Below are 121,112 nucleotides of genomic sequence, written 5' to 3' on the forward strand. Positions count from 1 at the left end.
CCTACCCAAGCTGGGAGCGTCGACATGGCTGATTAGCCTCCTAAGAAGACTACTCTCACAGAACGAGTGCAAGGAAACAGACAACCAAGAGAAAGGATATTGTGACATCGTGTGGACAATCAGAGACTTACACCGGGCAATGAAGGAGACGCGGCCATCGAAAGAAAAGGGCGTTCACCAAACTTATCCCACTAAGCGTACCTCGGTCCTCGAAGAGATACCCAACAAGTAAATGCATTCATAATAATTCTGACCCATAAGTGCAGCAGTTCGGGGCAAGGTGTTAGGGCTAAACTAAGCATAGTTTACAAATGTATCCCAGTTTTCTCTCATGCACTTTCTCTCTCTTTCTCTCTCTTTCTTTAAATCTCCATCTTGTGTAACACATGTCATATTGTGTTAGTCCGCTAGGGACCTGCTGCCATTGTATTAAGTTCTAATCAAAAACCTAGACTGTTTGTGTATGTGTATCTTATATTATCATTTATCTTGTTAGTAAATAAATAATAAACTCAATTGGTGTGGTACAGAATGATTTACCTAGTCCCGGGTTTGTGCAGATTTATGAATTATGCGACGTTCAGAATGAGACTGATGATGAAATGAATTAATTAGTGACTGCTGTGAAATCGATATTCTGATATTCTTTGAGTCAATTCGGGAAATGGTAATTCATCAAACTTTTTCTGTGGTGCCCCAGGTTACTGAGTTAAGGGTTACTGTATTAATTTAATCAATAAATAGCACGTCATCACATTAACGATAACAACGTCACGACATCAGATATAGACATAAAATGGAAAAGAACAAACAAAGCAAGATATTTATTTTTACATTCAGCAGTCCAAAAAATTGGTGTGTGTGTGTGCTGCAGGGTTGAAGCTCCGAACCCATAGGCTTTGCTCTCTCATCCCTTCCAGGCTTCTGGGAGGGAGGGTGGACAATGAGCCTGTCATAGCGGATGTAAGCAATGTCCCCACACGCTCTGGCTGCTTTCATGGCTGGGATTCTTTCCTCTTCTGGTACACAGCTTCAGGATAGTCCTCGTTGAGGATGATATACTTCCCTTTCAAGTTCTTGGCTCTCTCCAGAACAGCTACCTTGTCCTTGAACCTCAGGAACTTGACCACTATTGGCCTGGGCTTGTCACCCGGGCCAGTGGTGGGTTTTTCAGTCCAATGGGCACGCTCCACCTCAATCTTCCTGTGGTCCATCTTCAATTTATCAGAGATCATTTCGCTCACTTTGTCCTCAGCCTCTGTCCAGGTCTCATGGAGATTTTGCAATTCCGTCCACAACCATTATTCCGCCTTGATTATCCCTTGAGATGATTTATCCGTCATTGTTATCATGGATTCAAACACAGCACTGATGTCCTCTTTCAATGACTTACAGTTTGCTGTAATCTTGGCATTGTCCTGTTTCAACTCATCGAGCTCACGTGTGATAGAGAGACACCACTATCCTCAACGGTACTCCCGCCGGCTTTGGTCTTTGTCATGGCAATGTCAGTTACGCTGTTATTTCTAGCAGTTCCACATCTGTTTAACTGTCTTCAAAGAGGTGTTTTCATTTTCTTCATCCTCATCTTCAATCTTCATTCTTCTTAGTCTTCAGCAAGAAAGAACATGGAGCACATTCCTTTGCAGCGTATTTACTATGATGTCCGGGTAAACCTTCAACATGAAATGAAATGTTTTTTATTTTTCTATTTTAATTTATTTAACCTTTATTTAACTAGGCAAGTCAGTTAAGAACAAATTCTCATTTACAATGGCGGCCTACACCGGCCAAACCCGGACGACGCTGGGCCAATTGTGCGCCGCCCTAAGGGACTCCCAATCACGGCCGGTTGTGATATAGCCTGGATGTGAGGTGTAATTCAAACAATGAGAGACTTATTTAATTCATATGTTTTTTTTTGTTGAAAAGCATAAATTGTAGCACAAACTGGCACATTTTCAAATCACAAAACTGTATTTATCAGGAGCTACTGTCTGTTCCAACATGATCACACAAAATAACTTTTACAACTGGTTGAAAATCACTGTCTCAGAAACCAGCCAAAACCACATATTAAGCAAGAGAACCTCCCTGCTAGCAATTTAGCTGTTAGTTAGTGATTTAGGGTTAGGTATGGGGTTAGTTAGGGACTTAGGGTGTGGTATGGCAGTCACTGAGGCAAGGGTTAGGCTTAGATAAATAATACAAAAAAACTAACACACCAAAAACAACAACAACAAGCGATGATTCATATCGCTGCCACTCACAAATTGCAAGCTTGGGGTGTACCTTGTAAATCTCAGGATGATGTGTTCATTTCGTTCTGGGATGTAACAACCAGTACCTGTGAAAATAATGTCTAAATGGTGTGAATAGTTATACAGTGTGTGCAAAATGTTTGTGACAGTTGTTGTTAAATTTTGTGAAAGTAAATTATTGAAAATAGCTATTTTCCTCACTGTGACCGAAATACATTACATCATTACTCACCGACATCAGGTCTGATCGTGGTCCCATTCCTCCCAGTCTATACAAGGATCTCCCAGAAAGTTCTCAGTATTGTTCCCAGCCACACCATTCACATTCACCAGGAAGGGGCCATAGTTGGGGTCCTCTGTATAGGTGAAACTGCAAAAACAACAGAACAATGTATTTATTTTTTATTTGAGATTTGAAATGCCAGAATATCACAATTATTTTCGACAGTGAAGAAGGTGCTAAATGCAGTATCACTCCATGCCATGCAATGAATGACACCTTGCACTACATAATATTGTCTGTTAATGGTCACTGAAAGGTTCTACACAAGACAATTGCTCAAACATTAATGATTTGAATGCACTTCTAACGATCTACGGCATCTGACAATGACAAAAATGATTATCACCCGTAGCACTCACTTCTGTCAGACCAAATTTCAATTTGCAAATCGCTCCAATAGGTTCAATCGCCATCACACCCACACTGCCCTATCCCATCTGGACAAGAGGAATACCTATGTACGAATGCTGTTCATTGATTACAGCTCAGCATTCAACACCACAGTACCCTCCAAGCTCATCATCAAGCTTGAGGCCCTGGGTCTCAACCCCGCCCTGTGCAATTGGGTCCTGGTCTTCCTGACGGGCCGCCCCTAGTTGGTGAAGGTAGGAAACAACATCTCCACTCCGCTGATCCTCAATGCTGGGGCCCCACAAGGGTGCGTGCTCAGCCCCTTCTTATACTCCCTGTTCACCCATGACTGCGTGGCCATGCACGCCTCCAACTCAATCAAACCTACAGAGGAGGTGAGGGCACTCAGAGTGTGGTGTCAGGAAAACAACCTCTCACTCTACGTCAACAAGACAAAGGAGATGATCGTGGACTTCAGGAAACAGCAGAGGGAACACCCCCCTATCCACATAAATGGGACAGCAGTGGAGAAGGTGAGAAGTTTTAAGTTCCTCGGCATACACATCACGGACAAACTGAAATAGTTCACCCACACGGATAGTGTGGTGAAGAAGGCACAACAGCGAACAACGAAATTTGTCTTGTCACCTAAAACCCTCACAAACTTTTACAGATGCACAATTGAGAGCATCCTGTCGGGCTGTCAATCAATCAAATGTATTTATAAAGCCCTTCTTACATCAGCTGATGTCACAAAGTGTTGTACAGAAACCCAGCCTAAAACCCCAAACAGCAAGCAATACAGATGTAGAAGCACGGTGGCTGGGAAAAACTCCCTAGATCACCGCCTGTATCACCGCCTGGTACGGCAACTGCACCTCCCACAACCGCAAAGGCTCTCCAGAGGGTGGTGTGGTCTGCACAACGCATCACCGGGGGCAAACTACCTGCCCTCTAGGACACCTAAAGCATCCAATGTCACAGGAAGGCCAAAAAGATCATCAAGGACAACAACCACCCGAGCCACAGCCTGTTCACGCCGCTAACATCCAGATGGCGAGTTCAGTACAGGTGTATCAAAGCTGGGACCGAGAGACTGAAAAACAGCTTCTATCTCAAGGCTATCAGACTGTTAAACAGCCATCACTAAAACAGAGAAGCTGCTGCCTACATGCAGCCTTGAAATCATTGGCCACTTTAATAAATTGATCACTAGTCAATAATGTTTAGATATCTTGCATTAATCATCTCATATCTGTATACTGTATTTTATACCATCTATTGCATCTTGTCTTTGGCGCTCGGTCATCACTCATCCATATATTTATATGTATATCTTAGTATTCCATCCCTTTACTTGGATTTGTGTGTATTAGGTAGTTGTTGTGGAATTGTTAGATTACTGTTAGATATTACTGCATTGTCAGAACTAGAAGCACAAGAATTTTGTTACACTCGCAATAACATCTGCTAACCATGTGTTTTTGTGATCAATAACATTTGATTTGACACAAGCTAATAATCTACTATTTTGATGCTGTTGACTACCACAAGTTTAATGGAATCTAGTCTGGATGGCTGTTGAAAACAATGTTGCCTACAATGTCAATACTGTGGTGATGACATTGCAAAGAGGTAAAAATGTTCTGTAGTTACAAAGTTCAATCAGCAAGGATGGTTTGAATGGACCGTCACTTTTCATGAATCTAGTAAACTCATAACTCACATCGCTTTCTCTCACTCATCAGCATAGCAGGTAGTATCTATAACATTACCTCATCAGCATAGCAAGTATTCATAGGGTAGTCTTTATAATGTTACCTCATTTAGCATAGCAGGTATCATTGGTAGTGTCTAATGTTAACTCATCAGCTTAGCTTCACGTCTCTCTTCCTCCTTTCCTATTAGCAAGTGTGCTGAATGTCATTTGCCTATTAACTTTAGCCTGGCACACTAAGGCAATGCAGATTAACCTATGGGCTCACTCGTACAGTAATCACTTTCCTTTCTTTCAAACACTGGGCATGAATCTAGGGGAGTATTTATTTGTCAATCTTGCATTCTGTCTCTGTTGTCATTTATGTAAGCCTGTACTCGATTCAACTAGAAGTTAAAAAAATAATTACGTACTTCTGTCACCTTCCCAGAATTTCTGACCGTTGCCACTCACGGAGTGCGAGCCCAGGATGAACACAGTAAATTTTAGGATGATGCGGTCATTTGGTTCAGGGATGTAACAGCCAATACCTGCAGAAATAATGTCCAAATAGGTCAATGTGTGAGTAGTTATACTGTACAGTATGTGCAACATTTGTGTGACAGAGGAGTTGTTATATTTTATGAATGTAAGTTAAGGTCAATAGCATGTTTTTCCCTTTATTTGAATCGGACGATTATATGTTCAATGTGTCAATGTGTTGCACTTGTCCCTCAGCAAACAAACAACAAATGTTTTTAATTCTGTAGCTTTGCAGAGAGAGACTTTTTATCATTACTCACCCACATCAGGTCGATGGTAGTTGGTTTACCATTACCCCCAGTTTGAACAAGAATCTCACCAGAAATTGTTCTCATTATTGTTCCCAGCTACATTATTCACACTCACCAGGAAGGGACCATAGTTGCGGTCCTCTGTGTAGGTGAAACTGCAAAAACAACAGGGCTCACTAATGACACCTGACTACATAACATAAATTCACTGACACACCAACTGCCGAGAATCTAACAATGAAACAATTTAACTTAATAATCTACTAACTTGAATCCTGCAGTGGTCTCCTGCAGTCTTCTCATGGCACCGATAAGGACCCCTCTGAATGCGACATCAGTACTGTAGGTCTTATTGGGTGTGTTTGAGATGCTGTTGACTACCACCAACTCAATGGAAGACTCTGTTTAAATTGTAATGTACAATGTCAACTATACTGTAGTGTATAGGTGATAGAGATGACATTACAAAGATGTAAAGTAAATAAATATATTGTACATTACTTTCAGTCAGGATTCCAGGAACCAGCAACAGCAGAGCTGCAGAGAGAAAAGATGCCATGATCATACTCATCATGTATTCAGGTCCTGTTGGAAGTGTCCAGTACTCATTTCATACATGACTTTTTATGTTGAACCGGTAGCCACTCCTTATCTGGGGAGTTTCTGACAAGGAATAAAATGTATTTCCTCTTCCCTCTTTCTCAAGTTATTGTGTAATGTATGTGTAACACATGTTTTGAACTGGCATGTGGCATGAGTTCCAGGAGGGCTGTCCAACCCTCTTCCTGGAGATCTACCGTCCTGTTGGTTTCCAGTCCAACCCTAATTTAACACACCTGATTCTACGAATTAGCTGCTCAACAAGATCTTAACTAGATGAATCAGATATGCTAAATTAGGGTTGGACTGAAAATCTACAGACCAGTAGATCTCTAGGAAGAGGGATGGGAAGCCCTGCCTCAGAGGATCTTTAGATTCACTGTTCACCCACCAGGGGTGACCATTAAGTAAATATTTAGAATGAGGGCCACAAAAAATGGATGGAAAGTACAGTATTTATGGACACGCTTACGAACCAATCAACATACGATCAATAATATATTTTAAATTAGTAAACTGAACCTCTTGATTAAATAAAATGTATGAATAATGTCAAACCTAACCTACCTGGATTAACTACCTTTAATTAAAGGTAGTTAATTCATCCAAACAAGATCATGCTAACTGTGGTCCATTTAATGTAACCTGAATAGTGTCTCTGGTTATGTATACAAGCAATTGTTAGTAAATAGTGGCTATGGCCATAGAGGTATCTGCGCAGTGGCGGTCAATTCTGTGTAAAAAAAACACATATATTTTTTTATTTCCCCTTTATTTAACCAGGTAGGCTAGTTGAGAACGGTGGGTAATGGTGGGTAGTGTATAGGGCTTTGGTGACAAAACGAATGGCACTGTGATAGACTGCATCCAATTTGTTGAGTAGAGTGTTGGAGCCTATTTTATAGATGACATCACCGAAGTTGTGGATCGGTAGGATGGTCAGTTTTACGAGGGTATGTTTAGCAGCATGAGTGAAGGATGCTTTGTTGCGATATAGAAAGCCGATTCTAGATTTAATTTTGGATTGGAGATGCTTAATGTGAGTCTGGAAGGAGAGTTTACAGTCTAACCAGACACCTAAGTATTTGTAGTTGTCCACGTATTCTAAGTCAGAGCCGTCAGGAGTAGTGATGCTGGACGGGCGAGCAGGTGCAGGCAGTGATCGATTGAATAGCATGCATTTAGTTTTACTTGCGTTTAAGAGCAGTTGGAGGCCACGGAAGGAGAGTTGTATGGCATTGAAGCTCATCTGGAGGTTAGTTAACACAGTGTCCAAGGAGGGGCCAGAAGTATCCAGAATGGTGTCGTCTGCGTAGAGGTGGATCACCAGCAGCAAGAGCAGCATCATTGATGTATACAGAAAAGAGAGTCAGCCCGAGAATTGAACCCTGTGGCACACCCATAGAGACTGTCAGAGGTCCGGACAACAGGCCCTCCGATTTGACACACTGAACTCTATCAGAGAAGTAGTTGGTAAACCAGGCGAGGCAATCATTTGAGAAACCAAGGCTGTCGAGTCTGCCAATAAGAATGTTGTGATTGACAGAGTCGAAAGCCTTGGCCAGGTCGATGAATACGGCTGCACAGTAATGTCTCTTATCAATTGGCGGTTATGATGTCGTTTAGAACCTTGAGGGTGGCTGAGATGCACCCATGACCAGCTCTGAAACCAGATTGCATAGCGGAGAAGGTATGGTGGGATTCGAAATGTTCAGTAATCTGTTTGTTAACTTGGCTTTTGAACACCTAAGAAAGACAGGGTAGGATAGATATAGGTCTGTAGCACTTTGGGTCTAGAGTGTCACCCCCTTTGAAGAGGGGGATGACCGTGGCAGCTTTCCAATCTTTGGGAATCTCAGATGATACGAAAGAGAGGTTGAACAGGCTAGTAATAGGGGTTGCAACAATTTCGGCAGATCATTTTAGAAAGAGAGGGTCCAGATTGTCTAGCCCGGCTGATTTGAAGGGGTCCAGATTTTGGGGCAATCAATTCAGATATGGTATCGAGGGCACAGCTGGGGGCAGAGGGAGGTCTATAGCAAGAGGCAACAGTGTGAGACTTGTTTCTGGAAAGGTGAATTTTTAGAAGTAGAAGCTCAAATTGTTTCGGTACAGACTTAGATAGTAATGCAGAACTCTGCAGGCTATCTTTGCAATAGATTGCAACACCGCCCCCTTTGGCAGTTCTATCTTGGCAGAAAACGTTATAGTTAGCAATGGAGATTTCAGGGTTTTTGGTGGTTTTCCTAAACCAGGATTCAGACATGGCTAAGACATCTGGGTTGGCAGAGTGTGCTTAAGCAGTGAGTAAAACAAACTTAGGGAGTAGGCTTCTAATGTTAACATGCATGAAACCAAGGCTTTTACGTTTACAGAAGTCAACAAATGAGAGCACCTGTGAAGTGGGAGTGGAGCTAAGCTCTGCAGGCCCTGGATTAACCTCCACATCACCAGAGGAACAGAGGAGAAGTAGAATAAGGGTACGGCTAAAGACTATACGAACTGGCCGTCTAGCACGTTCAGAACAGAGAGTAAAAGGAGCAGGTTTCTGGGCACGATAGCATAGATTCAAGGCATAGTGTACAGACAAAGTTATTAAGGTAGGATGTGAGTACATTGGAGGTAAACCTAGGCATTGAGTAATGAAGAGAGAGATATAGTCACTAGAGATGTTTAAACCAGGTGATGTCATCGTATATGTAGGAGGTGGAACAACATGGTTGGTTAAGGCAAGTTGAGCAGGGCTAGAGTCTCTACAGTGAAATAAGACAGTAATCACTAACCAGGACAGTAATGGACAAGGCATATTGATATTAGAGAGAGTCATGCGTAGCCAAGTGAACATATGGGTCCAGTGAGTGGTTGGGCTGGCTGGGGACACAGCGATTCAGACAGTTAGCAGGCCGATGCTAACAAGCTAACAGTTAGTAGGCTAGTAGACCGGGGCAAGCTAGCAGTTAGCAGGCCGGGTTAGCAAACAAGCAAATTAGCATGGGCTAGCAGTTACAGACCGGGCAGGTAGGCTAGCAGTTAGCAGGCCGGGGCCGGCAAGCTAGCAGTTAGCAGACCGGGTTAATAAGCAAGCAGATAGCAGGGGCTAGAAAGTTAGCCTTTAGGGGACGTCGCGATGTGGGTAAGTCTGTTTTTGCCTCTTCGTGCGGTGATGTCGATAGACCAGTCGTGGAATTAGTAGGGTTCCAAGTAGCTCTGGGTAGCTAGCAGGCCTAGCTGGTTAGCATAATGGGCCTTCAGCGGGCGTCGCGCTGAGGGAGGACAATATTTTTTTTAGGAGTATGGCCTTATTGGCCTTATTGGCCTAAATGGATGACTGTCATTCATATCCCATTCACCCAGCTCAATGTAACATTGACAGGTTTAGGCTACTACACGATCCTCGACTTTTCCCTATTCCCACCATGAGGTTCCCACAACCTAGCCTATGAATGAAAGTTTACAACGCAGGTGCAAAGGTGTAGAGAAATTTGAATAATTAAGTTGACAGACATTGACACAGTGAATACCGCATTTCACAATATTACATACATCTAGCTGATCTAGGGTGTAATCATTAGTCCACCAGTTGCAAACGAGAGTTTCTATTAGACAAATTCAGGTATGTTTTTGGGCTCCTTAGTGGCTCAGAGGTCTAGGGCACTGCATCTCTGTGCTAGAAGTGTCACTCCAGACCCTGGTTTGATTCCAGACTGTATCACAACTGTCGGTGATTGGGAGTCCCATAGGGCAGTGCACAATTGGCCCAGCGTCTTCCAGGTTAAGGTTTTGCCGGGGTAAGCCGCCATTGTAAATTAGAATTTGTTCTTAACTGACTTGCCTAGTTAAATAAATAAAATATGTTTATCCCCATTCTATTTTCTTCCTTCTAATAAATATTTTTCAACAGAATTGGCTGAATGAATACACCCCTGATCACACGCAAACACAGTTCACTTTCATATAGGGGTGTGCCGAGTAGTCGGACAAAACGAGTATTGTAACGGATATGGGCAATTTTCTGGACACAATGATGAACCGAGTATTTTGTTGATCGGAAGAACCTATTTTCAGGTGCCAGGAAGCAACTTTGTCATGCCAGTCAGTCACAGAGTTTCTAAATCATGCTGTACTCTTTGAGTCGTTGATGTGCGGTCTCAATAACACAACTGTCTAGTTTGCTTGTCTGTAAAGAGAAGTGTGTGCTGTTGATCCCCTCCGAGTGCTGCTCCTGCAGCTTTTGCAGTTTGGAAGTGCAGGTAGGTATTTTGCCAACATCTATTGTGGCATATTAAAACGCTTTCATAGCAGCCACATACAAACAGCATGAGCCCCGTTGATTTTTCGGTAATTCCTTTTCGCACCAAGGCGCTCTCCTCTCACCTTTTCCCTTTATTTGTGTACTTCAGTGCAAAACACATCAGCTGTCTGTGACAAGCCCGAAAAAAACATTCCAAGCCAAACCTTCATATCATGATCGCTAACTGTTGCACACAGCCTACATCATTGTAAACCTATAAGCTAACTACAAGTCAACATAGCTACTAGAACGAACATGTTAGTAAACCACTACAATCATGCCCTTACAAAAAGTTTGGAAGCTGCAGTATCTGCAGTTGATGTTTTGGGTGCAGTGATTGCAGAATAACTGCAGTGTACTGCAGGTGAACTGCATTTATACTGCACTGTAACTGCAGTTACACTGCAAAATTACTGCAGTAAAAAAGTGTTATTTTGGATGTAGTATTTGCAGCATAAGTGGTCATACATGTAACTACTGTGTAAGTCTATGGAAGGGGGTGTCAACCCCGAGCGTCCTCGCTTTTGTATTGAAGTCAATGCACCAAGAGGAGGATGGAAACTAGCTGTCCTCCAGCTACACCATGGTGCTACCCTACAGAGTGCTGCTGAGGCTACTGTAGATCTTCATTGCAAAACAGTGTGTTTTAATCTATTTGGTGAAATGTGAATATATTTATTGTAGTTTTATCTAAAAATAATAACTTTTTAAATGTTTCACTGTTTTTATTTTATGAAATTCACTGAGAAGGATGGTCCTCCCCTTCCTCTTCTGAGGAGCTTCCTCTGCTGTATTATTATCATTATTCTGTTCATATGGCTCTGGCTATGTGCAGTATAGGGTATATGGATCTAAGTCTCTCATAGAATACTGTTAAGTTAAGGAAACACAGTCCATATATAGAAGGTCATTTGAGTGAACTACCTGTTATGTGGAGGGTCTGTACCTGTCCAGTCGGTTTACTTTTCTTGATTAGTCTGTGGATCAATTCCCTCCTCTCATCCTGTAACTCGCTTCTAACTCATGGCTAAACGCTAATCTTCATCTGCTCTCTCTTTCTGCTATGTATTTGAACATCTCAGGCCCTCTTCACACAATCACGCACCCCCCCCCCCTCAAGGTTTTGTCTTACATTATCCAGTCCTTTTTTTCAGCTCCAGCACTGCGTCCATGTATGGTTCCTTGTCTTTCTTTTTCTCCTCATTCAGTCTCTCCTCTCCTTCCATAATCTCTCTCACTCTCTCATTTTCTCCCTCCACCTTCTCTCTCACCAACTCCATTTCCTTCTTGACCCTGCTCTCCATGTCCTTAACCCTCTACCTCTTTCTCACTCTCCTCCATCAATCTCTTCAGTTCTTCTCAGTGCCCCTTTGCTTGACATAATTGGAAAATCAAAATAAATCAGCCAAGACCTCAGAATGAAATTGTAGACCTCCACAAGTCTGGTTCATCCTTGGGAGCAATTTCCAAACGCCATAAGGTACCACGTACATCTGTACAAACAATAGTACGCAAGTATAAACACCATGGGACCACGCAGCCGTCATGCCGCTCAGGGAGGCAAAAAGTTCTGTCTCCCTGAGATGAACGTACTTTGGTTCGAAAAGTGCAAATCAATCCCAGAACAACAGCAAATCACCTTGTGAAGATGCTGGAGGAAACAGGTACAAAAGTATCTATATCCACAGTAAAACGGGTCCTATATCGACATAACCTGAAAGGCCTACAAACCTGACTCAGTTACACCAGCGCTGTCAGGAGGAATGGGGCAAAATTCACCCAACTTATTGTGGGAAGCTTGTGGAAGGCTACCCAAAACGTTTGACCCAAGTAAAACAATTTAAAGGCTATGCTACCAAATACTAATTGAGGGTATGTAAACTTCTGACCCACTGGGAATGCGAAAGAAATAAAAGGTGTATGTAAACTTCTGACTTCAACTGTATCTAGCTTGCTGTTGCTCGCTAATGTGTCCTGGAAGATAAACATGGGATGTTATAGTACCTGAAATGCATATGGTCCTATTTGTTTGCTGTATCTTGGTAAAATGTCAACCCATTTTGAGTCACACAAAATCGTGGTACCGGTACAGCTGTAACACGGCTAACTCGTTCACGACCAAGTTAGCTGTATCTAAACTATTCGTTAGCAAGCTAGTCACCACGCTAGCTAGCGTTTGTTTTTTTCTTTGAAACGAATCTGTATTTTCGGAAACGATATCTGGCCATCACACCAGGTGCCACCGTCGGAGATAACCCACTAATTGCTAGATATCTGACTAGACTCCCAAGCTAGTTATTTTCTGACAGCTAAAAACATATCATCCCAGCTATGGTGACAAAAGCATCTCCCACCCCAAATGAGGAGAAGCTCTCGGCACGAATATGCTCCTGTGGAAACAAGATATCGGCCAAGGACACCCACTTGGTGTGATCGGCTTGCCTTGGGTTGCAACATGCCCAGGAAGCGTCAGCTTCCCCCGGCACCTGTCCACACTGTGCCCTTTTCACCGTAAAGAGCTTCCGTCGTAGGCTCACATGACAAGCTAGCCTGAGGCAACAGGACTCTAACATGGGGGCTGGCATCCCCAATTACTCATCAGAAGCCATGAATATTCCCACAGGGAATCCTGGAGCGACGGCTTGCACTAGGCTGGGGCGACCACCGCTATGCCATTGCCCTGTTGTTGGAGGACTCCAGCAACGAGCTCACAACCCCCCTGCCGGGCTTCCTGATTGAAGACAACGACTCCATTGGGTTTTCCAACAGCCTCCTTTCAAAATCATCTGACTGAAATGAAAGCCAGGCCTGATGGTGGGAGCACCCCCACCAGCTCTCGGTGTGGACCTGAGGGACATGTGCAAACAAGCTGCGAATAAACTGGTGATTCACTGGCCCAATGCAGTTGCAGAGACCACCACATCCCGCTACGAGGGCAAAAGGATACCCAAAGCCAAACGGACGGCCAAACAATTACTACCAATCTTCCCAGAATGCCTGGAGGTTACCTGTGCTTCTCCATTCAAGAACCCTGTCCAAGGTGGTTGACTGCGTTGACATGGAAGGGATTGCTCACATGCCCCCTATCAAACCACTGTTGGCTTCCCATCTACATCCCAGCCAGAAGTCCTCCATGACCTCGACTGGACCCACCTTACCAACCAAGTAAGTGCGCTTCCAGTCCTCCGTGACAGAGAAGGTCTACAAGTCAGTCGCCACAGCGGTGAGGCCTCTCAGCACCGCCTTCATGCTTTTGGCATATCAAGCTGAGCTACAGGAGAGGCTTAAGTCATGTGTGCCGTATGGGTGGTCCCGGGATCGAACCCACTACCCTGGCGTTACAGGCATCAGGAAGAGCGATGGCGCTCATGATATCCCAGGAGAGGGCACAATGTCTCAATCTATCCACGGTGTCTGATAGTGAGAAGCTGAAGATCCTAGATGCTCCAGTAGACCCTAAAGACCTCTTTGGTCCCACTTCTGTCTGCCCAGGAAGACACAGCCCAGTGCCTCCCCTGTGCCTCGCCGCACCATTGTGCAGGCTGCAGCAGGTCAATCCCCCTCAACCTTTAGGATACCCAGACGCTACTTCTGTGGTGGTAGGCCACATAAGCGCTCTCCTGGTGCAGGCCAACCGAGCATACACAGTGCGTCAGGGACTGTCGTACACCCTCCCCTCCACAGGTTTTTACGAAGTGTACTGAGGCAGCCATAGCCCCACTCAGGGAGAGGGGCATTCAGCTGACGACATACATAGACGACTGGTTGCTGTGTGCTCAATCGAGGCAAGATGTCTTCGAACACAGTCAGCTGCTCTTGGAACACCTGACATTTCTAGGTATCAGAATAAACACATTTAAGAGCATTCTGATTCCCACGCAGACAGTCTCTTTCCTAGGTTTGTTTGGATGCACTTTAGCATTCCATCAGTGGATCTTTATGCATCAATGGAGAATAAAGTGTCCACAGTTCTTTTCCCTCAGGGATCGGGATGTACCAATGGGAGTGGCTACACGTCCTCCGGTATGCATTCCCACCCCTGGCCCTGATTTCCCCCACCCTAGCCAGGGTACGGACGAAGGGTCTCTCATTTTAATAGCACCACATTGTCCAGAGAATCACTGGCTAGCGGAGATCACACTACTGTGTGGTCAACGGTGGCCCCTCCCTCTGTGCCAGGCGCGCGGAGAGATTTTCCAGGCACTCTGGGCCTGGCCCGTGAACGGTTCAATTTGAACACTGACGGGTTTCCCCAAAATGTTATTTAGACTATTCAGAGTGCTAGAGCCTCATCCACCAGGTCCCTTTATAGTTGTAAATGGCACATGTTTGAGGAATGGTGCACTAAATCACAGACGGTGACATTCCAGTGCTCTGTCCCGGTAATCCTGTCGCTTCCACAGCAATAATTAGACAAAGGAAAGCTTCTTATCCCCCACCTTTTTTTCTCTCCGGAACGTCAACGGTTGCATATGTTGTGCTCTGTGCGTGGGAGGGGGGTCGTGGGAGGATTTTCACAGGATTTGTGGAAGCATATATATATATATATATATATATTTGTTTGTTTGTTGAAAGACATTCGCTACACCGCTTATTGTTTCTGACTTTACACATGCAGCACGTCCACGTGCTGGCTGGCTACACACACACACACCACACATCCCCCCCCAAAAAGTTTTGTTTTAAATGTGACACATCCAATCAGATAGGGTATTAAGGAGTAACTAGCCCTCTGGGGTAACTGGCCCCCTGTAATTCACATAAAGACCAGAAGATGTCACTAAATTATTTCCCCAAACACTTTTCCTGGCTGTCACTGTTCTTGCTGAACAAAACATATCCCCTGTGTCATCACAACTTTGAGATATTTCAACAAAACAATTTTGTGGTACATTTTTAAAACGTTGTAGATATATTCCAATGAAGTTAGATCTATATATGTTTTTTTAAATATACAAGTAGGAAAGCCTTAAGAGAAATCCACTTCTTTAGAGATAAAAATGTAGATTTTTTAAAAATAAAGTAGTAATATGTTGGATGAGTGTGTTGTGGGCAACTCGCCACCCATAAGCTGCTGGCGCAGTGGTCTAGGGCACTGCACCGCAGTGCTAGCTGTGCCACCAGAAACTCTGGGTTCGAGCCCAGGCTCTGTCGCAGCCGGCCGCGACCGGGAGGTCCATGGGAGCGACTCACAATTGGCTTAGCGTCGTCCAGGTTAGGGAGGGTTTGGCCGGTAGGGATATCCTTGTCTCATCGCGCACTAGCGACTCCTGTGGCGGGCCGGGCGCAGTGCGCGCTAACCAGGTCGCCAGGTGCACAGTGTTTCCTCCGACACATTGGTGCGGCTGGTGTAACAGTACTCTTCTTGCGTTGTGTACAATCAGTCATCCACACGGAACTCCAACATGTAGCACCAGTCATGTAGTCATTATTCTGATAGGAACGGCACAAAATTGCACGTCATGCAACGCACATTTCACCATCCAACTCTGCTTTCACGCACGCTGGTTTGGTGCGTGTTCACTGGGCTAGTTACCAAAATAATACAATTACAATATACAATATAATATCTTTAACAATGTACCTGATAGGAACGGCACAAAATTGCACGTCATGCAATGCAAATCTCACCATCCAACTCTGCACTCACGCACTAGTTGCTAGCTAGTATTGGCGGGAGTTCTCTACAACAAAATGCACGACAAATATAAACAAAAAATAAACAAAAACCGCTGCATCTTATGTGTGATGTTCGAATAACATTTGCAAACAATTTGATATAAATTGTACATTTAAATCATCATTTGAGAGTATAAAAATCCCTTTTGATGTACAGTGAATTGCAACCAACAACTTACCGCTGGTTTGGGGCTTGTTCACTGGGGCAATTCTAACTGGAACATCCCCCCTCATAAGCAAGCTACGCAAACCAGCCAATAAAATGCCACATTGAGTAGGTGAAGGCAAGACAAACTCAAACCAAAACCCCATTGGCTTAACAATAAAGTGGCAAGGGGAATCACCAATATAACCGTGTTACACTCCCCCCTACTGAATTCCACTTGCCAAGAAAAATAACAAAATACAAAACGGCACTGTGCAAACATACCAGATACAGAGACACTCAACATATGTACAGAATAATATATATACTACAGAAATATATATACTACCTAATAGAGAACTAGAAGGTAGAGAAAACTAAAAGGTAAAGCTGTGTATATCAAGGATGCAGACCCTGCTTTAAATCAGTCACTAAATATTCCAGTCATTAGACTATTCTCCTTGAGAATTAGAGTGAAAAGCGGTTGATCAATCCCCTTAGCCCTCATAGGTAAACATGCCTGTCACATGTTAAGTACACTCAGTGATTTTAAAACATCCAAGTAATAAAATAAACCACCATAAGAGACTTTATCATGTCACATTACCATCCTGCAACCTCTAATCATGGTCACAATGATGTAAAAGCAGAACAAATAAAATATGTCAATACCATTGACCATCTATTCACATATTTAACCTTCAAGAGCTAACTTTCTGCTGATTCATAATCTCAATCAGTCTTGACACTGGTTTAAATAGCCTTCCTGCCCGTGACCTAATATGACCCCGACTACCTTCAACTGCATAAGGGGTAACAGTGTTGTGTACTGTTGCAATAGTGTGTCCGTCAACACAGTCAGTACGTAACTGATCAGGTAAGGAATGGTCCGCGTTTGGTAGGTCAGTACGGATATCGTAATCAGACTGGTCAATTAGCTCACTCACTACACTGTTACAGTCTCGGTCAGATTCTTGAAGACTCTCTGATCGAGGCAGACCTTCCAGCTGCAGTATATCATCCACGGAATCAAAAGGTGGAATATCCTGAGCATCCAAGGATCGCACATCACCCTCCAGGCTTGTGTCACCTGTTCCTTCAGAAGACAACTCTGACACCCACACTCTGGTTCTGTACTCAGCACCATCATCCACTGCAGTGTCCATGGCAGCTGAGGCCACAAGGCTGTCATTCATGTCCTCAGACTCTGTTAATCCAGACATGTCTGTTCCCTCCTCAACAGCAGTTGACTGGCATTATCAGGTTGCGATGTACCGTCTTCTCCCGTCCAGTGGAGCTGTTCTGAATCTTAAAAGTGTGACTGTCAGCATTCAATCCAGTGACAAGTGTAGTGGCTAATCAGTTCAAAAATGACACGTCCAAGAACTTTGAATTCAATGATAGACTTTTAATACACCCCCGTATCAGAAGCCGGAGAGCCCCGCAGGACTCACAACCTCCAGAGCTCTCGCTCTCCTTTTTATCTCCTTGTATACATTATCAGTTCATCCCCCAATGCAAATACCCTTACATTCCAATCTTTACGTCCTGCTTGTTCAGCCCAGTAACGCCCACATCTGCTTTCGGCCAGATTATATGATGTCAAGACCCTTCCTTTGACCTAAAGATAATATACATCCCCCCTTCCTGTGGCCTGTGCTCAGACCCTGTAATTAACCCTGTGTCCCTTTTGTGTGTGTCTCTAGTTTTTAGTGTGTTCAGCTGCCCTGGTCGCCTTCACTTCATATGGTTATCTAAGATCAAACAGACTTGTGTTTCCCCTGTGATGTGACTGATGCCTGCAATCCATCAGTTAGTCATTTGGCTGACCCCGTCCTTAGGCAACCTCTTTGATCCTTGTATGTCCAGCTAGTCTTAAGCGTCTATGTGTCTGCATTTTTAGTGTTCCCTACCCCCATGGCCTTTAACTGCTTCCTGCCCTATACAATAGAAAATGCATTTTACCAGAACAAGGAATGAACCCATAAGTGTACCTTTCTCTTTTGTTATCAAATCATGTATATAATCTCCCACATAAGGTAGACAGTATCCTCCCAACGGTCAGCGAGCTTCCGCTTTCCCCGCTCCCCCTTGTTAGCCAGCAATACTCGATCCCCAATCTCCACTGGTGCTCCTCTGACTCTTCTGTCATAAAGGTCAGCATGCCTCTTCAACTGCTTCGCTGCAGATGCCTGTTCTGCATTCATGGCTTCTTTCAGATCTCTCCTCAAAGACTGAACAAACTGGTCATAGTCGACAACTTCTGGGTTCTCTATGACAGAGCCAAAGACTATGTCAACAGGCAGTCTTGGCGTCCTCCCAAACATTAGCAGGAAAGGGGCAAAGCCTGTGGTCTCGTGGATTGTACAATTGTATGCAAACGTAAGGGACTTCAGCGCCTGAGGCCATCTGTGCTTTGCTCTCGTTGGCAGGGCCCGGATCATGTTTCCCAAAGTCCTATTCATCCTTTCGCAGGACCCGTTCCCCATCGGATGGTACGGCGTGGTGTGAGACTTCTGAACGCCTGCAACACTCAACAGTTCGGCTATTAAAGCGCTCTCAAAGTTGGCTCCCTGGTCTGAGTGTATACGGCGAGGCATCCCGTAGACACAGAAATAGTTGTTCCACAACTGATGAGCTACTGACTGAGCAGACTGGTTCGGACACAAGAAGGCATGAGCTAATTTGGTAAAGTGGTCAGTAACAACGAGCACATCCAAGGATTTGTTTGAAGAATCTTCTGCAGACCAGAAGTCTATGCACACTAGTTCAAGAGGCTCAGTTGTTATTATGCTATCAAGAGGAGCTCTGGCTTCCGGATCAGGAGTCTTGCTCACCACGCATCTCCTGCAGCACTTCACATAAGCTTTTACCTCCCTCTCCAGGCCATGCCAGAAGAACCTCTGTCTTGTCAGGTCGACTGTTCTCTGTTGGCCCTGGTGGCCAGCTTCATCATGGACACCCTTCAAGACCATTGCTTTCATGGAGGCTGGAACCACATACAGATACATTTTCCTCTTTGTAACCACATTCTTCGAAACACGATACAGTACACCCATCTTCATGGTCAACTTGTCCCAACTTCTGAGAAGACACAAAACCTCAACACTCTCATGGGCACGCTCTCTCCGGGATGGTCTTCTCCCCCTCTCAACAAAGAAGATGACTTTGCTGATCACGTTGTCATCACGCTGCTTACTCATCAGTATGTCGTGTGGCAGAACATCGACATCCGTCTGCTCTGATGGCATAACAGCCTGTGGGAGCTGTGGCAACAGCAGTGCATGTGAGCCCACTTCACCCACCCAGCACCTGTGTGAATGAAGAACAGCTGCAACTTCATGTCTTGATAAAGCACCAGATGGGGGGTCAACAGTAGCCTGACAGCTAATGACCACTTCGTTGGAGTCAGAGGCTTTGTCAAAGGGGTGGCTGGACCAGCGAAACACATCTTGCACTCTGTCTGTGCGCACAGCGTCGGCTTCAGCTAGTAAGGTCTCGTACGGGACCCTTGTCAGGCGATGGAGTGCACTAGGTCGTACGAAGGGCTCTCTGCTCAAAGCATCTGCAACAACATTCATTTTTCCAGGGATGTACTTAATGCCAAACTCATATGGTGCCAGCTTGGCGACCCATCTCTGTTCACAAGCGTCAAGCTTTGCTTTGGTCAGAATGTATGTCAAGGGATTATTATCCGTCCATACTGTAAACTGCTGTCCCCGTAAGTAGTGGTGGAACTTGTCACAGATAGCCCATTTCATGGCAAAGAACTCGAGCCTGTGCGCAGGATACCTCGACTGTGCATAACTGAGGGACTTGCTCGCGAAGGCTATAGGTCTCGCTGTAGCTCCCGGTTCCTGCACCTGAGATAGCACAGCACCTAAGCCATTGCTGGATGCATCCACCGAGAGTAGAAAGGATTTTTCGAAGTTGGGGTGGGCCAACAAAACCTGGTCCAGTAAGGCTTGCTTTAGCTGGAATAAGGCCTGTCTGCATTCTGTTGTCCAGTCGGCAGCTTCCTGACAGGTGAGCTTCGCTTCTTTTTCCAGCGTGGAGCCTTGTGTCCAGTAGTCAATCCAAAGAGAGGCTTTGCAATGGTCGAGCAACCTTCAATGAACTGTTGATAATACACCACCATCCCAAGGAATGACCTCTATTTCTTCTGAGATGGAATGTCAGTGCCATCTTTCATCAGATCAGCTTCTATTACTCCTGTAATGACCCTCACCTTCTCAGGGTCTGTAGCTACACCATCCACACTAATGATATGCCCCAGAAACTTCACAGACCTCTGCAGAAAGTTACACTTTTTTGGCGCCAACTTCAGGTTGTGAGCCTTGAGATGCTCAAAAACCATTTCCAGGCGCTGTATAGCCAGATCTTCAGTGGGCGCATAGACCAAGACATCGTCAAGGTAACACAGCAGGCTAAGAAAGTTCTGATCCCCAAAGATGTTTAGCATCATCCTCATAAAGGTTGCAGGACTATTACACAACCCCTGTGGCATTTGATTGTATTCGTACAATCCAAATGGCGACGTAAAGCTGTGAATCTCCGGTCATCCTCATGCACTTCCACATTGTAGTAGCCAGAGGTAAGGTCCATTGTCGAGAAAAAGGCATTTCCACCTAACGCAGCCAGCGCGTCAGCCTGGTGAGGGAGTGGGTGGGCGTCTTTGATGGTGCGAGCATTGAGCAAACGAAAATCAGTACAGAGTCTCAGGTCTCCAGACTTCTTCCATACAAGGACAAGGGGAGAGGCGAACTCACTACTAGACTTCCTTATGATATCACGTTCTTCCATCTTATTCAATGCTTGTTTGAGCTTCTCATAATTATTTGGTGAAAGGCGTCGGTAGGGCATCCGAAAGGGTTTCTCATCACTCAGTTGAATGCGGTGAAGACATCCGGAAGCTTTTCCACAATCCAACTTGTGCCTGGAAAAAATAGACGGGTACTCAGCTATGAGCTGGATGAGTTTCTTCTTACCAGCAGGAGACGCTTGGCAGGAGGAGACATCAATATCAGTCAAACCTAAGTCACGTAAGACCTCAGGATCGCTTGAACTGTCAGGTCCGTCAGTATCGTGAAGTTGGCTGGAACCGTCAGTCAGTGTCAAGTCATCTTGGCAGTCAGTGAGTATATCAGCCGTTCTCTGCACTTGCTGCTGTAAAGCTGCTGATGAATCATCATTCACACACGAACAGTCAAAGTCCTCTAGAGCCATGCAAGGAAAGACATCGGCTAGAGTGGCGTTTCGTCTCAATGTCACTGTCTTCTGAGAAGGGTTTATCACTCTAACAGGGAGCCACCCATCCCCCCGCATTAGAGCTACTGTCCTCCCTACCAGTATTGACCATGGTGTTGACCTTGAACTGCTGGGCTCAATGACAACAGCACTGCCAGCTGATAGATTCTGATAGTGTTTCGTAGTCTGCCCCAGACTAAGTGCTCCTGCATAGGCTCTAGAGTCACAGCCCCTTTTAGTCTCACAGTTCCAACTTTGTCAGGCACTTCACTGTCTCTCCATCTCTCCACATTAGCCATCATATCGATTAGCTTGCTATCCTCACCCCCGTCACACACAGGAGTATAAACCCTCTTCCAGAGATCTCCATCTGTCTTCAGGTGGCGAATCAAGTGCTTTAAGAGATTGCTGCCCAAGATGAGGTCATCACGCTGGCCTTCAACCACCAGTGTAGGCACAGCAACTCTACATCCGTACACCTCCATCTCCAGCTCACATACTCCCAAAGGCCTCGTCTTCAAACCACCACAATCAACCAAGACTACCTCTGTAGGATTCAATGATGGACTTTTCAACACACCTGCATGCAACAGTTCAGGTAAGACCCTAGAGCTCAAGGTACAAGCCATGGATCCACTGTCAAGCATAACGGTTTTGACTTGAGGTTATTATTTATAGGGGTGCCAGGTAGGTTGTGCCTACCAGAGAAAACATTGGTTTCTCCTTTTAGTTTGGGTGGGAATGAGTCCCATCTGGTCCGTCAAGTCTACACCAATACAAAGGACTTATGTAAAAGTCAGGATGGAAATAAACTTTTCATAAACCCTTAAAACATTGAAAAGAACTTCAAAAACAACTATATTCTGTTGCGTGGGTTGTATTAGCAACAACAATGATTACACACACACATATAATAATATCACAATGAGTTCTGGTTCCTCCAGAAATGTCCTGTACCTCGGGCCTAAAAAGAGTCCTGCCCGGTAAAGGAGTTCAGTGAACTCAAGTGACTTTTGTCACGCGATGTTTGTCCGTTCATTCCGTGTAGCGTAAACCCAGTATTAAACATACAATCAATATAACAATTACTTTACCACAGAACCTTAAAGCGGATCAAATCTTAATTAAGTCCTCAACTACCACTAACTACACAAATCACAGTATACATCACATCCAAACAAATGAAATACCGTATACAAAAAGGTGGTAGTCAGTCGGTCAGTCAGACAATCCAATCCGCCAATAGATCTCCAGCGGAGAAAGGCCACGAAGAACGGAGAGGTGTAGTCCAGGGACCGAAGAGTGGATCCGATCCTGGGTAAACTCTCTTAGGCTACAAAACACACGTTTAACGGCAACAAAACAAACGGAATAGAGAAGCTTCGGAACTGAGGGTTGAACACATCCTCATGCACGTCTCCATCACAACCCCACTTTCGTGCAGCTGATGCTGGCTATTTAATTGGGAATTAAAGGGAAAGCGCCCTATTGGAAGGAGCTGCACTGAGACGGTTCAGAAAAATTCAGGGCCGTCACACACTTCTACTTCTCCTCCTATTAACACCTTGGCATAAAATAAATCATCATACGGGGAAAGTCTCTGTGTGTTCTGCATTATGATACTCTTCTCGGTCACCATTTCGTCACAAACACTTGTATATACAGACTCCAAATCAACAGCTCTCACTGATGGGGACTCTACAAAAGGCCCAACACTCTCCCCTTCTTCATGCAGGCCTACTAGTTTTCCGGGAGCTGAGCAGGGATTACTGTAGGGATTCCACCAGCTGTGCTCAGAGCTGCGGCCTTGGGGCACTGAGAGCGTGCGTGGCCAGCTACATGACAAAGAAAGCAGAGGTGATTGGCCCTGCAGTGAAAGTAAGTATCATGTCCAGCATCCCCGCACACGTTACATAGCCCATTAGACTTCACTTTGCTCCTATTCCCTTTTCGGAACTTATGGTCAGACTGTTGTGGCCTCTGCTCCAGCACACGCTCCAGCATTGCAAGGATACGTTCCATCGGCTCAGCTGAGCCCTGAATAGTCTGGGCTGGGTAAGGCAACGTATTGGGTACTTCCATGTGGGTTCTCACAGCAGGCATGGTGATTGGCAAGACAGCACCAACTTCCTGCTTCATTGTTGCGATGGCTGGGGTCAAATTAGATAAGTGAGAGTACCTCTGCTCCCTCCTGTATTCATCCAGCCTCTCATGAACATCTGCAGCAGTCCACTGCTGTAATGGCTTGCACTTAAAGATAAGCGACAGTTCAGCATTTAGGGCAATGTCTGATAAACATGACTGTGAGCTCACGAGACGGGTCTTCAACACTTTTTTCCTGTCTCTTTAGACAATCTGCAGCAACCTCCATAGCCCTGTTCAGTCTGAGCCAATATTCAAATGGTTGTTCATCAGTCAGAGGTAATGTGGCATAAAAGTCAGCAAGGGGCATGCCTGAAAAAACAGTGTCACTAAAATGTTGTTTCAGTATGTCAAAGATGGGACTCGGGCCTTTAGATAAATCAATGGAGGGATTGCTGCGTATGCCAACTTTAACAACATTGCGGGCCCTTCCCATAAGCCTGCACATAACCTCAACTGCTTGGTCCATCACAGACACGCCCCTCTTACGCATGTAAACCATTACCATATCCTCCCACTCATGCACTGTGCACTTTTCAGAGCCATCCCCCCGAAAGTACACCGGTTCCCTGATATCAGACTTCAAAACCAGGTTCAGGCCTGACACATCCATACCCCTCGAGCTGCATACACTCCCCATAACATTGTCCCCAACATGTCCAACAATTGCCTTTGACTCCAAACAGGAGGCAATGTTCTGCTGTACTATGTCTGCTATGAAATCCATGGAGACCTCCCCACTCCCTGTATTTGGTAAAACTCTTTCATACACATCCTTGGGCGTGTCCATGGGTAAACTATCATCAAAACCCTCCAATTTGGGCATAGGTGTAGAAGTAACTGGAATTTTGGCTGAACCCCTACCAACAGATGGTGACAGATTAAATGACAGGAAACCCCTACCTCTCCCAACACCTTCCATTTTAACAATGGGAAATCAACACCCAAATAAAAATGTAAATAGAAAAACATGTATATATATATTTTTTAAACATCACGTCAAAATCTAACCTATATCTAGTACACTGGTAAAGCTCACCCTACTTATATCAGATATACATTAGAAAATAAACAAGTAACAGAAAAGTTATCGTTTATCTGTGAAGATCCTCAGTCAAAGAAATCATCAATTTCGATAAGAAAACGTTCTAGTTACGCTCTCTTGTGGCGAAATGCAATATCGCCATAAACTGCACCAGCAACGTCTTATCTGATTCTTCAACAGCAAACCACGGCGAAGTTCTGAGATGGAAATCCAGCGAAGGATGATCCGATCCAGAAGAACGGTCACTGAAGTGGAGAAGAAGAAGGAGGAGGAAGATATGAAAGACAAGGGATTGGATAGACAGAAAGAGAAACTGGAGAAGAGAAGTATGAGGAGAGGAAGATGGAGGTGGAACGTGTGAAGAAGGATATGGAGGAGAGGCTAAATATGGAAATAGAGGGGGTGATGATAGAGACTGAGGACAAGAAAGAGAAAGAGGTGGAGTAGGTGAAGTTAGATATGGAGGAGAAGCTGAAGATGAAGGTAGAGAGGGTGATGGCAAAGATGGAGGAGAAGAAAGAGAAAGAGGTGGAGCTTGTGAAGGTGGGGACAGAGGAAATGTGGAACACCAGGATGAAGAAAGTGAGAGTTCATTGGGGTTGTGGGAGAGAAGATAAACAAGAAAGGAGCTGGGTAGGAAGGAAATAGAGGAGAAGAGAGAGAAGCAGGTGAAGCGGAAAAAGGAGAAGTTGGAAGAGAAGTGGAGGATAGAGATGAAGAGTCCGAGAGTAGATTAAGAGAATGGAAGAGAAGACAACAGAGAGAAAGGAAATCGAGAGAAAAGCGGAAGACATGAAGAGATTGATGGAGGAGTTGGAAGGATTGGAGGAGAAGATGAAGGAGAGTGAGAAAGAGGTAGAGGGTTAAGGACATGTAAAGCAGGGTCAAGAAGGAAATGGAGTTGGTGAGAGAGAAGGTGGAAGGAGAAAATGAGAGAGTGATAGAGATTACGGAAGGAGAGGAGAGAGTGAATGAGGAGAAAAAGAAAGACAAGGACCCAGTGCTAGAGCTGAAAAAAAAAAAAAAAAGGACTGGAGAATGTAAAACAAAACCTGAGTCATTGGGTGGATCAAGCTTTCCTTTTGATCCACCCAACTACTCAGTTTGACGTCCAAATGAACATTCCTCCCCGACATTGACAGTAAGCCGGGAAACCAGTGATACACAAGGAAGTTTGATTGTCTCTGACTCATTTTTAGAAAGATATCAGATATCGGATCTCTATTACCACAATATTTTATTTTGTGAGACTGAAGATTTGAAGGGGAAGTTCAGTATTTTACATAGATGGTTCCTGAACCTGACAGTAGTCTATGGGCCAGGAGAAACTGTAATCCATGGTTTTGACAATACAAACTTCAGTTTACCTTTGCCTCTGCTAGCTAAAAATCAATGGAAGTGATAGAGGCATGTGTGCAATTTGTTGTAATTAGTTGTAAAGTACTGCATTTCACCTTTATTGACAGTGCAAGTATATATTGTTCCTGATCTGTGTTTTTCTCTGTGTGCGCCCTCTTCTGTTGTGTAAGAGTGGAACCGGTCTAAAACAATGGAGCTTCTATTGCAGTATAATGTCTGTGAATATTTTTGAAAACAAGAAAGGTTGATAGTGATTGTCTCATATATCTCAGATTAATGTTCTCCATGCTCACAATATTTTCTGGTGTCCATGCCCACAAATATGAATTGTTCTATGAGTACAACCTAATTACCTTGAACTGAAAATAGACCTTTTCGGCAGGTTAACTACCTTCATTAATTGTATGTCTAATTAAATATATTTATTTGATTCGGAGTTCTTCATTTAACATTTGTTTAACAGTCTTCAAGAGGTGTTTTCATTTTCTTCATCCTCATCTTCCATCGTCGTTCTTCTTAGTCTTTACCAAGAAAGAACAAGGAACCAGTGGTGTAAAGTGCTTAAGGAAAAATACTTTAAAGTAGTACTTAAGTAGTTTTTTGGGTTATCTGTACTTTACTGTACTAATCATATTTTTGACAACATTTACTTCACTACATTCCTAAAGAAAATAATGTACTTTTTATGCCATACATGCCATACATTCCTGACACACAAAAGTCTACATTTTGAATGCTTAGCAGGACAGGCATATCGTCCAATTCATTCACTTATCAAGAGAACATCCCTGGTTATCTGATCTGGCGGACTCACTAAACACAAATGCTTAGTTTGTAAAGGATGTCTGAGATTTGCAGTGTACCCCTGGCTATCTGTAAATAAAAATATACAAGAACATGGTGCCGCCTGTTTTGCTTAATATAAGGAATTTCAAATAATTGATACTTTCACTTCTAATACTTAAGTATATTTAAAACCAAATACTTTTAGACTTTTACTCAAGTAGTATTTTACTCTGTGACTCACTTTTACTTGAGTCATTTTCTTTAAGGTATCTTTACTTTTACTCAATTGCATACTTTTTCCAACACTACAAGGAACACATGCCTTTGCAGCGTATTTGCTATGGTGTCAGGGTAAAGCTTCATGCATTTTAAAGGTAATTCAAACAATGAGAGAATTTTTTCATTTAACATGTATTTTTATTTGAATGACAAATTGTATTAAAACAAAACTGTGGCACATTTTCAAATCACAAAACAGTACTGATCAGGAGCTACTGTCTATTCCAACATGATTACACAATAACTTTTACACTGGTTGAAAATCATACTCACAGAAAACAACAAAAACCCACATGTTTATCTGCCGATTTAGATGTATTAAGCAAGTGAACTTCCCTGCTAATGAGTTAGTAAGTGACTTACGGTTAGATATGGAGTTAATTAGTGACTTAATAAGGTGTGGTATGGTAGTGACTAAGGTATGGGGTTAGACAGTGTCTTAGGGTTATGTATGGTAGTCACTGAGGCAAGGGTTAAGCTTAGATTAGAAAACAAAAAAACAAACCCACCAAAAACAACAACACACCAGGATTCGTACCACTGCCACTTGCGGAGTTTGTGGTGAACTTTATAAAATTCAGGATGATGCGGTCATTTTGTTTTGGGATGTAACAGCCAATACCTGCAGAAATAATATCAAAATAGGACAACGTGTGAGTAATTATACAGTATGTGCAACCTTTTGGTGACAGTTGTTATATTTTATGAATGTAAATAATATAAAATAACTCCTGCATGCTTTTTTTCCTTACTGTATTTCTCTAGCTTTGCAGAGAAAGAGAAAGATGAAGACAGAGAGACGGTCCGACAGATCGTATTGACCGACCAAAAGACATTCCATCACTACTCACCCACATCCGGTCTGATCGTGGTCCCATTCCCCCCAGTCTGAACAAGGAGCTCCCAGAAAGTCTTCTCAGTATTGTTCCCAGCCACACCATTCACACTCACCAGGAAGGGGCCATAGTCGGGGTTCTCTGTATAGGTGAAACTGCAAAAACAACAGAATAATGAATTTATTTGAATTTGAGTCATTGTGAAATGCCAGAATACCACAATTACATTTGACAGTGAACAAGGTGCAAAATGCAGTATCACTCCATGCCATGCAATGAATGACACCTTGCACTACATAATATTGTCTGTTCATGGTCACTGAAAGGTTCTACACAATTGCTCAAACTGTAATGATTTGAACGCACATTTAACAATCTACAGCATCTCACAATGACACAATGGAAGCTAGTGATCTACTAACTTGAATCCTGAATTGGTCTGCAGTCTCCTCATGGCACCGATAAGGACCCCTCTGAATGCAATGTCAGTACTGTAGGTCTTGTTGGTGGTGTTTGAGATGTTGTTGACTACCACAAGCTCAATGGAATCTAGTCTGGAAGTGTCTGTTGAAAAACCATGTTGCCTGCAATGTCAATACTGTGGTGATGACATTGCAAAGAGGTAAACATGTTGTAGAAGTAAAGAAAATGCTACATTACTTCCTGCTGTGAGGTTCCCAGGATTCGAACTGTTGGCACTCACGGAGTGCGAGCCCGAGACGAACTCAGTAAATTTTAGGATGATGCGGTCATTTGGTTCAGGGATGTAACAGCCAATACCTGCAGAAATAATGTCCAAATAGGTCCGTTTGTGAGTAGGTATACTGTACAGTATGTGAAACATTTGTGTGACAGAGGTGTTGTTATATATTATGAATGTCATTGTAAATAACATGCATGCTTTTCCCTTAATTTCTATCGGGTGATTTGTCCCTCAGCAAATACACCACAAAAAAAAATGAGAAAGAGAGAGAAGAGGCTTTCCATCATTACTCACCCACATCAGGTCTGATTATGGTCCCATTCCCCCCAGTCTGAACAAGGAGCTCCCAGAAAGTGTTTTCAGTATTGTTCCCAGCCACACCATTCACACTCACCAGGAAGGGACCATAGTTGCGGTCCTCTGTGTAGGTGAAACTGCAAAAACAACAGGGCTCACTAATGACACCTGACAACATAACATAAATTCACTGACACACCAACTGCCGAGAATTTAACGAAACAGCATGTAACAATGAGCCAATTTAACTTAATAATCTACTAACTTGAATCCTGCAGTGGTCTCCTGCAGTCTTCTCATGGCACCGATAAGGACCCCTCTGAATGCGACATCAGTACTGTAGGTCTTATTGGGTGTGTTTGAGATGCTGTTGACTACCACCAACTCAATGGAAGACTCTGTTTAAATTGTAATTTACAATGTCAACTATACTGTAGTGTATAGGTGATAGAGATGACATTACAAAGACGTAAAGTAAATAAATATATGCTACATTACTTTCAGTCAGGATTCCAGGAACCAGCAACAGCAGAGCTGCGGAGAGAAAAGATGCCATGATCATACTCATCTTGTATTCAGGTCCTGTTGGAAGTGTCCAGTACTCATTTCATACATTACGTTTTATGATGAACCGGTAGCCACTCCTTATCTGGGGAGTTTCTGACAAGGAATAAAATGTATTTCCTCTTCCCTCTTTCTCAAGTTATTGTGTAATGTATGTGTAACACATGTTTTGAACTGGCATGTGGCATGAGTTCAAGGAGGGCTGTCCAACCCTCTTCCTGGATATCTACCGTCCTGTGGGTTTTCAGTCCAACCCTAATTTAACACACCTGATTCTACGAATTAGCTGCTCAACAAGATCTTAGCTTCTTGCGTCGAGCCATCCCGGATCCGGGATCGTGAATACAGCCTCAAGCTCATTACCATAACGCAACGTTAACTATTCATGAAAATCGCAAATGAAATGAAATTAATCTATTTGATCTCAAGCTTAGCCTTTTGTTAACAACACTGTCATCTCAGATTTTCATTTGTGTAACAGTATTGATAGCTAACGTAGTATTTAGCGTTAGCATTCAGCAGGCAACATTTTCACAAAAACCAGAAAAGCATTCAAATAAAATAATTTACCTTTGAAGAACTTCGGATGTTTTCAATGAGGAGACTCTCAGATAGCAAATGTTCAGTTTTTCCTGAAAGATTATTTGTTTAGGACAAATCGCTCCGTTTTCTGCGTCACGTTTAGCTACGAAAAAAAACCTGTATCCAGGATTGTGTAAATCTATCCGCAAGCTCATTAGCAAAACACAACGTTAACTATTCATGAAAATCGCAAATGAAATGAAATTAATCTATTTGCTCTCAAGCTTAGCCTTTTGTTAACAACACTGTCATCTCAGATTTTCAAAATATGCTTTTGAACCATAGCTAAACAAGCATTTGTGTAACAGTATTAGTATTAGTATTAGCCTAGCATAGGATTATGCCTCTATTTCAGCATGCAACATTTTCCACAAAAACCAGAAAAGAATAAAAATAAAATAATTTACCTTTGAAGAACTTCAGATGTTTTCAATGAGGAGAGACTCTGTTAGATAGCAGATGTTCAGTTTTTACAAAAAATATTATTTGTGTCGACTAATCGCTCCGTTTTGTTCATCACGTTTGGGTAAGAAAAAAAAAGTCATTAAAACGCAAACTATTTTCCAAATTAACTCCATAATATCGACAGAAACATGGCAAACCGATGTTTAGAATCAATCCTCAAGGTGTTTTTCACATATCTATCGACGATAAAATCCATCGTGGCAATTGACTTTCTCTTCTGAAGAAATGGAATGCGCATGGACCTACAGATTACGCAATAATTTCGACACAGGACACCGGGCGGGACACCAGGTAAATGTAGTCTCTTTATGGTCAATCTTCCAATGATATGCCTACAAACACGTCACAATGCTACAGACAATGGGGGGAAACGACAGAAAGCGCAGGCTCATTCCTGGCGCATTCACAGCCATATAAGGAGACATTGGAACACAGCGCCTTCAGAATCTGGGGCATTTCCTGTATGAAACTTCATCTTGGTTTCACCTGTAGCATTAGTTCTGGGGCACTCACAGATAATATCTTTGCAGTTTTGGAAACGTCAGAGTTTTGTATTTCCAAGGCTGTCAATTCTATGCATAGTCGAGCATCTTTTCGTGACAAATTATCTTGTTTAAAACGTGAACGTTTTTTATCCAAAAATTAAAAGAGCGCCCCCTATCTCGAAGAGGTTAACTAGATGAATCAGATATGCTAAATTAGGGTTGGATCGAAAACCTACAGACCAGTAGATCTCTAGGAAGAGGGATGGGAAGCCCTGCCTCAGAGGATCTTTAGATTCACTGTTCACCCACCAGGGGTGACCATTAAGTAAATATTTAGAATGAGGGCCACAAAAAATGAATGGAAAATACAGTATTTATGGACACGCTTACGAACCAATCAACATACGATCAATAATATATTTTAAATTAGTAAACTGAACCTCTTGATTAAATAAAATGTATGAATAATGTCAAACCTAACCTACCTGGATTCACTACCTTTAATTAAAGGTAGTTAATCCATCCAAACAAGATCATGCTACCTGTGGTCCATTTAATGTAACCTGAATAGTGTCTCTGGTTATGTATACAAGCAATTGTTAGTAAATAGTGGCTATGGCCATAGAGGTATCTGCGCAGTGGCGGTCAATTCCGTGTAAAAAAAATATATATATTTTTTTATTGCCCCTTTATTTAACCAGTTAGGCTAGTTGAGAACAAGTTCTCATTTGCAACTGCGACCTGGCAAAGATAAAGCGTAGCAATTCGACACATACAACAACACAGAGTTACACATGGAATTAACAAAACATACAGTCAATAATGCAGTAGAACAAAAGAAAACAAAAAGTCTTCATACAGTGCAAATGAGGTAAGTTAAGGAAATAAATAGGCCATGGTGGCGAAGTAATTACAATATAGCAATTAAACACTGAAATGGTAGATAGGCAGAAGATGAATGTGCAGGTAGAGATACTGGGGTGCAAAGGAGCAAAATAAATGAATACCAGTTTGGCACCCTGTGGCACACCCATAGAGACTGTCAGAGGTCCGGACAACAGGCCCTCCGATTTGACACACTGAACTCTATCAGAGAAGTAGTTGGTAAAACAGGCGAGGCAATCATTTGAGAAACCAAGGCTGTCGAGTCTGCCAATAAGAATGTTGTGATTGACAGAGTCAAAAGCCTTGGCCAGGTCGATGAATACGGCTGCACAGTAATGTCTCTTATCGATGGCGGTTATGGTGTTGTTTAGAACCTTGAGCGTGGCTGAGATGCACCCATGACCAGCTCTGAAACCAGATTGCATAGAGATTCGAAATGGTCAATAATCTGTTTGTTAACTTGGCTTTTGAACACCTTAGAAAGACAGGGTAGGATAGATATAGGTCTGTAGCACTTTGGGTCTAGAGTATCACCCCCTTTGAAGAGGGGGATGACCGTGGCAGCTTTCCAATCTTTGGGAATCTCAGATGATACGAAAGAGAGGTTGAACAGGCTAGTAATAGGGGTTGCAACAATTTCGGCAGATCATTTTAGAAAGAGAGGGTCCAGATTGTCTATCCCGGCAGATTTGTAGGGGTCCAGATTTTGCAGCTCTTTCAGAACATTAGCTATCTGGATTTGGGTAAAGGAGAAATGGTGGGGGCTTTGGCGTGTTGCTGTGGAGGGTGCGGGGCAGTTGACCGGGATAGGGGTAGCCATGTGGAAAGCATGGCCAGCCGTAGAGAAATTATTATTGAAATTCTCAATTATAGTGGATTTATCAGTGGTGACAGTGTTTCCTAGCCTCAGAGCAGTGGGCAGCTGGGAGGAGGTGCTCTTATTCTCCGTGGACTTAACAGTGTCCCAGAACTTTTTTGAGTTAGTACTACAGGATGCAAATTTCTGTTTGAAAAATCTTGCCTTAGCTTTTCTAACTGCCTGTGTATATTTGTTCCTAACTTCCCTGAAAAGTTGCATATCACGGGGGCTATTTGATGCTAACGCAGAACGCCACAGGATGTTTTTGTGCTGGTCAAGGGCAGACAGGTCTGGAGCGAACCAAGGACTATATCTATTCCTAGTTCTACATTTTTTGAGAGGGGCATGCTTATTTAAGATGGTGAGGAAGGCACTTTTAAAGAGTAGCCAGTTATCATCTACTGACGGGATGAGGTCAATGTCCTTCCAGGATACCCTGGCCAGGTCGATTAGAAAGGCCTACTCGCAGAATTGTTTCAGGGAGCGTTTGACAGTGATGAGGGGTGGTTGTTTGGTCGCAGACCAATTACGGATGCAGGCAAATGAGGCAGTGATCGCTGAGATCTTGATTGAAAACAGCAGAGGTGTATTTGGAGGGTGAATTATTTAGGATGACATCTATGAGGGTGCTCGTGTTTACTGATTTGGGGTTGTACCTGGTAGGTTCATTGATGTGAGATTGAGGGCATCAAGCTTAGTTTGTAGGATGGCCGGGGTGTTAAGCAAGTCCCAGTTTAGATCACCTAGTAGCACGAGCTCCGAAGATAGATGGGGGGCAATCAATTCAGATATGGTATCGAGGGCACAGCTGGGGGCAGAGGGAGGTCTATAGCAAGCGGCAACAGTGAGAGACTTTTTTAGAAGTAGAAGCTGAAATTGTTTGGGGACAGACTTAGATAGTAATACAGAACTCTGCAGGCTATCTTTGCAATAGATTGCAACACCGCCCCCTTTGGCAGTTCTATCTTGGCGGAAAACGTTATAGTTCGCAATAGAGATTTCAGGGTTTTTGGTGGTTTTCCTAAACCAGGATTCAGACATGGCTAAGACATCTGGGTTGGCAGAGTGTGCTAAAGCAGTGAGTAAAACAAACTTAGGGAGTAGGCTTCTAATGTTAACATGCATGAAACCAAGGCTTTTACGTTTACAGAAGTCAACAAATGAGACCACCTGTGGGGTGGGAGTGGAGCTAGGCACTGCAGGCCCTGGATTAACCTCCACATCACCAGAGGAACAGAGGAGAAGTAGGATAAGGGTACGGCTAAAGACTATACGAACTGGCCGTCTAGCACGTTCAGAACAGAGAGTAAAAGGAGCAGGTTTCTGGGCACAATAGCATAGATTCAAGGCATAGTGTACAGACAAAGTTATTAAGGTAGGATGTGAGTACATTGGAGGTAAACCTAGGTATTGAGTAATGAAGAGAGAGATATAGTCACTAGAGATGTTTAAACCAGGTGATGTCATGGCTGGGGACACAGCGATTCAGACAGTTAGCGGGCCGATGCTAACAAGCTAACAGTTAATAGGCTAGTAGACCAGGGCAAGCTAGCAGTTAGTCTGTATGTTGATCCTGCTGCTTTTGTTGGATAGAATGAAGCTTTATTTCTCCGTCTACTCGCTTCATAATTTCACCCGATCACATTTCTTTGCATGTTTTCGGTCTGATCATTTAGGTCGCTGCTGCCTGCTATTATGATAAATCACATGGCGAGGACGTTTGCTATCAATGTGCATAATATCTAACAAGTGGGGAAAGGGTAGGGAAAACACATGAAACGAATGCGCAACTTGGCTACCGGCTGCAAGTTGAGGACACACAGAGACACACGTACACACCCAAAAAAGCTGCTCCTGCAGCTTTTGTAGTTTGAAAGTGCAGTTAGGTATTTTGCCAACATCTATTGTGGCATATTAAAACGCTTTCATAGCAGCCACATACAAACAGCATGAGCCCCGTTGATTTTTCAGTAATTCCTTTTCGCATCTAGGCGCTCTCCTCTCACCTTTTCCCTTTGTTTGTGTACTTCAGTGCAAAACACATCAGCTGTCTGTGACAAGCCCGAAAAAAACCATTCCAAGCCAAACCTTCATATCATGACCGCTAACTGTTACACACAGCCTACATCGTTGTCGCCATATAAGCTAACTTCAAGTCAACGTAGCTACTAGACCGATCGTGTCAGTAAACCACTACAATCATGCCGTTATAAAAGTTTTGAAGCTGCAGTATCTGCAGTTGACTATGATATTTGGGTGCAGTGATTGCAAAGTGATTGCAGAATAACTGCAGTGTACTGCAGGTGAACTGCATTTATAGTTAGTTACACTGCAAAATTACTGCAGTAAAAAAAGTGTTATTTTGGACGTAGTATTTGCAGCATAAGTGGTCATACATGTAACTACCGTGTAAGTCTATGGAAGGGGGTGTCAACCACGAGCGTCCTCGATTTTGTATTGAAGTCAATGCACCAAGAGGAGGATGGAAACTAGCTGTCCTCCAGCTACATCATCGTGCTACCCTACAGAGTGCTGCTGAGGCTACTTTAGATCTTCATTGCAAAACAGTGTGTTTTATCTAAAAATAATAACTTTTTAAATGTTTCACTATTTTTATTTTATGAAATTCACTGAGGAGGATGGTCCTCCCCTTCCTCTTCTGAGGAGCTTCCTCTGCTGTATAGTATCATTATTCTGTTCATATGGCTCTGGCTATGTGCAGTGTTGGGTATATGGATCTAAATCTCTCATAGAATACTGTTAAATTAAGGAAACACAGTACATATATAGAAGGTCATTTGAGTGAACTACCTGTTATGTGGAGGGTCTGTACCTGTCCAGTCGGTTTACTTTTCTTGATTAGTCTGTGGATCAATTCCCTCCTCTCATCCTGTAACTCGCTTCTAACTCATAGCTAATCGCTAATCTTCATCTGCTCTCTCTTTTTGCTGCATTTGAACATCTCAGGCCCTCTTCACACAATCACGCACCCCCCCCCCTCAAGGTTTTGTCTTACATTATCCAGTCCTTTTTCTTTTTTTTTCAGCTCCAGCACTGCGTCCATGTATGGTTCCTTGTATTTATTTTTCTCCTCATTCAGTCTCTCCTCTCCTTCCATAATCTCTCTCACTCTCTCATTTTCTCCCTCCACATGTCCTTAACCCTCTACCTCTTTCTCACTCTCCTTCATCTTCTCCTTCAATCCTTCCAACTCCTCCATCAATTTCTTCATATCTTCCGCTTTTCTCTCAATTTCCTTTCTCTCTGTTGTCTTCTCTTCCATTCTCTTAATCTACTCTCTGACTCTTCATCTCTATCCTCCACTTCTCTTCCAACTTCTCCTTTTTCCGCTTCACCTGCTTCTCTCTCTTCTCCTCTATTTCCTTCCTTCCCAGCTCCTTTCTTGTTTATCTTCTCTCCCACAACCTCAATGAACTCTCTCACTTTCTTCATCCTGGTGTTCCACATTTCCTCTGTCCCCGCCTTCACAAGCTCCACCTCTTTCTCTTCCTTCTCCTCCATCTTTGCCATCACCCTATCTACCTTCAGCTTCAGCTTCTCCTCCTGTTTCTCTTTCTTGTCCTCTGTCTCTATCATCACCCCCTCTATTTCCATATTTAGCCTCTCCTCCATATCCTTCTTCACATGTTCCACCTCCACCTTCCTCTCCTCATACTCCCTCTTTCCCTCCACTTCTTTCTCTCCCCTTTGCTGCCCCTCTTTTCCCTTTTTTATCTTCTCCTTCAATCCCACCAACTCCTGTCTCACTTTTTTCACCTCCTCCCTTGCATTCTCTTCCATATCCGTGTTAATTCTGTCCATCTCCTATTTCTCTTTAATCATCTGTCCTGTTCTTGTCATCTTTTTCAATCTCTCGTTCACATCCACTTTCACCCTTTCCACAATCTTATTCCTCCACTCTAACTTTTCTTTCTCCTTTTGTGATGGCCACTCCAATACCTTTACTGATGTGGTGTAGTCCTCAATGCCATCGGGAAGAATCCCGGAACATATTCCAGTCTGTGCTAGCAAAACAGTCCTGTAGCTTAGCATCTGCATCATCTGACCACTTCCTTATTGATAGAGTTACTGGTGCTTCCTACTTTAGTTTCTGCTTGTATGCAGGAATCAGGAGGAAAGAATTATGGTCAGATTTGCTAAATGGAGGGTGAGGGAGAGCTTTGTATGCATCTCTGTGTGTGGAGTAAAGGTGTTCTAGAGTTTTTTTTTCTCTCTGGTTGCACATTTAACGTGCTGGTAGAAATTAGTTTAAAAGGATTTAAGTCTGTGGCCACTAGGAGCGTCGCCTCTGAATGAACAATTTCCTGTTTGTTTATGGCTATATACAGCTCATTGAGTGCGGACTTCGTGCCAGCATTGGTTTGTGGTGGTTAATAGACAGCTATAAAAAAATATAGATGAAAACTCTCTTGGTAAATAGTCTGGTCTACAACTTATCATGAGTAACTCTACCTCAGGTGAGCAAAACCTCGAGACTTCCTTAATATTAGATTTTCTGCACCAACTGTTGTTTACAAATATACACAGACCGCCACCCCTTGTCTTACCGGAGGCAGCGGTTCTATCTTGTCGATGTAGCGTAAATCCCACCAGCTGTACTTTAAGCATGTTGTCGTTCAGCCACGACTCGGTGAAACATAAGATATTACAGTGTCGACCTACCTCCCCGTTATCTCCATCTATTTCTCATGCGAATGATAGGGATGTGGGCCTTGTCGGGTGTCGGAAGTAAATCCGTTGCGTCCGACTCGTTAAAGAAAAAATCTTTGTCCAGTACGAGGTGAGTAATCACTGTCCTGATATCCAGAAGCTCTTTTTGGTCATAAGAGACGGTGGCAGAAACATTATATACAAAATAAGTTACAAAAAACACGAAAAAACACACTCAATAGCACAATTGCTTCAGAGCCCGTAAAACGGCAGCCATTAATTAACACAACCCGTGGACGTGCGACATACACCTAGTTTGCTGAAAGGTGTCACATATAAAGTGTGACTAGCTCATGACATTTAACAGTGGATGTACGGAGAAAATGTCCTCTTTTTTCTCACTCCTGTGGGGTGGGGGTCTGTGCTTTCTAATTGGCTCAAAGTCAAATTGTTTGCCAGTGACGAACATTGCGTTTCTACTCGTAGAAATGGCAGGTTTGTTGTTGCCATGTCGGCACGCAGCAGGTATTGCTTTTGTTCCAGCATGAGAAGGAATGGCGTCCCACTGTGATAAGTACCTATCGGCAGTCTATTGGCAGTGAGATTCTCTGGGTTTTATGCAGAAGGGTTCATCAGCTATCCCCATACGAGAACCCTTTGAAGAACCCTTTTGGTTCCAGGTAGAACCATTTTGGTTCCAGGTAGAACCCTTTTGGGTTCAATACAGAACTCTTTCCACATAAGGTTCTACACGAAACCCAAAAGTGTTTTATCTGGAACCAAAAAGGTTATCCTATGGGGACAGCCGAAGAAACCATTTGGAACCTTTTTTTTCAAAGAGTGCATGATTCTCTATACCAATTAAGTCCGTCACGTGTACATGCCTCTCTGATGGCCTGACAGGCACCTCCCAGGCACAATCTCCATACTTTCAAAAAGGTTTGGTGTGTTTAATTGCTAAGCTCAATGTAGCGAACTTGATCCAACCAACTACTCAGTTTGACGTCCAAATGAACATTCATCCCGACATTGACAGTAAGCCGGGAAACCAGTGATACACGAGGAAGTTTGATAGTCTCTGACTCATTTTTAGAAAGATATCAGATATCGGATCTCTATTCCCACAATATTTTCTTGTGTCAATATTTTATTTTGTGAGACTGAAGATTTGAATGGGAAGTTCAGTATTTTACATAGATGGTTCCTGAACCTGACAGTAGTCTATGGGCCAGGAGAAACTGTAATCCATGGTGTTATGCACGTGAGTGAGGACCCAAAAGCGGTTTAACAAATACAGAGTCCTTTAATGTCAAAACACAGGGAAGACATAGATCCTCTTCAGATGTATATAATGGCAAAATAGACAACCCGCAGAGAGGGCGACAAATGAATCATAAAGTCCTTCTGATAATTACAGAAGAGTCCCCTTCTTAGCAGCAGAGGAGAATAGCTGGGTTAGAGTCCCCTTCTTAGCAGCAGAGGAGAATAGCTGGGTGAGCGGCAACAGACTGCTGGTCTCTCTGGGTAGGCGCGGGTCGTAGAGGACAGAGGTACCTGATCACACGTAGCATCAGATGAACAGGTAGATTCCGACAGGACGGGACAAGGGTGAAGCAAACAAGACGATAGTTTGGTTCTGGCATGAGAAACTCAAATGAGAATCTGACAATGACAGAAGCAGGAACAGAGAGAGAAATAGAGACCTAATCAGAGGGAAAAAGGGAACAGGTGGGAAAAGGGTGAACGAGGTAGTTAGAGAAGATGAGGAACAGCTGGGGGAAGGAGAGGAAGAGAAGGTAACCTAATACGACCAGCAGAGGGAGACGGAGTGAAGAGAAAGAACAGGAACAAGACATAATATGACAATACATGACACATGGTTTTGACAATACAGACTTCAGCTTACCTTTGCCTCTGCTAGCAAAAAAATCAATGGAAGTGATAGTGGCATGCGTGCAATTTGTTTGCAATTAGTTGTAAAGTACTGAATTTCACCTTTATTGACAGTGCAAGTATATATTGTTCCTGATCTGTGTTTTTCTCTGTGTGCGCCCTCTTCTGTTGTGTAAGAGTGGAACCAGTCTAAAACAATGGAGCTTCTATTGCAGTATAATGTCTGTGAATATTTTTGAAAACAAGAAAGGTTGATAGTGATTGTCTCATAGATCTCAGATTAATGTTCTCCATTCTCACAATATTTTCTGGTGTCCATGCCCACAAATATTAATTGTTCTATGAGTACAACCTAATTACCTTGAACTGAAAATATACCTTTTCGGCAGGTTCAGGGGGTTAACTACCTTCATTCATTGTATGTCTAATTAAATATATTTATTTGATACCTAGTTCTTCATTTAACATTTGTTTAACAATCTTCAAAGAGGTGTTTTCATTTTCTTCATCCTCATCTTCCATCTTCATTTCTTCTTAGTCTTTACCAAGAAAGAACAAGGAACCAGTGGTGTAAAGTACTTAAGGAAAAATACTTTAAAGTAGTACTTAAGTCGTTTTTTGGGTTATCTGTACTTTACTGTACTAATCATATTTTTGACAACATTTACTTCACTACATTCCTAAAGAAACTAATGTACTTTTTATGCCATACATGCCATACATTCCTGACACCCAAAAGGACTTTCTACATTTTTTATGCTTAGCAGGACAGGAAAATGGTACAATTCATACACTTATCAAGAGAACATCCCTGGTCATATATACTGCCCCTGGCTATCTGTAAATAAAAATACAAGAACATGGTGCCATCTGGTTTGCTTAATAAAAGGAATTTCAAATAGTTGATACTTTTACTTTCACTTCTAATACTTAAGTATATTTAAAACCAAATACTTTTAGACTTTTACTCAAGTAGTATTTTACTCTGTGACTCACTTTTACTTACTTTACCTCAAGTATGACAATTGCATACTTTTCCCAACACTACAAGGAACAGATAGATGCCTTTGCAGCGTATTTGCTATGGTGTCAGGGTAAAGCTTCATGAAATTAAATGTGATTCAAACAATGACAGAATTATTTAATTGACATGTTTTTATAAATGAATGACATAAATTCAACTGTGGCACATTTTCCAATCACCAAACAGTATTGATCAGGAGCTACACAATAACTTTTACACTGGTTGAAAATCATACTCACAGAAAACAGCAAAAACCCACATGTTTATCTGCCGATTTAGATGTATTAAGCAAGTAAACCTCCCTGTTAATGAGTTAGGTGTTAGTTTGTGACTTAGGGTTAGGTATGGTAGTGACTAAGGTATGGGATTAGTTAGTGACTTAAGGTGTGGTATGGTAGTGACTAAGGTATGGGGTTAGTTTGTGACTTAAGGTGTGGTATGGTAGTGACTAAGGTATGGGGTTAATTTGTGACTTAAGATGTGGTATGGTAGTGACTAAGGTATGGGATTAGTTAGTGACTTAAGGTGTGGTATGGTAGTGACTAAGGTATGGGGTTAGTTAGTGACTTAAGGTGTGGTATGGTAGTGACTAAGGTATGGGGTTAGTTTGTGACTTAAGGTGTGGTATGGTAGTGACTAAGGTATGGGGTTAGTTAGTGACTTAAGGTGTGGTATGGTAGTGACTAAGGTATGGGGTTATTTGTGTTAGTGACTTAAGGTGTGGTATGGTAGTGACTATGGGGTTAGTTAGTGGGTTAGTATTAGTGACTTAAGATGTGTGGTATGGTAGTGACTAAGGTATGGGGTTAGTTTGTGACTTAAGGTGTGGTATGGTAGTGACTAAGGTATGGGGTTAGTTTGTGACTTAAGGTGTGGTATGGTAGTGACTAAGGTATGGGGTTAGTTTGTGACTTAAGGTGTGGTATGGTAGTGACTAAGGTATGGGGTTAGTTTGTGACTTAAGGTGTGGTATGGTAGTGACTAAGGTATGGGGTTAATTTGTGACTTAAGGTGTGGTATGGTAGTGACTAAGGTATGGGGTTAGTTAGTGACTTAAGGTGTGGTATGGTAGTGACTAAGGTATGGGGTTAGTTAGTGACTTAAGGTGTGGTATGGTAGTGACTAAGGTATGGGGTTAGTTTGTGACTTAAGGTGTGGTATGGTAGTGACTAAGGTATGGGGTTAGTTTGTGACTTAAGGTGTGGTATGGTAGTGACTAAGGTATGGGGTTAGTTACATTTACATTACATTTAAGTCATTTAGCAGACGCTCTTATCCAGAGCGACTTACAAATTGGTGCATTCACCTTATGACATCCAGTGGAACAGCCACTTTACAATAGTGCATCTAAATCTTTTAAGGGGGGTGAGAAGGATTACTTTATCCTATCCTAGGTATTCCTTAAAGAGGTGGGGTTTCAGGTGTCTCCGGAAGGTGGTGATTGACTCCGCTGTCCTGGCGTCGTGAGGGAGTTTGTTCCACCATTGGGGGCCAGAGCAGTGAACAGTTTTGACTGGGCTGAGCGGGAACTGTACTTCCTCAGTGGTAGGGAGGCGAGCAGGCCAGAGGTGGATGAATGCAGTGCCCTTGATTGGGTGTAGGGCCTGATCAGAGCCTGGAGGTACTGAGGTGCCGTTCCCCTCACAGCTCCGTAGGCAAGCACCATGGTCTTGTAGCGGATGCGAGCTTCAACTGGAAGCCAGTGGAGAGAGCGGAGGAGCGGGGTGACGTGAGAGAACTTGGGAAGGTTGAACACCAGACGGGCTGCGGCATTCTGGATGAGTTGTAGGGGTTTAATGGCACAGGCAGGGAGCCAGTTAGTGACTTAAGGTGTGGTATGGTAGTGACTAAGGTATGGGGTTAGTTTGTGACTTAAGATGTGATATGGTAGTGAATAAGGTATGGGGTTAGTTTGTGACTTAAGATGTGATATGGTAGTGAATAAGGTATGGGGTTAGTTAGTGACTTAAGGTTTGGTATGGTAGTGAATAAGGTATGGGGTTAGTTAGTGACTTAAGGTTTGGTATGGTAGTGACTAAGGTATGGGGTTAGTTAGGGTTTTAGGGTTATGTATGGTAGTCACTGAGGAAAGGGTTAAGCTTAGCTTAGAAAACAAAAACAACAACACACCAGGATTCGTACCACTGCCACTCGTGGTGTTTGGGGTGAACATTGTAAAATTCAGGATGATGCGGTCATTTTGTTTTGCGATGTAACAGCCAATACCTGCAGAAATAATATCAAAATAGGACAATGTGTGAGTAATTATACAGTATGTGCAACCTTTTGGTGACAGTTGTTATATTTTATGTATGTAAATGATTGAAAATAACTCCTGCATGCTTTTTTTCCTTACTGTATTTCTCTAGCTTTGCAGAGAAAGAGAAAGATGAAGACAGAGAGACGGTCCGACAGATCGTATTGACCGACCAAAAGACATTCCATCACTACTTCACCCACATCCGGTCTGATTATGGTCCCATTCCCCCCAGTCTGAACAAGGAGCTCCCAGAAAGTCTTCTCAGTATTGTTCCCAGCCACACCATTCACACTCACCAGGAAGGGGCCATAGTTGCGGTCCTCTGTGTAGGTGAAACTGCAAAAACAACAGTGCTCACCAATGACACCTGACAACATAACATAAATTCACTGACACACCAACTGCCGAGAATCTAACAAAACAGCATGTAACAATGAGCCAATTTAACTTAATAATCTACTAACTTGAATCCTGCAGTGGTCTCCTGCAGTCTTCTCATGGCACCGATAAGGACCCCTCTGAATGCGACATCAGTACTGTAGGTCTTATTGGGTGTGTTTGAGATGCTGTTGACTACCACCAACTCAATGGAAGAGTCTGTTTAAATTGTAATTTACAATGTCATCTATACTGTAGTGTATAGGTGATAGAGATGACATTACAAAGACAAAGATCACAGGAACCAGCAACAGCAGAGCTGCGGAGAGAAAAGATGCCATGATTATACTCATCATGTATTCAGGTTCTGTTGGAAGTGTCCAGTGCTCATTTCATACATTACGTTTTATGTTGAACCGGTAGCCATTCCTTTTCTGGGGAGTTTCTGACAAGGAAAGAAATGTATTTCCTCTTCTCTTTGTTCTCAAGCTATTGTGTAATGTATGTGTAACACATGTTTTGAACTGGCATGTGGCATGAGTTCCAGGAGGGCTGTCCAACCCTCTTCCTGGAGATCTACCGTCCTGTGGGTTTTCAGTCCAACCCTAATTTAACACACCTGATTCTACGAATTAGCTGCTCAACAAGATCTTAACTAGATGAATCCGATATGCTAAATTAGGGTTGGACTGAAATCCTACAGGACAGTAGATCTCCAGGAAGAGGGTTGGGCAGCCTTGCTGTAGAGGATCTTTAGTTTCACTGTTCACCCACCAGGGGTAACCATTAAGTAATTATTTAGATTGAGGGCCACACAAATTAAGGGAATGTACAGTCTATGAATGTACATGCTTACAAACCAATCGAGATACGCTCAATTATATATTTTAAATTAGGAAATTGTACCTGTTGATTAAATTAAATATATGAGTAATGTCAAACCTAACAGCCTTTTACAATATCTCCATATGAACTTATGCTATTCATACACATATGACATTATAGTAGATTGGATAATAATTGAATATTAGATAGTGTGTTGGTCTATTTTATAAACTGGGTGGTTCGATCCCCGAATGCTGATTGGCTGACAGCTGTGGTATATCAGACCATATACCACGGGTATGACAAAACATGTATTTTTACTGCTCTAATTACATTGATAACCAGTTTATAATAGCAATAATGCGCCTTGGTGGTTTGAGGTATATTGCCAATATACCACGGCTAAGGGCTGTATCCAGGCACTCCGCGTTGCACTCCACCTTTAGCTGTGGTACATTAGCCAAATACCACACACCCTCTGGCCTTATTGCTTAAGCATACACTTGAGAAGGAGTTTGAACTGATAATCTCAAGCCTTACCCAAAGTAAACCCGAATCAGCAGCATCAGCTTCATTGGAACAGGTGCCAGTCTTAAAGGGACAGCGCAAATAAAAAGTTCAGTTGATAAAGAAAGAAAAATCACAATCACACTATATTGTGAACCCTGCTATAGAACAGCATCACATGAATTAAGGTAGTTAATCCATCCAAACAAGATCATGCTACCTGTGGTCCATTTAATGTAACCTGAATAGTGGCTCTGGTTATGTATACAAGCGATTGTTAGTAAATAGTGGCTATGGCCATAGAGGTATCTGCTCAGTGGCGGTCAATTCCGTGAAAATGATTATTATTTCGATTACTTATTTCGATTACAGCATATTGGATGACTGTCATTCATATCCCATTCACCCAGCTCAAATTAACATTGACAGGTTTAGGCTCCTACATGATGCTCGACTTTTCCCTTTACCGACCATGAGGTTGCCTCAACTTAGCCTATGAATGAAAGTTTACAACGCAGGTGCAAAGGTGGAAAGAAATTTGAATAATCAAGTTGACAGACATTGACACACTTCACAATATTGCCAACATCTAGCTGATCTAGGGTGTAATCATGTCTAACAGTTGCAAACGAAAGTTTCTCTTTAACAAATTCAGGTAAGTTTTTGGGCTCCTAAGGTCTAAGGCACTGCATATCTGTGCTAGAAGAGTCACTACAGACCCTGGTTCGATTCGATTGGGAGTCCCATAGATTGTTGATCGGAAGAAAACGTATTTTCGGGTGCCAGGAAGCAACTTTGTCATGCCAGTCAGTCACAGAGTTTCTAAACCATACTGTATTCCTCCTGTCTTTGAGTCGTTGTTGTGCGGTCTAAATAACTCAACTGGCTAGTCTGTAAAGAGAAGTGCGGGCTGTATGTTGATCCTGCTGCTCTTGTTGGATAGAATGAAGCTGTATTTCTCCGTCTATTCGCTTCATAATTTCATCCGATCACATTTCTTCGCATGTTTTCGGTATGATCATTTAGGTCGCTGCTGCCTGCTATTATGATAAATCACATGGCGAGGACGTTTGCTATCAAGCTATCAATATGCATAATATCTAACAAGTGGGGAAAGGGTAGGGAAAATACATGACACGAATGCGCAACTTGGCCACCGGCTGCAAGTTGAGGACACACACAAAGAGGCACGTACACACCCACCCCTCCGCCGTGCTGCTCCTGCAGCTTTTGCAGTTTGAAAGTGCAGGTAGGTATTTTGCCAACATCTATTGTGACATATTAAAACGCTTTCATAGCAGCCACATACAAACAGCATGAGCCCCGTTGATTTTTCAGTAATTCCCTTTCGCTCTCCTCTCACCTTTTCCCTTTGTTTGTGTACTTCAGTGCAAAACACATCAGCTGTCTGTGACAAGCCTGAAAAAAACATTCCAAGCCAAACCTTCATATCATGACCACTAACTGTTACTCACAGCCTGCATCGTTGTCGCCCTATAAGCTAACTTCAAGTCAACGTAGCTACTAGACCGATCGTGTCAGTAAACCACTACAATCATGCCCTTACAAAAAGTTTTGAAGCTGCAGTAAAAGTGCAGTATCTGCAGTTGACTATGATATTTTGGGTGCAGTGATTGCAGAATAACTGCAGTGTACTGCAGGTGAACTGCATTTATACTGCACTGTAACAGCAGTTACACTGCAAAATTACTGCAGTAAAAAAAGTGTTATTTTGGACGTAGTGGTATAAGTGGTCATACATGTAACTACTGTGTAAGTCTATGGAAGTGGGTGTCAACCACATGCTTCCTCGCTTTTGTATTGAAGTCAATTCACCAAGAGGAGGATGGAAACTAGCTGTCCTCCAGCTACACCATGGCGCTACCCTACAGAGTGCTGCTGAGGTTACTGTGGATCTTCATTGCAAAACAGTGTGCTTTAATCAATTATTTGGTGAAATGTGAATATATTTATTGTAGTTTTATCTAAAAATAATAACTTTTTAAATGTTTCACTATTTTTATTTTATGAAATTCACTGAGGAGGATGGTCCTCCCCTTCCTCTTCTGAGGAGCCTCCTCTGCTGTATAGTATCATTATTATGTTCATATGGCTCTGGCTATGTGCAGTGTTGGGTATATGGATCTAAATCTCTCATAGAATACTGTTAAGTTAAGGAAACACAGTACATATATAGAAGGTCATTTGAGTGAACTACCTGTTATGTGGAGGGTCTGTACCTGTCCAGTCGGTTTATTTTTCTTGATTAGTCTGTGGATCAATTCCCTCCTCTTATCCTGTAACTCGCTTCTAACTCATAGCTAATCGCTAATCTTCATCCGCTCTCTCTTTCTGCTGTATTTGAACATCTCAGGCCCTCTTCACACAATCACGCACCCCCCCTCAAGGTTTTGTCTTACATTCTCCAGTCCTTTTTTTCAGCTCCAGCACTGCGTCCATGTATGGTTCCTTGTCTTTATTTTTCTCCTCATTCAGTCTCTCCTCTCCTTCCATAATCCCTCTCACTCTCTCATTTTCTCCCTCCACCTTCTCTCTCACCAGCTCCATTTCCTTCTTGACCCTGCTCTCCGTGTCCTTAACCCTCTACCTCCTTCTCACTCTCCTTCATCTTCTCCTTCAACCCTTCCAACTCCTCCATCAATCTCTTCAGCTCTTCTCAGTGCCTCTTTGCTTGACATAATTGGAAAATCAAAAGAAATCAGCCAAGACCTCAGAAAAATATTTGTAGACCTTCACAAGTCTGGTTATCCCTGGGAACAATTTCCAAACGCCTGAAGGTACCACGTACATCTGTACAAACAATAGTATGCAAGTATAAACACCATGGGACCACGCAGCCATCATGCCGCTCAGGGAGGCGAAGCGTTCTGTCTCCTTGAGATGAACGTACTTGGTTCGAAAAGTGCAAATCAATCCCAGAACAACAGCAAAGCACCTTGTGAAGATGCTGGAGGAAACAGGTACAAAAGTATCTATATCCACAGTAAAACGGGTCCTATATCTACATAACCTGAAAGGCGCTCAACAAGGTGGAAGCCACTGCTCCAAAACCGCCATATAAAATCCAGTCTACGGTTTGCAACTGCACATGGGGACAAAGATCGTACTTTTTGGAGAAATGTCCTCTGGTCTGATGAAACAAAAATAGAACTGTTTGGCCATAATGACCATCGTTATGTTTGGAGGAAAAAGAGGGAGGCTTGCAAGCCAAAGAACACCATCCCAACCGTGAAGCATGGGGGTGGCAGCATCACGTTGTCTGGGTGCTTTGCTGCAGGAGAAACTGGTGCACTTCACAAACTAGACAGAATCATGAGGAAGTCAAATGATGTGGATATATTGAAGCAACATCTCAAGACATCAGTCAGGATGGTAAAGCTTGGTTGCAAATGGGTCTTCCAGATGGACAATGACCCCAAGCACACTTCCAAAGTTGTGGCAAAATGGCTCAAGGACAACAAAGTCAAGGTATTGGAGTGGCCATCACAAAGCCCTGACATCAATCCTATAGAAAACTTCTGGGCAGAACTGGAAAAGTGTGTGCTAGCAAGGAGGCCTACAAACCTGACTCAATTACATCAGCGCTGTCAGGAGGAATGGGGCAAAATTCACCCAACTTATTGTGGGAAGCTTGTGGAAGGCTACACAAAATGTTTGACCCAAGTAAAACAATTTAAAGGCTATGCTACCAAATACTAATTGAGGGTATGTAAACTTCTGACCCACTGGAAATGTGAAAGAAATAAAAGCTGAAATTAATCATTCTCTCTACTATTATTCTGACATTTCACATTCTTAAAATAAGGTGGTGATCCTAACTGACTTAAGAGAGGGATTTTTTACTAGGATGTATTTTGCTAAGGTGTATGTAAACTTCTGACTTCAACTGTATCTAGCTTGCTATTGCTAGCTAATGTGTCCTGGAATATGCTCCTGTGGAAACAAGATATCGGCCAAGGACACCCACTTGGTGTGATCGGCTTGCCTTGGGTTGCAACATGCCCAGGAAGCGTCAGCTTCCCCCGGCACCTGTCCACACTGTGCCCTTTTCACCGTAAAGAGCTTCTGTCGCAGGCTCACATGACAAGCTAGCCTGAGGCAACAGGACTTTAACATGGGGGCTGGCATCCCCAATTACTCATCAGAGGCCATGAATATCCCCACAGGGAATCCTGGAGCGACGGCTTGCACTAGGCTGGGGCGACCACCGCTATGCCATTGCCATGTTGTTGGAGGACTCCAGCAACGACCTCGCAACCCCCCTGCCGGGCTTCCTGATTGAAGACAACAACAACTCCATTGAGTTTTCCAACAGCCTCCTTTCAAAATCATCTGACTGAAATGAAAGCCAGGCCTGATGGTGGGAGCACCCCCACCAGCTCTCGGTGTGGACCTGAGGGACATGTGCAAACAAGCTGCGAATAAACTGGTGATTCACTGGCCCAATGCAGTTGCAGAGACCACCACATCCCGCTATGAGGGTAAAAGGATACCCAAAGCCAAACGGACGGCCAAGCAATTACTACCAGTCTTCCCAGAATGCCTGGAGGTTACCCGTGCTTCTCCATTCAAGAACCCTGTCCAAGGTGGGTCGGTATTTGACTGCGTTGACATGGAAGGGATTGCTCACATGCCCCCTATCAAACCACTGGTGGCTTCCCATCTACATCCCAGCCAGAAGTCCTCCATGACCTCGACTGGACCCACCTTACCAACCAAGTAAGTGCGCTTCCAGTCCTCCGCGACAGAGAAGGTCTACAAGTCAGTCGCCACAGCGGTGAGGCCTCTCAGCACCGCCTTCATGCTTTTGGCATACCAAGCTGAGCTACAGGAGAGGCTTAAAGCCGCCGTCCAGGCATCGGGAAGAGCGATGACGCTCATGATATCCCAGGAGAGGGCACAATGTCTCAATCTATCCACGGTGTCTGATAGTGAGAAGCTGAAGATCCTAGATGCTCCAGTAGACCCTAAAGACCTCTTTGGTCCCACTTCTGTCTGCCCAGGAAGACACAGCCCAGTGCCTCCCCTGTGCCTCGCCGCACCATTGTGCAGGCTGCCGCAGGTCAATCCCCCTCAACCTTTAGGATCCCCAGACGCTACTTCTGTGGTGGTAGGCCACATAAGCGCTCTCCTGGTGCAGGCCAACCGAGCATACACAGTGCGTCAGGGACTGTCGTACACCCTCCCCTCAACAGGTTTTTACGAAGTGTACTGAGGCAGCCATAGCCCCACTCAGGGAGAGGGGCATTCAGCTGACGACATACATAGACGACTGGCTGCTGTGTCGAGGCAAGATGTCTTAGAACACCGTCAGCTGCTCTTGGAACACCTAACATTTCTAGGTATCAGAATAAACACATTTAAGAGCATTCTGATTCCCACGCAGACAGTCTCTTTCCTAGGTTTGTTTGGATGCACTTTAGCATTCCATCAGTGGATATTTATGCATCAATGGAGAATAAAAGTGTCCACAGTTCTTTTCCCTGAGGGATCGGGATGTACCAATGGGAGTGGCTACACGTCCTCCGGTATGCATTCCCAACCCCTGGCCCTGATTTCCCCCACCCTAGCCAGGGTACGGACGAAGGGTCTCTCATTTTAATAGCACCACATTGTCCAGAGAATCACTGGCTAGCGGAGATCACACTACTGTGTGGTCAACGGTGGCCCCTCCCTCTGTGCCAGGCGCGCGGAGAGATTTTCCAGGCACTCTGGGCCTGGCCCGTGAACGGTTCAATTTGAACACTGACGGGTTTCCCCAAAATGTTATTTAGACTATTCAGAGTGCTAGAGCCTCATCCACCAGGTCCCTTTATAGTTGTAAATGGCACATGTTTGAGGAATGGTGCACTAAATCACAGACGGTGACATTCCAGTGCTCTGTCCCGGTGATCCTGTCGCTTCTACAGCAATAATTAGACAAAGGAAAGGCTTTTTCTACTATTACGGTATATTCGGTAGCAATATTGGCTTGTCATGTTGGTTTTGGGAGCACGGAAGTGGTGGTACAACCCCTTGTTGCTTGTTTTATGAATGGTGCACGTTGTTTGCGCCCGGTGTCCAAACAGCTTGCCCTGTCAGGGGACAGTTGTTTTGGATGCTCTCTGCCAACAGCCTTTCGAGCCCCTGGATCAGGTGGATCTGAAGATGCTTTAATTTAAGACAGCGGTATTACTAGCACTGGCCCCTCTGTCAAGCGTGTAAGTGCACACTCGGTGCACACGTCATGTGCACAACTTGAACCCAGTGACGGTAGTGTATCATTGCGGCCTAACTCCACCTTTATCCCTAAGATTATTAATCCATTTTTGATGCGTCTTCACCTTGAGCTGGTAGCTTCTTATCCCCCACCTTTTTTTCTCTCCGGAACATCAACGGTTGCATATGTTGTGCCCAGTACGCACTCTGGGGGGGGGGGTCGTGGAAGCATATATATATATATATATTTTTTTTTTTGAAAGACAACCGCTACACCGCTTATTATTTCTGACTTTACACATGCAGCAAGTCCACGGTGGTTAAATGGCTAGCTACACACACACACACATCAAAAAAAAAAGTATTCTGCAACATTGTTTTGTTTTAAATGTGACACATCCAATCAGATAGGGTATTAAGGAGTAACTAGCCCTCTGGGGTAACTTCCCCCCTGTAATTCATATAAAGACCACAAGATGTCACCAAATTATTTCCCCAACACTTTTCCTGGCTGTCACTTTTCTTGCTGAACAAAACATGTCCTATGTGTCATCAGAACTTTGAGATATTTCAACAAAACAATTTTGTGGTACATTTTTAAAACGTTGTAGATATATTCCAATGGAGTTAGATCTATATATGTTTTTTTTAAATATACAAGTAGGAAAGCCTTAAGAGAAATCCACTTCTTTAGAGATAAAAATTTAGATTTTTTAAATAAAGTAGTAATATGTTTGATGAGTGTGTTGTGGTCAACTCGCCACTGCTGGCGCAGTGGTCTAAGGCACTGCATCACAGTGCTAGCTGTGCCACCAGAAACTCTGGGTTCGAGCCCAGGCTCTGTGGCAGGGAATCACCAATATAACCCTGTTACAGCCGCAACCGGGAGGTCCATGGGGCGACGCACAATTGGCCTAGCGTCGTCCAGGTTAGGGAGGGTTTGGCCGGTTGGGATATCCTTGTCTCATCGTGCACTAGCGACTCCTGTGGCGGGCCGGGTGCAGTGCGCGCTAACCAGGTCACCAGGTGCACAGTGTTTCCTCTGACACATTGGTGCGGCTGGCTTCCGGGTTGGATGCTCGCTGTGTTAAGAAACAGTGCGGCTTGGTTGGGTTGTGCTACGGAGGAAACACTCCCGAGCCTGTACGGGAGTTGTAGCGATGAGACAAGATAGTAACTACTAACAATTGGATAACATGAAATTGGAGAGAAAAGGGGAAAAAATATATCTTTTTTTAAAAAAATAACTTAATTTCTGTTGTAAATGTTTCCACTAGTGACTGATACATTTACAGTTAATGTAACTTTATAGCTTTTAGCTATTTTACACAGAATTGTATGTCATATGGCTATCTATGTTTTTAAGAGAGAGCTTTCCAATTGGCATCCCCTGTTTTCAGTCACAGCTGTGGCCTCGATTACGTGTGAGTAGTGCAGGTGTGCTCATGAGTTGTGCTCCAATTACACTGGGGATAGCTTTATTTGTGACTTACAAGTACAAATTAGAATCATGCAATAGCAGAGCATAATAGTTACCACATCAATGTTAATTAGTTAAGTTATTGTTATTACATGTTATATTCCAATGTTATATTCCAAATAATATTTTAATGAATTAAAAACAACTATTGAAAACCTTTTGCTCCTTAATGTAATTTTTTAAAAGACTGCTGGGATTTGAAAACTTGCATTATTCAAATCATATTTAGTGCAATTGTACATAATGGATTTTATAGAAAAAGGAACAACAATGAAAATGAATGTGCAAGGGCGTTAAAAAGAGGGACTTTACATAAAATCTCCTCATAGTGCAGACATTAATAGACATGTGCAACACCATTTCCCCCCATATTTTATTTAAATAATACAAATAAGAGAACAAGACTTAGCGTTCAAGTATTACTTAAGGAATTTCTAAATAAAACTGATTAAATGGATTCACTGCACTTTTGTAAAAACATTTCATGAAATAACTTAAAAAATGTAAACTCTAACGATTTATTTCCCTTTATAGTTAACATGACCTTCATCCACACACCAATTGTTTTGTGTCAGCATTTAGACATTGTTTTTAGGGGCCAGTTACCCCCTAGTACCCTAATACAGATCTTCTTATGGCTAGCTTGATTGACAGCTAACTATGCAGATTTGTTCTGCATGCATTGCACATGTGGATAGTTAGCTGTCATTTAACTCATGTAGGATACTGTATCTGTCAGAGAAAAATCATGGACATGTTTATAAAACGTGCAGCTCCCTCTTCATCCACTGCGGCTTCCAATGTCAACAACAAGGCAGACAACCCGGTCCCTGTCAAGAAAAGAAAATACGACCCGACTTTACCAAATAGGTTTTTACATATATAGAAAACAGGCAGGATGAGCGTAGACCACAGTGCATCCTATGCAACGAGCTGTTAGCTAATGAGAGCATTGAAACCCTCCAAAATGAATAGGCATATGGACACCAAGCATCCAACCCACAAATATAATACAGCTGACTTTAAAAAAAGAAAATGTCAATATCTGGAGGCCTCACAAGATTATTTGAAGAACGTATGCACGGTACAAGAAAAGGCACTTAATTCGCGCATCATACCTTGTGAACCAGCGCATTGTAGTGCAAAAACGCCCACACCAGCGCAGAGGATCTCATACTCCCTGGTGCGATTGATATGTGCACTGAAAATTTGGGAGTCGTACGCAAACAAACGTAACACCATACCCCTATCCAATGACACCATGAGGAGATTATTAGACATGTCTGAGGAAATAATATGCCAGACAAAAGAACGCATCAGTGCAAATGGCCATTATGCACTGCAGCTTGTTGAATCCGTAATCATGCAATTCTAAATGGTCTATGTCAGACCGTCTGTGTTGCGATTCGAACTCATAAAAGACACACCCTCGTCCATTTACCCTCGCTTTATGCCCTTGGGGAAATCCCCGTCACCATCTTGGTGGGCGGTACAAATTATTAGCCAAGCAAGGAAAGTTCGCAACGTAAAGCCCCTCGGCCCCCATTTTTAGTCGAGTTTGCGAGTCTACAATTATGTTCACTCGGGGGCCTAAAACTCCACATAACTCAACTCGCGACAATTTTACATCCGTAAGAAAAGTCCGCCAAAACTTAAAATCAACATCAATGTAGAAGTCAAGATACAGGTGTAAGTAAAAACTAATGCAAATACGGTAGAAATTGTGCTACTAATGCATATGACGGAACAAACACGTCTTGTAAAAAGTAAATACGTTTATTTCGTTATCTTTTGGAAATTGTTGAAATAAAAGGCAACCGTTTTAGCCATCTAGCTAGCAATGGCAATACTTTTTGCATATTTCTTACTGAGATGAAGGTTCTAAAACATGTTATTGGGTTTAAAAATAATCAATACTGATACAGTCAGTGCCTTAGACCACTGCCCCACTCGAGAGTTTAAGACAAGGGTTTAGCTATCTTGGAATTAACATTTCCAAGAACTTTCAAGAATTGAATTTCTTCGTAACTTTTTGCTTAAGGAGAAACATAAGAAACGGCGCAAGGACATTTCCAAGAACGTTTTTGAGGAATAGCAACTTTGCTTAACTTGAAATAGTTAAGGAAAAATGGCAGTTAAGACATTTCTTCTTAAGAAGGTTGTGAATCTGGGCCCAGTTGCTTTTGTAGTGCTTATTTTCCCACCACCACTGCAGAGGCTGTCTTTAACACAATGGATATGTACCTGGGCCCAGATTCACACAACCTTTCGAATGAAGATGGGAAGCGTCACATTACCAAGCAATGAAGAGGATCAGCTGGTGGAGCTGTCATTTGATTGCGGACTGCGCATGTGCGGCAGGAACCCTAATGGTTAGAACGGAAAGGTTGCTGGATCGAATCCCCAAACGGACAAGGTAAAACTCTGTCGTTCTGCCCTTGAGCAAGGCAGTTAACCCACTGTTCCCGGGCGCTGAAGACGTGGATGTTGATTAAGGCAGCCGCCTGCACCTCTGATTCAGAGGTGTTGGGTTAAATGCAGAAGACACATTTCAGTTGTACAACTAACTAGGTATAAGCGTAGGGGTTGGTAATGTTCTCTAGTTGCGCCGTGATTGGCTCAGTGTTCTGTCACTCATGGGGACACTACGTCACCGCAAACTCTATGGGTAGAGCTCGAAAATTCAAGCCCCTTGAGTGCTGCCATAGAGTTACATTAGAAGTGCCCATCCAAGAAGGCTCAAGGTCATTGGCCACAGATAAAATGACATCAAATCACGTTATATCTACAGTAGCTTTGATTGGACTGATTGGACTAAAAATCTTAGCTAGCAGTCATCGTCATGAATCAAGTCGACAATCTACTGGCAAATCCTTTTCAATCCTTGTCATATGAAGGTAAATAATTAAGAGAAATTATAGATTAAAATGTATCTGTGCTCATCGGCCATAAACATTACCCAACAAGTTGGAAATCGCAAATTCAACAATAAGTGAATTGGACGGAATAAGTGGCTAACTGCAAGCATTGCAAAATAATCACTAGCATGCTATTCAGTGGAGTGGATGTGTGGTCCAAGTCTTGGTTTAATGGTCTCTTTTACAAGTTTAAAAGGATAAACATTCAACATTGGCCATGCTGTCAATCCAGCATGACTTCTGCCGGGCTAAAAAACACGTTTTGAATGGTCATCCAACTCAGAATTGCAGGTCGGGAACTCAGACCTCTTACTAGGGCTGCATTCCAAACACTTAAAAGACGCACCCTCTCCCCTCAGCCCTCAAATTAAGTGGACACTCTCCCCTCAGCCCTCAAATTAAGTGGACACTTCTGATGATGTATCATGACGGCTGACGAGTTGACACTTGCAAGGCGAGGGAAGAAAGAATTACATTTAAATGAACCGCTCTTGCCCCATGGTTGTGTTTTCAGTCATCATGGAACCACTGGTAGCTGTTGCGTGTGCATTATATGAGCTACAGTCAATTATGATTGCATTTCATATCTTGGCTAGAAGACAATGAATGCATCCGCAAACATCGAATGTCAGCCATCCGACTATATCAGGAACATTGAAAATTACAATTTATAAATGTGATGTCAGGGAAAGTTGTATGCGCAAGCTAATGTTTCCAAAAGCTAACCAAACAAAAACATAATTACTTTTATGATACTTTGTTTGAGCCTTCATGTGCATTAGTAACACAATATATAACGTATTTACAATTGTTTTTACTTACACTTGTATGTTGACTTCTCCATATTAATATTCTCATTAATCATCGCAAATTGAATTATGGGCGTTTCAGGCCCCCGAGTGAACATAATTGTACACTCGCAAACACAATCAAAAACGAGGGCTGAGGCACTTATAGGATACCAACTTCCCATGCTTTTCTAATCATTTGGAACAATGACAAAGATTGCTGCGGGGATTCCCCCAAGGGCATAAGGCGAGGGTAAGTGGAGGAGGGTGTGTATTTTCTGTGTTTGAAATACAGCCTAGACCCCAAACTTGAAGATCACTGACGTAATCATGATTCAACCTTGTTTTTACGAGTTCCCAGTTGTCTTGAAAGTACCATACACCCAGAGAATGACAGACTTTGATGACAAATTTTGATGACAATTTGCCCACGAAGGAACACTGCGCCACCTTCCTGTTCAAGTGAGCACAGCACAACAAGCTGAGTCAAAAAATGTATTGTATGCTGCTGCATTAATTATGTCATATGCCAGGGAGAAAAGTGTACAGTAGCTAAGAAAGTAATACTAAGTGTATGTTGTGTAGTAAGCTGTTAGCAGCCCATGTACCTCACCGTAATAATGTTCTGGCTTGGTGGTGCACATGTAGCTTATAACCTGTTTTAGAGAAATGTAATCATCAAATATTGTAAGAGCTTTTATTGTCTGCTTATATGCCCCCTTTACTTATCCCACGGTTCTGACTTTGTGTACAGGGAGAATACTGTAAGAATAGCCCATGTTCTGAATTCTGTCGCTGTACATTTCAATAGTGCTGAACAAGTAGTTACAGTTGAAGTCTGGTCATTAAATGAGTCATTAAATCACATTTTCAACCATTCCCAAATTTCTTGTTAACAAACTATAGTTTTGGCAAGTCGGTTAGGACATTTACTTTGTGCATGACACAAGTAATTTTTCCCAACTATTGTTTACAATTGTTCACTTAATTCACTGTATCACAATTCCAGTGGGTCAGAAGTTTACACTAAGTTGACTGTGCCTTTAAACAGCTTGGAAAATTCCAGAAAAGGATGCCATGGCTTCAGAACTTGCACAATTGGTGGCTGACTAAATATTGTTTTGCCCCACTGTATATCCACAGTAAAACGGGTCCTGTATCGACATAACCTGAAAGGCCGCTCAACAAGGAAGAAGCAACTGCTCCAAAACCGCCATAAAATGCCAGTCTATGGTTTGCAATTGCACATGGGGACAAAGATCGTACTTTTTGGAGAAATGTCCTCTGGTCTGATGAAACAAAAATAGAACTGTTTGGACATAATGACCATCGTTATGTTTGGAGGAAAAAGGGGAGGCTTGCAAGCCAAAGAACACCATCCCAACCGTGAAGCATGAGGGTGGCAGCATCACGTTGTGGGGGTGCTTTGCTGCAGGAGGGACTGGTGCACTTCACAAAATAGATGGCATCACAAGGATGGAAAATGACGTGGATATATTGAAGCAACATCTCAAGACATCAGTCAGGAAGTTAAAGCCTGGTCGCAAATGGGTCTTACAAATGGACAATGACCCCAAGCATACTTCCAAAGTTGTGGCAAAATGGCTTAAGGACAACGAAGTCAAGGTATTGGAGTGGCCATCACAAAGCCCTGACCTCAAGCCTATAGAACATTTGTGGGCAGAACTGAAAAAGCGTGTGCGAGCAAGGAGGCCTACAAACCTGACTCCATTAATCAAATCAAATCAAATTTATTTATATAGCCCTTCGTACATCAGCTGATATCTCAAAGTGCTGTACAGAAACCCAGCCTAAAACCCCAAACAGCAAACAATGCAGGTGTAAAAGCACGGTGGCTAGGAAAAACTCCCTAGAAAGGCCAAAACCTAGGAAGAAACCTAGAGAGGAACCGGGCTATGTGGGGTGGCCAGTCCTCTTCTGGCTGTGCCGGGTAGAGATTATAACAGAACATGACCAAGATGTTCAAATGTTCATAAATGACCAGCATGGTCGAATAATAATAAGGCAGAACAGTTGAAACTGGAGCAGCAGCACAGTCAGGTGGACTGGGGACAGCAAGGAGCCATCATGTCAGGTAGTCCTGCGGCACGGTCCTAGGGCTCAGGTCCTCCGAGAGAGAGAAAGAAAGAGAGAATTAGAGAGAGCATATGTGGGGTGGCCAGTCCTCTTCTGGCTGTGCCGGGTGGAGATTATAACAGAACGTGGCCAAGATGTTCAAATGTTCATAAATGACCAGCATGGTTGAATAATAGTAAGGCAGAACAGTTGAAACTGGAGCAGCAGCATGGCCAGGTGGACTGGGGACAGCAAGGAGTCATCATGTCAGGTAGTCCTGGGACATGGTCCTAGGGCTCAGGTCCTCCGAGAGAGAAAAAAAAAGAGAGAGAAAGAAACAGAGAAGGAGAGAATCAGAGAACGCACACTTAGATTCACACAGGACACCGAATAGGACAGGAGAAGTACTCCAGATATAACAAACTGACCCTAGCCCCCGGACACATAAACTACTGCAGCATAAATACTGGAGGCTGAGACAGGAGGGGTCAGGAGACACTGTGGCCCCATCCGAGGACACACCCGGACAGGGCCAAACAGGAAGGATACACCAGCTCTGTCTGGAGGAATGGGCCAAAATTTACGCAACTTATTGTGGGAAGCATGTGGAAGGCTAGCCGAAACGTTTGACGGAAGTTAAACAATTTAAAGTACATGCTACTAAATACTAATTGAGTGTATGTAAACGTCTGACCCACTGGGAATGTGATGAAAGAAATAAAAGCTGAAATAAATCATTATCTCTACTATTATTCTGACATTTCACATTCTTAAAATGAAGTGGTGATCCTAACTGACCTAAGACAGGGAATCTTTACTAGGATTAAATGTCAGGAATTGTGAAAAAAAACTGAGTTTAAATGTATTTGGCTAAGGTGTATGTAAACTTCTGACTTCAACTGTATATTGGCTGCGTCCGTCCTAGCTCGCTCATTACTGTCTTTATCAAAATTACGGATTGCATCGAATCCGCTTGTCTACCCTTATGCCATAGTGTGTTAACCTCAATTGTCAGCCATATTAGCTATGTTTTTTTCAAAGGCAGAGATATGAGACTGAATTAATTGTTTCACTGCCAGGCAAGGCTCTGCTGATAGCCAGGTGCAGCAGTGGTAAGGTGTTGGGACAGCTTTATGTAGGCCCTAACAGTTTGTTTGCACCGTTTGTTACCGTTATAGTGCAATTAATGTATTGTTTAGTGTTGTGGCTTTGCTGCCATGCATCTAAAAAACATGTTGTTTGTTTGCCCCACCAAGCTTTACATAGTCAAATCGCCACTGCATGTAGGCCTATTGGATTTGTTGGCATTAACTCGTTTACAAGACTCACAGTTTTAATAAGAAAGATGAAACGTATATTATGTTTAATTATAAAGTTGAAATGAGATTTATAGTAGAATACATTTTTCACCCCTAGATGCAATACCCTTGACTTGACTATAGCCTCGGGTTAAAGAAGTGCCAGTCACCCAAAATAGGCTTCACCATGCTTTCTCGAACAAGGGTAATGGGCATCAGGCGCTACATACTGACAGCACCATTTGTACACAGTCAGCTCAGTTGAGTAAGCGGTCTAGTCTACTTTGCGCCACATGAAAATGATTGCGGTCATATTTTCTTCTTCTGCATGAGCATTTTAGAACGCGCAAATCATTCCGGATACGAGACCGATTCTACAAAATATATATTGTATGTTATGATGACTGACTTCTGAAAAGAGAGGTAAGCGATAGCGTTAGCAACTCTGGATACGTTAGGCTATCTAATGGCTAAAATAAATCAAATATTAAACGTCGTCGACTCAGTCATGAAAGTTTTGGTAACAGTTTTAAAAATAACATTATATGCCTCAAACTTGGCTATGGCTACGCTTCAATTCGTGACTTATTTTTGTACGAATGTATGTTAACTTGGAACATTTTCTCCAAGGACACCGTCGTCAGGGCTGTCTGTCACTGTCTTATTTTTTTTTTGTTTTTTTTGTTTTGTTTTTGGGGCTGTCTGTCACTATCACCAGTCGACTGAGCTCTTTTTATGCAACGGAATAAGTGTATTTCGCCATTGCACATATCTTTCATTGAGCAACAAACAACGTAGCCTGTTTCGTTTGCCCACATTGCTACAATGTATCAAATCAGAATTGCTGGGAGTGCGCATGGCACAGTTTTGTTGCGTAACTGAGGAGTAGCCTAGGATTCAGAATTTTAGCCTAACGGTTTTGCTCGTTGATGCAGTTCTATCTACTGTACTTGGTGTCTCTCCAATAGTTCCTGTAAAGAAATGAGGAATCACCCAGTTTACATTTTAATGACTATGCAAAGGGACATTGAACGATGCCAATCAAATTAGGTGTGTGTCCAGAAAAATATTATGCCCTTGTTCATGACTCTCAGTTCCATTACGTTGCATGTAAGAGTCATTGGACGAAGGCGTCTTCTATACCGGGGAGTTTGTTAAAATTAAGAGCTCGACCCTCGGTCTGAACATGAACACAGATCTCATTAATGTGGTTTTGGAAGCATAAGGACCGTGTCTTTCATATAAAAATTTCAAAAACAAAAAGGTTCAATTGATACACACCTTCATAAGGTTAGGGTTCCCACTTGGCCGTCCATGTTACAGCGCTTGTTTACAGACAACAGATTGAAGATGGAGGCGACCACCTGAGCTAGAATACAGCTCAGTAGTGAATTTTTACAAAAAGTATAGAACACCCAATTATTGCAGGATATCTCGGTGTTAGGAGAATCTAACAACACTGCAGAAGTGTAGTTGGATGGAGGCACCCATGTATGGATCTGTGCAACACGTACTGTAGCAGTTTCTTTTTCATATAAATGATTCTTTCTCGCTGATGAAAGATAAAGGCCATTATGTGTCGAAAGTGGTATTGCAAGTATGATTATTTACGTTTTTAAACGTTCTAACGCAGCGTCGAAATTGTAGTTCACGTGAGCCAGTCGTGGGCGAATTGGGTATGGCCACACCATTCCAATCCCGATTTCAAAGGCAAATACAGAAGCCAAACCATAAAAAAGAATCCATATTACAACCGATGTGTTGTGATAATTGTGTTGTTTCCACTATAACTTGTTAGTTCATATGCCTTGCAACCGTGTTACATAAGCCTAAGTACAAGACAAGAAGAAACAGTAACCACGTTTCCATCCACAGTTTTTATGCGAGTAAATCATACAGGATTTAAAAAAAACATGGCAACTGTGATGGAAACAGTTAGTTTCGATACTACAGAATTTGTTCTTTCAGCTTGGTGGGATCATTTTGTGTCTGTAAAATTAATTATGTGAGAAATGCAAGTGGAAACGCCTTTATGTGCAAATATTGATATAATAATCATCATATCAAAGTTCACTTGGATTAATGTGTTGATATGGTGTGTGGTCCTCCTCTCACTATGACTCTGAAAACCATGCAGTTTATTAGGCTACAGATGACTTAACTTATGATGAACATTAGGGATGCACTGATATGACATTTTTGGCAGATACCGATATTCAATATTTTCCTTGCAATAAAACAGTACCGATATTTAAAATGTTTGCGTCCTTTTAAGCATTCTAGTACAGTTCAATAGTTAACACACACATGGACGCAGCGGTCTAAGTCACTGAATATCCGTTCAGAGGCATCACTACAGTCCCTGGTTTGAATCCAGGCTGTATCACATCCGGCCGTGATTGGGAGTCTCATAGGGCGGTGCACAATTGGCCCAGCATCGTTCTGGTTTGGCCGGGGTAGGCCGTCATTGTAAATAAGAATTTGTTCTTAACTGACTTGCCTAGTTAAATAAAGGTTACACACACCACACCAAAAGTTATTTTGTTTGTATTTACGTATGTCCCCATTACCAGAAAACACAATAAAAGCCCATTTCTTTCACTTATTTGCTGAGCTGTTTCGTTGTTCAATTGTTCAGTCGTTTCATTCTCAACCAGGATTTCATCATACATGTCAAGCAGTGAAGTTTCAGCTATGTCTGTCCATGGACACTCTTCCTCGGTGCACACTGTCACTGTGTCCTTTTCCATCTTGTCCAGCTGTGTATGTAACATTTCACGTAAACCCTGTTTCTTGTCTACATCGAAGTAGCGGTCCTTGTACCTAGCATCGAGCATGGTGGCGACACAGTAAAGAGGCTCAGAGAGAATGCCACCGAATCGCTTGTTCACAGCCTCGAGCTTTTGTAAGGTTTAACCCCACTGTCTGTCGGCCGTGGGGTTGAGCAGGCATTTCAATGCCATAACAGAGGGTGTCATGTCTGCTACAGACACAGTTTATTGTTTAAAATGTATTTTACCTTTATTTAACTAGGCAAGTCAGTTAAGAACAAATTCTTAGTTTCAATGACGGCCTAGGAACAGTGGGTTAACTGCCTTGTTCAGGGGCAGAACGACAGATTTGTACCTTGTCATCTCAGGGATTTGAACTTGCAACCTTTCGGTTACTAGTCCAACGCTCTAACCACTAGGCTGATGAGCTTTTTTATCAAGTCAGTTGTTCGAATGGCACTAGGGGTGTGTTCATGTTTCCAAGTTTCAAACATGTTCTCAAATGTCATTGAAATGGCAGCAGTTGTTTGAGAACCAGCACATTTTTGAGCATGCAATATGGCTTTCCTCAGTACGAAATCCTCGTCGACCCACTGCTGTCAGAGTCAGCATGCTCATGGGTCTGACATCGCTGGTCCAAATGTCAGTCGTGAAGATAATAGCATTGACGCCCATAGCAAATAGCTCATGGATGTACGTTTCAACAGTACTGTGTAACTCCGGTAGGGCAACATCTGAAAAATAGTGTGTACCAGGGCTCGACCAGCCAACGAAAGTCGACATCATCCACGACAGAGGACTGTTGATTGTCAAGGACAATGAATTCCATTGTCTTGGCGTTAATGGATTTCGCCTTTGAGTTGTCTCGCTGAAATGATCTTACTCTTTCAAATGACTGCTCGACAAGAACTTGTTTAGTTGTTAGAAGTGTGCGCTTAGTATTTTTTCTGCTTTTGTTCTGTGTAGCGCTGTATTTTTCGTGGCATCATTACATCATCTACTTACGTTAAATAGGTATTCACGTCAGCTTTGACATTGGTTTTGCACATCGGCGTTAAACTAGACATCAGGCCGATGTTGGCATTTTTAGCTACCGATATATCGTGCATCCCTAATGAACATCACAGGGTGGTGAAAGTGCACTGTGATCTTGATGCTCCTTTCCAATAAATATCGAGGGTCTTATTCTGGTGACATGATTATCGATGCTTGACATCCGTTTGACAAATACAAATATTCTTACCCTTATCCATAATATCTCAGACTATACCCGCACAGCCTAACCGTGCTGTATCTGCGAGCTGTTGGCTAGAGCGCAGGTGCCAAGACCAAAGTAGGCAAACCAGTGGGAAAAAAGCCATAATTATGGCAACCTATGTGTTGTGATAATTGCGTTGTTTGCTCTATAACTTGTTAGTTCATATAGGCCTAAGGCTGAGACAATAAGAAGACACAGTGGCAGAATAAATTCAACCATATCTTTTTGTTTCATCGCCAAAACCGTAGAGAAACATCTGTCTGGTTAAGTCCACAAAACATATTGCATGTAACAAACAGTTACAGCATAGTCAAGCAAGTACATTTTCCTGTTATTTTCAGACTACTAACCATGGAGAGTTGTCGCAAAGAAACCAGGCGCGGCCTCCGTTAATCCAGCACCATTTCAACTTTAACAGACTAAGCATAGGTGATTCGATTAATACAGTGACAGCTAAAAGATACCAACAACTATTTAGTCCAATCAACGTAAACTAAATATGATGTGGCTGTCCATTGTACTGATTTCTGTGTGTGTTTGCAAGTAGAAAAAAAACATCTTGATTCACCCCACTTGTTGAGATAAATCAGCAATGCCATCCTCCTCTTTTCATGTTGCCTAAATGGTCTATGACTCTGTCATACAGTACATGCTTTTAGTTTCTGTTCTAGGCTACCAGGCTAAAATGCTTGCTCGCTAGCCTAACTTCCTTTCATGGGCAACAATGTGCTAGGCCTATTACATTTAGCTCCATGTTGAACTTCCATCATCGCAGGCCAGGGGCACAATGTATACGTTTGTGGTTGGATCACAATCGACATTATAATCATTAGCCAGTGCGGAGAATTAAGTCCAAATCCCTTTCTCCATCCATGGCTAATTTAGGAATGGGCCAATTTTAGCTATCCACCCACCGGATCGCAACAACACAACGAGATGCATTGACGTTTGGCTTCTGATGTGATTGGTGTGAAGCCAAATCCAAACGGGCTCCCCTTGACACTTGCATCCATGAATACACGCCACTGCACATTGCAGAGGTAAAGATGGCTGTAGTAGATGGCTTTGGTTAGGTCACTGCTGTTTGACTTGACTTGACACTTTTCCATACCCTAGCTTTAGCTGAAATGAGAACCCTGTGACCTTGTCCTTTAACAAAGATAATGTAAACGTCTTATGGGGCACACCAGTGCATTAATAGACTCAGACTGCAGAAGAGGCTGGTGGTAGGAGCTATAAGAAGACGGGCTCATTGTAATGGCTGGAAATGAATAAATGGAACTGAGTCAAACATGTGATTTCCATTTGTTTGATTCCGTTCCATTAATTCCATTGCAGCCATTACAATGAGCCGTCGGCTCCTCCCACAAGCCTCCTCTGATAGACTGCCCATATGTTCCAAAATTGTTCCAAAAGTGTTGAACGTAGGAGTGGCCGAGATTCCATGCATTGAGGGAGGACCAAAGAGAGTGGGAGAGGGATAGGTGCATAACTGAAGAAGGGGAGGGCCTTACACAGTGTAAATTAGCTGTGCTGAGTAGGGATTGGACAGGGGTAATGGTGTGGTGGTTTGGGAGAAGACTATGTTCCGGGACTCTCTCTCACATTGCCTCTAGGAGTGCATATCTCTTATTGCTGTCATGACTCAGCTTGTTTGGCCAGTCAAGAGCAAGCAGCTGGAAAGTGGAGCAGCACAGTCTAGCCTATTAGCTACATGTCTGATCCTGAGAGAACACAGAGGAAACGCATTGGGACTGGGACAAACGTTTCATAGGGTATAGTGTTTCCCTTCCTGCATGTGTGTATGAATGCATTCATGCGTGTGTGTGAATGCTTTTTAGTGAAATTAGATTTGTGTGAATATGCTAATATCAGAGTGATAACCTACTGGGCACACATTGGTTGAGTCAACAGTTTCCACATAATTTCGATGAAATTACGTTGAGAACCAACATGGAATGGACGTTGAATTGACGTCTGTGTCCAGTGGGAACTAACACTTACTTAGCTTCGATGTAACTAAGAGAGCGTTGACAATGTCAAAAACACTTACTGTGTAATTGACTTAGTAGGTGACTTTGTGCTTTTGAGGTCATTGATATGATATACTGCACTAAATTGAGTGTCATGTTGCATTGCAGGTTCACGTTAAAACTACAGTAAACCAAGACCCACGGGAAACAAAGACTTAGGATCAGGAAGTGGAAGCACTGTTTAAGATTCCTCAAGATGTAAACTAGTTGGAACAAGTGAGTCATGCAATCAAGCTTTCTTCTGAATAAATTACTTTGTTTCCTTTTATGCACAACCAAATTAATCAATGAAATTAGAGACAGTTATTGGCTCATTTACTGATTTCTTTCCTTTGACAGTGTTGAAAGCCTACTAGGAGGATGTGGCAGTGTTGGATCGGCTCAGGGGTCCTCAGGAGGAGATGGCGAGGCACTCTCAATGATGTACTCTCCAAATCTAACATCTCTATTTTACAAAGAGGTAAGAAAAACTGTCTGTGTAGCATAACAGTATTGTTATCTCTGTATAACAATTGTAATAAATTGAGGGAGGGAATAGTTACAGCATACTGTATGTATTATGTATTCCTTATAACCACTGAGAATTATATGGCGTAGTGACTGTGTTTGTCTTTAGATGTGAATCTCAGTAGACTCGCAAGCAGAGTCCTCAATTATAGGAAGATGAGCTCATGTCACAGGTGAGTCAACATTCTCTTCCACAGACTTGTACATTTGACAGAAACACCAAACCAACTGCTCATTACCCAGACATTGACATTTTACAGTTCCACCCCTACATACAGTGTAGACAGACAACACATAGGGGCAGTTTCCCAGACACAGATTAAGCCTAATACTGGACTAAAAATCATTTTTTAAATGGCATTTCTCAGTTGAGCTTGCTTTTTAGTCCAGGACTAGGCTTAATCTGTGTCCAGGAAACCTTAAAGTGCTAGTCTTAGTGCTCGATCAGTATTGTGTGTGTGTGTGTGTGTGTGTGTGTGTGTCCTGGAGATTTGCTACCTGTTGTGACATGTAAGTAGAGAAATAGTCAGTGTTGTTGAGTGAGCCTCTCTGTGTCCACCCCCACAGACAGCTGAGGCTTCCAGGAGGACTATGGAGGAGGTTGAAATCCTCCTCCTATTCAGCCAGTGGATTTCATTCAAGATTTTTTTGCTCCAGTCTAGTCCATAATCAAACAGGTAAACCGAGTTTGTACATATGTCCCATCACGTAAGGTTGAAGCCTGGTCCTCGTAATTCACACCATCTGTTGTGTAGATCCCTGCTATGTATTAGGAACTATAAGGAAAATAAGTATGCAATAAACAGACCAGTATTAAAAAGCAACAAAAAGCAAGGGCAAAGTGGTAAGTGTTCCATAACTGCATGTTCCTTACTGTTCTGTACTTACTGGTCTGTTATAGGGTGTTTACGTAGATTATAAGAAGATAGTTAATCCTACTGTAGGTAATGTGTGGCCATACTAATCCTTCAACGAGAGGTTTTGCCATAGGTATTTCAGTAATCTTGGTGCTCTTGATAATTCAAGAGAATGTGTTCGTTCATTGCTGTGTTTAAATACTGGTCCTTTCCTTCACAGATCCCATTGAGATCCACAAGAAGAAGTTGACCTTATGGTTCAGCCACCTACCTCAGGAAGAGAAGCAGTTCGGGGGCTACTTCACCCCCGAGACCATGCACGTGGAGCCGCTCATCCTGGAGAGGAAGCCAGAAGATAGGAAAGGGCCCTTATTCACCCCTCTCCTCAAGCCATCCCAGGTCCCCCAGAGTGCCTCGGTCACCATGGAGCAGCTCTTTGAGCCCACTCAGCAAGGAGGCAGGGAGCGGGGCCTTAACGTGCTGCTGTACGGGGCGGTCGGGACAGGGAAGAGCACAGTGGTGCGGAAGCTGGTTCTAGACTGGTGTGCCGGGCTCACTTTGACCCAGTTCAAACTACTGGTGCCCTTCTCCTGCGAGGACCTCTCCCAGTTATCCAAGTCCACATCTCTGAGAGACCTCGTCAGCAGGAAATACCTGCACCTGAAAAAGATCCCCATGCTGAGTGGAGAGAACGACCAGGCCAAGGATGTGCTGTTTCTGTTTAACGGCATGGAGAAGATGAAACTGGACTTCCGTATTAGCTCCACAGAGCTGTGCAGCAACCCAGACGAGGCCCTCCCCTCCGGGGCAGTGGTGGTGAACCTGCTCAGGAAGTACCTGCTGCCTGAGGTATTGGCCCACAACCTACATTGAGTCAGTTGCATACAGTAAAATGTGCTGTGTGCTAAGGAAAGTGCTGTTTAAGCAATGCAGATGCTGCTATAAAATCAAACAGAAAAATACAGTATGTTACCATTCAAGGTTATCAACTTCAATCAGGTTCAGTATGTCTATTTCCAACCCCAGCAAGTTGTGATGAAACATTTTTAGTAATGTACATGTATTGATAATTTAACTCAATTTTTTTTAGGCCAGTATTTTGGTCACCACAAGGTTGTCTGCCCTTGACCACATCCCTACAAAGTATGTGAAACGCTACGCACAGATATATGGCTTTAATGACCCAGATCGCCAGCGAGCATACTTCACAAGCCGACTGCTGCAACAGATTGGAGAGAAGCCGAGAAACCAGGAGGCCCAGTCCCTCATCGAGCTGCTTTACCTCAACCTACAGAGGGAGAGCCAGTTAGCGGCCGCCTGCTTTTTACCTTCCTATTGCTGGCTGACTTGTGCCATACTCCACTTTTTACATTTCACCGACGCCCAGGCACCCATACGTACGCTAACTGGTATCTATACCAGCTTTCTGAGACTCAACTTTGGAGGGGAGGTGCTGAACATGGGTGGGGCTGTATCTTCTCCAGATGACCAGAACTCATTGATGCTCTATGTAGTCCGCACTGTGGGCAAACTGGCCTTTGACGGAGTCTCCAAAAAGCGCACTTCCTTCTCCGAGGAGGAACTGGAACAGTTTGTTGGGGGTAAGACCAAAACAGATGAGGAACTGCGTCAGCTGGCCGTGTTCCGCACTGACGTCCTCGACTTCTTCCTGGTGCCCTGCGTCGAGACCAAAAGGTCAGAGCTTGATGAAAAGGAGAAGCGCTACGTGTTTGCTATTCCCGCCATGCAAGAGTACCTGGCTGCCCTGTACGTCGTCCTCGGCGAGAACAAGACGGCTCTGGAGAAACTGAGCAAAGAGGTGACCGTGGTCATCGGTCAAGTGGGCGAAGATGTCAACACGCTCATCAGCATCATCTCCAAGTTCATCCCCCTCAGGGTCTTTGCTGTTTTCAACCTGCTCAAGCTCTTTCCCAGCCTGTTTGAAAAGATCAGCAGCCGCAGCAAGGGCCGCATCGCCCGCACCATGGCGGCAGAGATGTTCCGCAGCGAGGACAGCTTCAACGAGGACGTGCTGGACCAAGTGGAGCAGAGCCTGCTGGGGGTTCACGGCCCCCAGCCCCAGGAGCGCCTGGACAGCCGGGCCTTCGAGCTCTACCCCATCTTCATGGGCGGCCTGCTTCACTACGAGAACCGGGTTCTGCTGGAGCAGCTGGGCTGCAGCATCAAGAGCACCACGGTGGCTCAGATCACACGGACCCTCAAGAGGCACTTGGCGGCAGAGATCGTGAAGTGGCAGCCCCCCGAGGAGCTCATGGACCTGCTGGTGCTCCTCTACGAGTTCCAGAATCCCCGGCTCACGGCAGAGGTCCTGCTCTCCATCCGCAGCATCAAGCTGTCCACCGTGCGTATGACGCCCCTCAAATGCTTTGTCCTGAGTTCTGTGCTGGCCTGCGCACCCACGAGGTACCACCTGGAGGAGCTGGACCTTTCTTCCTGTCACCTGACCAACGACCTGCTGACCATGCTGTGGCCCGCCTTCCGCCACACACACAACCTCAAGTGAGAGAAGGTTTGAATTCTGGGCCTTTAGTCAAGTAAACTTTTTTGTGTTAGGATGTATTTATAATTTTTTTTACAAAGTTCTCACCAACTCACAAGATTGACCTCTTGTATCTTTCCATGGTAACAGTCACTACTTTGGTCATATTACATTGGTCATATTACGAGTGTATTTTTACCTATTACGTTACATATACCCTCTGTTCACCTCATTGAATTGTTATCATTTTCAGAATACAGGTGGTAAATCTAAGCCTTAACACTCCAAATTCTCTATTTACTGAAAGATGTCCAAACATGCAGAAATATTCGCCCTTTTGTCTTTTATTGCTTGTTAGTGTTTGCGAGGGAGGCCTTAAAATCATTAACTGCCAAGTGACATATCAGGTCCCCAAACTTGATCCATCCAGTGACATTCATGGGTTTATTCATGGTAGGTTTGACATTATAGCCTAAATATGTTTGACTTGCTTGTTTGACTTGGGCATTGAGAACAGGGTATTCTCATGCTAGTAAAGGAAGGCGCATTGGTAGTAAAGGGAGACTTTATTACCCATAATATATCCTTTATCTATTTTAGTGTTATCAGGTTATTCAGTCTGGCCGGCTTTTTGGTTGAGGTTGTAAAAATTTTAAAAAGCATGGTGTTACTTCATTAAGAACTGCAACATGGAGTTTAATCTGTGTTCAATGTCTTTTTAATCTGGAGTTCACAAGTTTTAAAGGAGTGTAATCTGTGTTCAATGTTTGTTTCTTTGTATTTAATAGTCGTTCTATTGACTACCTGAGGTTCGTGGATTGCAGGCTAACGCATGTGTGTGGGCGTGTGTTTGTGATAGCTGTGTATGCTTTTTTTCTTTCTCCGTTGTCTTCAGTCTCCAGTTTAATAGCCTGGGTCCTGAGTCCTGCATTCTCCTGCGAGATCTACTACTTGACCCCAACAGTACTATTAGATCTCTACAGTAAGACGCTGACTCTTTACCAAGCTTATGACCTTATTGCCTTTTCTATGGCTCAAACGGTAGGTATTGGTAATAATAAAACTTAACTCAAAGGAATTTACCACTTACCTTAAGTATGATAACTAATACTTTATCAGTAAATATTGCCATATTTATTTGCTTTGGTCAGAAAGGGACAATTTCTCTCATTTGAGAATTTGCTCACTTTACACTTCAAATAAGAGATCCAAATGAGGGTTGGTCTAATGTCGAACTAACAGATATGCAGCTTCAACCAGCCTTCACTTGTCCAGTCTGAATGCTGATACAGTGCCCTGTGACTGTCCCTCTGTAGCCTGTGTGATAATCCGCTGTTAGAGTCCGGGGCTCGCTGTCTGCTGGACGCCCTGCTAGGGAACCAGTCTCTCAGACAGCTGTCCCTGATGCACACGGGCATGGGCGACAAGGGGGCCTGCGAGCTGGCCGAGAGGCTCAACCATCACACGGGCCTGCAGGAGCTCAACGTGGCCTACAACAACATCGGGGACAACGCTGCTCTGACCCTGGTGGATGCCTGCAGAGAGCACCCCAGCATCCACACTGTGCAGTAAGCTAAGCAGCACCGTACCCACATGTCCTGGAATTACAGTATATGGGGTTAGGCGGGGCAATAAATTGTTCTGTGGGGGCCAGATTCATCTCGTGGGCCAACAGTTGCAGACTCCTATATACACACACAAAATTAACTTGCATGACTCGACCACTATGGTTTCTTTAATACTTTTATTTAGGCTATTTTCTTTTCATCATGCACTTATTATGCATTGTCTTTGTATGAAGTGCCGTTTGAATGTGTCTATATGTAGGTTGTGTAAAAATCTATTCCATTGTGTTCCACAGCTTGTACCTGAATCCTCTCAGCAATGTGGGGAAGCAGTCCTTGTACGTGCGAGGAGTCCCGCCGGATCAGGGTGGCACGGGGCGGCGCGTGAAGGTGCTGGCCTCAGTCACCGAGGGCTCGAACATCTCGGAGGACTGGCACCCCATTCTGAGCGTCATCAGTAAGAACGCCTTGTCCTGGGAGCGCGAACGCGTCAGGGAACAGCTGCAGATCTTCCTCCGAGACCTGGAGTGGGGTAGGAAGCAGGCACCAAGCTTCTGGAAAAAGATGCACTTCCGCAGGGTGGAGAAGGGCGTCAGGCAGACGCTGCAGATGCTTCACAAGGACATCCCGACGAGGACCGGTGGGAGTACCAAGTAATGTTCAAGCCATGTCTGCGTTTTTTATTTTTATCATGAGCCATTCATGAGTATGTTCCAGTCTTCCAACCAGAGCATAAACCCATGTATCCATCGCCTTGAAGAAATGTAGCAAGTGAGATGTGGGACAGTCAAATCTATGCAAAATGAACAGAATAAAATATATGAAATGGTATGAAACTGAAAGTGTTCTTTTCAAGACTACGTAGGAATGTGTTGCATGATTAGTTATGCAGAATTATGCACATAGCCATATTTGTTTTGGGCCTCCTTATGTACCTGTGTGCAAAATGTGTAGTATCTTGTATTTTCTCCCTGTTTTTTGCTTGAGGATGTCTGCTTGTGTTTAATAAATATATTCAGGCAGGTTTAAAAGGAAATGTGTTCCGTTTGTGTTTATTATTAAGTGTTTTGCTGTTTTAATAGGAACAATCAGTTGATAAAGTCAACGTGGATCGATACTTGAAAATACATCTAGTGTTGCATGTACTGCGAAAGCCATTGGTTGCAACACTTTTCTATGACCTTCACTAGATGAAATGCTCCAAGCAATGGCTTCGATGTCCTCATGGGACTTAAACATTATTTGATTTTTTAAATAGTGCTGTGCTGCATCAAACAATTTGCTCACTCAAATTTTTTTTATTTTCATAGCAGTTTATCTATTGATGTACTTGAAGGTTGTCCTTCATTCATTTGTACTGGATACTATTTTGTGTGATATAATTGAATATGTTATTCAGTGCTTGTATTGGAAATGATAGACTTTGACTGCTTTGCTCTAGCACAGGATAGAGGAGCAATGTGAATCTGTATGTGCGCTTTGATTAAATTCATTTCAATTAAAAAGTCCAAATCAATGCCATTTACGTTAGGTCTATTTTGAAATTCATTACATCAGGTTTAGAATGGACAATGATGTACTCGAGGTCCCCACAACAACACATTTAAAATCATAGCCCTAACCTAGATCCTCATAGTATTTCCAGATAGGCTCATTGCTGTTTTAGTCTCATTGTGCCCATAATCAACCATTATTTCACCTGCAGTGTAGCACTCATGACCCCGATGACCTTACATTGACAGTATAGTCAATACATTCAACTTGTTGGTATCAACTCAGAGTTGTTCAAGCTCGCAAACCATTGTATGATAACACTTATCTAAGAAACCTTGGGAGTGTTTAGTTATGTGATGGGTTACCAGGTCTGGTCACAGGTTAGCTAAACATTAAGCCTAGGAGGCCTAGTGTTATGGTGGAGGAAGAAGGCGTTACCATCTCGAATGCTGACAAAACAGAGGAATCTTAACGTCCAAGAGAGTATAGTGTTTAATGTATACGTTTTGGCACAAAGCCTTTTCTCAAGACCAGTCTCCATTGTTACGACACCGACGTGCTTCTCCGCTTCACTAGGCTGGTCTTGCTTCAGAATTCGAATGAGTACACGGGATTTGTATATTCAAATAGTATTTTACGTTACAATAGCCTATAGGTATATTCTGACAGGCATTCTCTCTTTGAGTCAGTGTGAGTGTGTTCTAAAGTGTGTTTAATCATTGGTGATTAAAAGGTAGCCTTCTGTGTTTATGTGACAGTGCTGGAAATGAATGTCTCTACCTTTTACGAAGTAACAAGTTTGATTTTAAAATGAAAATGACTGGATTATACGTTTGAGCGTTATTTGGGTGGGATGAATAATGAATTCTGAACCGCTACCCCATCAGCATACATTGCCTGCTGTATCCAAAATACACATGTTGATAGTCAACATACAACATGGGCAGTCCTTGCTAGGTCTACCGAAAATAGAGAATGAAAAAAGGCAGCAATCCTGTAATAAAAGGCCGTCTGATAAAAGCTGTCCGGTCCCTCCACAGCTAGAATAATGACAGTCAGCAGATAGCTGGGAACATGACACTGCAGATATCATCACTAACAACCTGACAGACTGCACAGACCACTCCTTGCCAAGAGATTGAATGTAGGTATGTGTTGTCAGTGTGTGTGTGTGTGTGTATGGTGTGTGCAACAGTCGAGCAGGAAGGGAAAGGATGAATTCTGCATACAAATGAGAAATGCTCGTATAAGGGCTGGCATGCTGTGGCGTGTGTGTGTGAGTATCCTCCTTCTCATAATAATAGTCAGGTTAGGATATTCATGGTGAAAGATGGAGCCAAACCTTAGAATGACACTACATTAATAAGTAATGAATGGACTTGACTGTGCCTATCAAATGCTATATTGGGACACGGGTCCTCACATGAAAGCTAATGATCACCTGTGACTGTGCCCAGTGATGCTCATGCATCCGGACAGGGCCGGGGGAAAATACAATGCCTCCAGCAATCATTCATACCCCGTGACTTTTTCCACATTTTGTTGTGTTACAGCCTGAATTCATAACAGAATTCATAACAGATTTAAAAAAAAATATTATCACCCATCTACACACAATACCTGACAATGACAGAGTTAAAACATGTTTTTTTTTTTATTCTCACAATTTCTGAAAAGAAAATAGAGAAATATCTAATTTACACCCCTAAGTCAATACTTTGTAATTACAGCTGTGAGTCTTTCAACACAGAGTTACACATGGAATAAACAAAACATACAGTCAATAATACAGTAGAACAAAAGAAAACAAAAAGTCTATATACAGTGAGTGCAAATGAGGTAAGTTAAGGAAATAAATAGGCCATGGTGGCGAAGTAATTACAATATAGCAATTAAACACTGGAATGGTAGAGCGGCAGAAGATGAATGTGCAGGTAGAGATACTGGCGTGCAAAGGAGCAAAATAAATAAATACCAGTATGGGGATGAGGTAGGTAGATACTGTAGATGGGCTGTTTACAGATGGGCTAAGTACAGGTGCAGTGATCTGTAAACTACTCTGACAGCTGGTGTTTAAAGCTAGTGAGGGAGATGTGAGTCTCCAGCTTCAGAGATTTTTGCAATTCGTTCTAGTCATGGGTAGCAGAGAACTGGAAGGAAAGACAACCAAAGGAGGAATTGGCTTTGGGGGTGACCAGTGAGATATACCTGCTGGAGCGCGTGCTACGAGTGGGTGCTGCTATGGTGACCAGTGAGCTGAGATAAGGCGGGGCTTTATCTAGCAGAGACTTGTAGATAACTTGTAGCCAGTGGGTTTGGCAATGAGTATCAAGCGAGGGCCAACCAACGAGAGCGTACAGGTCGCAATGGTGGGTAGTGTATGGGGCTTTGGTGACAAAACGGATGGCACTGTGATAGACTGCATCCAGTTTGTTGAGTAGAGTGTTGGGGGCTATTTTATAGATGACATCACCGAAGTCGAGGATCGGTAGGATGGTCAGTTTTACGAGGGTATGTTTGGCAGCATGAGTGAAGGATGCTTTGTTGCGATATAGGAAGCCGATTCTAGATTTAATTTTGGATTGGAGATGTTTGATGTGAGTCTGGAAGTCTAACCAGACACCCAGGTATTTGATGACAATGATGACGGCACGTGTTTCCTTGCAAGTAACCATGGTTGACAAAGGAAGGACAATGATTCCAAGCACCACCCTCCTTTTGAAGCTTCCATTCTGTTATTCGAACTCAATCAGCATGACAGAGTGATCTCCAGCCTTGTCCTCCTTTTGTGGCAGGGCTGAAATGCAGTGGAAATGTTTTTTGGGGGATTCAGTTCATTTGCATGGCAAAGAGGGACTTTGCAATTAATGCAATTCATCTGATCACTCTTCATAACATTCTGGAGTATATGCAAATTGCCATCATACAAACTGAGGCAGCAGACTTTGTGAAAATTAATATTTCTGTTATTCTCAAAACTTTTGGCCACGACTGTATGGGGTAATGTAAGTAGGCCAGTGACATTTTTATTAATTTAATCCATTTTAAATTTAGGCTGTAACACAACAAAATGTGGAAAAAGTCAAGGGGTGTGAGTACTTTCTGAAGGCACTGTATCTCAGTTGGAGATGAGTAGCCTGGATTTTTGGATCAAGGACATACGGGTCATTCGTGGAATCATTACTGCAGAGAAAATAAACTTGAGTGATTTTTGTCATGATCTTTTTTGAGGATGCAGTGGAATTTCCACGGTAAGAGGAGTGATCATAGTTTTTTTATGTTTTGATGGCTACAAATTGGACGAGAGACAACGTGCATAATACAAAATAGGACATTAGCGAATTTGTCATGATTACACATTTTGGGCATCCTTAATGCCACTTCATGTTTCAACTTGGACTTTTTCCATTTTCCTCATAAACAGGCTCATTCCCTATGGGCTGTTCTGGCTCGGCTGACCTACTTGGTCTAAACAGAGTCTTTGTTTCTTAGCTGCAACATGTTCCGCTCTGATTGACATGTGGTGCAGAGGATCCAGGCATGTGGGCTGCAGCTGTTGCTGCTGGTTCTGAAGGGGGAGGAGTATAAGGAGGCGCTGGCCCAGGGACTGGACCTCCAGGCTCTGACCAGGACTTACCGAGGGGAGACGTGTTCCCGACCCAGGCTGTGTCACATCACCAAAGACTCTGTCTTAGGTCTGGGGATCAGCATCATCCCCATTGAAGGTAGAAACAAGTTATTAATTCCGTCATCTTTTTTGGCAGATCATTTGCTAGACAGTCGGAAGGAGAGAGGGGGAGATGGTGAGGCCGATAAGCGTGGAGTCCAATTTGAAAAACGGCAGACTATAGATATAGGGTTGGTCGAGAGATGGTGATGTTTGCCATAGGAGAACCCTTTTGGGTTCCATGTAGAACCCTCTGTGTCAATGGTTCTACCATGAACCAAAAGTGTTCTACCTGGAATCAAAAAGGATTCTTCAAAGCATTGTTGGTAGTGTATAGTGTGTTATAATTTCATATTTTTCTTATTTGATCATTTTTTCATACTTTTTAACTCTGCTTTGTTAAGTAAGCATTTCACGGTAAAGTCTGCATCTTTTGTATTCGGCGCATGTGACAAATAACATTTGATTTGATTACCTACGAGAGGATCTCAGTGAAGGCGTTTGATTGTGTCTGTTTGTATCTCTCCAGGTCAGAAGGGTCGACACATGTTGAGCACAGTAAGTGAGTGCCCTGCAGAGAGGGCAGGGGTGCGTAGTGGAGATAGACTGGTGTGGATCAACGGTGCATGGTATCAATGCTCACCCATTCAGCAATCAGTAAAATGGTAGGCATACAGGCCCTCCTTCTCAGAAATGCTCTTGGCAGATGTGTGTGTCTCTGTATGTGTCTTAGTAAGTCTGTGTGTGTGCACGTCCAAGCATGTTCCTCACTTCCCCCTCACGTTTAGCGATTTGTACTGCTCAGGTGAAGAAATGTAGCCATGTTATACCGTCCTAGTCATCAACAGAGAAAGTGAAGCGAGCTATATCTGGCGGAAACTGCCCATCTTGCCTATCATGGCTGGCTCTCACAATCTGCCACACAGGCCCAAAACGATGCATCTGGTCCAGGGGTCAGATGGATACGGCTTCCTATTACGACAAGGGAGGTTGTCATCGGGGGTTCGTAATGGTGAGAATGATGCACACATCAGGTGATAATGTTTTCTCTTTTGCTAGAAACTTCAATTTGTTGCATGCATGACCATGTTACAAGCACCTACTATGACCACCGTATCATTTCTTATTGTCATATCTTAATGATCCTGACTAAGTCCGTGGAAAATGTGCTGCACAGACAGACATACTCGACACGCTACAAACCTTGTAATAGGACATTAGAAAGACTCATACATGCCTAGAACAAATAATAAGCATTATACCTGCTGGCTGAGCTACATTTTGTTGCTGTTGATTCCAGCTCACCTACTCCGTGAGGTGGATGTGGGGAGTCCAGCAGAAAAGGCTGGTATGCAGGATGGAGACTTGCTGCTGGCGGTCAATGGGCATCCTTCGGAGTCCATGGAGCGTGAGAATATTGTCAGGAAAGTGAGGAAGAGTGGCAAGCGGGTTAGCCTCACCACCATACCCATACATGGAAGAGACTTCTACACAATAGGAGTTAAGCGAGTTCTGGTGTTAGAATATTGATTGTTTAGTAATTGTGTCAACTAAAAATACCTTCCCGGTCAAAAAACACTGTCTATTCTGTTTCCTACTGCAGTTGGGTCTATCTCCCCTGCTATTCCATGAGGACAGTCTGCCAAAAGGAGAGGGGATGAGGAAGACACAGTCCCCTTGCACTGAGATGCAGGATGGGCTGAGTAAAAATGAGCACGGTTCACTTCCCTGTCAAAGACTCTGTGTCCTCGAGAGAGAGAAGAATCAGGCTTTGGGTTTAATCTGGGTTGCGTTCATCATGAGCCAGGGACTTTCATAGGGCAGGGATTCCTTTGAACATCAACAACATAACACCATGGTCATCTAGCTCTCTCTCATCTATTTGTTGTCATCTCTATCATTATGTTTCCTGACATAAATAGGCCATTTGAAAAATTCCCAATCAAAGTTGTAGTAATGAGTAACAGCTTTCATCAATCAAAAGTTCCCGATATTGATCTGCTGTGTTTTCCACAAGCATTGTTATAATGACCGAGGGTAGGTGTTAAGATGTTTCCTATGAGAAATGAGTGGCACGTGTAACAGTATAACTTTAGACCGTCCCCTCGCCCATACCCGGGCGCAAACCAGGGACCATCTGCACACATCAACCACGAAGCATCGTTACCCATCGCTCCACAAAAGCCGCGGCCCTTGCAGAGCAAGGGGAACCACTACTTCAAGGTCTCAGAGCAAGTGACGTCACCGATTGAAACGCTATTTAGCGCGCACCACCGCTAACTAAGCTAGCCGTTTCACATGCGTTACACACGGTTATGACTGCAGTTTTCTTTTGTCCTGCAGGTGGTGGTAAAGGGCTTAGGACATAGGGCTGGACTGTGGGAAGGGGATGTCGTTGTGGAGGTGAATGGCCAGAATGTGGAGAATGAGTACCTTGAGGACGTTGTGCCGCTGATAAAGAAGAGCGTGACGTCTTTGAAATTACTGGTTGCGGAGAGGTCAGAGTATGAGAGACTCAAACAGAGTGGGCTTCCAATCACTCCTGGGGTCATACTCCACAGGAGAGGAACACTCACATGTACTCACGCACACAGACACACAGAAAGATACAAATGTTAATACAGAACCTACAGATCAATAATACTTAATAATCGAATGCGTTGCAGGTTTTATAGAAAAATAATTATGCTTTCTTGTGAAGGAATGCTGAGAAGTGACCAAAGTCATTATGAAGACAACATCTCACCTAACAGAGGAGGACCTGGCACTAGCACAGCATCAACAACAACATAGCTGCAATCATTAATTCATGTGCCAGTGATAACACTGCAAAACAATGCAGGATGAAATAAATGAAGCTGTTCCCACTACTTCTGAATGCAACCTGAAAGAGAAGGGCTGAATTAGATGCCAATATTTTGACCAGACCCATAGGGCTCTGGTCAAAAGTATTGCACTACGTAGGGGAAAGGGTGCCATTTAGGGCATAGCCATGGTGAGTCTGCTTCCATCTGAAACATGTCAGAGGATTTAATCCCTTCTCTACACATCTCCCAATCTCACGTCTTCTTTTTGAGGACTATTGCCGACAGAGCTATGCTAAGGACCTGCTTCTTGCGAAATAGGATTTGCAGAGTAGATTGCACACCGTTTAAATGATTGATATCACTTGTGTGTGAGAAAGGGATAATGAAGTTTAGGTTTATTCTAAGGTGAAATCAAGATAAACTAAATAAGATGGGGAAAAACAATAGTGGGGCTCAGTTGAGGATCTATGATCATTATTGTATGTGATGATTCAAGGTGTACAAAGTGTAAAGATCTATTATTAAGTACTTGATAAGCCATACAATTGCATAAAACTAGCTCAAATGTACAGTACACTACATGACCAAAAGTATGTGGACACCACTTCAAATGAGTGGATTCGTATATTTCAGCCACACCCGGTGCCGACAGGTGTATACAATCGAGCACACCGCCATGCAATCGCCATAGACAAACATTGGCAGTAGAATGGCCCATACTGAGGAGTTCAGTGACTTTTAATGTGGCACTGTCATAGGATGCCACCTTTCCAAGAAGTCAGTTCGTAACATTTCTGCCCAGCAATGTCCCATCTAGTGAAAAGCCTTCCCAGAAGAGTGGAGGCTTTTATAGCAGCAACGGGGGGGGACCAACTCCATATTAATGCCCATGATTTTGGAATGAGATGTTTGATGAGCAGGTGTCCATATACTTTTAGTCATGTAGCGTATATAAGAAAATTAACATGATTAAGAGAAACATATTCATGAAAACATTTCACTTTGAACAACTACACCATCTAGTGACCGTTTAAAAGTCTGACTAACAATGGAAATGTGCCTTTTCTGTAGCGTTCAGTGTTACATTGAACATACTGTACATATTGCACTGTATACAACTTCTGCTATTATACTGGCCCTTAGTCTGTGGAAAAGTTGCATAAAACTGCTATTCAATGCATAGAGCTGGCCATGCTCTTTAAGTGAGTTGTTGATGAACATAAATGAAGGTCAGTTGTAATGTAGTAAAGGCAAAATAATGACACATGGACACAGAAATAATGTCAATGCTAGTTTTTATTTGAAGCTACTTTGAAATACCTATTTTCCAGAGGGAAGGGAACAAAAACAACACAGAAACTAATTTAAGCCGATGTTGGAGAAACTGAAAAAGGAACTTGTTGAAAACAATCGGGCAAGCTCCTGGAAATACATATATCACTAACAATAACTCAACTAGTTACACTGAAATGTATTTAAAAAACGATTTAAAGACAAAACCTACAATAATCAGACTTATGAACTAGTACTTATTAAAATCAGGGCTGGTCCAACCTGCTCTTAAGGACCCACAGGGTGTGCAAAGCCTTTGTTCTAGCCCAGTTCTAGCATACACGTTTCTACTAATAAGATCATTCGTAGAATCAGGTGTGGTAGAACGCAGCTTGAACAAGAACTCACACCTTTTTTTTGCGTTTATTTTTTACCCCTTTTCTTCTCCCCAATTTCGTGGTATCCAATTGATAGTTACAGTCTCGTCTCATCGCTGTAACTCCCGTACGGACTCGGGAGAAGCGAAGGTCGAGAGCCGTGATCCTCCGAAACACAACCCAACCAAGCAGCACTGCTTCTTGACACAATGCTCACTTAACCCGGTAGCCAGCTGCACCAATTTGTCGGAGGAAACACCCTACACCTGGCAACCTTGCACAGCGAGCACTGCCTTAGACCACTGCGCCACTCGGGAGGCAACAAGAACTCACCCCTGATACAAAATACTAACAAATCACAAACTGCTGGGAAACACCCATAAAAAGATTAGTCTTTCAGTACAAAACAATTATTGCTGATGGGACTCTCTAGAAGGGCCGCCAAATGAGCAGCAACGCTCCTCTGGGTGTAAATTCTGTGGATTTGGAAACTAGAAGTGCTCCTGAGTAGAATGCACCGCTCTTTTACTGTGACACAACGTGCAGATAATTTTGTATCGTGCAATAAATGATAGGAGTACGCACAAAGCCGGCGCTAGAACGAATCAGTTGAAGGCCCTTTGATTTCCACCATAGGCATGCATGCTTTTTCACGGGACCCCCTATGTGTGCCCGCGCATGCGCGTTAAATTCTAAAGTGTATGTTATTGTCACTCCTGCTCTGGCTCTCGACGCTGTCGGTCTACTAACCAGAGGTCCTGGCAACCCACATTGCGCTCACCTGGCAACCATCATTGCGCACACCTGCCCCTCATCGTTAAGCACACTTGAACTTCAGCACAAGCACAAGCTCCCTTCATATAGCCCTCTGTAGCCTCAGTCATCAGGCAGTATTGGTTTCGATTACATTCAGTAAGAATCTCCGGTTTTGTATTTTCGTCATGTTGATTATTATTAAACCTTCTGCTTCCTGACTCTGTGTTCACATGACATAATACTGCCTCAGAAATTATGGAAGCAGCGGAAGATTACACCATCTTCCCTACGGTCGAGGAACAGGGTCATCTACTCCACCAACACCACGACCAGCTGGCTCTACTGGGTACGACCATGAAGGAGGTCCTCCACGTTCTTCACCGCCTTGACACCACCAGTGAGGGTCTCCTACCACGGGTCGTCACTGTGAGCCAGTCCCCCAGCCATCCCCCCAGGTCAGCGATGCCCGACTGTCCCTTCTGGAAAAGTATGATGGCACTGAATCGCAATGCCGTGGTTTCCTCCTCCAGTGGATGGAATGAGCTGGTGCTCCGCAGTCTATTCCACGGTGGACTGCGTGAGGAGGTCCAGACGGAGTTGGGATGACAATATATCCTTGGATGCTCTCATCGCGATGGCCATCTGTCTGGATAACCTGTCTGGATAACAGCTGTCCCTATTGCGGCCGGAAGGGGAACCAGCTTCAATGGTGTCCCAACACGGGGTCCGCTAGAGCAGAGGGACGGTCCTGTGACCTTCCGTCTCCCAGGGTAGGCGTAAGTATTCCATTATCATAATTTTCCGACAAACTCTTTTTGGTTCCCATTTCGCTGGCAAGTGTTCTCTACAGTTCTAGTGGACTCCGGTGCCGCAGGAACTTTTTCGACCAGGTCCTCGCCTACTCCCTTAACACAACTTCATACCTGCTCTCCTCTCCTTTTCCTGTCCAAGCCCTGGATATGTGACCATTGGGATCCGGCACAATTACGCACACTATGTCAACTCATGTTTAGTATGTACTCAATCCAAATCTCCCCGACACGCCCCAGCAGGGAAACTACTTCCTGTGCCTCAGCAGCCTTGGTCACATCTGTTCATTGACTTTAATGTCTCTTCCCCCCTTCTGATGGTTTTACCACTATTCTGGTTGTTGACTGATTCTCTAAAGCCTGGGGTTTTATCTCTCGCTCTGGTCTACCTACCGCTCTCCAGGTCATTGAGGCACTATTCCAGCAAGTCTTCTGGCCCTATGGCTTTCCTAGGGACATTGTTTCTGACCGTGGTACCCAATTCACGTTGCGGGTCTGGAAAGCCTTTATGGAGAAGCTGGGGGGGGGCACGGTCAGCCTCACATCTGGGTGCCGGCCTCAGTCTAACAGGCAGGTGGAGAGGACCAACCAGGAGCTGGGGAGGTTCCGAAGGAGACCGCCCTCTGAAGGATCAGTGGACCGCCACCGCAGTGAGGCTCCCGTGTTCCATTCTGGTGATCACGTCTGGCTCTCGACCAGGAACCTCCCGCTCTTCCTGCTCTGCCAGAAGCTGAGCCCTCGGTTTGTGGGAACCTTGAGGGTGAATGAAGTAACCTATCCTTTAGAACTCCCCACCAACTACCGGATCTCACCCTCCTTTCCATGTTTCCCTCCGCAGGCTGGTGGTTCCTGATCCCAACATCATCCGGGTTTCCATCGCCGCCATCCGTTTGGTTTCTCAATCATTGCCATGTGTTTAATCAGCAAAAAAAATCTGAACTAAAATAATACAAAGTTAAAATTCAACCAAGGCTAGAGCACCAGACTCAGCCATATGAACACATTGCCATGCTATGTTGTCTTAGGTCTCTTTTATTGTTGTGTTAGCTCTTATTTTTAATCTCCGTCCCCGCAGGAGGCCTTTTGGTAGGCCATCATTGTAAATAAGAATTTGTTCTTAACTGACTACTTAAATAAAAATGTATACGCTGTGGAGCTAAAGGAGTGAGTGCATAGAACTCCCAGCATCAGTAGGACATGTCAACTACCGGTAAGTAAAATGCATAGGGCTAAAGCTGACAAATAAAAACATCCTGATGCAAATTCCGGTTCTTTCAATCCCATTCATCTCTCTACTCTGCCTCCCTTTCTATCCATCTTGACTTGAGCTACTGCTATAATGAAACATTGTATCAAATCGTCAACTGGATCCAGCCTGAATCTGTCCCTAGCGAACTTGCAACACTGCATCAACAAGCCTATTTCAGGCACTGCGCGTTTCCCACACCAGCGAGCACAGGACAGACAGCTGTTTTAAATGTTTCCACTGGACATATGGAATCATCCGATCATGATATTTAGCTCTTTCACACCAAGGCTTGGTGATTATCAAGGCTGGGAGTGTTGAAAATATTTTTTAAATACTGAGGAACTGTCATTTTTCAATGGCTGTTTAAAAAACAGACTTGACTTTCAGTGAGGTGAAGAAACATTACTTGAAGCTCAGCTTATGGCGAGTTAAGACAATCAGACATTAGTATTTGGGCACTTTCTGATGTTTGCATACAGCAGGCCAGGAAGGCCTACTTCTATGCATGCTCAGGCACAGGAGCTCTCTCAAAGTTACCAGGGCAGAGGAACCAGACACATGCTCATATGGAGCTTCCAAACAAAAGACAATTAACAAATCAGAACAAAAACTCAATGGTTATGAAATACACCAAAACTTGTTTCTCGCAAGTGTAGCAGGTTGTGAACTCCGCAAACAACTTTTCACTGAGAATGAAAATGGTAAATGGCTTATTAATACATGCATTAATAGAAATTAATGTAACCAAATGATGGGTGATTAACGGTACATTTAGTAGGCCTACTGGTATACATACTATATGGAATGTGAAATGTTTACGATCAAAGGGCAAAAAAATGTCGGGAGACTCCTGAGCCATTCCATATCTTCGCCACACACCCCTCCCCGTCTTTTTGTTGCAACATTTCAAATTATACTCAAGACACACTACCTTCACACATATTTTAGACGCTTTTCACTGACAGCTGCAACCCAATCAGCCCGACATATTGCAATGCACGCTGCCCAAATAGGCATAGGCCTACACTATTTTTTTTTTTTTAAGCTACTGATCCTCTGTGGCTAAGTCAAGCTTTCTGGTGAAGTACTTTGAATGTTTTTATTTAGACAGGAGTAATTATATAATTTTGGCAAAACATCAATTTACTTTAAGGGAAGACCGCATCCTTATCAGTGCACTCGCTAACTTTCCTTTCCAATTCGCAAGAGGCTGAAACCAGAGATCTGTAATGACAAGATGCTTATGTCTCCATCCTAACAATAGCTGTAGTTGTCCCAAAGGTGGGAAGGCAGGCGAGAAGTTTAGGTCTGTATATTATGCCCATACAAACGCATTGGGCGTATTCTGGACAGATTTTGGCGAGACTGAGCTCTCTCGCTTCGCCTCTTCCTCGTTGCTAAAACTCTCTTACCGTAGGAAGCATCCGATGAGCGAACCAGCACCCTTCTTCTTAAGAGGTTTAACGGTGGTTGGCATTCAATTTGTTGCATTACTGCCACCCTCTAGACTGGAGTACAACTCCTTTATTCTTTGCTTGAAAAATAAAAAGTACTAAATAAAATACCCTACCATCTAACACTACACTCACTAATTTCAAAAGTATATAAAATCAAATTAGCACCACCCTGCTCCACGAATTAAATGTATTTATTCCTACCTCATGCCATCATCCTGAAAGGATGGGAAATAAACACTTCATTTTTTTTAAACACACCCTGTAACTCTTCTGATGTCAAGTCTCACACACCCAAATACCTCTCTGCAGCTGCCACCACAACCTCCATTTTCTGAGACTTCCGTTCCATCCCTGCAGTACAGTTGATAACCATTGCTATAAATGCTAAAAATCCAATCGTACTGAAACTTATATCACTTTTTGGCCTATTCCTCTGTACTGGTATGTCTCTACTACTCTCACCACTCCTCCCTCTGTACTGGTATGTCTCTACTACTCTCACCACTCCTCCCTCTGTACTGGTATGTCTCTACTACTCTCACCACTCCTCCCTCTGTACTGGTATGTCTCTACTACTCTCACCACTCCTCCCTCTGTACTGGTATGTCTCTACTACTCTCACCACTCCTCCCTCTGTACTGGTATATCTCTACTACTCTCACCACTCCTCCCTCTGTACTGGTATGTCTCTACTACTCCTCCCTCTGTACTGGTATATCTCTACTACTCTCACCACTCCTCCCTCTGTACTGGTATGTCTCTACTACTCTCACCACTCCTCCCTCTGTACTGGTATGTCTACTACTCTCACCACTCCTCCATCTGTACTGGTATGTCTCTACTACTCTCACCACTCCTCCCTCTGTACTGGTATGTCTCTACTACTCTCACCACTCCTCCCTCTGTACTGGTATGTCTACTACTCTCACCACTCCTCCCTCTGTACTGGTATGTCTCTACTACTCTCACCACTCCTCCCTCTATACTGGTATGTCTCTACTACTCTCACCACTCCTCCCTCTGTACTGGTATGTCTCTACTACTCTCACCACTTCTCCCCTTTAACCCATCCTCTACTTTCTTCACTGCCTCAGCATATGACAACCTCTGTTCTACTCTAACCCTGGAAACCTCAACCTGCCTCTCTCGCACGGGACATTTCTGATCCCCAGCTTCATGTGCACCCCTACAATTAACACATTACACTACTTTCCCCAATACTACACATTCCTTTGTCTCGTGCCCTTCTGCACAGTTCTCACACATTGCACCCTCCCTCCTACACACTGCTGCCACATGACCATAAGCTTGACACCTGTAACATCGTAATGTATTCGGCACATGCGCTCATACAGGATAACTTATATATCCTAACTTCACTTTGTAGGGGAAAGACAACTTCAAAACTCTAAAGAGGACAAGGACACTTCTGTCTCCCCACCCTGTCTGCTTCGCATCAAACGACGAGCATCACAAACACCAGGAATCTTTCCCCTCTACTGGTCAACTTTTATATTCACTGCTACCCCAGTTATCACTCCTTTCATTGGTGCCCTTTTCTTGAAAGCGAAACAATTCACTTTTATTTCCCCCATTCGTCTAACGCCGAACGCATTCTCCCTCTGCCCGACAGAAACCCAAACAATTATTACTAGACCACTTCTGGTTACCCTCACCGATTCCACATGACCCGACTTTTTTTCACCCACCGTGAAACCACAAATGGATCAGCCAAAAGGCAAGAGTCCACTTTTTCCATAAACTTCACTCCTACTGTCACAGACTCTTATTTTTTTCTGATCCTCGGTGCATACCTCGGTCTCTGATAACTTCACCGCACCTACGATTCTCCTTCTGTCCAAAACAGCGCCCCTCTCAAATCTTACTATACGTAGTTCATGTATCTGATGCTGTTTGGCCAGAAATAGTATGACATGTCATACTCTTTTGGTCCAGACAGAATCAGATACATGGTCTACACATTCTGGTACAAAGGGGCGCTGTTTCGCGACCAATAAAATATGTGTATGCGTCCAATAAATAATATGATTTGATTCTTCTTTCTGTCGGCGCGCTTCTTGGTCAAATAAATGATAAATATTTCAATATTTGATTTGGACCGACAAGGAGGTACGCTAGGGCGGGCCAGGCCCCCTAAATCCATAACGCCGGCCCTGCACACACAAAAAAACATTGTTGACCATTTAAGCTTGACATTTTATTATTTTTGTATTTTTTACAAATAAACAAATAAATGACATAATATCTTATATAAACGTTTGAATTATTATTTGTATGATACTAGTATAAAACGTATCGACAATTGTTCAAATGATCCATCATTTTCGCACTAATTATTTATTTACAAAGTATACAGGGTGGAACTTTCATTCTGAAAGATTAAAACAAAATACGTGACCCGGAAGTACTTAGTTATCCTGCCTGCTTTCAGAGAGCGGTGCCAGAATCACAGTAGAGGAAATAAAGCATTTCTAGCTAATTGAAATACACGTATCTGCTGTTGTTTCAGGTATGACAATACTCCGATATTTTTGTGTTTGACATTTGTCAAAAGAGTCGGGTTTTGCCCCTTAACTGAAAAAGTACAGCGGTCTTAACAATTTACCTGGCTAATGTAAAATAGTCCAGCTGCTAGCCTAACGTTAGCTAGCAAGATAGCCAGCTAAATACGACTGCTAGCTAGCTACTTAAGCGGAACCGGTGATTCACTGACAACTAGCTACATCATCATCATCTTGCTTATTGAATCGTTTCTGTAATTGATTCTAGGTATTTAAAGATGCGTAACAGTAGCTAGTTATGTGCCCTCCCTTCAAATAAAACATCACGGAACACCCTTTATTCGTTTGTTGTGATAAAGCTTCATCAAGTCACCATCACTTGACAACTCGTTAATTAGCCAACCAGGCTATAGCTAGCTAGTCAGCAATCTTAACTAGCTATGTTTACTAACGAGCGCGTTTGACAGGTGTCAATGTTAGTTCACCGACACTTGAAGTTGACAGAACCTTTCCTATGCAAGATGATGGTAATAATGTTACATTACGCCAAATGAGAGTGTAAGATGGAAGACGTCCCATCTGTTGACAGTCTGTCTATGCTGCCTTATTTCAGTCAAACCGTAAACATCCTCATTCATTCAGGACTCTACTGTGAAATGTTTTACAGGGTGCACACGTGAGCCTAAATTGAAAAATGATAGGAGCGCAAAGAAACATTTCAGGTATTAAAGGGACAATCCGTAGTAGAAACAATAACAAAGAAGATGCCCCGCCACGGTTTCCGTCAAAGTTTGAGAGATGCTGCTGGAGAAATGTAACCACACTCGACTTACCACCCATGATAAACAAATTATTGTTTTAACTATGGTTTGAAGTTATACGGTGTTTGTTTACATGTACCTTGTTTACAAACAATGTGGAAAAACAGGCGTATATTTTGGCTTCTAATGGGGCTCATGGGTCATTTGTTATACTTTTCAAGAATCAATGGGTTTATATAATACATTTATAAGTAAAACAAAATTGATGTAGTATATGCAGATTGCACCTTTAATTATACCAATTGCCACAAAATACAGGGTTTAAGAGACCAGAAGTTTTTTTTCTTAAAGGTTGGGATATAACCTACATTGAGCCTGTATGATTCCTAGCTACTCTTGAAGCTCATCTGTAGCTCTCCAATTTTCCTTAATTTCTGTGCCTCCACATGTCTGCATACTACTAATATATATATACTATATACATTATATTATATATTACTAAGGCTACGGGCAGCGGGACAGGGAAGAAATCATTACAACAATTATTACCTGGGTGATTTATTTTTCTAGTTTTTCTTTTGCTATTGTTTCTACCAAATTCAAATTCCATGTAAGCACAGCAAAATATTTAAGATCATATGCCTCCAAAATGGTAGCACTGTAGAGCCCTATCAATAAGCTAATCAGTCAGTCTGTGATTCACAGTTTTCAATAGAAAGTGTTATTAAATAAATTAAAACATTGGGTTCTTGTTATTCCTCAGGTCTGAATGAAAATTCATACTGTATGGGTTTAGCCTAGGGGTACCGCTCTGTTTAAGTTATCGTTCCACTTCTTACATCTACATTTAAGTCATTTAGCAGACGCTCTTATCCAGAGCGACTAAAACAGAGTATAATATAAGGAGTGGATAGTTAGAAAAATAGGTTCTGGATTTTAGAATCTGGGTTCCCCTGCATCCCCTGATTGCCTTCACAGACTGACACACATTTTTAACACTTGAAACAACTTCTGTAGATTTGTTTGAACTAATCTAGTCCAGTACGTTACCACAGTGTAACTTTCTGTCCAGGCTGGTGCCAGCACCTGTGGATGGAGTCTATGCTCCAGTGAAATGACTGAACAGGGCAACAACAACCAACACATCTCCCGCAACCCATTCGCTGCCCTTTTCAGCTCCCTCGCCGACGCCAAGCAGTTTGCATCGGGCCAGAAACCACCTTCGCACCATGGCGAACCACCCTGTGAGTTAACCCTCCTAAGGAGGAGTTACAAAGCGTGCACGCTTTTGCTCCAGCCCAGCTCTAACACACGTGACTTGACTAATCGGCTGCATGACATGACCTTGATTATCTCAATCGGTGGTGTTTTAGTGCTGGGCTGGAATAAAAGCCTGCAATCCTTATAGCTCCCCAAGGTTGGTCACATGATGCGGCTCGCTCACTGGCTTGATGCTCGACAATGACCTCATACGGTTTCATATATCTGCTGGCTTATGTCATGTGTTGCAGCGGAGGACTCTGAGGGGAGTCAGTCAGAGTCGGAGAACTCGGACAGCATCGAGGACAATGACGACTCGGTGGCCGAAATCAGCCGCTCCTTTCTGTCGCGGCAGGAACTGTGCGAACAGCTCAACATCAACCACATGATCCAGAGGATCTTCCTCATCACCTTGGACAACAGTAAGTGCGGGAAGTTAGATTGGAGCGTATTAGGGTTTTTACACTATTTCTACTTTGTTTAGGGCACTTTTCCCCTCCATTGGAGTAGCAGCGTGATGCCACTTGTCCCTTCTTCTAGTTTACTGAATCCTGTTGTCATGTAAACAACCCTTACTGTTTCCTGGCTGGCTTTATCTGATGTAGCGTAGTGATATGAAGTTAAGCAAATCGGTCTGTTTCCCAGGCAACCATTTATGTGCCCATACACAAGCAACGGCCTGATTCATCACCCATCAATATCCCCATTCTGACTGTCTACTTTATTCCCTTGTGTGATTACAGCTTTCTTAAACTCCTTTGTAAGGGAATTCAGTATAACCATCCTCCCTGGCAGTCTTTTCTTCATGACATCTCTCAGTGGCTGTACTAGATTATATGGAGAGCATCAGCCAACTGACTGACTCAGAGGCTGTGTCATCAAGGGAGTCTACAGGTCCCCGATTACTGTCATCCTCCTCTGCTCATCATCCCGATGCTGGAGCCCCTTTCTGTCAATTTCTAGTCTAAATCTAATCAGCTCGTGCTCTTTGGTGCTGCTGGACCGCTGGCCTCTTAGTATTCCATTTCAGGGCCGTCCAGTAAAGAATAAATGACTCACCCCAACTTAATACTCATAAACTGGATACTGGAATGAGTCATGAATGACCGTTTCTGCTGTAAGTGAAAAGTAAAATGGTCTTAAGTGTTTGGAGTCTGCTCTTCAACATGTTTGTTGTTTGACCTCAGGTGACCCCAGTCTGAGAGGAGGCAATGGGATTCCGCCACGCTGTGTGTTCCTGGAGGAGATGGCCGCAGAGATGGACGGGCAAGACTGGCTGGACATGGACAACATCGAGCAGGTACAATAGGATTGGACTTTGGGAATGGTGGTAGCGAACTGTTCACTGGTCAGCTCAGTTGACCTCTATGCCATGAGATTCGCATACGGTATACTGTACTGTGTCCTCTTCTCATGACGATTTCCTCGCTGGCTTGTATTTTCAGGGGACGAGGTCTATTATATATACACAGTTCATCGTCTACTCTAAGAAGATGGTATAGTGAAAAATACATAGCGTACAATGTTCATAGGAACGTTATGATCCACAGGGAGCAGAGATCAGTAAATAAGTACATAATGTTCATAGCACAGAATGTTGGCTAAGTTTGACTATTTACATTTTTTTAAATCCTGTATTAGGCACTCTTCAACAGATTACTGATGCTGGAGCCAGGGAACCACCTCATCTACATGACCTCGTGTAATGCTGTGAATCTCTCTGCTGACCGAGATGCTGGGGACAAGTGCGCCATACCGTTCCTCTACGCCTGCTACCAGAGAGCCAAGGAAGAGGTGGGGTCATATACACAGCACTAACTCTCATTCCCAATTTCATCCTCCACGAATTGCCAGCCAGAATTCAGTCAGGAAAAGTGTGCTGTAACAGGCATACACAGTGTACAAAACATTAGGAACACCTGATCTTTCCATGACAGACTTGCCAGGTGAATCCAGGTGAAAGAAGGTATGATCTCTTATTGATGTCACTTGTCAAATCCACTTCAATCAGTGTAGATGGGGCCTGCCGGGTGGCGCTGTGGTCTAAGGGATCATCATCAGTGGTCTAAGGGATCATTGCTTTCACCTGGATTCCCCTGGCAAGTCCGTCATGGAAAGAGCACTGTGTATGCTGTGCCACCAGAGATTCTGGGTTCAAGCCCAGGCATCTGTGTAGATGAAGCGGAGAAGACAGGTTAAAGAAGGATTTTTAAGCCTTGATACAATTGAGACATGGACATGTGGCATTCAGAGGGTGAATGGGCAAGACAAAAGATTTAAGTGCTTTTGAACGGGATATGGTAGTAAATGCCCTTAATGTTTTCTACACTCAGTGCCTAAACCATAGTGTATAGGACAATGTAAAATGAAAATATCTGAGCCTGCACAGTTCAGTTTGCCACAATAGTGTGAAAAGGTAAATCGTTTTACTGAACATAATGAATGACCTGTCTAAGGATAAATCTGCTGTTTATTTCTAGATAATTTCAGTCTGCATATAGGCAAAATAAAGCATGTTTTTTTGTTGTGCTCCATCGCTGACAATGATGTGACAAATTCCTAACCTCCCTGTTCCCTCCTGACATTACACACACCCAGGTCACCAAGGTACCGGAGAAGCTGCTGTCGTATGCGGTGCGCTGTAAGAACCTGACGGTGTCCAACACGCGCACAGTCCTGCTCACCCCCGAGATCTACATCAGCCAGAACGTGTATGAGCAGCTACTGGATTTGCTGCTGGAGGGAGTCGGCGGAGCCCGTGAGTCCATTCAATTATTAAAGCAGCCCGACTGTCTGAGGATCCCTCTTCTGTTCTATCTCAGTAGCCAAAGAAAATGGTGTTGTCTGCTGCTCAGGTATCGACTGTTGAGGCCTCCCAAGACAGGATGTGCTGTAACTTAGGCTAGTTTGCCCCTGCTGATGAAATAACTGTTTTTTACTGCTTTGAACTTGTCGATCTGCATTTATGAGAGTACAATATCCTCACTTTGCTATGTGTTGTTGTTGTGTGGTTTGTGTCCATTAAATGGTGGGAAAGAGGCCTGTACAATTCAGAGAATATACTTTACTGATCTGTTAAGTTATTTTTCCTAATATACAGTACCAGTCAAAAGTTCGGACAGCTACTCATTCCAGGGATTTTCTTTATTTTTACTACTTTCTACATTGTAGAATAATAGTGAAGACATCGAAACTATGAAATAACACATATGGAATCATGTAGTAACCCCCCAAAAAGTTAAACAAATCTAAATCTATTTTAAATTTGAGATTCTTCAAACTAGCCACCCTTTGCCTTGATGACAGCTTTGCACACACTTGGCATTCTCTCAACCAGCTTCATGAGGTAGTCAGTCACCTGGAATGCATTTCAATTAACTGGTGTGCCTTCTTAAAAGTTTACTTGTGGAATTTCTTTCTTTAATGCGTTTGAGCCAATCTGTTGTGTTGTGACATGGTAGGGGTATACAGAAGATAGTCCTACATTATGGCAAGAACAGCTCAAACAAGCAAAAACAAACGACAGTCCATCATTACTTTAAGACATGAAGGTCAGTCGATATGGAACATTTCAAGAACTTTGAAAGTTTATTCAAGCGTAGTTGCAAAAACCCTCAAATGCTATGATGAAACTGGCTCTCATGAGGACCGCCACAGGAATGGAAGTCCCAGAGTTATCTCTGTTGAAGAGGATAAGTTCATTAGTTACCAGCCTCAGAAATTGCAGCCCAAATAAATGCTTAACAGAGTTCAAGTAACAGACGCATCTCAACATCAACTGTTTAGAGGAGACTGTGTGAATCAGGCCTTCATGGTCGAATTGCTGCAACAAAACCATTACTAAAGGACACCAATAATAATAATAAGAGACTTGCTTGGGCCAAGAAACATGAACAATGGACATTAGACCATTGGAAATCTGTCCTTTGGTCTGATGAGTCCAAATGTGAGATTTTTGGTTCCAACTGCCATATCTTTGTGAGACGCAGAGTAAGTGAACGGATGATCTCTGCATGTGTGATTCCCACCGTGAGGCATGGATGAGGAGGTGTGGCGGTGCTTTGCTGGTGACACTGTGATTTTTATTTTATTCAAGGCACACTTAACCAGCATGGCTACCATAGCATTCTGCAGCGATAAGCCATCCCGTCTGGTTTGCGCTTAGTGGGAATATAATTTGTCTTTCAACAGGACAATGGCCCAACACACCTCAGGCTGTGTAAGGGCTATTTGACCAAGAGGGAGAATGATGGAGTGCTGCGTCACATGACCTGGCCTTCACAATCACCCGACCTCAACCCAATTGAGATGGTTTGGGATGAGTTGGACCGCAGAATAAAGGAAAAGCAGTCAACAAGTGCTCAGCATATGTGGGAACTCCTTCAAGAGTTGGAAAAGCATCCCAGGTGAAGCTGGTTGAGAGAATGCCAAGAGTGTGCAAAGCTGTAATCAAGGCAAAGGGTGGCTACTTTGAAGAATCTTAAATTTAAAATAGATTTAGATTTATTTAACTTTTTAGGGGGTTACTACATGATTCCATATGTGTTATTTCATAGTTTCGATGTCTTCACTATTATTCTACAATGTAGAAAATAGTAAAAAATTAAGAAAAACCCTATAATGAGTAGGTCTGTCCAAACATTTGACTGGTACTGTATACCTAAACCCTTTTATGAGCCAGGAAAATCCCTGTACATGTATGGTTCTGTAAAGTACAGTATATTCTCTGCATTAAACAGGCCTATTATACAGGGTTTTTATTTTTCTATACCTATGCCCCTTTTTGAGCCAAGAAGTACCCTGACATTAAGTGTGGTTTCTGTTGTGCGTTGCAGAGCTGGAGGAGGTGGTGGAGTTCGTGGAGGAGGTGATCGCTGGCCTGTTGGCTGACCAGGAGGTGCGCACCTTCAGCGAGGTGATCGGGCCTGTGCTCGATATCTTCCAAGGCCGTGTGAAAGACTTGGATCTCTGCCAGCTGCTACTCTTCTCCTACCTGGACCTGCTCCTCTACTTCAGCCGGCAAAAAGATATCGCTACGGTCAGGGGCCGTAATGCATTGTCATCAGTCCTCTGGACTGTTTTCTACAACCCTGATTATATTCTATGCTGTTCTATTTATAACAAGATTATTATTATTTTAACAACTGCATTCATATGTCTACGATGGACAGCCTTGATCTCAAAAGTAGTTTACTCTTTGCTAATATAATATACTTCAAATTGTCTTCCTCCAGGTATTGGTGGAGCACATCCAACCCAAAGATCCCAACAATGGGCTTCAGTATCAGAAGACCCTCCTTGGCACTGTGTTGAGTATCTCTTGCCTGCTGAAGACCCCGGGGGTGGTGGAGGGTCACGGCTTCTTCCTCAACCCGTCACGCTCCAGTCCACAGGAAATGAAGGTCCAGGAATCCAACATACACCAGGTAAGGGCTCTAGAAATAGAGGCTTTGGTCAAAAGTATTGCCCTATATAAAGAATAGGGTACTATTTGGGATGGACCCCTAACCTTATCATCTTCTGTGTCTCCAAAACTCCACTTAGGCCTACATCCAGCGTACTGCCAAGAGTCAGACAGATTCTAGATATCATGTGAACATGACATAAGTCCTGGCAAAATGTGTAGAATTGCAGGAAATTAGCTTTAAACTGAAAAAAATGAATACAAAATCACCTCATAGCAAAATGTGCAGAATTTGAGGATATTACCTTCGAAACGGAAAAATGTTCTCTACACCCTATGCCAAAATGTGGAGAATTGCTGAAAGTTTTACTTTAACAATGCATAAACGATTATCCACTGCCAAGAGGGCGGGCACTAAAATGTTTTGTTTCTCCCCGAAAGGCTAGAGGCGCTTCTGCCTGATGAGCTTCCCCGAAATTTACCGGAACTTTCCAACACCTTTCCCATATTTAAATATTTTTTGGCTACCCAACCAAATTAACATAGAAATGTAAGTTATAGATCTGTCATTCTCATTGAAAGCAAGTCTAAGAAGCGGTATATATGTTCTATGTGCACTATTTTTATGCTTCCCGGTCTTAAATTTCATTTTTGCGTCTTTTAATTTCGGTTTTGTGCACCAGCTGAAAATTCAATATTTTGGATTATGCTAAATGTATTTCATAGCATTCATAGCGTTTTCATAGCAATTTTAGCAACCAGTAAATGGCGTAGCGATTTCTGCGTAGTGCATATTTAAGTAATTTGAAACATATTCAAGTTATTAGCCTTATGAACATATAAACTTGGTTGCAGTTTCTGTGCCACCACGCTTCAATATTTTTTTATGCATCTTTAATACTGGTAATCAGAATGTGTTGTTTGGTGTCAAGTTATATGGCTACAATTTGAGTAATTTTTTAACTGTGATTTTATGACTGCTTACTACAACACAAGGCAATTGTTTGATTCAAGCTATCTCTAGTAGAACCCATGTCCTCAACACCGAGACTAGCTGCAGGATGCTAGAGTGGAGACCATAAAACACAGCATTTGCAAGACAGAAATATCTTACTGTTCGTTAAGTAAATAATTGTTACATAGCCAACAAATAAGGTGAATACATAATTTTTCCCTCACAGTAATTTTTAAGTTTGATTTTATGATTGCTTACTACGAAGGTGTTGTTTAAAGACCCCCAAAAAACTATTGTTTACCTTTTTTTATATTTCTAAATCATGTCTATTTCTTCGGCCCGCGGCCCACTACTCAGATTATATTTTGGCCCACCAAGCCCAAAAGTTTGAGCACCCCTGTTTTAAACAGCATTTTGATCAGTTTCAGACAAAAACAGGGTATCAAAGTATTCAGGGGTATTTAAAAAATTAAATAATAATAATAATTTAAAAAATCTGAATTGAACAAGAAATGGTATGCTGAAATGATCCACTGACAACATAACATGGGGCTTTGTCCGGAGAGTTCACCACAAGATCTTATAAACACACCAGTAGAACAACAAGTGTAGGTTACAGCGTTGTTAAGTGATTACCTCCCGTCCAGAGTATGTGAGTGGAGAGGTTCCAACCAACTCAATGCACCAATTACACAGCTCTACCCGGGGAATCCCATTTAGTTCTCTTATAGTTCTATTTTCATGATTTAGCTTATTCATCATTAAGTTTGCGTCGTTCATGTGACCGACCAATACCTCACAAGGCTTCTTCTCTCTAAGCTGAGACCTTGAAACTGAGATATCCCTTTCTCAAAACAAGGTTCTGGGTGTACTGCCAAATTTCAGATACTGATAGTGAAGATTTGTTCAATCAGTCACTTGCATGAACACAGAAATTGGTTATTAGAAAAGCACAAACATAAACATGTCCATCACATTCCATCCTCTTATCACTTGTGTGATAAGTCATTCCATTTTAAGGTATGCATTAGAGTTTACCTTCTATATCATATTTCCATTAAAGAAAGGGAAATCAACACACAAAACCAGACACTTCATCATTTCAAACGCTTCATCCTGGGTTATACAGTCATTCTGGGTTATACTTGTAAAACCATTGCTGTAGAATGTTTTTACTTAAGACCTTCGCTTCATACAGTTACACAAATGCTTCATTACAAAATGTAATTGATTGATTCTGGCAATGACATTTCAGCTGGAGCTTTTGTTGCGAGTGGCATGTTAATTACAGATCTGTATCTCAATGCATTTCTAGTATAAAGTACTATACATTTCGCAGTGTGCAGACCTCCACAGTCAGTCTGATACCCCAATTAAACAATTTTGGAAGAGCCTAAATTCTTCGAGAGAAGACAGACCAGAACAACAGTTTAGTTTAGGGCATTTCTGATTCAGGAAATCCATACAAATTATTTACTGTATGACAAATGTCAAATTATTCACTGATTTCTAAGACAAATGCCAAAGAGAATACCAACGCCCAGTTGAAACCATTTTTTATACACCCCTATCATCTTGGCGATCTCACCGCAGAGTTACAGGGTCAGGGAGTCAGAGGGCGTATCCTTAGGGAGAAATCCCGCCCATCCATCAGACCCAGTCTGGTGAGATTTGTTATTGAAGCAAGACAAAAACAAAGAAAACAACAAAACAACAATCCATTTCTTCATATAAAACTAGAGGTGGGGAAAACTTCAATCCATTTGAAGTAACTGTCACCATTACCAACATTATATTTTTCCTTTTATAGGCAGGCATGTGAACAAAATCAATTTGCATATTTACCAAAGGGCCCCGGGGGACTGGTAATTCCCCCTTTGAAACACACGACTAACCGTGATTCATGCATCACAAAAAAAAACACTGCCTGTTAAATCAAAATAACAAATCAAATTAGAATTACGACCCTTGATGACTCCATCTTAACTTAATTGTATCCCATAAGGTAATGGTAAAATAGACTAGAGACAGGTGTCCCTCATTCAGGGGCAGCTCTCTCTCTGTCTCTTGTTCCGAATCACACATAGGACTGTTAATAAATTATACCCTTCTTCCTAATTATCTAGTGTTTACATAGCCGATTTAAATCTCACCCAATGTCTCAAGTCTTTCTAGTGAGGGTGATCAGGCCTCACCAGAAAGTCAGATCAGAGGTCAGGCAGCCCTATTAAGTGAGTGTTTGTTTCCCTTTAAATCAGACATTATTTAAAGATATTTCAAACATTTTGTGTATCAGGTTTACAATGGGGTTTTCAGTGCATTTGTTATCAAGATCATTTATATGTGTGCAACCAAAACTCTGACATCATTTCTAACCCATGAAAAATCTACGAAAACCGAAATAAAAAGACCCCACACAATAAATCAAACAAGCGTATTAACCGCTAACAAATATTAATTAACAGGTGGGTTGTGTGTGGGTGCTGGCGTATGTGTGGTAAAAATTGTATGGTAAAAACAAACAAAATGGCCAGACCTTACCCATCAAGCTGAATAGGTACCTTCTAAAGTAAGCAATCCTAGAACCCCTCTCTTGTAATCAATGTTATTTTGACCTGGTGCATTGACATACAGTACGAACTGTCCCTGGGACATAAACTCGTCAAAAGATGAAACCTGTTGTTTAACAAATCTGCTAGAACCTTCAAAAAGTTGGTGCTGGCTTATGAGCTCAATATTCGGTACTAAAAACATTTACCTGGATTTACTTCATTCTGAACACAGTTCCACGTAATGGAAACAGATATTTGTTTAAGAGGACATTACCTTTTTTAAAACACTGGTGCTACCCAAACTATAGAATTTAAAAAATGTCTTATTCAATTATTCATACCTCTGTCCCAAATGTCCACACTGTGTCTCTTACAGCCTGTTTGAGTTCAGTGTGTACTGGCGGCTATCTATTGTTCCACAGGATGCTTATCTCTAGCCCAAACACCAGATAGCGGCCGCTAAATTAATATCAGTCCCTATGCTCAATCCCTCCGTTTGTCATCTGACCTTGTATTGAAACATTTACTTCAAATTACTAAGATATTGCATTATCAGAGTGCTATCTGAAAGCCAATTACCATTCACTTTGTTACTTTCACTAGTCTCCATATCTATTTCCTTCAAATAGGACTCCCTTCGTCCCAATTGGAAGACCTTCTCAATATATTACTACTAATACACATGGATCACTCTCAAACCAAGTTCTGCTTTTCCCCCTATTGCAAGGTTTTAAACAAAACAAAACAAACATGATATATTTCTCCATATTGGAAGGCATTGTTTTAATTTGTCTACCCTAATGATGTTACTCTATTTGTATTACCAATCTCTCTGTTGGATATTCACTTTCTACTTCATACTTATTAAATGTCTTATTTTAAGATTCATACAGTTGAAGTCGGGAAGTTTACATACACCTTTGCCAAAAAATTTAAACTCAGTTCTTCACAATTCCTGACATTTAATCAGAGTAAAAATGATCTTGTCTTTGGTCAGTTAGGATCACCACTTTATTATAAGAATGTGAAATGTCAGAATAAAAGTAGAGAATGATTTATATGATCTATTATTTCTTTCATCACATTCCCAGTGGGTCAGAAGTTTACATACACTCAATTAGTATTTGGTAGCATTGCTTTTAAATTATTTAACTTGGGTCAAACGTTTTGGGTAGCCTTCCACAAGCTTCCCACAATAAGTCGGGGGAATTTTGGCCCATTCCCCCTGACAGAGCAGGTGTAACTGAGTCAGGTTTGTAAGGCCTCCTTGCTCGCACACGCTTTTTCAGTTCTGCCCACAAATGTTCTATAGGATTGAGGTCAGGGCTTTGTGATGGCCACTCCAATACCTTGAGCCATTTTGCCACAACTTTGGAAGTATGATTGGGGTCATTATCCATTTGGAAGAACCATTTGCGACCAAGCTTTAACTTCCTGACTTGATGTCTTGAGATGTTGCTTCAATAGATCCACATCATTTTCCATCCTCATGGTGACATCTATTTTGTGAAGTGCACCAATCCCTCTTGCAGCAAAGCTCCCCCACAACATGACACTGCCACCCCAGTGCTTCACGGTTGGGATGGTGTTCTTCTGCTTGCAAGCCTCCCCCTTTTTCCTCCAAACATAACGATGATCATTATGTCCAAACAGTTCTATTTTTGTTTCATCAGACCAGAGGACATTTCTCCAACAGGTACGATCTTGTCCCCATGTGCAGTTGCAAACTGTAGTCTGGCTTTTTTATGGCGGTTTTGGAGCTTCTTCCTTGCTGAGCGTCCTTTCGGTTTTTTAAAATGTCACCTTTATTTAGGTTATGTCAATATAGGACTCGTTTTACTGTTGATATAGATGCTTTTGTACCTGTTTCCTCCGGCATCTTCACAAGGTCTTTTGTTGTTGTTCTGGGATTGATTTGCACTTTTCGCATCAAAGTACGTTCATCTCTAGGAGACAGAACACGTCTCCTTCCTGAGGGGTATGATGGCTGCGTGGTCCCATGGTGTTTATACTTACGTACTATTGTTTGTACAGATGTACATGGTTCCTTTAGGCATTTGGAAATTGCTCCCAAGGATGAACCAGACTTGTGGAGGTCTACAATTTGTTTTCTGAGGTCTTGGCTGATTTATTTTAATTTCCCTATGATGTCAATAAAAGAGACTGAGTTTGAAGGTAGGTGTTGAAATACATCCACAGGTACACCTCCAATTGACTCAAATAATGTCAATTAGCCTATCAGAAGCTTCCATGACATCATTTTTTGTAATTTTCCAAGCTGTTTAAAGGCACAGTCAACTTAGTGTATGTAAACTTCTGACCCACTGGAATTGTAATACAAGTGAGTTATGTACGTGAAATTATCTGTCTGTAAACAATTATTGAAAAATTACTTGTATCATGCACATACTAGATGTCCTAACCGACTTGCCAAAACTCTAGTTTGTTAACAAGAAATTTGTGGAGTGGTTGAAAAAAAAAGAGTTTTAATGAATCCAACCTAAGTGTATGTAAACTTCCGACTTCAACTGTATGTAATGCTTTGGAGGGATCAATGTGTGTTAACTGGTCTAGCACTGTCTATCAGTCCCCTGTAGATGGCATGCCCTGTCCATAATAAGTCTAGCACCTTAGACAGCATAGACAGGGAAGCAGATGCAGTTTCCATTTTGCTTACTCACAAATTGGTTTTGAACATCATAATTTGGGATATCAACTTAAACTCCATCGTAAAGTAAATTGTAGCCTTAAGTTTAGTTGTTCAACATACATTGGTTCTATTTATAGTTGTAATGGTTAGGGGTAAGTCAAGTCCCGTACCTTTACCAAAAGTGGATAAATGCCAATCTTTGTCTGAGACTCTATTTCCCAGACTCCTTAGATAGTCATACAATGCCTTAACATTATCTTTATCTAATGACCCATAAAGAGACCACTTTGAACATTTGTCAGAATACTTTTTACACCACTTACAGTGGGGCAAAAAAGTATTTAGTCAGCCACCAATTGTTCTCCCACTTAAAAAGATGAGAGAGGCCTGTAATTTTCATCATAGGTACACGTCAACTATGACAGACAAAATGAGATAGAAAAAATCCAGAAAATCACATTGTAGGATTTTGAATAAATTTATTTGCAAATTATGGTGGAAAATAAGTATTTGGTCACCTACAAACAAGCAAGATTTCTGTCTCTCACAGACCTGTAACTTCTTCTTTAAGAGGCTCCTCTGTCCTCCACTCGTTACCTGTATTAATGGCACCTGTTTGAACTTGTTATCAGTATAAAAGACACCTGTCCACAACCTCAAACAGTCACACTCCAAACTCCACTATGGCCAAGACCAAAGAGCTGTCAAAGGACACCAGAAACAAAATTGTAGACCTGCACCAGGCTGGGAAGACTGAATCCACAATAGGTAAGCAGCTTGGTTTGAAGAAATCAACTGTGGGAGCAATTATTAGGAAATGGAAGACATACAAGACCACTGATAATCTCCCTCGATCTGGGGCTCCACGCAAGATCTCACCCCGTGGGGTCAAAATGATCACAAGAGCGGTGAGCAAAAATCCCAGAACCACACGGTGGGACCTAGTGAATGACCTGCAGAGAGCTGGGACCAAAGTAACAAAGCCTACCATTAGTAACACACTACGCCACCAGGGACTCAAATCCTGCAGTGCCAGACGTGTCCCCCTGCTTAAGCCAGTACATGTCCAGGCCCGTCTGATCCAGAAGAAGATTGGGAGAATGTCATATGTCAAAATATAACTTTTTTGTAAAAACTCAACTCATCGTGTTTGGAGGACAAAGAATGCTGAGTTGCATCCAAAGAACACCATACCTACTGTGAAGCATGGGGGTGGAAACATCATGCTTTGGGGCTGTTGTTCTGCAAAGGGACCAGGACGACTGATCCGTATAAAGGAAAGAATGAATGGGGCAATGTATCGTGAGATTTTGAGTGAAAACCTCCTTCCATCAGCAAGGGCATTGAAGATGAAACGTGGCTGGGTCTTTCAGCATGACAATGATCCCAAACACACCGCCCGGGCAACGAAGGAGTGGCTTCGTAAGAAGCATTTCAAGGTCCTGGAGTGGCCTAGCCAGTCTCCAGATCTCAACCCCATAGAAAATCTTTGGAGGGAGTTGAAAGTCCATTTGACCTCTGTCATTGCCAACAAAGGGTATATAACAAAGTATTGAGATAAACTTTAGTTATTGACCAAATACTTATTTTCCACCATAATTTGCAAATAAATTCATTAAAAGTCCTACAATGTGATTTTCAGGATTTCTTTTCTCATTTTCTCTGTCATAGTTGAAGTGTACCTATGATGACAATTACAGGCCTCTCTCATCTTTTTAAGTGGGAGAACCTGCACAATTGGTGGCTGACTAAATACTTTTTTTGCCCCACTGTACGTACGTGTGGGTGTGCAAGTTGTATATTATTATTTTTTTCCTGTTCATCAGATCTCTTGTAACCCATTATACTCAATATTATGTTACTTTATCTATAGTAACCCATTATACATTTGTGTTACATCACATATTACTCTTCTACACCAGTGTTCTATACATACAGAGGTTTAAATATTCACTCTAGTGTACTATTTGACAGCAAATTGGAATAGTAGTCTTTCATATTTCCATACAGAGTCTCTATATAAAGTTATACATCTTTGGTTATTCACATCCACAGCAACTATCACAGCACAGCAGCCCGAGAGGTACACATCTCTTTCATATCGAGGAAATCAGTGTCCGGGGGCTGTTATCCTCTCAATTTTTTGAGATCGATGGGCCAGTGGTGGACAGAACTCCTAGATAACGTTATGGATCTAAAAACTCAGCTCACACAACTGGTTGGGGTATTCATTATTTTCGTTATTTAACTATAGTTAGGTATTCACATCAACATCCTATGCACCATATGTATCTATACATATAAAACAACACCCCGTGCTTAATAACACTTGTGCTATTATTAGTAGTCCCAGACTCAATCAGCTTATTATCCAAATTTAAATCTTAATAGTAGTAATTTCAATCAATTTATTATCCAAATTTCAATCAGCTTAATATGTAATTTCTCATATCGCACAACGATTCACTGTCGTTACTTCCTATGCACCATATGTATCTACACTATACATATAGAATAGCACCTTGTGCTATTATCAGTGGCTGCAGACCACGTAGACACTTATCTTATTAATGCCTACAGACAGCTGTCAGCGGGGCATGGTACTGTTACTTGCCCTCACTCTAGTCTTCTGTCTTATGTATCATTGCCACGGTTCCTCTATAGTTTCTGCTGTCCCCATAGTCTCTTAAATATCTATAGTCTCTGAGCATCCATAGTCCCTATAGCATCACAGTCCCAATAGCATCCATAGTATCTATGGTCCCTATAGCATCATAGTCCCTACAGCATCTATAGTCCCTCAGCATCCGTAGTATCAATAGTTTATATAATCATAAATGCTATGGTCTCTATAGACTCTATAGTCTTGCCGCATAAACAGAATAACACACTCAGTAACTCCACACTCACACCACTTTCACATCCACTACATGCTATTACTTGACTTAGGGGTACCCTCTCCTCCTTCATTTGAGTTTTTTTGCAAAAAAGAATGTTGCCCCCTTTTTCTTCCCAATTTTTGCGATATCCAATTGCGATCCAGTTACGATCTTGTCTCATTGCTGCAACTCCCCAACGGGCTCGCAAGAGGCGAAGGTTGAGTCATAAGTCCTCTGAAACATGCGTCTTAACACCCGTCCGTTTCACTCAGAAGCCAGCTACACCAATGTGCCGGAGGAAACACCATTCAACTGACAACCTGAAGTCAGCCTGCAGGCGCCCGGCCCGCCATGAGTCACTAGAGTGCGATGAGCCAAGTAATGCCTCCCCCGGCTAAACCCTCTACTAACGAGGATGATGCTGGGCCAATTGTGCGCTGACCTATGCTCCACCGGTTTTCCTCGCACACCCCCCCACTGGAAAGCTGCGCAGGCAGAATCAATTATACAGTTCATGACGCCAATTCATTCTCTTAAAAGTTTAGTTAATTTTTGTTATATCTATCTATATCCATCATTTATTTTGGCTCAATAAGCCTGGCATATTCCCACTTTCAATGAGCTTTCCATTTTGATAGGGTTATTTTGCCTAAAAACCTTTTAGGCCTACCTAATAGAAGAGGAAAAAAACAACTGCATCTCATTCACAGCCTGGCAAAGAGTGGCCAAAAGGGTGTTTAGCATCCCCAGTGGCTCTGCAGGTGTGGAGAGGGTATTCTCTGCTGCTGGTCTGCTCTCCAGGCACCATCGCATGAGCCTGAAGCCACAGACTGGCCAAACTCATGTTTGTTAATTAATTACACTGAGCCTAATAAGGCATTTTTCATTGAATTTGTATTTAATTCGAAGGAAGTCAGAGCCGATATGCACAATTTATAGACTATAATGATTTAATACAACAAATGTTTAAATGTTGAGAGCTTCATGTCCCTACCAGCATATGGTGTCGTACTCGCAAATGCTTCACAATATATTTCTTTGTAGGCTATAGCCTTGAAATAATATAGCCTAAATAATTCATTTTTGTTCCTTCTTAAGCTCCCTGTCTAGATCCTGATCTATTTAGAGTTGTATATGCTGTTTAATATGACAGGTAGCCTATTTGAAATGGTGAGCGCTTCTAAATTACTTCTCATTCAAATCATATGGTTTGGTTTCAATACTTCAAAACCAAATGGTAGATCCAGATAGTCAAGAAATGAGATGGGTGTTGGTTAAATTGTTAATGAATGGAGCGAATTTGGAGCAGCAGCGAGCGCGGAGCGGTTTTTAGCGAAGTGGTTGAAAATGACATGGAGAGCCGGAGCTTGCGCACCACTCCATGAGTAATGAGCGGGATTTCCGACCACTCAACTTCACTCACATACTCTGCTCTCCTTTCCTCCCAGTTCATGGACCAGTTTCATGACAAGCTGCACCAGCTCCTGAAGAACCTGCTGCAGCAGTCAGGTGAGACGCGCCATCTGCTGCTCTCCTGGCTGGGCGGCTGCCTGCAGGCCAATGCCGGGCGAGCCAAGATCTGGGCCAACCAGATGCCCGAGATCTTCTTCCAGATGTATGCCTCAGATGCCTTCTTCCTCAACCTGGGCGCCGCGCTGCTCAAGCTGTGCCAGCCCTTCTGCCGGCCGCGTTCGCCCAAACTGCTCACCTTCAACCCCACCTACTGCGCCCTCAAGGAGCTCAGCGAGGAGGAGCGGCGCAACCGCAACGTGCATGCCAGAGGTGTGTGTGCACGTGTATATGCGTGCATACGTGTCTGGGTCATTGGATATCCTTTTTACATAATAAAATCTCTATTTTATTAGGTCTGGACAAAGAGACGTGTCTCGTCCCCCTTCCCCCCCAGCAGTCGGTGGAGTACGCCCAGTCATACAGCCTCCTCACTGAGAACCTCATCCTCACCCAGATGACCCTGCACCTAGGCTTCCACAGGTAACTAACTGGCCCTGTTCAGAAGGGTGCAACGTTACAGAACATTCAGATATAATGCAAATTATAGGATAGATATGATTGTCTTTCAAGTAGAATAGGGAATCATGTCAGGTCCATTCTCATAGTGTAATCCTTCATAACAGCTGAGCCATGTGTACTGTATCTAATGTTGTGAACTGGACCTTGACAAATTTCCATTGTTCGCTCTAACATATGGTTATTAAAGTTGTATTGTGTCTTCTCCTTGCCTCTCCCTAGACTCCACGAGCAGATGGTGAAGATGAACCAGTCGCTCCACCGGCTGCAGGGTACGTGGCGGGAGGCCCAGCTCACGGGCGGACCGGCGGCCGAGCAGCTCCGCGAGCAGTTTGAGCGTCTCATGACGGTCTACCTGTCGACCAAGGCAGCCGCCACCCAGCCGGGCATGCTGCAGTGCTGCCTCAACCTGCAGGCGTCCAGCGCCACACTCCTGGTTCAACTGGGCCTCAGCAACCAGGGGCCCGAGCACGCCCAGCTCTCCTTCCCCCTGCCGCCGCTACACAACAGCCTGCTCTGTCACATGCCAGGTAGCTACCGCTCCCTCCCTCTGTCATTTTACTTTTTTGATTTTATTTAGCTGGGCGACTTACAGTCAAGGCATTTAACTAAGGTAGGAAAGACAACCAAGTGTCACAGTCATTGCAGGTAAAACTTTCCGTCAACCTTACTTACTTAGACCAATCGCCCCATGAGGAGCACAGGCCATCAAGAACTCTTTTGGCAGTCATTTCAATGTTGACACCATATCTTCAGTCATTTGAAAGATGCTCTTATGCTGGCTTGCAGTCACTGCGTACAATAGAGGTGCTAAATCAGTGGTTTTCAACCAGTGTGCCACTGCAGGGACTCTCAGGTGTGCCGCAAATGTTTTCCTAATCTTGATAATTGTTTTGAACACTCACTTATAAACATGACCTGTGGAGTGGGCGCACCAGTGCCGCTCTGATAATACATTGAATGGCACATGTTTACATCTGTATCGTTGTTTCAAGTCCAGTTAGCTCAGGCTGTTGTTACATTTGTATAATTTGAGGGGCACGCATCACGAGCAAAGTCATTTGTATCATTTTACTTTACCTGTGAGAACCATTAGCACAGACAAGTCTGATTAGGCTTAGCTGTACAACAGCCGCTGCCATAGAAACAAACGGAACATGGCTTTGTGGTGGTGGTTGCACAAGTACAATGGAGAAAACCGCTCGTCTGTAGCGGCTGTTGACAGTGCAATAAAAGAGTTGTGAGAGAATAACACATATGTCGAGAGCAGAGGAGGCTGGTGGTAGTACCTATAGGAGGTTGGACTCATTGTAAATGCTGGAATGGAATTAATGGAAACATCTAACACATCAATCACATGGAAATGTTTGATTCCATTCCAGCCATTTAAAACGAGCCTGTCCTCCTATAGCCTCTCCCACCAGCCTCCTCTGGTGGAGAGTGTATTAAAAGGATGACTAGTAGGAGGGGTTGGTTATCACAAGGATTCTTGTACGTCTGCAGAGTTCTTTGCGGAGAACTTGGGAGATTTCTTTGTCTTCCTCCGCCGCTTCGCCGACGAGGTCCTGGAGTCTTCTGCCGAGAGCTTGGAGCAGGTCCTCAACTTCATCACTGTGTTCATGGGAAACGTGGAGAGGTAGGGGAAAGAGAGGGAGATGCCTTGAGTTCATCCACGCACACATGCACAGTACCCGGCCACATGTTTACACCTCTGTGCACAACATCCATGTGTCCTGGTACACACAATGCCTTGAGGTCTGTTTATCTCAATTGTGGATCCCCGTCGGCTGTTACCACAGTCACTCTTCTGGATGTGATATTCCTAAGGGGTTTTATGTGTCTACCATTTGGACTCATCTATGTTCAAATTGTGTTACCCTTTATCCATGTACCCAGGATGAAGAACCCTCATTTGCGGGCAAAGCTGGCAGAGGTGCTGGAGGCAGTGATGCCCCACATGGAGCCGGCATCGGCCGGCTCGGCCCAGCCAGTCATGTTCCAGCGCCAAAGGGTCTTCTGCTCCTACCGCCACGCCCCTCACCTGGCCGAGGCGCTCATCGCTGTGTTTGTGGACATTGAGTTCACTGGTGGGTTTAGTGTGTGTGGCATATGTGTGTGTTTGTGTCTTGCACACATGCGTTTGTGCGTGCTAGCATCTAAACCTTTGTGATGAAGCTCAAGTGCATGCGTGATGTCACTTTTATGTTATTGACTTTTCTCCTCAGGTGATCCTCACCAGTTTGAACAGAAGTTCAACTACAGGAGACCTATGTATCCCATCCTCAAGTACATGTGGGGGAAGGAGAGCTACAGAGAGAGCATTAAGGCAAGCTCATTTCCCTTTTTCTTTCTTAGTTACTTATATGGTACCACGTAGAGTCGTCCTTATTGAAGACACACGGTAGTGTTCTTCAGTTCTGCACCATTATGTACCAAAATGCTTATGTGGAATGTTGTTTACTTCAGAGTCTTGCTGTTTATGCTTCCGAGAACCTCGAAGCCATGAATCCTCCACTCTTCCTGCGGTATCTGAATCTCCTGATGAACGACGCCATCTTCCTACTCGACGAAGCTATACAGGTAAGAAACTGTCAGCGTTTAGCTCTTGTTTTATGAAAAGAACATTCCTGGTATTGACTTATAGCCATCTCAGTGGCGGCTGGTGCCACTTTAAATTGGAGGTCGGTTTTATTTTAATGGCTGGAATGGAGCCAACAAACGGTATTAAACACATTTCTATGTGTTTGATACCATTCTATTCATTCCATTCCAACCATTGCTATAAGTCGTCCTCACCTTACCAGCCTCTACTAATCCATCTTTTTTTGTGGGGGGCGGAGGCAAATAAAAGACTGTAAAAACACCAGCAAATCAGCTCCAATTTGTTTTCATTTTGGAAATCTGCTCCAAAGTATTCCCACGCATACTAAAGAGATACTCGTACGCGAAGCCCAAACATACAGTGCCTTGCGAAAGTATTCGGCCCCCTTGAACTTTGCGACCTTTTGCCACATTTCAGGCTTCAAACATAAAGATATAAAACTGTATTTTTTTTTGAAGAATCAACAACAAGTGGGACACAATCATGAAGTGGAACGACATTTATTGGATATTTCAAACTTTTTTAACAAATCAAAAACTGAAAAATTGGGCGTGCAAAATTATTCAGCCCCTTTACTTTCAGTGCAGCAAACTCTCTCCAGAAGTTCAGTGAGGATCTCTGAATGATCCAATGTTGACCTAAATGACTAATGATGATAAATACAATCCACCTGTGTGTAATCAAGTCTCCTTATAAATGCACCTGCACTGTGATAGTCTCAGAGGTCCGTTAAAAGCGCAAAGAGCATCATGAAGAACAAGGAACACACCAGGCAGGTCCGAGATACTGTTGTGAAGAAGTTTAAAGCCGGATTTGGATACAAAAAGATTTCCCAAGCTTTAAACATCCCAAGGAGCACTGTGCAAGCGATAATATTGAAATGGAAGGAGTATCAGACCACTGCAAATCTACCAAGACCTGGCCGTCCCTCTAAACTTTCAGCTCATACAAGGAGAAGACTGATCAGAGATGCAGCCAAGAGGCCCATAATCACTCTGGATGAACTGCAGAGATCTACAGCTGAGGTGGGAGACTCTGTCCATAGGACAACAATCAGTCGTATATTGCACAAATCTGGCCTTTATGGAAGAGTGGCAAGAAGAAAGCCATTTCTTAAAGATATCCATAAAAAGTGTTGTTTAAAGTTTGCCACAAGCCACCTGGGAGACACACCAAACATGTGGAAGAAGGTGCTCTGGTCAGATGAAACCAAAATTGAACTTTTTGCCAACAATGCAAAACGTTATGTTTGGCGTAAAAGCAACACAGCTCATCACCCTGAACACACCATCCCCACTGTCAGAAATGGTGGTGGCAGCATCATGGTTTGGGCCTGCTTTTCTTCAGCAGGGACAGGGAAGATGGTTAAAATTGATGGGAAGATGGATGGAGCCAAATACAGGACCATTCTGGATGAAAACCTGATGGAGTCTGCAAAAGACCTGAGACTGGGACGGAGATTTGTCTTCCAACAAGACAATGATCCAAAACATGAAGCAAAATCTACAATGGAATGGTTCAAAAATAAACATATCCAGGTGTTAGAATGGCCAAGTCAAAGTCCAGACCTGAATCCAATCGAGAATCTGTGGAAAGAACTGAAAACTGCTGTTCACAAATGCTCTCCATCCAACCTCACTGAGCTCGAGCTGTTTTGCAAGGAGGAATGGGAAAAAAATTCAGTCTCTCGATGTGCAAAACTGATAGAGACATACCCCAAGCGACTTACAGCTGTAATCGCAGCAAAAGGTGGCGCTACAAAGTATTAACTTAAGGGGGCTGAATAATTTTGCACGCCCAATTTTTCAGTTTTTGATTTGTTAAAAAAGTTTGAAATATCCAATAAATGTTGTTCCACTTCATGATTGTGTCCCACTTGTTGTTGATTCTTCACAAAAAATACAGTTTTATATCTTTATGTTTGAAGCCTGAAATGTGGCAAAAGGTCGCAAAGTTCAAGGGGGCCGAATACTTTCGCAGGGCACTGTATGTTTGGGCTTCTTGTGGTCAATTTGCCATCAGCTCAAGAAGAAATTGGCCCGCGATTGAATCTAGTTGATGTCCTCTAGTTTACAAGAAGATCCTACATTTCAACTGTGTCAGATGTTGTCACTACTTCTGTCTGGCCTGGTCCTTGTCGGTGGTAGTACCTGAGCAAGATCAAGCTACTACAGCTGGAGAAGGACCATGGCGAGTGGGAGGGCCTGGTTCCTGATGCCCTCAGAGAGAAGGAGTCCAGTCTGCAGATGTTGGGACAGCTGGCACGCTTCCATAACATCATGTCCAACGAGACCATCGGCACACTGGCTTTCCTCACATCAGGTTAGTTGGAGAAGGAGGATGAATGGATAGCAATGATTGGATAACGTCTTGGACATACGTCTCTACCTAGAGCTACACACACTATGGGTGTTTGTGTATTTTTGTTGATATTGTTGTCCAATTCATTGTTAGTGAAACCATAAGCAGAATTAAGAGATTGCTCTGTTAAAGGTGAATGGCAATAATTTATATTTGATGGCATTGTGTTGAACAACTGACGATACAGACATTAGGAACACCTTTCTCATATTGAGTTGAATCCCCTTTTGTCCTCGGGAACAGCTTCAATTCATCAGGGCATGGACTCTACAAGGTGTCGAAAGTGTTCCATAGGGATGCTGGCCCATTATTACTCCAATGCTTCCCGCAGTTGTCAAGTTGGCTGGATGTCCTTTGGGTGGTGGACCATTCTTGATACACATGGGAAACTGTTGAGCATGAAAAACCCAGCTGCATTGCAGTTCTTGACAAATTCAAACTTGTGCGCCTGGCACCTTCTACCATACCCCGTTCAAAGGCACTTAAATATTTTGTCTTGCCCATTCACCCTTTGAATGGCACACACACAATCCATGTCTCAAGGTTTAAAGATCTTTCTTTACCCTGTCTCCTCCCCTTCATCTACACTGATTGAAGTGGATTTAACAAGTGGGATTATAGCTTTCACCTGGTTAGTCTGTCATGGAAAGAGCAGGTGTTCCTAATGTTTTGTACACTCAGTGTATATGAATATATTGAAACTCATACTCGCTTCTCCCTCTTCATGATATCCCAGAGATCAAGGGTATTTTTGTTCACCCTTTCATGGCCGAGAGGATCATCTCCATGCTCAACCACTTCCTGCAGCACCTGGTCGGACCCAAGATGGGCGCCCTGAAGGTGAAAGACTTCAGCGAGTTTGACTTCAAGCCCCAACAACTAGTTTCCGATATCTGCAACATCTACCTTAACCTGGGGTACGTTTCAAAACTGCAATATTTCAAGGCTAAGACAAGGCTCAAGTAATTTGGGTTGACATTTGCTTGTTTTTTCAATCTGTACTTCAGACCTGTATTCTGATAGTATTTGAAATCCTTCAAATACTTTGAGCGTCTGCCTGAAGTGCCAGGTGGGGCGGGTTTGCATGTTTTGCATGGTTCCATCGGTACTATTGTGTCAGGCAATCACAGTCAGGCAAAGCTAAATTAGTTTGTACACTTTGTTAAGTACCATTTGAATCCATGTGTGGCATTTCAGGTGACGGTTTGGTTTTTAGTGATTCTAACAATGTCCGTTTTCTCTTTGGCAGTGATGAAGAGAATTTCTGTGCCACTGTCCCAAAAGACGGGCGCTCCTACTCTCCCACGCTCTTCTCTCAGACTGTCCGAGTCCTGAAGAAGATCAACAAGCCCGGAGAAGTTATTGTGGGTTTCGGTCTCCTTGCTGACAAAATAAAGGTTAGATCTGTAGTAGTATAAAATCATATTATACTGTACCACTATGCCCTCTCCATAGCATAACCCTAAATGAATAACTACTTCCTGTCTAAGTCTCATGCAGACCGACAGCTGCAGGATGAGGAAACATACGCGGACGCCCCGGACGAGTTCCTGGACCCCATTATGTCCACGCTGATGCTCGACCCTGTGCTGCTCCCCTCTTCCAATGTCACGGTCGATCGCTCGACTATAGCACGGCACTTACTCAGGTGAGTGATTCCCTTAGGAGTAGTATGTCTACGTGCTGCTGGTTTATTCCAGGGGCTGTATGCATCAAGCATTTCAGAGTAGGAGTGTTGATCTAGGATCAGGTCTCCCCTTGTCCATGTAGTCTTATTCATTGTGATCTAAAATGCAAAATCAGCAGTCTTACTCTGAGATGCTTAAAACATATGGCCCGAGATCACGTTTTTTGTACGATATCAGGTATCAATTTTCATTTCCCTACAGCGACCAGACAGACCCATTCAACCGCAGCCCACTCACAATGGACCAGATCCGGCCCAACGAGGAGCTGAAGCAACAGATCTTACAGTGGCTGGCCCAGCAGGAGCGGCTGCAGATGGGCCCTAGTGGCTAGCCCTGGGAACTTCTCAAATAAACTATGATTGTACCATACCTTTCCTTACCGACAGTAGTATGCTCCACTTTGACTCATCCATGTGTGCTTGCCTTCAAGCTTCGGACTTCAAACCACATGAGAGACTGTTATCTCCCTCTCATGCAGCGCACATGTCACTTAAAAACCCTCACCAGTCAATGGAAGATCCCAGGTCTCAGAAACTGTCAGGAGAGCAGGTAGTGGTACAATTGAAAACTGAGTTGCACTGCTACATTGATATGCTCTATGGTGGTTTGGAATTCTGCCCCCTGCTTCAGAGAATATACTGTTCACTATCAGTGGTTGCAGTCTGGTCAGAACCATTGGTCTAACTGGAAAATAGTCGTTTAGCAATTCCTAAATGATCATCAGCTCTGCCAAATGTTTTATATTTTAAAAGTAGGTAAAGTATACTGAAAACTTGTAGTTCAGAACAAAATATTGTCTTATTCATTTCCCCTTGTCTCTATATTAACCATAGTCTATATGCACCATCCATCTATGAACCTAAACAAGATTATCTGATGTTATTTAGCATTTACCATTGAAATAATGTGTTATGCAAGCATATAATACCCATAAAAATAAAATGTGGTTAAACCAATCTTCATTGAAAGAATTGGTGCCTAAAACCACCAGCCTTGCTTTAATTTCATCAAATGAGACCAGACATTTTTCAAGTTATTATTTTGTGTCTTTGTTCCATTTATGATATTAAATGCGCCGTCAATGGATATGTCTTATATCCTAAACAAGAGATGGTATAGACCGCGGAGGAGACAGGGTGTCACTTGCTTTGGTTATTTACAAACTTGTGTGAGTTGCTCTTGTTTGGAATTTGAGACTTAATTCAAGTAAATTGTGATTTGCTAAAGAAATGAGTAGAACTTGGGAAAGAATACCCATTTGATAGCATGCATTTGTATATGGCATATCTATCAACTTAATGATTACCAGGGTGAAATTATAATGCAATATTTTAAATGTCAAAATGTATTTGGAATGTACAGTATGACTAATAAATAAAAAGCTTTGATGTGTTACAGTATCAAGCTTTCAACAAGTGTTTGCATTACTTTTTCCAGTACCATAATGACTGGCAATAACCAAGTATGGTTATTAATTGGTAGATGTTTGTACGCAAACAGTCACTCATTTATTCCTAATACTCACATACTAAAGTTACCATAACATAATGATAATTGAATGGTATTAGGCACTGAACATGAAAGTACTTCCTAATTAACACTATCCAGTTACACTTAACAAAAATAGAAATGCAACATGTAAAGTGTTGGTCCCATGTTTCATGAGCTGAAATAAAAGATCCCAGAAATTTTCCATATGCACAAAAAGTGTATTTCCCTCAAATGTTGTGCACAAATTTGTTAACATCCCTGTTCGTGAGCATTTCTCCTTTTGAATGTTCATTTCTCTACTACTTCTCTAAAACGTTGTTTTGGAAAATTTGGAAGTACGTCCAACCGGTCTCACAACCGCAGACCATGGTGTTACCATGCCAGCCCAGGACCTCCACATCCAGGTTCTTCTCCTAGGGAGTCATCAGAGATAAGCCACCCAGACAGCTGATGAAACTGTGGGTTTGACCAACTGAAAAATGTCTTCACAAACTGTCAGAAACCATCTCAGGGAAACTCATCTGCGTGCTCGTCATTCTCACCAGGGTCTTGACCTGACTGCAGTTCGGTGTCGTAACCGACTTCGATGGCCACTGGCACGCTGGAGAAGTGTGCTCTTCAGAGATAAATCCCGGTTTCAACTCTACCGGGCAGATGGCAGACAGCTTGTATGGCAGTGTGCAGGCGAGCGGTTTGCTTATGTCAATGTTGTGAACAGAGTGCTTTATGGTGGCAGTGGGGTTATGGTATGGATAGGCATAAGCTAAGGACAATAAACACAATTGCATTTTATCAATGGCAATTTGAAGGCACATCGCTGTGCCATTAATTTGCCATTATCAACATGTTTTAGCATGATAATGCACACCCCCATGTCGCAAGGATTTGTACACAGTTCCTGCAAGCTGAAAATGTCCCACTTCTTCCCTGACCTGCATACTCACCAGAAATGTCACCCATTGAGCATGTTTGGAATGCTCTGGATTGACGTGTACGTCAGAGTGTTCCAGTTCCTGACAATATACAGCAACATTGCACAGGCCACAATCGACAGCCTGATCAACTCTTATGCAAATGAGATATGCCACGCTGCATGAAGCAAATGGTGGTCACACTAGATACTGACTGGTTTTCTGATCCACGCTCCTACCTTTTTTGTAAGGTATCTGTGACCAACAGATGCATATCTGTATTCCCAGTCATGTGAAATCCATAGATTAGGGCCTAATGAATTTGATTCAATTGAGTGATTCTCTTATATGAACTGTAACGTAGTCAAATCTTTGAAATTGTTGCATGTTGCGTTTATATTTTTGTTCAGAGTAGCTAAGGACATCCATTTAGTGATTTGGTTGTTCTAATAGACGCTTCTACACACACTTTTTTATTGTTCGACGGTATCTGTACAAAAATTGGAATAGAAAACAAATGTCGACCAATAAAAAAAGTGTGTTGAAGCGTGTACTTGACCAACCAAATTACTCAGTTTATCATGAGTCTTGTGTAATTTTACAAAGATCACTATTACCTTGGTTTTAACCATTTTCTGAGGCCCTATGGGAAATCAACACTGAACGGTGCGGGTCACTTTCAGGTTTTAGCAAACAGTATCAGGGGGTGATTTCAATTTTAAGTGGTGTAAGATCATATCAAACTTTACAAGGCAACAGTTAACATGTCACCCCCCACAAATGATGCAGTGCACCCATTGGGCCAAACAGTGTAATTTTGTAGATGACGGATCTCTATGCCAAATCCCTTCATTCATCCAAGTTTCGTCAAAATGGGGCCAGTGGTGTCTGAGATATCGCGTGGGTTAGCTAGACATATCCCTGAGCATGTGTGCCAATTGTCAGCTCTGACAGTGTTAGCATCATGTGTACCAAATTGTGTTGCAATATGAATATCCTTCACTGATTTATATGCATTTACAGTGGCAAGAAAAAATGTGAACCCTTTGGAATTACCTGGATTTCTGCATAAATTGGTCATCAAATTTGATCTGATCATCTAAGTCACAACAAAAGACAAACATTGTGTGCTTAAATACAATAATTTGTGTTATTAGTTTTTCTTGTCGATATTGAATACATCATTTAAACATTCACAATGTAGTTTGGAAAAAGTATGTAAATCCCTAGGCTAATGAGCTAATTGGAGTCAGGAGTCAGCTGACCTGGAGTCCAATCAATGAGACAAGATACGGGATATTGGTTAGAACTGCCTTGCCCTATAAAAAACACTCACAAAATTTGAGCTTGCTATTCACAAGAAGCATTGTGAACCATGCCTCAAACAAAAGAGCTCGCAGAAGACCTAAGATTTAGAATTGTTGACTTGCATAAAGCTGGAAAGGGTTACAAAAGTATCTCTAAAAGCATTGATTTTTACATTTACATTTAAGTCATTTAGCAGACGCTCTTATCCAGAGCGACTTACAAATTGGTGCATTCACCTTATGACATCCAGTGGAACAGCCACTTTACAATAGTGCATCTAAATATTTTAAGGGGGGGGGGTGAGAAGGATTACTTTATCCTATCCTAGGTATTCCTTAAAGAGGTGGGGTTTCAGGTGTCTCCGGAAGGTGGTGATTGACTCCGCTGTCCTGGCGTCGTGAGGGAGTTTGTTCCACCATTGGGGGCCAGAGCAGCGAACAGTTTTGACTGGGCTGAGCGGGAACTGTACTTCCTCAGTGGTAGGGAGGCGAGCAGGCCAGAGGTGGATGAACGCAGTGCCCTTGTTTGGGTGTAGGGCCTGATCAGAGCCTGGAGGTACTGAGGTGCCGTTCCCCTCACAGCTCCGTAGGCAAGCACCATGGTCTTGTAGCGGATGCGAGCTTCAACTGGAAGCCAGTGGAGAGAGAGGAGGAGCGGGGTGACGTGAGAGAACTTGGGAAGGTTGAACACCAGACGGGATGCGGCGTTCTGGATGAGTTGTAGGGGTTTAATGGCACAGGCAGGGAGCCCAGCCAACAGCGAGTTGCAGTAATCCAGACGGGAGATGACAAGTGCCTGGATTAGGACCTGCGCCGCTTCCTGTGTGAGGCAGGGTCGTACTCTGCGGATGTTGTAGAGCATGAACCTACAGGAACGGGCCACCGCCTTGATGTTAGTTGAGAACGACAGGGTGTTGTTTCGTATTGCGTCAGATGGGAATATTGATGAATACGCTGATTCGGTGTGCGAGTTCATTAGAACGTGCGTCGAAGATGTCGTTCCCATAGCAACGATAAAAACATTCCCAAACCAGAAACCGTGGATTGATGGCAGCATTCGCGTGAAACTGAAAGCGCGAACCACTGCTTTTAATCAGGGCAAGGTGTCTGGCAACATGACTGAATACAAACAGTGCAGCTATTCCCTCCGCAAGGCTATTAAACAAGAGCGTCAGTACAGAGACAAAGTGGAATCTCAATTCAATGGCTCAGACACAAGAGGCATGTGGCAGGGTCTACAGTCAATCACGGACTACAAGATGAAATCCAGCCCAGTCACGGACCAGGATGTCTTGCTCCCAGGCAGACTAAATAACTTTTTGCCCGCTTTGAGGACAATACAGTGCCACTGACACGGCCTGCAACGGAAACATGCGGTCTCTCCTTCACTGCAGCCGAGGTGAGTAAGACATTTAAACGTGTTAACCTCGCAAGGCTGCAGGCCCAGACGGCATCCCCAGCCGCGCCCTCAGAGCATGCGCAGACCAGCTGGCCGGTGTGTTTACGGACATATTCAATCAATCCCTATACCAGTCTGCTGTTCCCACATGCTTCAAGAGGGCCACCATTGTTCCTGTTCCCAAGAAAGCTAAGGTAACTGAGCTAAACGACTACCGCCCCGTAGCACTCACTTCCGTCATCATGAAGTGCTTTGAGAGACTAGTCAAGGACCATATCACCTCCACCCTACCTGACACCCTAGACCCACTCCAATTTGCTTACCGCCCAAATAGGTCCACAGACGATGCAATCTCAACCACACTGCACACTGCCCTAACCCACCTGGACAAGAGGAATACCTATGTGAGAATGCTGTTCATCGACTACAGCTCGGCATTCAACACCATAGTACCCTCCAAGCTCGTCATCAAGCTCGAGACCCTGGGTCTCGACCCCGCCCTGTGCAACTGGGTACTGGACTTCCTGACGGGCCGCCCCCAGGTGGTGAGGGTAGGCAACAACATCTCCTCCCCGCTGATCCTCAACACGGGGGCCCCACAAGGGTGCGTTCTGAGCCCTCTCCTGTACTCCCTGTTCACCCACGACTGCGTGGCCACGCACGCTCCAACTCAATCATCAAGTTTGCGGACGACACAACAGTGGTAGGCTTGATTGACGGCCTACAGGGAAGAGGTGAGGGCCCTCGGAGTGTGGTGTCAGGAAAATAACCTCACACTCAACGTCAACAAAACTAAGGAGATGATTGTGGACTTCAGGAAACAGCAGAGGGAACACCCCCTATCCACATCGATGGAACAGTAGTGGAGAGGGTAGCTAGTTTTAAGTTCCTCGGCATACACATCACAGACAAACTGAATTGGTCCACTCACACTGACAGCGTCGTGAAGAAGGCGCAGCAGCGCCTATTCAACCTCAGGAGGCTGAAGAAATTCGGCTTGTCACCAAAAGCACTCACAAACTTCTACAGATGCACAATCGAGAGCATCCTGGCGGGCTGTATCACCGCCTGGTACGGCAACTGCTCCGCCCTCAACCGTAAGGCTCTCCAGAGGGTAGTGAGGACTGCACAACGCATCACCGGGGGCAAACTACCTGCCCTCCAGGACACCTACACCACCCGTTGTTACAGGAAGGCCATAAAGATCATCAAGGACATCAACCACCCGAACCACTGCCTGTTCACCCCGCTATCATCCAGAAGGCGAGGTCAGTACAGGTGCATCAAAGCTGGGACCGAGAGACTGAAAAACAGCTTCTATCTCAAGGCCATCAGACTGTTAAACAGCCACCACTAACAGTGTGAGTGGCTGCTGCCAACACACTGTCATTGACACTGACCCAACTCCAGCCATTTTAATAATGGGAATTGATGGGAATTATGTAAATATATCACTAGCCACTTTAAACAATGCTACCTTATATAATGTTACTTACCCTACATTATTCATCTCATATGCATATGTATATACTGTACTCTACATCATCGACTGCATCCTTATGTAACACATGTATCACTAGCCACTTTAACTATGCCACTTTGTTTACTTTGTCTACACACTCATCTCATATGTATATACTGTACTCGATACCATCTACTGTATGCTGCTCTGTACCATCACTCATTCATATATCCTTATGTACATATTCCTTATCCCCTTACACTGTGTATAAGACAGTAGTTTTGGAATTGTTAGTTAGATTACTTGTTGGTTATCACTGCATTGTCGGAACTAGAAGCACAAGCATTTCGCTACACTCGCATTTAACATCTGCTAACCATGTGTATGTGACAAATAAAATTTGATTTGATTTGATTTGATTTGTTGTCCAGGATCACGCCAAGGTTCTTAGCGCTCTGGGAGGAGGACACAATGGAGTTGTCAACCGTGATGGCGAGATCATGGAACAGGCAGTCCTTCCCCGGGAGGAAGAGCAGCTCCGTCTTGCCGAGGTTCAGCTTGAGGTGGTGATCCGTCATCCACACTGATATGTCTGCCAAACATGCAGAGATGCGATTCGCCACCTGGTCATCAGAAGGGGGAAAGGAGAAGATTAATTGTGTGTCGTCTGCATAGCAATGATAGGAGAGACCATGTGAGGTTATGACAGAGCCAAGTGACTTGGTGTATAGCGAGAATAGGAGAGGGCCTAGAACAGAGCCCTGGGGACACCAGTGGTGAGAGCGCGTGGTGAGGAGACAGATTCTCGCCACGCCACCTGGTAGGAGCGACCTGTCAGGTAGGACGCAATCCAAGCGTGGGCCGCGCCGGAGATGCCCAACTCGGAGAGGGTGGAGAGGAGGATCTGATGGTTCACAGTATCGAAGGCAGCCGATAGGTCAAAAAGGATGAGAGCAGAGGAGAGAGAGTTAGCTTTAGCAGTGCGGAGCGCCTCCATGATACAGAGAAGAGCAGTCTCAGTTGAATGACTAGTCTTGAAACCTGACTGATTTGGATCAAGAAGGTCATTCTGAGAGAGATAGCGGGAGAGCTGACCAAGGACGACTGTTCACTGGATGTTCATCAGTCCACAGTAAGACAAATGGTCTATAAATGGAGAAAGTTCAGCACTGTTGCTACTCTCCCTAGGAGTGGTTGTCCTGCAAAGATGACTGCAAGAGCACAGCATTCCCAAGTTTATCAAGACATTTTGATGGAGAATGTTAGGCTATCTGCCTGCCAATTGAAGTTCAACAGAAGTTGGGTGATGCAACAGGACAACGACCCGAAACAGAGGTATATCAACAACAGAATGTCTTCAACAGGAGAAAATAAGCCTTCTGGAGTTGCCCAGTCAGAGTCCTGACCTCAACCTGATTGAGATGCTGTGGCATGACCAAGAGAACAGTTCACACCAGACAGCCCAAGAATATTGCTGAACTGAAACGGTTTTGTAAATAGAAATGGCCCAAATTTCCTCCTGACCATTGTGCAGGTCTGATCCGCAACTACGGAAAACATTTGGTTGAGGTTATTGCTGCCAAAGGAGGGTCAACCAGTTATTAAATCCAAGGGTTCACACTTTTCCCACCTTAAACTATGAATGTTTACACTGTGTGTTCAATAAAGACATGAAAACGTATAATTGTTTGAGTGTTATTAGTTTAAGCAGACTGTTGTGACCTAGATGATCAGTTCAAAATGTGTGACCAATTTGTGCAGAAATCCATGTATTTCCAAAGGGTTCACATACTTTTTCTTGCCACTGTATGCCCAGAATGTTTATTGGTCAAAAGCAACCATGTTTAAGGTACAAGTCTGCCAGGGGCATCTGGCTCACGCCCAGGAGGCAGGCAGGTTCCAAATCGAATGCAATAAACTTTTAGCTGGTCTAAACAGCCTACACGGGCGCCCAGGCGAGATTAATTGAACCCTGTTGATTTGTTGGATGATTTTAAACCATATAATTTGTTGTTTGTTGCAATTGCCCCTTTGTTTCTAGTTATTTGCCAGGTATGGTAGGTATGGCACCTCTTTCTAAAATATTGTGGACTTTTCTATTATGAACAAATACATTGACTGGATTGATTATTCATTGATTGGTTATGATGAAAACCCTACTGAATATTTGACATCGACTGTTCTCTTTCGTGGCTTTTTTATTTATATTTTTTTTTACAAATTAATGAGCCGAAATGTCTTGAGTCAATAAGTATTCAATAATTTAATCCGAGTTTTGAGATGGATCAAGCGTCAGTAGTTTAGAACTGTTATGTGTTTTTCCGACACGGCCCAGGAACGTGTTTAGTTAAGCTTTGCCTTCAGAAAGTATTCACACCCCTTGAATTTTTCCATATTTTCTTGTGTTACAGACTCAATTTAAAATGAATCAAAAACATGTTTTTGTGGCACTGGTCTACACACAATACCCCATAATGTCAAAGTGGCATTTAATTTTTTTTTTTTTTTTTTTTACAAATTAATGAGTCGA

The 121,112-nt window shown here is 43.1% G+C and overlaps 3 protein-coding genes, 2 long non-coding RNA genes and 1 pseudogene across 14 annotated transcripts; 3 read left to right on the forward strand and 3 right to left on the reverse strand.

Moving 5' to 3' along the window:
* Nucleotides 1-323: 323 nt before the first annotated feature.
* On the reverse strand, nt 324-24,807 carry LOC127931860 (uncharacterized). 6 transcript variants are annotated; one of them, XR_008143354.1, is made up of 8 exons: nt 24,646-24,807; nt 5,887-5,922; nt 5,654-5,786; nt 5,501-5,540; nt 5,026-5,142; nt 2,494-2,631; nt 2,293-2,347; nt 324-1,676 (listed from the first exon to the last, which is right to left on the reverse strand). It is a non-coding gene; the product is annotated as an uncharacterized LOC127931860 (long non-coding RNA). The 6 variants fall into 6 exon arrangements; XR_008143351.1 differs by lacking the exon at nt 24,646-24,807 and having other exon boundaries at nt 5,395-5,540; nt 5,887-6,111; XR_008143355.1 differs by lacking the exon at nt 24,646-24,807 and having other exon boundaries at nt 2,271-2,362; nt 5,887-6,105.
* Nucleotides 24,808-27,074: 2,267 nt separating this feature from the next.
* Nucleotides 27,075-43,072, reverse strand: LOC118395379 (transcobalamin-1-like). Of its 2 annotated transcripts, XM_052525932.1 has the most exons (7): nt 29,293-29,448; nt 29,060-29,192; nt 28,792-28,931; nt 28,455-28,574; nt 28,217-28,358; nt 27,810-27,949; nt 27,075-27,580 (listed from the first exon to the last, which is right to left on the reverse strand). In XM_052525932.1, the coding sequence occupies exons 1-7, from the start codon at nt 29,360-29,362 to the stop codon at nt 27,438-27,440; spliced, it is 888 nt and encodes a 295-aa protein (XP_052381892.1). In that variant the 5' UTR covers nt 29,363-29,448; the 3' UTR covers nt 27,075-27,437. The 2 variants fall into 2 exon arrangements, with proteins under 2 accessions (XP_052381892.1, XP_052381897.1); XM_052525937.1 differs by lacking the exons at nt 29,060-29,192; nt 29,293-29,448 and adding an exon at nt 42,947-43,072.
* A 9,313-nt stretch (nt 43,073-52,385) lies between these two features.
* Nucleotides 52,386-53,366, reverse strand: LOC118386241 (uncharacterized). Its single transcript, XR_004826170.2, has 2 exons — nt 53,010-53,366; nt 52,386-52,721 (listed from the first exon to the last, which is right to left on the reverse strand). It is a non-coding gene; the product is annotated as an uncharacterized LOC118386241 (long non-coding RNA).
* An 81-nt stretch (nt 53,367-53,447) lies between these two features.
* Nucleotides 53,448-71,498, forward strand: LOC118386221 (NLR family member X1-like). Of its 4 annotated transcripts, none has more exons than XM_035773798.2 (10): nt 53,448-53,580; nt 65,142-65,249; nt 65,373-65,493; nt 65,650-65,713; nt 66,108-66,217; nt 66,618-67,246; nt 67,488-68,917; nt 69,793-69,879; nt 70,214-70,465; nt 70,759-71,498. In XM_035773798.2, exons 3-10 carry the CDS (start codon nt 65,394-65,396, stop codon nt 71,117-71,119), a joined length of 3,033 nt encoding a protein of 1,010 aa, XP_035629691.1. In that variant the 5' UTR covers nt 53,448-53,580; nt 65,142-65,249; nt 65,373-65,393; the 3' UTR covers nt 71,120-71,498. The 4 variants fall into 4 exon arrangements, with proteins under 4 accessions (XP_035629691.1, XP_035629684.1, XP_035629674.1 ...); XM_035773791.2 differs by lacking the exon at nt 53,448-53,580 and adding an exon at nt 53,594-55,850; XM_035773781.2 differs by lacking the exon at nt 53,448-53,580 and adding an exon at nt 59,222-59,394.
* A 3,586-nt stretch (nt 71,499-75,084) lies between these two features.
* LOC118395851 (putative PDZ domain-containing protein PDZK1P1) lies at nt 75,085-78,277 on the forward strand (annotated as a pseudogene).
* Nucleotides 78,278-86,757: 8,480 nt separating this feature from the next.
* LOC118386244 (ubiquitin conjugation factor E4 A-like) lies at nt 86,758-113,412 on the forward strand. The gene is made up of 20 exons (XM_035773823.2): nt 86,758-86,880; nt 88,706-88,877; nt 89,145-89,315; nt 90,081-90,193; nt 90,535-90,687; nt 91,492-91,651; nt 93,729-93,931; nt 94,128-94,319; nt 104,782-105,115; nt 105,199-105,325; nt 105,584-105,891; nt 106,865-106,997; nt 107,258-107,448; nt 107,587-107,687; nt 107,828-107,941; nt 110,111-110,285; nt 111,061-111,241; nt 111,574-111,721; nt 111,815-111,972; nt 112,214-113,412. Exons 2-20 carry the CDS (start codon nt 88,748-88,750, stop codon nt 112,341-112,343), a joined length of 3,222 nt encoding a protein of 1,073 aa, XP_035629716.1. The 5' UTR covers nt 86,758-86,880; nt 88,706-88,747; the 3' UTR covers nt 112,344-113,412.
* Nucleotides 113,413-121,112: the final 7,700 nt, after the last annotated feature.

Source organism: Oncorhynchus keta, chromosome 1, assembly GCF_023373465.1.
Source record: "Oncorhynchus keta strain PuntledgeMale-10-30-2019 chromosome 1, Oket_V2, whole genome shotgun sequence".
Lineage (NCBI taxonomy): Eukaryota > Metazoa > Chordata > Actinopteri > Salmoniformes > Salmonidae > Oncorhynchus > Oncorhynchus keta.

Coding starts and splice junctions, on each gene's coding strand:
- LOC118386221 (XM_035773798.2), top strand. CDS start 65,394: ATGTGGCAGTGTTGGATCGGCTCAGGGGTCCTCAGGAGGAGATGGCGA. Junction 65,494..65,649: donor CATCTCTATTTTACAAAGAG/GTAAGAAAAACT, acceptor GTTTGTCTTTAG/ATGTGAATCTCAGTAGACTC. Junction 69,880..70,213: donor AGTACTATTAGATCTCTACA/GTAAGACGCTGA, acceptor GTCCCTCTGTAG/CCTGTGTGATAATCCGCTGT.
- LOC118386244 (XM_035773823.2), top strand. CDS start 88,748: ATGACTGAACAGGGCAACAACAACCAACACATCTCCCGCAACCCATTC. Junction 91,652..93,728: donor GGAGGGAGTCGGCGGAGCCC/GTGAGTCCATTC, acceptor TGTGCGTTGCAG/AGCTGGAGGAGGTGGTGGAG. Junction 105,892..106,864: donor CCTGCTCTGTCACATGCCAG/GTAGCTACCGCT, acceptor GTACGTCTGCAG/AGTTCTTTGCGGAGAACTTG.
- LOC118395379 (XM_052525932.1), bottom strand. CDS start 29,362: ATGAGTATGATCATGGCATCTTTTCTCTCCGCAGCTCTGCTGTTGCTG. Junction 28,575..28,791: donor CATAATCAGACCTGATGTGG/GTGAGTAATGAT, acceptor TTATTTCTGCAG/GTATTGGCTGTTACATCCCT. Junction 28,359..28,454: donor TGGGAACCTCACAGCAGGAA/GTAATGTAGCAT, acceptor GTTTTTCAACAG/ACACTTCCAGACTAGATTCC.